This window comes from Amia ocellicauda, chromosome 18 (genome assembly GCF_036373705.1).
Source record: "Amia ocellicauda isolate fAmiCal2 chromosome 18, fAmiCal2.hap1, whole genome shotgun sequence".
Classification (NCBI taxonomy): domain Eukaryota; kingdom Metazoa; phylum Chordata; class Actinopteri; order Amiiformes; family Amiidae; genus Amia; species Amia ocellicauda.
Window position 1 is genome coordinate 7,565,751 of NC_089867.1, and position 144,179 is coordinate 7,709,929.

Genomic DNA, 144,179 nt, shown 5'->3' on the forward strand with positions numbered 1-144,179 from the left:
CTTATGCCAGATGTCTTTAGCATGTGTGCTTGGATCCCAGTCTTGTTGGAAGGGTAACTTTACAACATTTACATTCCTTTTCTTACTTTGGCCAGTATTAAACCAAACCCCTGGCCCACCCTATAGTCCCAAATGAAAAGCATTTAATGTTGGGTTTCCACTGGATGGAAGAAAGATGCATCTACCAAGCTAAAAGCAACACTAGATATTGATTGTAATTTAGATTTGGTTGATGGGTCAAAGTGTTCATTTAACCTGAACCTTCTTTAGATTCTCCTGAGCATGTTTGCATTCATATAGCCTTCTATTAATGCTTTAAAACTGCCACACACACCTAAAATATTATATAAAGTGCCTATGTATACTGTACTGCAACAGCTTGGAAGTCTTTAGCTTATAATGCTAATTTGAAGAAGTCAAAAGAACAGTTGACCTGCATTGTGCTAAGACATAGGCCTCAAATATATTTAAAGTAATGCTTTAGCTTGTAAATACACATTAAGTTGTATATTTTCATCTAACTGTCTCATAAAACTGCGGAAATGTATGCGTTTCACCACCTAGTTGTTGCCTTTTTACTAAAACGCCCTGTGAAGTTAACTGCATTGGACTTTGCTTGGAAGATGTGAACAAAAACCAAGTCTATCACCTCACAGTACATTAGCTTGACAGAGTTCTGGAAAAGCAGGTGGTAAATGGAAAACAGATGTAAGAAAATCTGTCTCAAATGGTTTACATAAACTGTGGTTCCAAGCTGAAAGTAATTCCCAAAGAGACTTTCCATTGACAAGGCAAGAACTACAAGGGAGGGGCGTGTTCCTGCAACTGGTATAGCAGAAGGTGTTGTGGCAGGTGTTATGCCTTGCTACATTACAATAAGCTGGTTATGCATGCAACTCTATTACACATCTGCGGAGGGGTGGGCATTATGATCCTCCCGAGTCTCAAAACTGGTGACATTTTAACTGGGCTTCTGACTTCCCATGTCCTATGCAAACAAAACTGTATTTGCAAGTATTATTGCTGAGCAGATAAGCACACACCATGCTCACAGAATAAATACTATTTTTGTTTTTGTTTTTTATCAGTACAGTACCGCACATTTAGTTTTCATGTAAAGTAGGAGTGAAAGTCTATAAAGCAGGATTAATAATTATAAGGTGTCTGATATCACTCTCGGCAGGTGGCCCCTCACATTTTAACCCTGTGTAGTGTGTACAGCATCACAGTTGTTTTAGGGAGAGGTTTGCTTGTAGAGAATCATCACATGTGACTGAATGAGACTTTATAACTCCTAAGCATTAAAATGTTTGTGTGTGTGTGTACACTCACCTAAAGGATTATTAGGAACATCTGTTCAATTTCTCATTAATGCAATTATCTAACCAACCAATCACATGGCAGTTGCTTCAATGCATTTAGGGGTGTGGTCCTGGTCAAGACAATCTCCTGAACTCCAAACTGAATGTCTGAATGGGAAAGAAAGGTGATTTAAGCAATTTTGAGCGTGGCATGGTTGTTGGTGCCAGACGGGCCGGTCTGAGTATTTCACAATCTGCTCAGTTACTGGGATTTTCACGCACAACCATTTCTAGGGTTTACAAAGAATGGTGTGAAAAGGGAAAAACATCCAGTATGCGGCAGTCCTGTGGGCGAAAATGCCTTGTTGATGCTAGAGGTCAGAGGAGAATGGGCCGACTGATTCAAGCTGATAGAAGAGCAACTTTGACTGAAATAACCACTCGTTACAACCGAGGTATGCAGCAAAGCATTTGTGAAGCCACAACACGTACAACCTTGAGGCGGATGGGCTACAACAGCAGAAGACCCCACCGGGTACCACTCATCTCCACTACAAATAGGAAAAAGAGGCTACAATTTGCACAAGCTCACCAAAATTGGACAGTTGAAGACTGGAAAGTCAGAATTTGGCGTAAACAGAATGAGAACATGGATCCATCATGCCTTGTTACCACTGTGCAGGCTGGTGGTGGTGGTGTAATGGTGTGGGGGATGTTTTCTTGGCACACTTTAGGCCCCTTAGTGCCAATTGGGCATCGTTTAAATGCCACGGCCTACCTGAGCATTGTTTCTGACCATGTCCATCCCTTTATGACCACCATGTACCCATCCTCTGATGGCTACATCCAGCAGGATAATGCACCATGTCACAAAGGTCGAATCATTTCAAATTGGTTTCTTGAACATGACAATGAGTTCACTGTACTAAACTGCCCCCCACAGTCACCAGATCTCAACCCAATAGAGCATCTTTGGGATGTGGTGGAACGGGAGCTTCGTGCCCTGGATGTGCATCCCACAAATCTCCATCAACTGCAAGATGCTATCCTATCAATATGGGCCAACATTTCTAAAGAATGCTTTCAGCACCTTGTTGAATCAATGCCACGTACAATTAAGGCAGTTCTGAAGGCGAAAGGGGGTCAAACACAGTATTAGTATGGTGTTCCTAATAATCCTTTAGGTGAGTGTATATGCACCGATCAGCCATAACATTATGACCACTGACAGGTGAAGTGAATAACACTGATAATCTCGTTATCATGGCACCTGTCAGTGGGTGGGATATATTAGGCAGCAAGTGAACATTTTGTCCTCAAAGTTGATGTGTTAGAAGCAGAAAAAATGGGCAAGCGTAAGGAACTGAGCGACTTTGACAAGGGCCAAATTGTGATGGCTAGATGACTGGGTCAGAGCATCTCCAAAACTGCAGCTCTTGTGGGGTGTTCCCGGTCTGCAGTGGTCAGTACCTATCAAAAGTGGTCCAAGGAAGGAAAAGCGGTGAACCGGCGACAGGGTCATGGGCGGCCAAGGCTCATTGATGCACAAATGGAGCGAAGGCTGACCCGTGTGGTCTGATCCAACAGAGAAGCTACTGTAGCTCAAATTGCTGAAAAAGTTAATGCTGGTTCTGATAGAAAGGTGTCAGAACACACAGTGCATCGCAGTTTGTTGCGTATGGGGCTGCATAGCCACAGTCTAGTCAGGGTGCCCATGCTGACCCCTGTCCACTGCCGAAAGCGTCTACAATGGGCATGTGAGCATCAGAACTGGACCACGGAGCAATGGAAGAAGGTGCCTGGTCTGATGAAGGTGTTGACTTGATCTCAATCCTATCGAGCATCTGTGGGATGTGCTGGCCAAACAAGTCCGATCCATGGAGGCCCCGCCTCGCAACTTACAAGAATTAAAGGATCGGCTGCTAACGTCTTGGTGCCAGATACCACAGCACACCTTCAGAGGTCTAGTGGAGTCCATGCCTTGACGGGTCAGGGCTGTTTTGGTGGCAAAAGGGGGACCTACACAATATTAGGCAGGTGGTCATAATGTTATGGCTGATCGGTGTATATCAGCCATAACATTATGACCACGTACCTAATGTTGTGTAGGTCCCAAAACAGCCCTGACACATCAAGGCATGGACTCCACTAGACCTCTGAAGGTGTGCTGTGGTATCTGGCACCAAGACGTTAGCAGCAGATGTTTCAGATCTATCAGAACCAGCATTAACTTTTTCAGCAATTTGAGCTACAGTAGCTCGTCTGTTAGATCGGACCACACGGGCCAGCCTTCGCTCCCCACGTGCATCAATGAGCCTTAGCCGCCCATGACACTGTCGCCGGTTCACCACTTTTCCTTCCTTGGACCACTTTTGATAGGTACTGACCACTGCAGACCGGGAACACCCCACAAGAGCTGCAGTTTTGGAGATGCTCTGACCCAGTCGTCTAGCCATCACAATTTGGCCCTTGTCAAAGTCGCTCAGATCCTTACGCTTGCTCATTTTTCCTGCTTCTAACACATCAACTTTGAGGACAAAATGATCACTTGCTGCCTAATATATCCCACCCACTGACAGGTGCCATGATAACGAAATTATCAGTGTTATTCACTTCACCTGTCAGTGGTCATAATGTTATGGCTGATCAGTGCATACAGTGAGGGAAAAAAGTATTTGATCCCCTGCTGATTTTGTGTGTTTGCCTACTGACAAAAAAAGATCAGTCTATAATTTTAATGGTAGGTGTATTTTAACAGTGAGAGACAGAATAACAACAACAAAATCCAGAAAAACGCATTTCAAAAAAATTGATTTGCATGTTAATGAGGGAAATAAGTATTTGATCCCCTATCAATCAGCAAGATTTCTGGCTCCCAGGTGTCTTTTATACAGGCTCGTTACCTGTATAAAAGACAACTGTTCACAGAAGAAATCAATCAATCAGATTCCAAACTCTCCACCATAGCCAAGACCAAAGAGCTGTCCAAGGATGTCAGGGACAAGATTGTAGACCTACACAAGGCTGGAATGGGCTACAAGACCATCGCCAAGCAGCTTGGTGAGAAGGTGACAACAGTTGGTGCGATTATTCGCAAATGGAAGAAACACAAAATAACTGTCAGTCTCCCTCGGTCTGGGGCTCCATGCAAGATCTCACCTCGTGGAGTTTCAATGATCATGAGAACGGTGAGGAATCAGCCCAGAACTACACGGGAGGATCTTGTTAATGATCTCAAGGCAGCTGGGACCATAGTCACCAAGAAAACAATTGGTAACACACTACGCCGTGAAGGACTGAAATCCTGCAGCGCCCACAAGGTCCTCCTGCTCAAGAAAGCACATGTACAGGCCCGTCTGAAGTTTGCCAATGAACATCTGAATGATTCAGAGGAGAACTGTGTGAAAGTGTTGTGGTCAGATGAGACCAAAATCAAGCTCTTTGGCATCAACTCAACTCGCCGTGTTTGGAGGAGGAGGAATGACCCCAAGAACACCATCCCCACCGTCAAACATGGAGGTGGAAACATTATGCTTTGGGGGTGTTGTTCTGCTAAGGGGACAGGACAACTGCAACGCATCAAAGGAACGATGGACAGGGCCATGTACTGTCAAATCTTGGGTGAGAACCTCCTTCCCTCAGCCAGGGCATTGAAAATGGGTCGTGGATGGGTATTCCAGCATGACAATGACCCAAAACACACATCCAAGGCAACAAAGGAGTGGCTCAAGAAGAAGCACATTATGGTCCTGGAGTGGCCTAGCCAGTCTCCAGACCTTAATCCCATCAGAAATCTGTGGAGGGAGCTGAAGGTTCGAGTTGCCAAACGTCAGCCTCGAAACCTTAATGACTTGGAGAGGATCTGCAAAGAGGAGTGGGACAAAATCCCTCCTGAGATGTGTGCAAACATGGTGGCCAACTACAAGAAACGTCTGACCTCTGTGATTGCCAACAAGGGTTTTGCCACCAAGTACTAAGTCGAAGGGGTCAAATACTTATTTCCCTCATTAACATGCAAATCAATTTATAACTTTTTTGAAATGCGTTTTTCTGGATTTTGTTGTTGTTATTCTGTCTCTCACTGTTAAAATACACCTACCATTAAAATTATAGACTGATCATTTCTTTGTCAGTGGGGAAACGCACAAAATCAGCAGGGGATCAAATACTATTAAACGTGCATTGTCTAAGCCCCTGTAAATTATGATACTTGAAAAATTAAAAAATGCATATTACTCATGAACACATTTATCACTGTCCTACTTTGACCAACTCCATCTGAGTTTTAATTATTATTTTATACATTTAGTTATTGAATTTAAAGAAACAACTATGTGTATACTTCTTACCTACCACTAAACCACAAGTTGCACTCATTGGGGAATTATCATCATTTCAGTACAAATGAGTACCTATTGTGATTTGCATTTGTCATAAGCTGATATAGGTCCTAGCATCAAGTGCTTGACCACAAGGCATGTTGGATTTTGCATGCATAATAGTTTGCATTGTACTTATCATTTCATAAGCCCCATAACCTTTACACCATTAATTTGATATTGCAGGTTTTCTGGGTCCTTTATGTGTACAATGTAAAGCATTATTTTGTGAACAAGATACATTCTCATACACTGAAAGTATTTTCCAATGCTTCAACAGTTACGGCATAACTCAATAGAAGGAGATAAAAATTAAAACTCACCGTGTTTGTGCTTTGCAAAAGCTTTGTATCACTTTGTATGCAAAAGATGGTTTATCATTCATTTGATCAATGGAATAAAAAAAATGAATGATAGCTGCTTCTCCAGTATTGACGACCAAATACAAATACAACTAATTCACAAGATGAAAAGCTGAGACATCAAGGTCTTGGCACAAATTCCAATTTATAATTTAAAGACAGGAAAACAAAATAAGTATTTGAAAAAGAAACGAGAAAAAATAAACTGCCATGCAAACATAACAAGCAATTTCATTTACAAGAAAACAAAGCACTGAGCTCATTGATAAGTCTTCTAGTAACTAACCGATAAGGATAAAAGACTTCAGTTTCCTTTCAAAAATATACAAATGGTGCAAGTTATGCTTTGATGCATAAACCTTAATACATTTGTTTCATTGTGCATAACATGCACAGCTTGAGGTTTTTGGCTCAATACACACAATTCATTTCCATGAAAGATTTACTTCTGACAGTAAAAAACAATTATTGATGTTCCAAAACAGGAGAACCAGAACTTGGAATTTTAATTGAGGACCTCCAAAATGTTTTTTTTTTTTTTCGTCAAATGCCTATGGGTCCACTGATTGATTTGTTTGTTTTTAACATTTTTATTTGTTTGATTGTTTGTTTTTTCTCCCCTGGTGTCCTCAAAGATACTCAAAGATCACTTAGGTTTCAAATATGTAGTGATGGAAAAATAATATCAATGATTATGTTTATGTTCATAGCCATTGTTAAATAAATAAAAAGCTCCTAAATGTAGTTAAATATAAATCACATACCCTCACCCCCCTGTTTTACAGCTGTAAACAGAAGTATTTCATTATTACATGACTGCAGAATAAGTTAATTTTAATTTAAGGTTTAAGGTTCCCATGTTTATAAAAGCCATTAACCATAGTCAGTATTGCCTTGGGATGTTCTAATGCATGGATTACTTAAGGATAATGGTTGTGTATTTGAATTTTATTGCTTAATAAATAGAAAAAAGAGGCTGCAGCAGCTAACTAAGCATTTTCCACTTTTATTGGGCAGTTTTGTTTGGTGTCGCTTACTGTTAATGTTGCTTTGTTGCACAAATCAGGGTCTGAACAGTGAAAATAATAATTTACATTATATTTCAATCTGAAGTGACTCAGTTATGAATGAGTTACAGCAGTTGAACATTGTTAAAGCATGTAATCTCCCTCACAGTGCCAGTTGCACAGGCGGGTAAATATATTATTCAATTTGATAGACGTTTACTCTGGGAAAGGGCGTATTACGGAAGAAATTAACCTCAGAGGTAGCCTTTTTTGGAAGGTGTTCATCCAGAAACTGAAAAAAGGAGCAAAACAAATCAGGTTATAAATATGATGAGCACTGAGTAAATGCAGAAGAGTACACAGAAGAGAGTAAACAGGAAAGATTGGTGCCTGCAATATAACCACCACCTGAAAATAAGCAAACAAATTGTGGAGGAATTATAGTTTCTTTCCTGTTGAGCTTTTAGCACAAAACCAAAATAAGACTCGATGTAATAACTGGGAGTGGTTCATGCTGACTAAAATTAATTCTGTTAATGTTACTTGGCATTTATTGGATTTACCATTAACATAACAACACTTCATATGACATACAAATAAAATAATGATTATAGCTTTCTCACTTTAGTGGTTAATTATGTATCTGAGAAGAATACTTCTGAATAAACTTACATTATTATTATTATTATTATTATTATTATTATTATTATTATTATATATTTTTAATTGTAGCTGATTACCAGGAGGTTTAGGGAACTTTAGTGACAACCAACAAACAAGAAGTATAACATCTGGGAGACAGGAAGTGACATCACAGCTATGTATGAGGGATTACTAGCCACTGGAAACATCCTGAATCTAATTCTAAACAGTGCTTTTGAAAGGCAGTTCTCTTCGGAGTGGGTAATTGGACAATGTGTACTACATGTAGACAAGTAAGGGAACCATGTAGAACATCTATAACTGAAACAGGACATCACACAAATAAGAAATAAGGGGGGAAAGCATTAAAACCCCAGGGCTAGTTTCAGAAACCCCAATTAGCATTCGTTAGGGGCTACTCAGTAATTGTAGGTAGAGTAGTCCTAAACTAGTCCTAATCAAGGACTGTGAAACCACCCAATAGTCTTCTTCTTTCAAATCATTCCTCTCCCTACACTAATATTAATGCTAAGATCACAAAGATGTAATCAGCAAACATTTCAGTTAAGAATTTATTTTTAAGTAATTCTTTTTCACTGATTACATGGTGAGAAGAGGCTGTATTAACAGACACAGACACAGATACTGTTTTTAAATTTACTAATGTGGACATCTTGAGAGTAAGTAAATTATAATCTATATTGACATTTTTAAATCCACAGGTAAAGCTTAAACTCAATCAGAACATAAACCAAAGGTGCCATTTGCCGCATCAAAAGTGTATTTTTTTTCCAGTGAACTGTTTTAGTTACTATCTCCTTCTTGTCTTCAGTCTACACTTTAAATAAACTGTATTTAAAGTGTGTACTGTTTTTTTAAATAAGAAGCCTTTAGCTTGAGACACTTAATTTTCACCTCTGTGAGTTATGAAGTGGTACAGACTGCTGCATATAACGTTACTACTAAATTAGATTAACAAAATGGATAGTGCATTCTTTTTTTTTTATGTGCTCTAATATATGTATTATTATTTACACTGTGCACAGCATAAAGCTTTGATTTTGTATGTGTTGGCTTCTTTATGAAACTATAACACCAAACTATTTCATGCAAAAGTCTACTGGACTGTGAATACTTTTTCTTGACGTTTGAACTTCCATAACCTTCTCCAAGCCCAAGCTGTCCTGAAGTGGCAGGAATTGTGCCCAGTTATGAATTCTACTCATGCCACAGACACTGATCATACAAATATCAAGAGATTTGCCAATTATGTTTCAAAACCTTAAGGAAAGAGATTAAGGAAATGATTTGTGATGAGTTAATTATCCCGACAGTGCCATTATAAGCACTTATAAGACAAATGCAGAGAGCTAATAGAAACTGTTCTCATTTCGTCTCACTTAAAATGTGTCCTTACATTCTGCCTTTAATTTAAAAGAGAAACCTTCATCATTAACATGAAACTTTAACATTGATTCTCGCCTGTGACACCCATATGGAAATCAAATGCGGTTTGATGCTACTGAAAGTACATTAAGCTAGAGCCGTGATTTGCAGATCAAGGAAAATTCGATGTCATGTCAGCACAATCCCATTGCCTCATAATACCTTAATACACTTTTACAGTATGGCAACAATATGTTATAGAACTAATGTCTCAATAGCTATTTGATGATGAGATGGAAAAGGTAGGCACCTGGGTAAGCCATTTAGAGGAATCTGCATTTTCGTTTTATGAGGAATTTTATAAATGTGCCGTTGGCGGACAGTCTTTTATTTTCCATTATTTATAAAACCATAGCATGGATTCCCCCCCCCCACCCCCACCCCCACCCCCACCCCCACCCCCCAATTTATTTTCTAACTGTCAGGTTCTTAGTAATTTCCTTCATTGCTGAAATATGTAGAAGGAGAGTGAGGGTTTGAGCGTCCCACAATATTACTGGATGATGCTGACCTTTCCAGTCCTATAGTACTCTATTCAGCACAGAAAATCTCCAGTTGGCTATTGAAGGGTGTAACCAGCATATCCTCCTAATCTCTTGGGAGCACAGATGACAATTTTTATGCTTGATGCAATTCCTCAGCTACACAAGACTGGCAACTCAGCAACACTAGGATTTGAATCAGCTAAAGCTGAAATCAATCTAATGGCTATTTAAGTGCATTATTCAAAATACTATCACAACTATGACAGTCAACATGTAGGCAACCCACTGGTTGACAACATATATCTTGTAAATGTCCATTGTGACAGAATATGAATGATTTTGAAATAGTATTTATTTATTGACAATCTGATTACTAAAATCACCATAAAAATAAATAAACTTAGCTTGGGAGTGGGGATGTCTTCCTAAAGAAAAGGCTGAAAGAGTTTGAAGTAATGCAGAGAGACGCAAAGCCTCGCGAATATATTCAGACACTTGATCAACTGTGCCAACATGTTCGGGCATGTTTTACATATTTACTATATATAAATGCATTTGAGCATGTTGTATTTATAAATATATGCAATTATTTTAATTTCTCAAAATAATTTAATATCTGTAATGCTTAAATGTATTTCCAAACTATAAATATGTCAAACATGCTAAAACATGTTTTTATAGATTCAACATTCATATGATTTCATATTTTCACAATTTATAAAAAATATTGAATCTACACAGGCATTTTCACTGGTAAACTAACTTTTAGTATAAGGATATGAATAGATTAGAGTTCAACTACATCTCTTGTTATCTATTTGAATATATCAGCTGTAATTTGGCAGATTATTATTTTTTTTTTACTAAGGAGGGGCAAAAATACATATAACCCATTTACTTGTGCATATGTTTATAATACATTTCAAAATAAATTGTAATACATTGATATCTGGTGTTCCCAACAATGATCTCAGAAGGTCACAATATGTTTGGAATGATGCTGCCAGCATTGAAGTAAGAACCAATTCATGTGACCTAATTTCCTGACTTTTATCCCAACTCCACTGGTTACCAATACAATCTGAAATTGGTTTAAAATGGCATTGCTTATTAACAAAGCCCTGTATATAGTATGGCCCATTTTCCCATTTTCAATTTGCTTACACCCTATATCCCAGCAAGTAATTTACATTCTAATGAAGCTGATCTGTTCATTGTTCGTAATTCCACATTGCACACCACATTACTGGCCATTCTATGTTTATGCGTCCAGACTGGAAGTCCTTATTAGAGATTCTAAGACTGTAGGGGATTTTAAATCTAATTTTAAAACACACTATTTTCATTTGCTTTTCTGTTTTAATTGGTTCTATTTGAAATAATTTCTAATTAAAAGACCTGGTAATTGCTGCAGTATCTGGTTCCTCATCGTATCCCTTTTTCCCCCCATTATTTGTTTTTAATTCTTGTAAAGGGCCGCCAGATATATTTAGTTAAGAAATGCACCATGTTAAATTCAAAGGTTGTTGTTTATGCCATTGTATTGCAAACTTTTCTCATCCAAATGAAATCCAGACTACATTCAAGAGAAATGGTGGAGAGTGGTAGCTGTGCCAATGAAAGAGGAGAAAAAGGAAAGCAAGAGTAGACATGCTGACTGTTCAAAAGTCAAACACCAAAGCAGTATTCAATATCAGGAGAAACAAATCCCTCCATATCGAAACCTTTTTTCAGAAGGGCACTTCAAAACATTGAAAAGGCATTAATCAAAATAGCATCAAAGAAGGGAGTTATGGGCAAATTAAACAATCTTAGTGTCATGGTCCGTCTGGGTGTCGGACATTTTAGACCAAGGCGAACAATTGTCCAAAACAAATTACATTTATCGTCTTTCTGGACAAACGGTTAAACTCAGGGGAAAAAGAGGGTGATAATGTCACTGCCAGCACTCCATTAGTTCAAAACAAAACAAAATAAAGGTGAGTGTTAACCTTCAGTCCAGCTCTCTCTACTAATCTCTAGTGATGTTACACTCGAAGGAGGTACCGCATCGTGAAGCCTCCTTCGAGTGTAACATCACTTCCGAGGCACAACGTATCGAAGTCTGGCCACAACTTACCAGACACCACGTGATCACTGCAAACAAAGCGTTGTTACATCACACCAGCATCTGACCAGTGTCTAATTGGTTTCGAAGTCGCTGATGGCCCGAGGACTGTTGCCTTTCGAATCACTCGATACAGCTGCAATACCATGTATTAACTGGCAGATGTCACTATGAAGAGCATGTATTGAGGGCTTCAACACAGTGAACTATTTTAAAATTGTATTTCTTAAGTTCAGTTCTTCTGTAAGCTTCCCCCCCCCATCACTACTAAGCCCCCTAATATACCCATTTGTCAGTCTAGCCCCTCCTTTTAGACTCAACCACTAGCCCATAGGTGCAACAAAAGAAACATTCAAAACATATATCAATATCCCCAAGCATAACTACTCCCAAAAATATATTCTTTACATGAAAATAACATATCTATAATCCTACAACACCTTTACATGAACAAGATCCAACTGTAAATAACAAAATACATAAGCACCCCAAACAAAGCAACATATTAAACCCTTCCCCATAACAGAAGTAGGGGAATGCCAGGTCTATAAAACGGGTTGGTAAACTGGCCTCTGTAGCCTCCTTTTCCTTCACCAACATGGCCACACTTCACCACACCCTAGGTAAGTCTTTGTTGGTAAATAAAAGAGTGATGCCAATAATGGGATATAATTTGGACTGAAGTCTTCAAACTCACATTGACTGCGTTTCTTTATTATGTATCATTGATTTGAACTGTAGCAGAAAGCAAAATTCAAGTTTCTTTGTCCAGTACAAAAGTTTATTCAAAGATGACATCTAGTACCAATCTGTGGTGCTTATTCAAGAGAGATGATCATTTAAAGTTATCTACACCTTTAAAAACAGCTTTTAAAAATATGTGTTGACTTTTCTTTTTATTCCAAGTTAAATATGCAATTTGGCATCATCACATATTTAGCAATTCCCAAGTTGTGCAGCTCTGAGTTGATATGGTATTTAAGAGGTCGATTTCCCCATCTCTTGTGTTGACTTTCTTCATTCTGTACTCGGCTGAACGCTGCAATGTAGTTTTGAATGACAGTGACAGGCGTCACACTGTCAACAGATTGATGTTGCAAGCTCACTGGCACCAGAGCATGACGTTTTCTCATTACCATTATTTATACACTGAATTCACAGGTTTAAACACTTGTCTGTCATTGCTGTCTGCCGAGTTACTTTAGAGATACCACAGGCAGCAGTGCATGTAAAGATAACTAAGAGTGAGAATAGAAAGTAAACTGTGACTTTCTGCAACCACCCTTAAGCAATGGAAAAGTCACTGATGTGCTGCATGCAAACTGGAAAACAAACCTAACAGTTCAAATAATGTAAAGTATCTCGATTAATTACTACAGCCTTTAAGCATATTGACTATGGCCAATTAATCTGCTTAAGTAGACATCAAGTAGCGTACATGTTTGTAGTGCTATAAGTGCAAAATCAAACAAACCCTGATCTATAAAACCATTTGGAATACACATAAACTTGTAAAAAATACCCTGCTACTTCAGCTTCATTCAATTATCAGTCCCCATTGAATCAGACCAGCAAATGTAATTTTTTCTTGTTTTTTTTGTGTGTAAGAGACAACCTCACGTACATATAACAAACAGAAAAGAGTTCCGATTCATTCCTGAAAGCATACATATCTGAATGGATCAAGTACTGTGATTTCCCAATCTAAATTAGTGAGTCCAAAACAATATTTCTAAAACCAAAAGAATTAAAAATAAAAAGGTGCAGGAAAGGGCAAATTGGCACAGTTGAAAACAGTCCATCATGCCTCTCCACTATGCTCCTAGAGCTATGCTAATGTTGCAATGTTATGAATGTGTTAAACACTCTCTTTGCCCTTTTCATCCACTGTTGGAATAAATGGTTCTGTCAGCTGAGATTGACAATGTTATAATCTCATTGTCAAGTTAAGTGAAGATGAATTACCTTCTAGGCATAGTCTTAAATGTAATATATGCTTTGCAAGGCAAGTGAAGTCATAATGACTTATGTTTAATTAAATGTAAGGAACCAGGAAATAACTATTCCCTTTAGAATGCAGGGAGAGTTCTTTACAATGCATTTCTAGATCAACTGCAGCACGTTGGCTGACAATTTGAAACACTAGGCATCTTTGTTTCTGTGAGCCTAAGATCAAGCTCTGCGATAGAAGATCACTGGTTGTATTTGTTTTGCTTTTTTTCCACCTTTTATAACATAATCGACAGCAGTGATGTTTTAAGTCTACAGCTATAAATACATAAATAACTGAAGGGTCTATATAGTTTGGAGGATTTGATCATGCAAAAACAAACTACTTAGTGCATCTGGCAGTAATAAAAAGAAACATGGAAATGGATCTGCAAGTCAAATACCAAACAGAAAACTTTAATTTACAGAATTAAGCACTAATCATAGAACACCAACTTCACATTAACAGCTTTAAACTACAAGGGATGAAAGCATTGTTTTAACATAGGAATTATGGGAAGAAATCGAAAACGTTAAAGGACAGAAAAACTAGAAACGTATTTATATAAAGTGGATTGATATGTTATGGAATGATGTGTTGATTGAATACTAACCAAATGTCTATATACAGTGAGGGAAAAAAGTATTTGATCCCCTGCTGATTTTGAACGTTTGCCCACTGACAAAGAAATGATCAGTCTATAATTTCAATGGTAGGTGTATTTTAACAGTGAGAGACAGAATAACAACAAAACAATCCAGAAAAATGCATTTCAAAAAAGTTATACATTGATTTGCATGTTAATGAGGGAAATAAGTATTTGATCCCCTATCAATCAGCAAGATTTCTGGCTCCCAGGTGCCTTTTATACAGGTAACGAGCTGAGATTAGGAGCACTCTCTTAAAGGGAGAAGGTGACAACAGTTGGTGAGAAGGTGACAACAGTTGGTGCGATTATTCGCAAATGGAAGAAACACAAAATAACTGTCAGTCTCCCTCGGTCTGGGGCTCCATGCAAGATCTCACCTCGTGGAGTTTCAGTGATCATGAGAACGGTGAGGAATCAGCCCAGAATTACACGGGAGGATCTTGTTAATGATCTCAAGGTAGCTGGAACCATAGTCACCAAGAAAACAATTGGTAACACACTATGCCGTGAAGGACTGAAATCCTGCAGCGCCCGCAAGGCCCCCCTGCTGAAGAAAGCACAAGTACAGGCCCGTCTGAAGATTGCCAACGAACATCTGAATGATTCAGAGGAGAACTGGGTGAAAGTGTTGTGGTCAGATGAGACCAAAATCGAGCTCTTTGCCATCAACTCAACTCGCCGTGTTTGAAGGAGGAGGAATGACCCCAAGAACACCACCCCCACCGTCAAACATGGAGGTGGAAACATTATGCTTTGGGGGTGTTTTTCTGCTAAGGGGACAGGACAACTGCACCGCATCAAAGGGACGATGGATGGGGCCATGTACCATCAAATCTTGGGTGAGAACCTCCTTCCCTCAGCCAGGGCATTGAAAATGGGTCGTGGATGGGTATTCCAGCATGACAATGACCCAAAACACACAGCCAAGGCAACAAAGGAGTGGCTCAAGAAGAAGCACATGAAGGTCCTGGAGTGGCCTAGCCAGTCTCCAGACCTTAATCCCATGGGAAATCTGTGGAGGGAGCTGAAGGTTCGAGTTGCCAAACGTCAGCCTCGAAACCTTAATGACTTGGAGAGGATCTGCAAAGAGGAGTGGGACAAAATCCCTCCTGAGATGTGTGCAAACCTGGTGGCCAACTACAAGAAACATCTGACCTCTGTGATTGCCAACAAGGGTTTTGCCACCAAGTACTAAGTCGAAGGGGTCAAATACTTATTTCCCTCATTAACATGCAAATCAATTAATAACTTTTTTGAAATGCATTTTTCTGGATTTTGTTGCTGTTATTCTGTCTCTCACTGTTAAAATACACCTACCATTAAAATTATAGACTGATCATTTCTTTGTCAGTGGGGAAACGCACAAAATCAGCAGGGGATCAAATACATTTTTCCCTCACTGTATATACAGTACATATATTATATAGAAATCTACTTTTAAAGTTGCTTTTTTTATCAGAACAAGTATCTGTCAGTAACCACTTTTTAATTGACTTTTTAATACTGTGGTGCATAGTTTTCAATATTAGAAAGTTCCAAGAATTAGTAATCAGGTGAATAGCATTGTTTTTTGGTAATAGCATGTTTTAGGCTTTTCATTAGGTCTTTTCTCTATAGGTTTCATCATGTTCTATTACTGAACAGTGGCTTTAGCTTTTGCTCTATTGACTTGTGTATAGAAAGATATTCTATTGACATGGACATATGGATGCAGCCCTGTGTAGAGAGTGTTGCTGAGCTCTTGAAGGCTAGTGGACCTGCACTATTAAAGAGAGTAGTAACTATGAGGGGAGCAGTTGACAGAAGCCACAGTAATACCTGTTTTTCATTTGTTTATTGAATTGGTGAATTCAAGTTCGTCTTGTTTGATTTCACTGGAGAGTGCTCTGCTTATTTCATCTGTCTGTCTTACTACAGTCCCAACTGAGACCAAATTGTCCATATACTAAATGTACACATACATTTACTGTACATGCATTACCGTTTGTATTGCATTTACTTGTCATTTTGAAAATGACAGGTCGGAAATTAAGCAATCTTCTTTATTTTTTTATTATTTTATTTTTTTGTAACCTTGTTTAATGCAAGAATAAATCTACAACATTTCCACTATGTATTTTATGGTCTGATTTCTTAAAAAAAATACTCATGTAATGAAATCCTTCTTGATTTCTAGTACTACAATATGATAGTTTTACATGCTTTGCCATTAAATAAAGTGTTAAATGGCAGGTGGATAGCAGATGGCATATCAAGAAGCAATTATTCTCATAGCATGCCCATTTGAAGCATCTGTTATAAAATAAGCCAAATATTTCCCCAACAAAAAGTCTTTGAAATTTTTTGAGAATAATTGAATCTAAACTTATAACAATGAAATATTTTATACATAAATAAATTAATGACCGACCATCTTTCAAATAATGAACTTAAAGACAATTGTGTATAACACATGCAACATAAATGTACATTATACAGCTTTACATCTCCGTAGGTTGTGGTAGCTTTGGATTTTTGATAGATATCATCATCAGTCCATATCGATCCACTGCTGGATGAAGCCTCCCCAAGATGTTTCCACTTGCTTCGTATATTGTCAAGTTATTCTGTATAATTTCCCCAATATATACACGCAATTCATATGAATGAACATAATGTGAACAATTCTCAATTTCATGTTTTCAGAGGTTTCATTATAAAAACAAGTTTCTGGCTTGGATAAACCATGTTTTAATGAGAGGCATATGATGATGATGATGATGATTATTCATAATAACAATACGAATACCAGTTTGTATGCATTCAGAGGCATTGCCAATTACATACATCTTAGCAATGTTTAATTTCACAGCAGGGAAATGCTGATATTTACAACTTTAGATTTGTATTCTTGTTTGCATTTCTCTATCACAATATTCCAAACTGGGAAGGGCTTAGACACTTGAACATTTCGAAGCAGTGATAAGATTTTGTAAAATAAATCTGGCTCTAAAATTCGGTTCTAAAGGGCTATTTGAGGCTCTGTGAGCTCAGATTAATAAAGCTCCATTAGCAGCCATTCATGCACCCCCTAAAGCTCTCCCAGCTCTCTGCTGTGTAGCAAAGGAAAAGCACAATCTATGATTTTCTTATTTCCAATTTGAAAAGCCCTGAAGCAAAAATAAAATCTTCTAAAGATTAGACTCTAGGTTTGTTATTAAATTGAATGCAGTAAAAGGTTATTTGTCATTTTATCCACTGCAGGCTTAGAAGAAAAAAAAGTGCCAGGTTCTATGCTATAACTGTACACAACTGTAAATATTATAATCTTTATCAAGTCAATAATTGATAACCACTGTCTTTATAATCATATATAAACAAATGTCCCCGATAAACTAGTTGCATTCAGAACAATGAAGAGCACAGTAAAAATAAAACCTTATCACAACATTGCATTTTTTCTGGTTTGGTTTATACTTCACTTCTGACCCCCTTTAATCAGGTTTATCTTGTCTTAATTTATGCTAATTCATGATATATAATATTCATAGTCAATTGAAGTTGCCCTTTTCGTTTAGCAAAATTAATTAACATAATTGTCAGTGTATAGTTTTTATGCATGGAATACAAGGTTGTGTTTCATAGTCTAACACTAATCTAGAAAAATAACCTAAAAGTGCTTTAGTCAGTTAAATGTGGCTATCCAAATACCTGGGGCTTGGGCACTGTGCTGTCTGACATTTGTGTCCCCCCGTTTGTGATTGAACAGTTATGACTTGACACTGAGCATTCACTGTGTTCTCGGTTTGTTTCCCTTCCATTCAGCATGGGATTTAGGTGACAACATGACAACTGCATAGCTGAGTGAGTCAGTCTCTGCCGTGTAGCACATCAAGCATCCAGGCACATTTCTGCCTCACTCGGGTTTCTGTCCATTTTTCTGCTTTGTGTGAACTTCTCCTGAACTTTGATTCCTTTAGCTTCCACTGAGTTGGTCTGGTTCCATGTGATTTTCCGTTTCAGGTACTTTTTATTTGCTGAGGGTGCAGCTGCCTAAGGGGGCAGTTTTTCTTTTACCTTTTTTTGATGGTTTTTAATTTGTTCACACTATTCAGGATCGCCGGTGTAATAAATTGTCTTTTTGTTGAAACTCATATCATCGAGGATCTTAATACTTGCTTCAAGACAATTGGCTTCCAATTGTTTCCTTTAGGGTCATACATTTCATAACAGTAGTTAATTTGCAAAGAACACTCTTACCTTAAAATATTAACCACATTTTCACACTGAACTACAGCAACTGTTTTAATACATTACCCGTTGTACTGAATTAATGGTAGAATGTGCACAGGTCCAGAACCATTTAGGATGAACTAATTTCTCTGTACATTTGGAATAGTAACCTGCCTTAATATTTCTAATCTCAGTCTTGCTTAGAGATTTTAATTACCTGCAGAATTACTAATCTCTATCCTCCAACTGTTAATTTACTTTCAACCCCCCCTTTTTTCTACATGAGCAATCTTATTTGTTCAGAACGCTAAGCACTGCTCACGATACCAGCAAGGATTTTCTTCTGTCCGCCCTCAGCCGTTGCTACTGTCATTGCGCGTGTAATCAATATTGGTGAGTGTCACAATCTTCAAATTACTGAAATACTAACATATCTGTCATGGTCACTTCTTAGATTCTCTGTAGGATTTTCAAATGTAGAATTGTACCTGACCTAATTTGTTCCCCATATGAATTACATGTAACATCGATAGATTATTTTGTGCTATTGAGCATATATTCTGTGCCATTTTGAAATCACTGCTCAATGCATAATTGATTTTAACAGCCTGCCTAAAAGTGTCAACCACTAACTTGTCACACGCTTTTAAATGGAATTTGTGAGCTAGATGTATGAAATGAACAACCTGAACCTGAACCTGAACAAAGAAACGTTTACTGCAATGAAATAGGCTGCATGAACCAGGTAATCTTCTTATAAAACATCTAAATATTTCTGCCACTAATCTATACCGCACAATAAGCCATGCTACTGCATATCACCTGCCTAAGCAGTTAAGATCATTTGCTCTCATTATGTCTCAGACAGGCCAAATCCATTTAAAGACGGACATAATTGAAGGACATGAACTGTCTAGCCCCCAGCTAACTTATGAATGTAAGACAGGGAGGGCAAAGGTTCGAAACGTGGCTGAACATGAATATATAGCTGTGAGCCATAGGACCGATTTTGTACACCCCAATGCATCTATTTAGTAGCAGATTTATTCCAGACAGAGCCCTATTGATTCATATCTAACATTTACTGTCATCCGTGCTGTCAAAATTCAATGCACTTTGATTTCGGTATCGATTTGTGGAGTGAGAGGAAATTATCAGGGCGCTGTCAGAATATGACCTTTCGTAAATGCAAGTTGGGTTCATTACACAGCGCCGCTGCATCACTATAGTGGGCTTGTCCACCCTTTGGCGGACTGTCAAATAAAATTACACTTGTTTACTTGTAATATTTTCTTCCATAATAATTAGACATGATTAGATGTCAACGTGAATGATGTTCTAGAGCTCTTAGTTAAATTCCCAGCTTCTGAAGGGCCTTTCAAAGCAGTGAACATGCTTCAATGTATGCAGGCTTTGGTGAGACATATATAATAATAATAATAATAATAATAATAATAATAATAATAATAATAATAATAAATATACATTATCCTCTTAAAATACTGCACATAAATAACAAAAAAAAAGAGATGCAATAAAATGCATGTTATCCATCTACAAACAATACATATTTATATTTTGAGATTTAGTTATGTAACATTATAACAACTAGAGTAATCTGTCCCTCTACATATTTTGCCTTTTGGATGCTTTGGTGTTTTTCTTTGTTGTCAATATGTTGTTGTTGTTTTTCGTTGCCTGGTATGTGCCTTACCAAGACAAGGTCTATCAGGAGAAAAGAAAATGAGGTACAAATTGGATCTAAGTCTATCCAGATGGAAAATATAAACCACGCAGTAAACTTTAATGAAGCAAATAAGTCACCGGTAATCCCAATAAGGCTTTATTTTAATGAGCATTTATTAATCAAAATGAAGACAAACCAGGCAGAATTTAAATAAATACCTTAAAGCGTGGTGCAATATACTAATGCTGCTATTTGCACTATGGTTGTACAGCCCATAGTCATCTGCTCAACTGCAGCTGCTACATGTAAAAAACAAATAAAAACTTTATTGTTCACCAGATGTCTCTTTTTTTGCACTAAACATTGGGTGAATTTGGGTCACACTAAGTTCAGGCAGATAAATGAAAACGCAACAATAAAAAGGTCTATTTATTTATTCTTTATTGTTTATGTTTTTTGATGCTCTATATACATAAAAATTATTCTATTACAATATATATTTGTTGATGTCCCATGACTAGAGAGTGTTACTTGTTTATCTGACAAAGTAAATATGCTGAGTCTGATTTTAAGAGCATTCTGTTTTAATTAAATAATTTATTTTTATTTGAGTTAATAACATTCCTTTTTTATTCAATAGTATTTAGGAGATACACTGAATGGTCAATGTCCTAATTTTATATATAAATGAATGATTCAGCAGAGAATGTAACACACTGATTCCCTTAAGAGAAAGGAAAGCTTTGTTTTCAATGTTTAAAATGAATGTATTGATTCAAACAACAGGATCACTTCCAGAATCCTTCTTAGAGGCATTCATTTCTCAAGTAAGGTTAATTTGGATGGGTTTTTTGTTTTGTTTTCCTTTTCCAATATGTCGATGAGGAACCTTGTCTATCAAACTTAAGACCTGCTTAAAAGTTAAACTTGATGAAGAAATTAAAGTGTCCTTGACAAGACGTCTGCCAAGAGCTAAACTATATTTCAAAGTCAGCATAAAAATGATGAAGAGTTTTATCTTGGAATCCTACAAAATATATAACCTTTCCTTAGATGTGTCAGCTAACCTTTCTGTCTGTGATATTGTGAATGGCATTAAACTGCCTTCAGTATTTTGAAGCTGACACCATATGAAGTCAAACAATGCAGCCGTATATAAATTACTGATGTCTTCTATCACCTTGGGTCCCTTCATTTATATTCCAATCTGTTGGGGATTACATGGATGCTTTGACATGTATTCACAAAGTGAATTGTAATAACGGGGCCTTGATAGTGATGATGACCTAGAGACGCACAGGAATGTATATCCCATTATCTGAACACAGACAAACTGGAACCTAATCTCTGATGACTATCGGGTTATTTTCTTTATCTTGTAAGGAAAAGACCTGACTGATACTAATTCCTTTAAAGCAAGGCTTGCCCTTGAACTTTAAAACTATCAAATCCTGAGTTACAATTCATTGCCTGCTTCAATCCCAAAACTTCTATTAAGACCTTATGCAAGATTTATCAAGGAATCTGAAGGAAAGTGAATCTTGTTATTTATTGTTTCATCATGATTTTTCCCATTATCTTTTCACCTCAGGTTTTTAAAATATGTATTCCCACACTGTCTTTTCCATTAATGAGCATTGGACTGTACATATGCATGTATGTATGTATGTATGTATATATATATATATATATATATATATATATATAAACACAGTGACAACTAGAAAGTCTACACCCATTTTTTCACATTTTGTTGTGTCAGTGCCTCAGAGTTCAATGCATTTAAGTGCAGTTATCTACACACCATTCTGCAAACTGTTAAGGGGAACGAATATACACATATATTAAAAATACAAAACAGAAATATAATAATTGGGTAAATCTCTACCCCCACCCCTGAGTTAATACTTAGTGGAAGTACCTTTGGCAGCAATTACAGCTGTGAGTCTACCGGGATAGGTCTCTACCAACTTTGCAAACCTAAATTTGACAATATTTAACTATTCTTCTATACAAAACTTTTTAAACTCTGTCAACTTTCTTGGGGAGCGCTGATGTACAGTCATGCTACACATTTTCTGTTCGATTTAGTTTGGGGCTCTGACTGGTCCACTCAAGGACATTTACATTTTTGTTCATTGGCCACTCCAGTGTAGTTTTGGCTGTGTGCTTTGGGTCATTGTCATGCTGAAAGGTGAACTTCCATCAGAGTTTCAGCTGTCTTTCAGAAGGACTTTTCTGTACTTTGCTTCATTCACTTTCATTTCTATCCTGACAAGTTCCCCAGTCCCTGAGGATGAGAAACATCCCCATAACATGATGCTGCCCCACCATGCTTCACATTTGGGATGGTGTTGGCTAATGCGCCGTCTTGGATTTAAGCCAAACATAAAGCTGTGCATTTAGGCCAAAAAGTTCCAATACGTTCCAAATACAATTCAACGTGGCCTTTCTTGAGAATCATACAGGCCAGAGTTGTGGAGTGATGAGATATTTTTGTCACATGCACACCTTGACCAGTCTTTGCCATAAAAACTTTTAGCTCTTACAAAGCTGCCATTGGCTTCTTGGTTGCCTCTCTGATCAATCTATTTCTTCCTCGGTCATCCAGTGTGGAGGGATGGCCTGATCTAGGCAGGGTCTTGGTGGTGCCATACACCTTCCACTTCTAAATAATCTGTGCCTTTTCACAAAAGTTTTTATAAATTGTCTACATTTTCTACACATTTCTACAAAGATACAGCAGTTGTGGGGTTGGATGTGTAAATAAAAAAAAAAAAAAAAATGAATGCATTTTAATTCCAGGCAACACAAGGAACATTTTGAAAAGGGGGTGTAGACACTCTAGGCACTGTATATAAATATGTAATATATTTATAAAAAATGCATTTGCATTTGGTTGTACTACAGTGCATCAGACTAATGTCAAAATCAGGCCTGGTTTAACAATAATACATACTAAAAAACAGATACATCTATTAAAATATAAAAATCAAACAATGGTCTTTCTTCTCAGAAGGTGTATCATGATAACATCCCAGTTATTTAGTAGCTTAGTTAATACTATAGTTGATTTATCTGAGAGGACCCCTAAATAGCAACTGTTATTATTCAGCTTTTCAGTTTTCAGTTTTCTCTGGGAGGGATTTGTGTTCAACAAATTTTGAAATGATTGCATTGATAAAGAAGTATGGTTGAATGAACCATATTTATAATTGAAGATCAACATGATTTCAAATTAAAGGTGTGAATACTTTCACAACGACTGTTCATGTGAGGTCTACAGAATGCCACTTTGTGCCATCTATTGGTCAGTTGTGATATTTGCAGGTAGAGAGAAATAGACATAGATATAGATAAGCATATAAATGTGCTCTCACTGACCTCTATACTGTAATTGTAAGAAACAAATAAACAATCCAACATTTATCAAATTTACAAGTTCACAAAATAACAATAATATAAAAACGCTGCTGGGAATACATTTGGAGATGACTGTGTGGGATACAAGCACCCAAACAGACATTTGCTCAGTTCACAAGAATAGCTTGCAGCTCAGTAAATCTCGGTGAGCTAAATTAGAGTTATTTTTACTTTTAGATTAAAAGAGACTGATTAATTCATTTGCCTTTTTTTCATCTGTTGCTCCAAAACAACATCCCAAAATAAAAAGACCAAAAAAGCCTCCTCCCATTAAAAAAAGCAAAAAAAAAACAAAGACAGGTGTCTGAGGGATTAAACCATATGAGAAAAGAGAACACCAATTCCCCTTGGATTTGGATTTGAGTGCAGTGAGCAGGTGCGACAAGAGGCACACAGCACCAAACTCATTTACTTTGTTGTGTTCAGCAGAGACTCAGATATTAAGTCTATTCAGCCTGCTCTGCTGCTGGCAGTGTACAGCAGTGTAATTAGAAAGCCCAGCCAAAACGGAGGGTGGAACGTAGCACTGTGGCTACCACGGCAACGCTGTGATGCCGAACACATGGATGCGTTTGTTGGCTGGAAGCTACAGGGAGCCCAAGAGCCACCTCTTATCGTGATGGGACTTCAGCTCTAATCCCCATTCCGAACTGCTTCTAATAAATTAGCAATTATGACATTCAAGAGACAGGGATCTTGCAGCTGGCTCTGGATGCTTCAATAGAACTTACGTAGCCTTTATGTTAGTCTTGGGTTTGATCATATATATATATATATATATATATATATATATATATAAATTTGGTTATCTACCTTTTATTTATTAATCGAAACCTTTATGAGAGAGAACCTTTGCAGCTGCAGAAACAATGTTCACTTGCATGTATTCTTTTGCACAGAGATGCAGATTTGATTGGGGTTCAATTCATTTATTGTTTAGGACAGGGGCTTTGCAAAAAGCCAGTTTTATGCTGTTTTAATATAAACCAATCTGCACCGGTGATTATGAGATCGCCTGCAAGGACAAGACAAGTCAGTTTAAGCTGTTGAATTGTAGGAAAATGTGTGATATCCATCTCCAAAGAGATGGTATCAGATGTTATTTAAGTGCTACTTTATCACTTCACTCTTCAAAATGTCACTCCTCTTGCCACCTATCACACTTCACAGCTGCATATACTACAGATATTCTGTCAGTTTAAGCAGTGCGTCAATCTATTTGTCCAATCATTTCCTGTTTTTTTTTTTATATTATTAATGTAATTGGCAATTTTTTTTCCCCATTACACCCTCCTTATTTTAGATTTGCTAGGATGCCTGTATTAACCCAGGATAGATTCAGGCCAATAACAAGCGCACTGGGAAATCCACGTTTTCTTGTACAAGGTACGAGCTATACCATGACAGAGAGAACTGTGCAACGCGAACTGATAACACGACATGCTCATAGGGGCCTGGTAAACCAACAAATTCACACCTGCAAAATAAATTCATGAAACACTGACTCTACTCTACCCCAGTCTACCCCAGTCTACCCCAGCTCCAACAGTTGCACACCTGTGAGCAGTTCCCTGTCATAGCTGACATCGAATAAAACGCTGCCTCCTCCCTTGCGACGGTTTTGTTATACAGTAACCCCTCCCCCTTGGGCAGTGCTTCCAACTTGAAAGATAACGATAGTTTGCATAAGCAACCGCGGTTATCTGAAAAAGGAAGCACTGCCCAAGGGGGAGGGGTTTCTGCGCACTTCCGTAGGAACCCGATCGAAACGTCACTCTGTCGAAGCTGTATAACAAAACTGTCCCAAGGGAGGAGGCAGCGAGCTCATGAGGGAGCCTGCCCCGAGGTGCACTGCTAGGGGGCCTCAGCAACACAACTCCAGACAGTAACCTCAGCGGTCCCGTAGGGCCGCACCTGAGTCGTCCAGGAGTGAGGACCGTAGTCACGCTCTACCGGGAACTGTCTGCAATCAGCAGATACAAAGCGGGGCTACAGAGGTTAACTCTTAGGCCCTCCGCTTACAAGAGCAAGGCCGGCTGCTCTACTAGTGCAGCTAGGAGCGAGTCCGTAATCTACTTGCACAATGTCTGGCGCGGGCAAACAAGCACTTGTGCAGCCTCCGCACAATATCATGGCAGTGGACCCCTGATCCAATAGGAACGGGGCCACAGACCCAATGAGAAAAATTACAATATAATACATAGCTGGTTAGTCAACAGAGTAGCCGAGCTGAACAATATACAATATAAACATATCGCGTGACAGCAAGACCTTCATGCTGTCAGCGCGCAGCACAAGAGCATCCAACTCAACTAACAGTACAGAGTGGAAGAGCTCCATTGTGCTGACAATTTAGATTTCGTACAAACGAACTATATACACCACAGGGCGCAGGAACGAAGTCATGCGCCGCCCATCGTACACAGGAGCAGTTGACACCTGCTGGTTAGTCCGGCTAACGCAGGACAACATTAGCTCTACTGTGTTAAAAAAGGAACTATATACACAGTGAGGCAGCGAAACTCGAGTGCCATCAGCTGGGAACAGCAGCAGTGAACTCCATTCTACAATTTTAGAATGGAGCCACAGTCCTGCTGTTTAACACATAATACATATATACACATATATACATCACGGGGTGCAGGAGCTGGCTCATGCACCACATGTGGAACATAGGAGCAGTTGACACCTGTCGAATAGCGCAGCTAATGCAGGGCAACTACAGCTCTTACCGTGTGAATAAATTAACTATGTACACAGCGGGGCACTGGAAAACTCAAGTGCACTCCGCTGGAGGACAACAGCAGCGGTCCCCTGCTTTATGGCATAATACAGCCAGAGCGGGCCACAGACCTGCTGACCAATACACAGAGCGAGGTACAGGCCAAACGCATGCACCACCGCAACACAATTATAATGAACGAATTATATACAGGGCGGCCACGTAAGGCAACATGCCTGTAGGCCGCATGACAGGCCCTGGGAACACATCGACAGCACTGTCTGTACATCCAGGAGCAGCTTGCGTGGGTGCTCGACTGGAAGGCATAGTCCGGGGGAATGGAAAGACACGGTTCTCTAGCTCCCTCAGGATGCACTTACAGGGGCAGACTGGGAGAGGAAAGGCAGGAGCCAGAGCCCGTAGGCTACTGGGGTTCGACTGCAGCCAACACCGGGTTCCCAATGGAAGGGACCGGTCCCGTCACATCCAACCTGTAGAACCGGGCAAATGTAAGCGGTGAGGCCCAAGCTGCAGCCGCACAAATGTCTGCCAAGGGGGCACCTTGAAAAAGGGCCCACAATGTGGCAATGCCTCGAGTCGAGTGGGCCACCAGGTGATCAGGCACTGGGATCCCGGTAGACTCGTAGGCCATGGTAATGGTGTCCACAATCCAATGCGAGAGGCGCTGTTTTGAAAGTGCCTGGCCCTGTGTCCACGCTTCATAAGATACAAACAGTGGGTCTGAGCGCCGAATGTCCTTAGTGCATTCCAAATAGCACCTAAGGGCCCACACAGGGCAGAGCAGGTGAAGCCGACTCTCTTGCTCTGAAGCGAAGGGAGGAGCATGAAAAGCCATCAATTCAATAGGCCTTTTGACATGAAATGGAGACAGCACTTTCGGGAGGAATGCAGGGTTAGGCCTTAACCCTCAGTCTTAAGTGACACCAGCTTCAGCTCAGCTGAGCATGGATGGGGACTTGCCCTGGTCCAACAGCTCTTATAGAAATTGCAATATGACCCCGATGGGGCAATTAATTGCGTCTTGACCGCCGTCTTGGCACCAGGTGCTAAACATCTGCCAGCGGTAGGAATATCTGACTGAATAGTGGCAACTACTGCGTCTGACAGACCCCAGGCAATCAATCACTTGTGCTCAGGGGCCAGGCCCAGAGTTGGAGGAGGCCCGGATTGGGGTGCCAAAGCGTGCCTGGGAGCTGCCAAGGCTCTCTTTGAAGGAGGCGTGAGCCGGCGGCGGAGCGTCATGGTGTTGGGGGGGCAGCACCTGTTGCGCTACTTGCGCTGCCTGCGCGCCCAGGAGAGCATGACTGCGCACCAGGGAGGAGGCCAGCGAAGACTCGGAAGAGGGGTAGGGAGCCCGGGGGCATCACTCCACCGCTCTTCCTTGTCGTTCGCGTGCACCGTGGGCACGTCAGGCAGGGGCGGCACGGCTGTCGAAGGGGGGCAGCTGCCGTGGCAGGTGCGGGAGCGAAAGCCGGCACAGCAGCGGTAGTAGATGGGGATGCCGGCACAGGAGGCGCGGCTGTCCCCAGCACTACCATCCTGGAGGAGGAGACGGAGGGGCTCAAGGAGAGGCGGAGATCCAGCACCCCCGAGGCCCTCCCGTCACTCACCGGAGTGGGGAATCGCTGTAGCAGACCCGGAAGTCGTGGCCAAATCGCACCAAACAGGCGGGGCATAAGACTTCCCCACTCCAGGCGGGTGTGCTGGCCGCAAGCGGCACAGTGGCGGGGGCGAGAGGAGCTTATCGCCGAGCGCACACGCGCATGTACAGGGAAACGTGCAGCAGAGATGCCGGACAGTGTTTGCACCGGGGGCACACAACAATTGGAACACCTCTGCATCAAGTGGAGCGCCCAGCGGGCCCGCCGCTGTAAGTGTCTCCACCCGACAACGTTTATATACACGGTGGCACTGCTACACCAACCACACGCAACCTTGCTGTTGCCGGACTGAACACTGTGTATACCAAGCACCAGGTGCTGGATACAAGCGCCATGTAGGCCGGTAGGCTTAACCACACCATGTGTGCCGGGGTTTTCAGGGTCCGTGGGGGCCGAGGGTAGTAGACCACCAGCCGTAGCGGGATCTAAAACTGAGGCACGCACGCATGGACCGGGAGGGCTAGCAGTGCTCATTCTCAGTGAACTGAGAGAGCGAGATCTCCTACAGCCGCAGTTGTGGGCTGTAGTGCGGGCGCAAGCCGGCAGAGGAGCACCTCACGCGGGTGAGATCTCTTACATACGATTTTACTGCCGCTGCTAGCGCTCCTGCTGTGGAGGAAAAAGCCCTGTGGACAAAAAAACAACACAGCAAGCAGTCAGAATATATATAGCACTATATAAACATGACTATTATTTTTAAAAGGCTCTTCTTGTGAACGAAACTGAAACCGAAAGTGCAGCCGAACCTCCGGAGCGCAGATGGGACAGAATCAGGATTAGCTATCAATAATAACTAAACACACACAAGACAGTGATGATGTGTAGCGAAAACGGTGATGAACAACACTATGAAGTGAGCCAGCCAGCCGAAATACGCAGTTTGAATGTTTATTACAAACACAGACATAGAGAGCATATGTTCCTGAGTCCAGCGAAGAGGCAAAAGAGGATGAACCTGTGCTGACGTCATGTTATATAGAACAGGAAGTGGGAAGGGACCTGTTCTGAGTGACGAGCGCTGGGGCCAATGGCAGCTTCGATAGAGTGACGTTTCGATCGGGTTCCTACGGAAGTGCGCAGAAACCCTTCCCCCTTGGGCACTGCTTCCGACTTGAAAGATAACCAATGATTACTGGTTCTGAGAGGTGGCTTTAACCATTAACCATTAATGCAGCTTGGGAGCCTCAAATATGCCCTGTTTCTGCAAAGGTAAAACCTTCATCTCAACCTTTTACTGTATACATTTCATAGCAATCTCACGTATTTTTTCTCTCCCATTCCTTCTGGAGAAGAAAAACATGTAATATTATTTTATTTATTCTTTAAACTGTTCTGTAAATTTGTTTGACCGTTTTCATGGATAAGTATCCATTAAAGATGTCTTTGACATTTTATAAATTTCAGAACATTTTTTCATTTTTTTCTTGAATTGCTTCCTCATCACAGTTTCTGAGAATAATGTATTTTTTCTGTTTCTTTTGATACACAGTTGAGTTGAGTGCTGTTTGGCAAAGGAATAGCCTTGAAATTTCAAACAATCAATGTCTCCCAAGCTAAAAGCAGGGTCATTGGGAAAACCAGATCCTCTGCACGTATTCATGCTTCTCAGAAGTTCTTGAATTGAATGCTTGAATTCTGTAAAAACAAATACTACCAGCATTCAATGTAATGGCACACAATGTCTTTATCTGAAGCACAGATGGGGAAACGTATCATTTTTACCTGCCCAGTCATGTGTCTAGGAAATAAGTAAATCATTAAAGGGCAGAAAGAAAACCATGAAATCTTTCAAACTTTATAAATTCACATTCTATATCAACATTTATTGTGTTGCTTCATACATAATCTCTGGAATAGTGGAAATAAATGAAGATACATATATTTGAGAAGACAGCTTCTATGAATTTTCATGAATAGAAATACTCAGCAGAGACAATACCTTTAACCACACATTTAACTGCTGATTGGTTTCAAAGGAACTATAACATCTGATGTAACATGTTAGGACACGTTCCTAAGTATATCATGACACATTGCTGTGCCTTTGGGCCTGTATTGGTGTTATGGAAGTCACGCTTATAAAAATATTAATACATTAGAATAATCTCCTAATTTCTTTAACTTCCCAAGATAATTCTATAATGATTAATGTGCTGGAAAATAGTTTAAATTAAGGAGGAGTGCCTTGTTGAATTACATCAATATCTTAAACATAGAAGCTTTCACTTCATACAAGGATGAATATTAATGATCCTAACACCTAAGTAGTAATCCTGATCATTATGGAACTGCAATGCAGTGCACAATGGAGGAGCACTGTGTTAAATGTTGTCTTATAGTGTATAAGAAAGGGGTCCCCAATTATTTGTCGTTGCGGGCCAGTTTCAAAGGATGACATGAACCAATGGGCCACACAAAAATATCCCCCTCCCCGGTCCCTACGTAATGCCTGATAGGGTATAAAGTTCGTGCCTCATATTCAGAGGAGGTTGAAGTCAGAAACTTGTGTAGCGGCAACCAAGCTGGGTTTATTATTCAGCAAGAATCCAAGGTTTCCAGAGCTTTGTCACTAATCGTCTTTCACACATGTCACAGCATGTCACAATATTATTATTATAAATGCTAAAAGCTAGAAGGCACTAGTCACCAACTCCAAAGGAGTTACAGTCTTCCACGGCTGAGCTGCATACTGCAACAATAGCCTGGGTGCTTCTCAAAAGTGGCCTTTATGGGAGAGTGGCAAAATGAAAGCCATTTTTGAAAATAACTAAAATCAAATCTCAGCTACAGTTTACCAGAAGGCATGTGGGAGACTCTGAGACCAAGTGGAGGAAGATTCTATGGTCTGATGAGACCAAAATAGAGATTTTTGACCTCAACGCTAAGCGCTACGTTTGGCGCAAGCCTAACATCGCACATCATCCTGAGAACACTATCCCTACCGTAAAGCATAGTGGTGGCAGCATCATGCTATGGGGATGCTTCTCTGCCTCAGGGCCTGGAAACCTTGTAAAGATAGAGGCAAAATGGATGCAGCAAAGTACAGAAAAATCCTGGAAGAAAACCTGCTGATGTCTGCAAGAGAGCTGCGACTTGGGAGAAGATTCATCTTCCAGCAGGACAATGACCTCAAACATATAGCCAAAGCCACACTGGACTGGCTTAAAAACAAAAAGGTCAATGTCCTGGAGTGGCCCAGTCAAAGCCCGGACCTCAATCCAATTGAGAATATGTGGAAAGAGTTGAAAATTGCTGTTCACCAAAGGTCCCCATCCAATTTGATGGAGCTTGAGCAAAGAAGAATGGGCAAAAATTGCTGTGTCCAGATGTGCAAAGCTGGTAGGGACTTATCCACATAGACTCATTGCTGTAATTGCTGCCAAAGGTGCCTCTACCAAATATTGACTGAAGGGGTTGATTAATTCAATTATTTTTTGTTTTGTATTTATAATTAATTTAGAACAATTTGCAGATTCTATTTTTATGGGCATTTTCTGTGTTGATCAGTGGCACAAACTCCTGATTAAATCCATTCTGATTTCATGTTGTAACACAATTAAATGTGGTGAAGTCCAATACTTTTGAGAGCCACTGTAAGTGCACATAGAAAAACATTGCTATACACAGCACCATGTATATGGGTTCATTACAAGGGACAACGTTATGTATTAGTTTCGTATTCGCTCCAATGTTGTGCCGGAATGCTGAATTATAAATAATAAAATGTATAATTTAGTGAAGCATGACATACCGCTATTTTAAAAGTAATTTAAATTACATATTATATATTAAAAGGAAAAGGCAGTAGAAAGCGGACATTAAAAACAATAATTACATGTTAAACTACAGAAGAGAGAATAGTAGTTTTAAGGAGAATTGAAATAAAACATGTTGTCAAAGAGTGGAGTGTATTTAGTTTATTATTATTTTATTATTATTATTTTTATTTCTTGGCAGACGCCCTTATCCAGGGCGACTTACAACATAAGTGCAAACAAAGTGCAAAAATACAGTTAAGTACAAGGCATCAATCATTACAAATTCAATTTAACTAAAACATAGCAATTAAAAATAATACATTTTACAAATTCCAATTTACAATTTACACAAGTACAGTAAGTGAGGTCCTACATCCTGGATGGTGAAAGCTAAGTGCTGTCAAGATGTAGGGTTACAGTCAAGGGCTACAGGAAAGGGAGCAAGGAGGAAAACAATCAAGAACGCAAGAAGCATAATAAAAACTGTGAAGTGCAATCTAGCAGGGATAAAAGGACTAATATTACAAGTACTGTTGGAAAAGATGTGTCTTGAGTAAGCGCCGGGATGAGGTCAAGGACTCTGCTGTTTTGACTTCGGTGGGCAGGTCGTTCCACCATTTAGGGGCCAGGGATGAGAAGGAGCGGCTCTGGAGGAAGGGGAGTGGAGAGGAGGCAGAGTTCGTCTTCTGGCACTGGAGGAGCAAAGTGGTCTGGAGGGGATGTATGGAGAGACGAGTGTCTGAAGGTAGCTTGGTGCAGTGTGGTCGAGACAGCGGTAGGTGAGGGTCAATATCTTGAATTGAATGCGTGCCGGTATAGGGAGCCAGTGGAGGGAGCGGAGCAATGGAGTAGCGTGTGCGAAGCGGGGCAGAGAGAATATCAGACGAGCCGCGGAGTTCTGGATGAGCTGGAGTGGGCGGGTAGTAGATGCAGGCAGGCCGGCCAGGAGGGAGAGGAGAGTCAAGTAGTCGGTGAGGAAGAGACGGATCCGGCATATGTTGCTCAGGAAGAATCTACAGGTGCGTGTCAGCGCGGTGATGTGCTGGATGTAGGAGAGCGCAGGATTGAGGGTGACTCCTAGATTTTTAGCAGAAAAAGAAGGAGAGAGTGTGGTGGATTCCAAGGGGATCGAGATGGGGAGGTCAGCAGAAGGTGAGGAAGAGTGGGGAAAAACAGGAGATCCGATTTGGAGAGGTTGAGCTTGAGGTGGTGTGAGTGCATCCAGGTGGAAATAGCAGACAAGCAGGAAGAGATGCGAGAGGGGATGAGAGGGTCAGAAGAGGGAAAAGACAGGAAGATCTGAGCATCATCAGCGTAGAAGTGGTAGGAGAAACCATGGGAAGCGATGAGGGGGCCCAGGGAGCGAGTGTAGAGAGAGAACAGGAGGGGGCCCAGGACGAAGCCTTGGGGGAACGCCTGTGAGGAGAGGTTGGGGGGTGGATGAGGAACCTCGCCATGTCACTTGGTAGGACCGGTCACTGAGGTAGGAGGAGAACCAGGTGAGAGCAGTCCCAGAGATTCCAAGGTCAGCGAGGCAGGAGAGGAGGATGGAGTGATCAACAGTGTCAAATGCTGCGGAGAGGTCAAGGAGGATGAGGACTGAGGAGAGGGAGGCCGCCCGAGTACAGCTGAGGGAGTCAGTGACAGCCAGGAGAGCCGTCTCAGTGGAGTGAGCTGTGCAGAAGCCGGATTGCAGAGGATCAAGGAGTGAGTGTTGGGACAGAAAGTCAGAGAGCTAATGGTGGACCGCCCGCTCGAGAGTCTTTGAGAGGAAGGGGAGTAGGGAGACAGGGCGGTAGTTCTGAGGAGAGGTGGTGTCAAGGGTTGGTTTCTTGAGCAGTGGGATGACAGCAGCTTGTTTAAATGCAGAGGCGAAACAGCCAGAGAGGAATGAGGAGTTAAGGAAGGAGGAGATGAAGGTGAGAAGATCAGGAGTGGTCACTTGGAAGAGGGTCCAGGGTACACGTTGTAGGTTTGTGACATCTTCAGCATCTGAGAGAAGCGAGAATGAAGAAAAGGAAGCTTGATCGGTGGGAGGTTTGGGTTTGATGGGAGATGAGGGTGGAGTGTTGAAGAGCCTGCGGACGTCTGCAATCTTGGAGGAGAAGAAGGAGGCGAAATCATCAGCAGTGAGAGATAAGGGAGGAGGACGGGGAGGCAGGGCAAGGAGGGAGGAGAAGGTGGAGAAGAGTTTGCGGGGGTTGTTGACAGTGGATTCGAAGAGAGATTGGAAGTAAGACTTCTTGGCTGAGGTGAGAGAGAAGGAGAATGTGGACAGTAGAGAGCGGTAGACTTCGAGGGCAGCTGGGAGTTTGGTTCTTTTCCACTTCTGTTCGGCGGCACGCAGACTAGTTCGGGTTGCGCGGAGAACAGCAGAGAGCCAAGGCTGAGGAGAGGAGGGACGGGCAGGACGAGACGTAAGAGGACAGAGAGAGTCAAGGCAGGAGGTGAGGGAGAAGAACAAAGAGGAGGTAGCACAGTTGACAGATAGATGGGAAAATCAGTCAATGGAAGGTAAGAGGGTGAGGGCAGTGGAGGCAAGGGTGGAAGGGGAGACAGAGCGTAGATTATGGCGGAAGGTGACAGAGGGAGTGGGTGGAGTGGGGAGGGAAAGGGAGAAGGAAATGAAGTGGTGGTCCGAGATGTCCATGGGTGTCACGGAGAGTGTTGAAGGGGAGCAGCCTCTAGAGAAGATGAGGTCTAGCTGGCGGCCTGCCCTGTGAGTGGGGGGAGACGGGGAGAGAGAGAAGTTAAAGGAGTGAAGGAGAGGAAGAAATCCGGCACAGTGGGAAGGGTTGGAGAGGATGGTAGGTGACACAGGAGGATGGTAGGTGAGGACAGCGAGGGGAGGGAGGAGAGAAGAAAGTCGAGTTCATCCAGGAAGGAGGTGAGTGGACCAGGTGGACGGTAGAGAAGGAAGAGGTGAGAGGGAGAGGTGATTTCCACTGCATGGAATTCAAAGCTGTGGGTCGAGATAGAGGAGAGAGAGGGGGGGACAGAGAAGAGGAGAGAAGGGGAGAGCAGGAGCCCTGTTCCTCCTCCCCGCCCGGTAAGACAAGGGGAGTGGGACAGGATGAACACAGAAGATAATGCAGCAGGGGTGGTAGAGTTGTCTGGGGAAATCCATGTCTCGGTGAGAGCAAGGAAATCCAGAGAGTGGTGGGAGGCGAAGGCGGAGATGAAGTCGGCCTTGTTGGAAGCTTGGAAGGTTGGAGGGATTAGGGAAACAATGGCACGCAGGTGCATGCCGAGAGGAAGGAGAGAGCAGGACAGGAATTGGAGAGATCGTCATGGTTGCCTGTTGTTGCTGTGCAGCGTCTCCTCGTAGTCTTATCCTCGCTGGAGTCCCCGCAGCTAGAGTCACTGCCCTTTGGAGATGGGGCCCGTCGGAAGTGGGGCACTGAAGGCTGTGCAGAGGTGTCGGGGGCGGTTAAATACAACGCCTGTAACTAATTAGGACAGTGCACACCTGTTTTGCGTTGAATGACACAAGGCTGGTCAGGATGGCCCTCCCTCCCATGCAGGACTGCTAATAGCACAATTAATGGCCACTTAATATCTGAATACAGACAAAGACAGTGCCAGACACACGCAGTTACACGAACAATAGCTCGTAGTAATGTTAAACAAATGCTACATAATCACAGCCTACACAGCATAACACTTCTGATTGCAGACAGGGCGTGTCGAGTGCGCTAAGTAACTGGCTAAATTCACTAACAAACAGTCGCTGCTCTTACTACAAAACAGGTGCAAGATATACAATTCGTAGCTAAACAACAAACCACGTACACAAATCAATGTAACTTAACTGAATTAGGAAACGCAAGAGGAAAAGCGATACTTAGCTGCGGCGACCTGAGCAACTTCTCAGCTGGCTTGCCCGAGTGTCCAGTGGCAACGACACAAACACACCGGCTAATTTAAGCTGTATTAGACAATAAACTCACAAGGCTGGTCAGTTTATTTTTAACTGGAACTCGTCAGCAGGTATTTCACCAAACTGTAATTTTAATCCCCTCACTTCTGCCTCACCAAAACATTTGCAGTGGTGAATAATACCAGGCACCCACACTGACACCACACGTACTTTATCAACGTTGACACTCCACTGTGCTGACTTTAACACTGACACTCTACCGCACTGAATTTAATAGCACTGAGACTCTACTGTGCTTCAAATTCAACTTTAATCTTCTTTCCTTGATTATAGTCAATAATGTACATTATGTTAAAAATGTTATAATAAATAACACTAAAATACAGCAACTGTCTGAAAATGTTGATATCTCTCCACTTCTGTTTTTCCTTTCTTTGATCATTTAGTCTCTGTGGACAAACTTGAGCAGTCCGGTGCGCAAGGTGGATGTCTGAGATAAGGGAGGGGTATAAGACATCGGAGGCAGGGACCCAGGACTGTTCCCCCGGGGCGTATCCCTCCCAATCGACTAGGTACTGTAGGCCGGGTCATCATCTAAGTCAGGGGTAGTCAATAGGCGGACAGCGGGCCAAATCCGGACCACCAGACACTTTTGATAGGACCACGAGAATAATTTTAATTAACTTATTATCATGATTTTTGTTTTGTTTTTGTTTTTTAATGTAATATTATGGAGGTTTGTTGAACTCAGTGCTTGTTATTGTGTGGAACCTAATAGCAGCCCTTCCTGGTTATTAGCGAATAGGATATTACATATTAATATGGGGTGTCCTATAGAGCTCATGTTCCCATTAGTCAGTTAGTTGTTTGCTCGTAGATTCCTGGTTTGGGAGACTCTATACATGTTCTGGACTTGGGCAAGAGTGTCACTTTGTACTTTCAGGTATTCGGTTTGTTTTCCTGATTTCTATAAATAGCAGCTAAACTGCAGATCGTTTGTCATGTGGACATATTTCAATTTCACCTCCAAGATATAAAAGTACATAACACACGACCAGGGGGAAGGAATGGTGCCATAGCTTGTTCACCTAGAAACAGCTGATTTCCAATGAAGATGCATATTTCTAGCAGGCGCACAACTCGAGAATTGTGCATCCTCACCGGTTTCAATTACAGCGACCCACTGAAATAGATCTCTGTGATTGACAAGCATCAGAAACAACGTCCAGTTTGCCTGCATAATGTTGGTTGATGTGTCATTTCTTACTGGTGATGTGTGGTTGTGAAGCAAAGATATGTTTGAGCACAAATCTGCCTGATTTCATGGAGATTTTGAGCTGTTTTTCGACATCAAAATGACTCAGAATCGCGCATTTCAGGTCTCTAATTGTCAAAATCTTCTGAGGGAGGACCCCCAGACCCCCCTCCCTAAATTACTCAATCATCTTTGCCCTCATTTCGCAAAACATTAATTTTGTGCAGTGCACAATGGGACCAAGGGAAATGGTAAAAACTTGAATCTAATAAGACACGAAATGCTTGAAAGTTTCTATTATGTTTATCCATATGCCTACAATAATCGATGTGAATTGATGTCCTCAGGAAGCCCGTATACTCAAAAGACGTTTATATTATATTACACAGCACATATTTATATATTTAATCAGTAACTGTTTTTACTTTCTATATGTTTATGCATTGTAACAATTTGGCTGTTCTATATCTATAAGTATGTACGTGTATATATATATATATACAGACGGGTGACAAATTAAAGGAAAAACCAACATAAAGTGTCTCAGTAAGGTGTTGGGCACCACAAGCTGCCAGAACAGCTTCAATGCTCTTGGCACAGATTCTACAAGTCTCTGAACTCTACTGGAGGGATGAACACCATTCTTCCAAAAGATATTCCCTCATTTGGGGTTTTGATGATGGTGGTGGAGAGTGCTGTCTAACACGTCAGTCCAAAATCTCCCATAGGTGTTCAATTGGGTTGAAAACCAGAACTTGTCCAGAACACTAGCCAGTTGAGTGTCTCTGTGACTGAAGCTCCTGCCATCCATGGCCCAATAATGACCCTCTTTCAAAGTCATTAGATTATTTCCTTTTGCCATCTTGATCCAAAATCGAGGTCAACTGGGCCTGCTCAGCATTTGTATACATGCCACAGAGCATGATAGGATGTAAATTGTTTAATTGTATCATGCAGTACATGTATTTGGGGGCATCTGCACTCATTATGTTCCTCCACTCATTTATTAATAATTTATTAGTTTTTCCTTTAATTTGTCACCTGTCTATATACATATACATACATACATATGTATATGTATGTATTTATATATTTATTTATTTGTAATAATAATTTATTGAGGTTGATCTATGACACTTTATTTTATTTATTTTTTATATATAATATCTGTATTTAATTAAAACACATAATTTCTTCAAATATCAAATTGCAAGATATAGGTAGCATTGACTAAAATAACTGAATGTAAAGTTATGAAACCTTGGATCACTAGAAATATAGTACACGTCCTTATATTTGTTCTGGCATTAAAGGTTTCATATGAACAGACACATCCTTAAATGTGTCAGAAATGTTGTAAGTATAAAAACCTGCTACGGCACTGGGGAAACACTTTATCATATTGAAAAATAAGTGAAACAAGTGGGATTACAATAAGAACACTACAATGTAGTGACACAAACATGTCTTTGTTTTTAAATAAATATTGGCAAAATTGTATCATATTGCTCGAAATAGGCACATACTGTTAATAATCACAAAATAATCACAAAACATTGGTGGGCAATTAGTTCACCTTCTGTGGCAATACCTCAAAAACTGTGAGACTGCATTGCTGTGCTGGGAGGAGCGATCTTTCAATATAATTTTAAATTTTTTAGTTTTATTTTTTGTTACATTGTCTGAAACGTCCAAATCTTCCTCCCATCAAGATATAGCAGTTAGCATAAGACCATACAAATATTTATAATCATTTTGCTGAAAAGCGAAACTGTATTACATTGCAGAAAGGAGAGGGCATTCACTGTATCCCAGTGTTTTACATCAGGAGGTTACCTGCAGCATTTGAAACTATAAAAACAGCATCCGGCCATAACTTAATCAACGGCAGCATTTCAAGCTAGTTTCACCTGATTCAGTTAACTCAGCAGAAATGCAACCCTAGCAGTGAAAGTCTAAGTTTGGAAACCCTTACTATTGCCCAGACCAAAATCTAACCCTAATTTTGAAACAACATAATTTAAATTGAGAATTTTGCTAAAATACCAAAAATGAAGCTCTTTACGCAAGCAGTGCTTGGGAAAATGGTCTAATTTGGGATTTTTCATTTCTATTTAATTTTGTTACATTTTCCCGGAATTTCCATATCTTAATTCCATCAACTAAATCATATTTACAATATTTTTGCTAAACTGTGATACTGCCTTGCCCAGGCATACAGTACTATCAATGCTTTATATCAGTAGGTTACCTGGAGCATTTTAAGGTGTATCAGACGCCCTCAGCCATAACCTAGTCAATGGCAATATTTAAATCTAGACCCATACAAATGTACCCTCAATTGAGTTAAGTCAGTAGAAACCTTAATGAAAATGTTCTCTCTATAGTGCTTTACCTCTATTACATAGGCTGTGAGAAAGTTGATGTAAATGTTCTAGGATAAATTATTCATCCTTACCTAATAGCTATTATTCTGCACATACATATTTGTATGGCATGGAAGAGGGGTCTGGTAGCATTGTATGCAGCGGGATAGGTTGGAATGGGGATGGGGGGTGTCAGACTACTGTCAACCCTGATCGGAAAATAATTAATATGAATATTAATGAATATTTAAATGTATTTGCCCCCTGGTATAAAGTCACGCTACACTATTGTGAAGATGTAAAAACATATTTAGCATTTTAATTACACTGCTCGGTTGTGAAGTTGCACAGGTTGAGGTGTGTGCAATTGATGACTATTGTTTCAATTTTACAGTCACATTTATAAATAATGTTTTAGACCCATTTCTCTTCGAATGTTGGACTTTGTCACAGTTTGCTGTGTTACAAGCTGACGTTTTGATGCATTTAAATGGGATTTTGTTACCTTTGATTTACTCATGATAAAAAAACTAAAATGTATACTAAAGCCCTGACAAGTCTACAACAGATATGTATTCACCCCCTTTGCTATGACACTCCTAAATAAGCTCAGGTGCAACCAGTTACCTTCAGACTCCACACTACAAGATGGAAGGAGTCCAACTGTGTGCAATAAAAGTAGTTCACAGTTTTCAAGACAATGCTGGGATAAAGTTGTGGAAAGGCGCAGATCAGGGGAGGGGTATACAAAGTTTTCAAAGGCATTGAATATCCTTTGGAGCACGGTCAAGTTGATCATTAAGCATTGCAAGGTATACAGCCATCCAGAATCTGCCTAGATCAAACTGAGCAACCAGAAGAAGGGCGTTGGTCAGAGAAGCCACCAAGACGCCATGGCTGAGGAGGGAGAAACTGTCCATGTGTACTGCCCATAGCTCAGGTACTCCACAAATCTGGCCTGTATAGAAGAGTGGCAAGAAGGAATAACAGACATTTCTGTAAAAATCCCATGTAATATTCCATTTGGATTTCGCTGGTTGTTTTCTAACATGTATATTCTGGATTTAATACCGCTGGAATGTGACCATTCCTATGGCGTTGTACATATACAGATCTGCAAGCTCGTATGGCACCGCAGATCCTTTACAATTTTAAATGACATGAAAGGTTAGCAGTGGGAAATCCATTTGCTGTAGTGCTTTCTCAAGTGATTCACAGAGCGAACATTTTTTATTTCATCTGGCCCTTAGGGTAATTGTTTCTTGTCTGATTATGTGCAGTACTACTTGGGTTTCTGTTTGAGTAGAGTCAAGTAGAGTAGGTCTTTATTTTGTGTGTTTGTTATTTTATTATTTGTCTTTGCAATTTGATTTAAAAGCTTCACAAAAACACACATATTGTGACACCCAAAAGTATTTTTAATAACTAAAAATCACCATGTATCTCCATATGTTTACTAACATTGTTTTTTTTTTTTTTTTTCTCTTGGAAGACCACAGAAGGCAGATAAATCAATCCTACACCCATTGAAAGCTGTATTTTGAATATATATAAGTTTAGACACACATCATTAAATGTGCCCAATATATTGCAACCCACTCTACAGCTTGGATTACATTATTTAAAACAATATCATTTCAGACATTCAAAGAATATTATTATTTCCTCCTAACCAGTTAATCATCCATGGGCATTAGAAATATATGGAAATTATGCTGGTGTGATTAACTGTTTCTATCCTTATAACTAATTTTCCACCAGGGATGTAAGGCCTATTGCAAGCTACTTCTATACATCAGCTCGCAGTGGAGACAGATGAACATTCAGAAATATCATTAGAATTTTTGAAATTAAAATGAGGTAAAGTATTAACCTGATTACTTTGTTTCCTGGAGGTTTTTTGTCTGTTATTAAATGATTACAGGACCATTAGAAACACTCTCATAGGGTTCTTATAACCTGATTTCTGAAGGACAAATAAAATAGACACCCTTTGGGTACAATTGAATTATATTATTAGGTTCCAATATATTGCATATAATGTTAATATGTAGAATGGCTCCTTCCTTTTAGACTGCATACCACATAATATAGCTGTTAGGACACAACCGGGCAGTTGTTTGAATTGCCACTGCATATCACATGTTTATTGCAAGGGTAAAACTGTATTTAATAAGATGTATACTTTATAGACACCCTCCACCCCCCAAGAAAACAAGAAAACATCAGAGGAGATAATTTGTTTGCATTGTTGTGCTAATATAAACCACACTGATAGCTCCTGATATCAAACGTTAACCTGAATTTATTAAGATAAAATAGTTTTACTGTACATCCATCATATATAGCAATAGACAGATAGAATGAGCCCGTCAGTAACCTCATTATACTGATACCTAAAGACAGAGCAGTAATCATTGCATGGGCTGTTAGAGGGGATAGGCCCACATCTGAGGCTGTGTATTGTCCTGTATTTCAGAAAGCATATGCATATTTATAAGCCATTTATTTTAATTCTCTTTCCAGATTCACATTTTCCCTTCATTTCATATGTATCTGAGGATATATTTGTCTGAATCAAAACTATATCACAAATAAGCATAGCAGTATGTCTGCCTTTTCAGTAGTATTTTTTTTTCCAAATCTATGAAAGTAAAGTCATCTAAAAGGACAGAGCCCAATAAGCATGTCACATGTTAAATTAACAGAAATATGTAATCTCTCTTCCAATTCTTAGTGCTGCTGGTTTATTTACACAGACTGTGTGTATATTGTGAGAATGTCACAATAGTTTTTCCAGTTTGGACTTAAACATAATGTACAGATTTATATGATATTTTACTATAATACTTCTATTACTATCTTTTTTTTTCTGGTGATTTTTCTAATAAATAAAGATTTACCACTAGGTGGCGATCTTACAAGACTATTACAGCTTATGAACTCTGCATTTTTCTTTTGAATGTATTATTATTATTATTATTATTATTATTATTATTATTATTATTATTATTATTATTATTTATTAAGGTTGATCTATGACATTTTATTTTATTTATTAACATACTTATAAGCATGGGGCAATGTTAATTACTCAGGTAATACCTGGCCTAGTGGAGTAGCTGACTATTCCTACAGCTAGTATACTGAATATTTTGAAAGCTACAAGCTCCTTCTTACTGCCATTAGTTTGCTCTCGTCTTGGCATCTTCTGTTCCATTTTAAACTCTGGTTTGGGGGACCTTCTGAACATCTCTCTGGATTATGAATGCCCATTGAACATATGCTTCCTTTAAAATGATAGAGATTCAGGTAGCTTAATGGGAATACTATAATACATGCAAAGTTCATGTCTGGATTTGAACACATGGAATATATACTTGCCTCCTCTAACATTCTGCACAGATTCATAACTTTGGGAGATACTGCTCCAGGTCTTTCAAATCTTTGGTTTAAACCCCATTTAATTCAAATGTTTTCCTCATAGCCCACATCACAGCATGCTTTTGGTTCTGTGCTCGGGCAGATAAATGGCCACACATATCCACATGTACAAGTTGACAAGGCAGGTTAACATCTAATCTGTAAACTGCCTCATGTTGATTAATCACACTGACACTGATTGCGTTCTTCAGCAGAAGTCCAATCAGAGAGCTTCAAGTCCCTCACAGACCTGTACAAATACATTTAAGAAGAAAATATACATATCCTATTCTGGGGGACATATTCTTCTGCTTTCGTATGTCCACCACGGACTACCACAAGCCTGCATGCCAGACTGGCACCTCTGCTAAATCTTTTGATCAGGAAACTAAGTAGTGGCCCGAGTGTAGCCAGGGACATGAACAGAGTAACAGTAGGTGCCCACACCCAGGTTAGATTTTCTGTTGATTTTAGTCACTTTTGTAAAGGCTGTTTCTGTATTTTTGCCGGGCAGGCTGCCAAATCAGAGCAAACTGTCCACAGCTTTTAACCCTGATCCCCAGACACACACAGCCTGATGTCACAATGGGTAAGGGTGATTTAGTGAAATGGAGCTTGTTTAAACCAATAAAATGTGTCTTGCTAATAACCTTCAAATCCACAACTGAGAGCATTTGAAAAGCAACTGCCAGTCTTCACCCTTTACTGTTATTATCTTTCACGATATAGAAAACAAACTGCAAATGTTTAAGCACTGGTTAGTTACAATTTACAACTGTTTTTACAATTTAAGAACAGCAATTTTGTCTTATTTTTTCTAGTGAAGAAGGTTGAAATCAAGATACTGTCTGAGATTAATATGGACACATGATAAGCAAAAAGGAGTGCAGATATGCATTAAACCATTAGTGCCACACCTTATTATTGTATCATTAACAGTAGGTAGATGTATTACATTAATAATGTAGCATGCAAAATGTTCAAGATGAAGTACTGCACACAGTACAACAGTTAGGAAGTGGAACATTTATTGGTAAATGGCAGTTAATAATAAAAGACCAGTTACATTAAGACTAACAGCAGTACAAAGCTACAGTGCCTTGCAAACCTTTTCAGACCCTCTCACAGTTTTCATTCAAACCTTTTGCTGTGTACAAACCTAAATTAATTCAGGTCCACAAAATAACCTTAATGAGCCACACAATTAGTGGCTTCTGTCTGTGTGTAGTGGTGGTTCTCATGATTTCAGTATAAAACATCTGTCTCTGTGAGGTGCCTTGGTCAGGTAAGGAATTTCAGGCAGACACAACCACGAAGACCGGGGAGCATTCAAAGTAAGTCAGAAATAAAATTATTGAAAAGCACAGCTCAGGAGAAGGTTAGAAAAGTATCGGTATATCCCTGTGAGCACAGGGTAATCAATCATCAAGACATGGGTGGTGCATTGTATCACCCAGACACTGTGTAGATCAGGCCATCCCTTCAAGCTGAGTGGCCGCACAAGGAGGAAACTGTGAGGGATGCCACTGTGAGGCCAACGACAACTGTGAAAAAGCTACAGAGTTCAATGGCTGAGATGGAAGAAAATGCACATCTGTCCGCAATATCCAGACCACTTCGCAGCCCTAGCCTGTACAGTAGGATGGCAAGATGGATGCCATAACTACATGTCAAAAAACCTGAATATCCTACAATAATGTGGCAAAAGGTGTTATGGTCAGACAAGATCAAATTGGAACTTTTTGGTATAAATGCCAAGGGACCCAACAAAGCACATCTCCCAGGAAAACCAGTTTCAGTCTGCTAAAGACTTAAAACTGCTCGCACAGGACAATGATCCAAAGCTACACTGGAGTGACTTAAGAATAAGAAAATGAAGGTCCTTGAGTGAAATCCTATTGAGAATCTGTGGAAAGACTTGAAAACTGCTGTCCTTAAGTGATCCCCAAGCAACTTGAGAGAGCTTGAGCACATCTGACAAAAGGAATGTGCAGAAATTGAAGCAAGATGGTGAACAAATGTGTTAGGGATTTAACCAAAGAGACTTGAAGCTGTAATTTCTGCCAAAAGTGCTTCCACCAAATACCTTTCAGGTTTCTCTTTTTAGTTCTTGCTGACTTTTACTGTAACTTATCTTCCCATAGATGTCTTCAGTTTGAGCATTTCAGTTTTGAATAAAATATGACGGTTTTTTTTTTAAATCACAAAATTTCATAAAATGGGACACCATAGGAAGGGTCTGAATACTTTTGCAAGGCACTGCAGATAGAATTTGTTTTGCTGGTTTGTCACTTATAAGCGGATGTCACATCTATAGTCTTTTCAGACAAAGATCTAGGTAGGAAAAGTGAAAGTTCAATTACTGCTCACAAAAAAGTATATAACAAGAAGCTATTTCCAAACATGCCAGCCTGCTGAAGAATTCCTGCACCATTTCTGTCAAGAGCTTCAAAGCACAGATGACTTGAATCAAGTAAGCTTGTCTTCCCTAATTTTAAAAGGCTTCAGTTGCCTGAATGATCGCACCTTTGTGTTTATTATGTCCCAAATTCAGAAAATATCTTATTAATTACAGAATGATTTGTATTATTTTCTGCGTCACTAAATCACATCTGTATTTAAAAATGTAAGTGAAGAAGGGGACTGCTGTTTGTTTGAAGTCTCGCTGTTGGCTACTGACCCAAACTAGTGGAGGACCAAGGCCTTGCTTCTATCTAGAGCTGTGAACAGTATAGCCAGTACCCTACGTCGGGGCTAGATGTTATTGTCTATTTTACAGCCTTTTTAATGGCTGGTTTTGTTTGATGCGGCGCCATAAAACAACAGGGATTTCTGTGTTTCCTCCTGTTTATGCCTCTGAGTTCTGTCTGTCTGCGTCAACCCTGATCCCCACATATGCACAATGCCAACCCCCAGCTGTGTCACACATGCCAAAACAGTATCGCTGTGCTATAGTGCGTCAATAGACTGCACAAATTTATACGGACAATTTGTACACACTCCTGACACTCCATCCTAAGCCTTTAAAAGTTTAACTTTTATACATTTTTTTTTAGTTCTTTCACTAATTGTCCTACTCACGTATTAATGTCAATTTTAGATATTTTATTATAGTTTTAGCCTTCTTGAGTAACAGCTTACTTGGAGATAAACACTGAATTGATGTTTTAGCCCTTGTTTGTTGACTACCCTACAATAATGTGTTGTTGTATCATGATTGTGGGGAAAACCTAAATTATTAACGTATCTACCCCCTGCCTGTGAGTGTGGAGCTCTGGAGATACTATAACCTGCTGGGGTGAAACAGCATGACTGAATTGCTCTCTATAAACACAAGGTGGCAGAGCACGGCTAGAAAATTCTAATGTACAAACTATCAGTGTCATCTTTGTGAATATTATTATTATTATTATTATTATTATTATTATTATTATTATTATTATTATATCACTTATAATTTTAAAGTCAAATCCTTATTTTGGATGTTTGTATTTATGTGTGCTCTGTTGCAGATATAATTATCTTCTGGCTCCACAATTCCATCACACTTTCAAATTTCAAATATATTAACAAAACAACAGACCTTCCTGGAAACAATATATGAACAATTATGGAAAAATGATCAACACATCTTGAGTTTTATGTGTGTATAAGGTTTTAAATATGCTATTAATATTATGTTAATGGATGATCTATCACTCTAAATAGCAATTCAGTGAGTAACACTATCCTGCTACAAATCAGACTGAGGAACACCTGATCCACATTACTTATGCAATCAGGGAGAATCTGCACAAATTAGAGGGATACATTTGTTTACAAGAGAAATTGCAAATAAAAATGTGGGCAATTGGAAAACAAAATAGCTAATGCATATTAATGGCAAATAAAACAAATACTCAAAGTGCATTTTATTTTTTATGAATTTCATAAGACAAATGGTGGTGTCATGTTGCCTTCTGTTTATATAACAAGTATATAAAATTAGCAGAGGTTTAATGTTCAGTTTACATATTCATTGCCATCAAATGGGGGATAACGTTAGAAACCTGTCCCAAATTATCCAGGAATTATGGCTCCAGCTGGCAATAGACACGAAATACAATATCTCTCCTGTTTAATTCTATGTTTTATGTATGGTTTTATTTCTTTACTTCTTGGGGTGGGGGTTAGAGAACTGAAATGGAGGGAATAGTAGTGTAATAGTGAAAGGAATATGTATAACTGTTTATTTTCATTTTTTGTGTAGGCTTCAACATTAAGATTACATCTTACAATTATTATTATTATTATTATTATTATTATTATTATTATTATTATTATTATTATTATTATTATTAAACCAGATGTCAGTAGCTATTCTAAATTTGTCTAGTGGAATTGACATACAAACATATATGCTACTTCATACCCACAAACTTTTTTTCTCATAGCTTTTCTCTCTCACACAAATCCAAATTAATAATTTTCCAGTAGGAGTACCCTATCATCATATTAGATCTTGCAGTCCACCATCAATACTTTTTTTAATCAACAAGAACTTGTGCCCAGGAATTGACCTAATCAAGATGTCTGGAAACTGCATTTTCCATAGAATTGCTTCATGTCTTCTTAGAAGGGATTTCGAGGAAAAGTTTTCTACTTCCAGAGCTACTGCTGTTTGGAAAAACCTTTCATTAATATATATACAGTATAATATTGTATTTATCCTTTTAGCATGGTTACAATTGGAATGTTTACTTAGCTTGCATGGTTTCACTGTATTTTGGTTTTGTGTTTATTTGTATTCACTTCATAGTTTATAATGTTTTCTTTGTATTCATGTTTAATTAAATTAATTTGGTTAATTTGGTAATTTTACCTTGTGAAATCCTCTCCCCACTCTGCTATGCCTCACAAACCTTTTAGGTGGTTGTTAATTTAATAATTGGGAGCAAAAAATATGTCACGTTGCACAAAAAATATATACAAGAGTCACGTGGTGGAGATGGGTTGGACATTGGCAGTGTGCCCAGGTGGTTAGAGATGAGAGTAGATCCTTTGAGGCATAATACAGTCCTGGTTCTCGGGTCTTAACCGCCTAGAAAATCCAATATGGCTTCCTTATTTCGAACAACTCCGGATAGCTCCGTCCTTTTCCGATGCTGTAAATCAATTCTCACTGGTTCACAGGCAAACGTAAACATTTACTCTGACAGGACTATCCATTCAGCCTGGTTGTGAGATATCTTAATTTGGTTGGAGTGCTGTTTTAAGGGATAGTGATTACTTCTTCTTTGTCATCTTACTATGTATTTAAACTAATGTTGATGAACTGAAATAAATTAAAAAATAAAAAACCTGCCAGAATGGCTATGTGTGTTGCAAGCCCTATACTTATTATCGCTGGTTGTCTACTTCTGGTTTGGGGATTTGGCTTTGTATAGGTGCATACGAAATGCACACATTTTGACACCCATCTTGCATTGAAACACAACGTAATAAAACACACATTACAAAACTGTACATGAGGGCGAAAACAATTATCTGAACATTCATGCTCATATGATCTTGAGTTGTATTAGAGCCTGATCGCTGCACTGGTTGGTTCTTGAGTCCTGGTTTTTGGGACTTAACTTGGTTTTGAATGGATAGATACCAAATGCACACAATTTGAAACACGGCTTGTATAGAAACACCATTTACACAAAGGAAAAACACCATGCGCATTATCATGTAAACAGCCTACGTTTTACTGGAGCCTAACGTTCGCATCGATGTCTCCCTCATACGGCTCTAATGCCTGTGACCTGATCCACTCTCATCTCTAACCAACTGGGCACACCGCGACTTTGGTATATATATTTTTGTGCAACGTGACATTTTTTCAGGTATATATTTTTTTTGCATAGTGACATATTAATTATTTTTTCTGGTAAATGATATATCCACTTTGGTATATATTTTTCTGCTATATGATATAGACATTTTGGTATATGACTTGTTGTTTTTCTGCTATATGATATATCCACTTTGGTATGTGATTTTTTTTCTGCTATATGATATATCCACTTTGGTATATGAACAACCTACAAAATATTAGAAGAAATAAGACATTTCAATAGATAAATAGCCTTCAGGTTAATGAGCGGTGCTAGTGGGCTTTCTCTGGTCTCTGTGCAGCACTTCACCTGTGTGTCTTGAGTTTGTGATATTGTGTATGAAGGAGAAAAACCAATGCTATCATTTGTTAGCATCTTTTATTTTTATTTAGTTTAATCTGAAAATGAAAAGCTTAAGTACTTTATTTTGGTGCCAATTTAATTGTTTTAATGAGCCTGTGAAATGTATGTTATGGATGTAAATCTAGGGGACCCTGACACCCCCATCTTCAAAACAGGTTTTGTGGTTGGATAATGCTTGGCCATGTGTTATATCTAACTTACACAAGTGTGCAAAACTAACATTTACATTTCTTCTGCCAAAAGTAAAAGTTTACATTTCATAGATGCCGTTGTTCAGAGCATCATACAATATACATTATATCATTATTTTTACATACAATTACCCTTTTATACAGCTGGGTTTTTGACTGGAGCAATCTAGCAAAAGTACCTTGCTCAAGGGTGCAACGCAATGTCTCCCACCTGGAATTGAACCCAAAAGCCCCCGCTCCAGAGCCCTGACCACGACTGCACATTGCTGCCCACATTATGTTCTGCTGAGGGCCGACACTAACTGTTCTATAAATGCTCTATCAATTAATTTTAGTGCAGTAGCAATCCATCTTATCAACAAGAGATTGAGAGAATTAGATTATTGTCATTGCTAAAGACTAATTAGAATGTCTATTAATGAATCTTTATGCAGTTTAAATAAAACCCAGTGAAGCATTGTGCAATGCTAATTGAAATTAAAAACTGGAGGGAAACAATATGTGGGCAGGAATGTCTGTCTAGGTGACATAACTGTAAAGGCACAGTAAAAGTGCTTACATTTACTCTCACAAGCCCCCACTCATAGCTTATCCTCCAGCCTAACTGCTCTTTGGGCAGCACAGTTCTCCTCTATGGTCCATCCTCAGCTTCTCTAATCAGTAACACATTTATCGGGAGCTTCCTGTTCTACGCGGTTGAGACCATCTGTTCTGCTGACCTCACCAAAATGGCCATTGAAACCTGACAATAGAAACCATGTTGAAGTAGAACGGATAATGAACAGAAACCAGGGCCTACTTTAATTCACCAGCACAACCTTAACCCTCTCATGGGGAGAAAAAAAAGAAAACATACTAGTAACTAGTAACTAGTTTGTTTATGGCTCTAATTGTTTTGCATAGATGTTCAGGTTATTACAATTTTCCAATTTACAGATATGTTAAAAATAAGGCCAAATGATCAGCTACATTTCTAAACCTGTTGGTTTATAATTAAGCATTGGGTAAGAAAGGATCACATTCCCTGGTGCTATAAACATTACCGATGATATATTTTTATATATTAACACTCATATAGAGTAATAAATACTGCAATAAATAGGGCTACGATCAGCAGCTTGATACTCCTTTATATGAATTGACAGATGAAAAAGTACCTGCCAATGTAATGGTCTGTTTTTATCAGCCATTACAGGAAGTTTCATTACCCGAGTAGTATTCTGCACACAGAGAGGACTTCCTGAAGGTGACCTTTTGATGACTGTAGCCATGGCAACCATTCCCTCGTCTGTGGGGCACAGCTTGTACACACAGAAATTACAGACATGCTGCTCAGAGAACATTGTGTTGCTTGAAGTGTTGTACTACTAATTTATATATCAGTAAAAGAACATAATTCACTGATGTTAGTTTTCTATGCTATTATACATCAATAGATACGATATTACCATGGTGTGTTATATCCATGTATCATTTTGAACTTTGCATATCAGAAACAATGATTTTGCACATCCCAGACATGTGCAGAGCCAGTCACAGAGATGAAACCTGTTGTGCAAAACCAATGACTGTACTACTCATAATATGATGACATGCATACTGCTAATTAATTGGACTGAAATGTAGGCTGTACTCCTATTTCCAATTTAAAGCTGTTTAATATAAAACAGCAGCAGCATTTTATGCAGAACTGGATATTTGAATACAGTAGATGGATCAGGCCTCTAGCTCATGTGTCTATATTATAAATTGGCTCTGCACATATCTGGCACTGTTGACTATGGGGGTTTTCAAAGAGTGAGGACCCTGGGTTCACAGTAAACAGAGGTATTTTTGAATAAGTAGCACATCCCTTTGTAAATCACGTTTGTAGGTTATCCAGATATAAAATCTGCGTCCCACCCCCCCAGCTCATATATATTTTTCCACAATAGATTTGTCTACTCCTGAGTGCTAAAAATGCCAGCTCCTGTGCATGCAAGATTGTGAATTTGATCGTTGAAGAGATGAAAGACATTACATAAGTATTGTAAGTCTAGGTGGACTGACAATCACTAATAACTGTACAGTGAAAGGATTAAATAAGACTTTTGTCTTGGTCATCTCCCAAGCAAAGTCCCGTGTTGCTCTACGCACACTTTGTCTTATACTTGGTTTAAACTTAGAATCCATTCCTTCATAAAGGGGAAAAAAAGAAAAGAAAAAATAATAATATTGGTATCCTGTGCATACACTATTGTTAATTTTACTATTAGAGCTTCAAAGTAGTACATTTACATAGCACATAATCATAATAATAACAGTACATAGCAGGGGGGTAAAAAGTCTTAACGATATCTTATTATTTTGCCGTTTGGATACTTACAATGTTCTAGAGGATATTTTATTTTAATAAAAGTGCACTCAGTTTGAGCTCATCTTCAATTATTTTGCACTGTAAAATTCTATCTACATAATTGTTGTTGCCAAGGTTACATGCCAGCAATTATGATTAAGCATTATTTTCATTTACATGCACAGTTGATGAAAGAGATCCTGTCAAGGAAAGAAAATTAGCATTTTGTTCTTCAACTCTCTGTAAATTATAGCAGATAAGAAAAACAAAACAAAAACAATTCTGGGATCTTAATAAGATCTCCAGAGCTTTTTGGTGAATACAGGTATGAAGAGCTATTACAGTCTGTCCCTGTATTGGTTTGTAATGGAATGAGGGAATTGTGGGAGAGGACTCACATTGTCTTCTACAGTTCTTCAGTTAATATGATTTTAAACCAATGCCCTTATATGTGTATATGCATATACAGTATATGTATGAATCTTATTTATTCCCAATATGATTTGTCCTACAGAAATACTGCAATGTGCGTAGTGTGTGTATTCAAAAATATAGTTCAGGCCTATGACCTCCTCCTATATATATAATTTAGTTGGAAACGTCCTACAATAATCCCTTTGCTCAAGGCTAATCTTTATGGAAATATACCAATCTCTTCTTTGACATTTCACTGCAGCCAGCCCTTTATATTTATTGCTGTGGCGTTAGTACCAATCAGGAGGGTAATTGCATCCTGCCTTGAAATTCATTGAAAGGCTCCCATGCTGAGTAAATTAATTTGTACATTTGTTGTTCTGGAAATTCAAAATTTTTAGTTTAGATGAGCAAATAAAATATGAATACGGAATAAATCGCAATTTTGCATTCTACTGTAGTGTATGTATGTATTTTTTTGTCCAATCATTATTTTATATTTTGATATTGGTCGATTTTTTTTAAAGAAATTGCGACCTATGTTGACTGAAAATAGTAGAACAATGTCAGACGAATCCCAAACATTTTTAGTCTAAAAAGCCCGGAAAGAACAGAGTACTTCAATACCTTATCCATCATGACAAGCCCTGACCAAACATACAGAAATACTGCACTGGACTGAACAGAATATTAACAATTAAAAGAGAGTTACAATTTTTTTATGTAGACAGATGTAGGAACGCGGAATTGTATTGTGAAGTCTGTGGACGATAAACAAATATTACATTATAAGCAAACACTTGTAAAATAGTACACACGTGCAATAATTGTATATGCATACATCATAAGATTTCAGCTAGTAATTGTGTCAGCATTATTAAATACAGTATCTTAGTTTATTTTCTGTCCCAACCTAACATTTGGCTATTACTGGGCAATTAGCATATTGAAAGTCACGATTGTGTCTAGGAACATGCCGTACCATGGGAGGGTATTGGTGTAATTAGGTGCACTGTATTAGAAAATAAGAGTCATTAAAATTAAAAGAATAAAAGAACAAATGGAGCTCCGCTTTGATGGCAATGCACTGTCTAATAATGCTCATTACTAGCTTTTAAAGGACAGCACCATTAGGCCTTGTTAATTGTACTTTGAAATGGAATGGTGAGACAGTGCATCACTTTCCATGAATTGGTTTGATTTGGGTTTGGAATTAGCCATTCAGAAATTCTAACTTATTCATGTGCATTTTGTTTAATTTTATATGTATTTTTAATTTCAATGTTCTGGATTTATGTTTTTTCCGTACAAAATAATGAATTATAAATCGTGTTCACTGGACCATGAGTAAAGCATAACATAGTTTAGGAAACATTTGTACATGTCTTAGAAACATTTATTATTATATTATTATTATCTTGCTGTTCCCATAGTCCAGTGTAGTGAAGCACGGTGAAATAATGTTGAACCCAGTTTTTTTGGTCTTTAAAAGACTCGGTACTCTTTAAAATCATATGAACAATGTGATAGCCAAACACACAATCTTAAACACACATTCTCTCATTAGTAATCAAGTCACGAGTGTGTTTGCTAACGTATGAACGGCCAGTAAGGTTTCTAAAATAATTCAAAGATACAGTGAAAGACGATAGGTTGTGAATGCAACCCCTGTTATCTGAAGAAGGAAGCACTGCCCAAGGGGGAGGGGTTTCTGCGCACTTCTGTAGGAACTCCATCGAAAATGTCACTCTATCAGAGTTGCCATTGGCTCCTGTGCATGTCACTCAGAACAGGTCCCGTCCCACTTCCTGTTCTATGAAAGGTGACGTCAGCACAGGTTCATACTCTTTGCCAGGAGCTAGGACTCCCGCACGACCTTGCAACCCTTGGGCAGTGCTTCCTTTTTCAGATAACAGGAACATGTCTATGCAGAAAGGACTCCTGATGAAAAAATAAAAACATAAATCAAATACAGGTCATTCCTGTTGTCGCCAAGGCTACAGCAAGTCCAGTCATCCATCCTAGACTGGTGTCAAGTTAAAAGGATTTTGTTTTTTTACAAGCCAGTTCTAGTTGGAAGCTAAACACTTTAAAAATATTTGACCTGCCTGGATGTTACATAAAGTGTTTTCCCAAATGTAGAGTAAACACACAGTTAAAAGAAGGTCCAATGCCAAACAGTAAACAGACATTTCACCAATATTCTTTTAAGCATTATTTGCAGTGCTATATTTTACTACTATGTGGTTTTAGCTCTACCCAATGGGTCCCCTTCGGAGTCATGAAGAAAAAGATATGCCAAAACAATACAAAGCTAGGGTGTTTTCTGCCCCATAACTAATATAAGTGAACACAGTCTAAGTTCTGAATATCTGGTTATGTATTTTTCTTCCCACACCTGCAAATGTTTCTCTCACTAATTCCTCGTATAGGACAGACTGTCCTAGCATTCATCTGATAAGAAAAACAGCTTTAAACAGGGAAAATATTAAACAACAGAAAATTAACATCAATGGAACAGGAGCAACTGAGCAACAATATGCATTTCATAAGGGAGAAATGTCAATAAGTACGTTATACAGTGTTCAATCCCAGAAAGTAAATGATTAAGGTTGCTGTAGATGGGCTCACTCAGTTCCATTTTTGATTAAGGGACATATAAATAATCTTTTCCAGTTAATATGTATGAATGTACACAGAGACACACACAGGTGCAAATTATGAATCGGAAGAAGCTGCTGAATCTACAAGCTGACTACTACATTTAATGCACCTATTAATATACACTCGAAACATTTCTCATCAAAATATACCATCTTGTTTACAATCAGACCTGTAAATAGTCTGGACCCCCCATTAACCCACTTTAGTAGTGTTGCATAGTGTAAAGCTATATTGTTTGAGCCCGCGTCAGCTCACATGTTGATATTTACCCCAGTTCCAACAGACTTTCAAATAGGTGTTATGGTATAATCAGCTACCTGACCTTCACCCCAGGTTTGGACTGAATTATATAACTGATGCTGCTTTAGCATTTGCCTAGAATTTGAATTATGAAAGGACCTGTACTTGTGAAAAAATCATGTATTCAAATAATTGCCTATTGCAAATTAATGCACCACATTAATACATTAAAATTCAGGGAGAAGGTTTGCCTGTTGGTTTCACATTTCCATTGCTAGCCAGGCATGTTTGTCACATTTGTGTTTGGTGAGTTGCCTTTTGCTGTTTCTATGGTAACCATCATGAAAGAGGATAACTGCTTTCATTCAACCTTGAGAGCATTTATTTATTTATTTTTATATGGCGTAATTAGTATATAATATAAATATGATATATACAGTTAGGTCCATAAATATTTGGACAGTGACACAATTGTCCTCATTTTGGCTCTGTATGCCACCACAATGGATTTGAAAGGAAACAATCAAGATTGTTGCTTTAAGTGTAGACTTTCATCTTTAATTTGAGGGTAGTTACATCCAAATTGGGTGAATGGTGTAGGAATTACACCCATTTTTATATGTGGTCCCCCCAATTTTCGGGGCTCAAAAGTAATTGGACAAACTATCGTAATCTGTGCAAATCCTTTGCAGTCAATGACTGCCTGAAGTCTGGAACCCATAGACATCACCAGATGCTGGGTTTCTTCCCTGGGGATGCTCTGCCAGGCCGGCACTGCAGCTGTCTTTAGTTCCTGCTTGTTCTTAGGGCGTTTTGTGTCACTGTCCAAATATTTATGGACCTAACTGTATATTGCTACAAAGAGTAACCAAAATAAATTGTTCTTTAAATATAGTGAATTATTGGCAACAACAAAGCATGTCAACTCTAGGTCAGCATACTGCCTTTGAGGTAGTAAAAAATCTAATAAAATGGAGTGCCACAAAGATCATGTTCTATCTTTCTTAAGTTTAAACATTTCTATACTTTGAGACTATATTACTTTAGTTTGTTTTCGTATGGTATTAATACCATATTTGATATACCTGGATGAAGTTTTGATTTTGCCATTGTGCAGTAGCACAAATATAGAATACAATACAATGCAATAAATAAGACAGTGAATTAAAAAATGAGGCAAAACAGCTTGAAGGATTAGTACAGTGCAGCTGTATATCAAGTCATTACCCACTAGCTAGGAGGTCTGCAATGTTAAGTGCTCACAATTTTTATTCAAAAGCTTAGCGTAAATTCATTAAGAAAAAAAAGACTGAAAAACAAAGTAAACCAAGAGCAGCCAATCTTTCCTGTTTAATTGCTACCAGGCCCTTTGGAGACTTGGAGTAGCACACACTTTTGCCTGAAGTATACAAATTAACCAGTCTAATTAAAAAGTCACTCCTTGGAGGGATGTTTGAGTGCACACACACAGTGTTAGGGGTGTATTTTTAAATACCCATTAGCCAGGAGTCAAAGCTCACATAAAAGCATCTCATAGACCAGAAAGGCCCTTCGGTCTGAACCCTCTAGGGCTCAATTGTGTTTGCTGCGAGGTATGTTCAGTAGTGTGATTGATCACAACCCACAAAATGTTAGTCTCCCAAATTCCCATGTAAGCAAAAACATAATGAAAACCAGGGGCCAAATTAACCTTTTTTGTTAAAGACCAGGAGCAGGGGAGAATTTTGTAAGACAGGTATAAATGATGGCTGTTAAACAACTGTCATCTGATAATTTCACGTCATTTGTCTGTCTTTGACAACTGCGTATTTGCAGTGCCATCGGCCCCTGTCACTTCAGGTAGGGAAAAAAGTATTGTGGGGAACAAGGTAGGGAAAAAAGTATTGTGATCCATTTGGCCTGCCCGAGAAGAGTAGGCAAAACTAGGCAAAGCACAATCACGGTTTAACTGAACACAACATGTGGCTAAAGCCTTTTTGTTCTTATCATTGTCATTCAACTAAACTCATTGACAACTGCGCAGACACTGAATTTTTAAATGAAAATATTCAGATGTTCATATGCACAATTCATTTAACTTCACATGGTTTCATGAAGAGATTTGCTTCAGTCTGGGTTTGTTTGGATAATGTGGCCGACCGAGTAAGAAGGCTGCAGTGCAGAGTCTCATTTCATTTTCTCTCTTTTTCTTGTTTGCCTGTATTAAAGATGTTTGAATCAAAGTTATGCATTTTGTAAAATATATCAATTAAGAAATAACAATCATAAAAACAATATATGGGTAATACTCTGTTTCTTTGAATTAAGGACAATTAATCTGGGCTAGTTGTGTTTAACATCAGCTGCACTTAGAGCCTATTTTTCTTCCACCACAAGGGACTGTCGACCAGCTTTCAGAAGATGAGTCACCAGGCTTGTATAAAAATTAACCTTACAATCAAACCTACCTATTATGTAAGTTGTGCTCTTGCCTTACATAGAGCTCCAGATCATGTCAATGTAGTTTTTCAACAACTGTATATTTGTGACCTGAAGCCTACTGAACTACAGATCAGTGTTAAAAAGTGTGTGGGGGTGTGGGGGACAGTTTATACCGTAAAACAGTTTAAATAAAGAAATATAACTATCAAATATAATCCCTTTTCCAGCTGCAGAGCAAGTATTTTTCCATATGCCATATATTTCAGATGTGAAAAAAAAGATTACTGTGCTTTAGTTCTAACTGTTCTAGTTTTTATTTTGAATTAAATTTCAGGTCCCATTTTCCCATTCCATCAGTTGGTGACTTTATAGGTATATCCAAGTGGTATGATTATCCGCGTCTGGTTTTCAGCTGCAAGATAAAGCCTGAATCTTAATGGTTGGATTATAAGTTTCAACGAGACTTTTGTTGTCCTTATATCACCTTATAATTTACTCCTGCAAAACTAAGTGAGGAATATCTGATATGTATGATATTACAATTGAAATGGGCACCAATTCTTAATTAATTTATGTATGAATACCGTGAATAGGTATGCATGTCATCTAAGGTACTTTTTAATTATTATTTTTAACAACTAAAGATAAAAACCTAAATAATACATTGGTGGTGTCTCTTTCATTGTCTTGTTATTTTTGTCCGTGTATCATAATGGGAAACCATTTTGTTTGGGGGGGCACACTAAGCTGTATGTGATACATAGTTCTGTGACTTTCTCGGAGCATTCATGGTTTTACTTTTATGCTTTCCTCTCAAGATTATTCTTTTACATTAGCCGTGGATGTGGTTAGAGGATTGACAAGATAATTTAATCCTTTATTGATTGTTTTTCCTTTCCAATCTGACTTTCTTTAATTGACCTGTGTTTTAGGTTATCATATTGAAGAAGAACAAATCCTAGTAATATCTTATGGTGTTGAAGCATTAATGTATGTATTTATTATAGTTTAGTCAGTCTTCTTGTGGACTTCCAGTTCCCTATTGCCCCGACTGAAACTAGACAGTCTAATGGCAAAAGAACAAAAAAATAAAATAAAAAGACACTACACTGTGTCTGCCAGAGTCTTAAAAGAACCTTCCCTCTGTTATCCGTGAGTGCTTTGCTAGACTGCATGATCAAATATGAAAGATTTCAGTTGGACACACTTTATAAAACGGCAAGCAACCTTGTGTGGGTGTTAGGTCCTTTTCAGCTTTCTATATTCATTTAAGGATGTCTCTCGGGTTAGTGTCTGATTATGTTGACGGCATATTTGATCCAGACATACTTGTCTAGATTTTCCATCTGTTATCTGCTAAGACTCATATATTTTTATTTCCCCTATGCAATTCGTGTTTATTGATTAAGGCATATTTAAAGCTTGCAGCTAACTCACTGAATAATATAAACTTGTAAAGGTATTTGATAGATTAACATAATTTCAAAGCCCCCTGTCCAATGTTAAATGTGTATATTTTCTGTTTCTTTCTGATATTTTATTTACAAAGCAGGAATATGTTTGTTATGCCAGTATAATTACTAATACTGCTACTCTTTTATACAAATACTATATTTTGATTGTGGTGATGTTTAAGTTGATACTTTTCAAGTGTTTTCATGCTCTGTAATTGAGAGAGCTTTTATCAAGCGCTACTTTTTTCTGATGACAGATTGTCTGAAATTTCCAGGTATTTGTAAGTGATAACACACACTTCCACAACTACAATTTTAAATAAATGCGTTGATTAGAGAAGAGGAATATAGATTTATTGAAACAAAAAAAATAGTTGAAATCACTGTGAGGGATGTTTTTTTTGTTTTTTTTTTACTTTTCCTACTTTTTTTTAAACCGTTATTACGGTTTTGCTGGTGGCTGTGTGTGTGTGTGTGAGAGAGAGTATTGTAAATCAAATGAGGGGAATGGAAATAAGGTCTTAATTGCTAATCTCATATGGATAGTAACACATCTCTGAATGGAGACAGATGTAAATGGGGACAATGTGTATGATCTGAGAGTTAGGGGGAACAATTACATTATGATTTGCATAAGAGTTATCTATGGGCCGTTTGGTACTTTTTACAAGAATTAGAAAACAAGTGGCGCTGTAATACACAACAATTTTCACATTTAGTGGAGAAATATTCAGCCAATTAATGTGCCATATAACTGATTATGTTGTATTGTAAGTGTGTGTGTTATTATTATGCTTTATGTGTAGGTATGCAGAAAGTTTAGCTAGTTCTGAATCAGTCTATGAGTCATCCTCAGTAGTTTAAAGATTGCCGTGCTCTTGGGCTTCTTCTGTCTCCTTTACTATGACACATAGAACATATGAATAAAAAAAGTCTGTTATTTTATTCCTGTCCTCGGAGCAATTTGCATACTGAACACACTCATTTGCTTAGCCAGGTTAATGCTGGCTATTGAATCACCTGATAGTTCAACCTTACATTATAAATGAAATTATATCTGTTTCATGTGTTGATTATTATTATTCTGCAACATGAATATATATTTCTCTTCAGAACTGTATACATGCACACACACAAAATCAACAGCATATGGGGATAAACTTATGGAATAAATAAAAATACTAAAAATACATTTGGAAGAAATAGCATGCTATTGAAATTCAATCTACCCATTGAGAGAAATGTCTTTGTTCAATGCATATTACCCGTGCTCACTTATGGCTCTGGATCCTGGTCACTAAACACAAATATTATATAGAAACTGGAAATGACACAAAGAAGCATGCTTGGAATAACAAGAAGAGGCAGAATTAATGGATCTAAAAACAAAAAGAAATGTGACATTGAAAAAGTGAAAATGGCAATGCTGCATTGCAAGAAAAATCAACCAATAAGCTATTTGACCTAGAAGAAGACCAATATATATATATATATATATATATATATATATATATATATATATATATATATATATATAATTTATTTATTTATTTATTTATTTTTTATGTATTTGTATGGATCAAAGCAAAAGAAAATAAATAAATCTCATATTTTTTTGTAAATTTAAAGGTTGATATCATGCTGATGGAAATTGTTTTGTATGAAGCCAGCAAGTGTAATAGATGAAAAAACTGGACCTAAGATTTGTGAATAAGTCTGCTGCTTTTAGTGAACTATTACTCATGTATTCATGCATTTGTTAGATGTATTTTTAATTCTTATCATCAACTTGTACTGATTTTTTTTTTAATTCAATTGAATAATGAGTCAGGGCATTAGTCATCATTCCTTTCCTCTCATCCAGCATGAGTTACAATGTGTAAACAGTGATGTATAGATCTCTGGCAAATCACATACCTTACACCTCCATTCTATTGTTAAGTCACTGGCATTCACTTTATATTCTGTATGTGTTTCCTCACTGCTCTCCCCCACTGTTTAAATGCACTATATTAAGTGCAGTGACTAATGCTAGCCTCATACAGTACGTCAAAAGCATAGAGCTAAAAATAGCCTGTGCTTCAGGAATGCAGTTTGTATCATATAGCATCATCTACCAGTTTTTATTATTTAATATTGTGTTTTCTTGATAATATATATTTTAATGTTTAGCACTAATTATTTGAGGGAAATCCTCCCAAGAAGCTGGCAAGATCGGTCATTTTTAGCATAAGCAGAGCAGAACATGGCACTCCAATGCATTGAAGTTTAGATTTAATCCCGCCCCCACTCCTGGTCTCAGGAAAGCTAGTTTAAATATCAATAAGTTTGATCTGGATTCACCCTATCTGGGCATACTTAGAAAGTTCAGTGCAGTTCTCATTGGAGCTGAAGATTTCAGTGTTTCTTTCAGTTCAGTTGCAGGTTTAGATTTGAGTTCTTGTTTCTCAGTTGTTGCCTTTCTACAGAGGTAATACTGGCAAAGAAATAAGTGCTTCAGTTTGAAAATAAATAAAAACTTTTGCTTAATGGCACAGAAAGCTTTTATAATTTTTTGTTTAATTTAATTTTCTTAACCTGAAGTAAAATCATTATTATACTTATTTTAGTTTCAAGGCGCCTCTATTTCTTCAGTCAAGGTAATTTCCCAAACCAAGTAATTTACATAACTTTACATTCTAAAACAAATAAACCAAAAATATATTTTGTTGCTTTAAAATGGTGCCCTTTGGGACATGCATGTGCATTTATCAAAAGCTAGAAAATTACTAATTTGATTTTATTGAACCAGTAATGAATATTCATCAGAATGTTTTGAATCCCAGCTGCATTTGGATTTGTAATATTATATTATCTTGTTTTTTGTAATTATTGCTGTTATGGCCTAGATGATGTTTCTGAATAGACGTCTCCCTTATGCAAATGTGCTACAGAAGCTGATGAGGAAGTCTTCTCAAAGTAAAACAGTCTGGTTTATCTTCACTGGAAACTGTAAATACTGTATGTGAATGGGTATCCTGTTCCATTAACTTAGGGTACTTGTTGCGAAATGTGTGAGTTTGTCTGAAGAGCTAAAGATTTCTCTTTGGCAGCCATTTAAAACAATATAAATACTAATATTTCAATTTAAAAAATCAGATGTGACAGACTACAAACTCCACATGTATTTTCCTAGATAAACAATTCTGCCATTAACAAATAAAATACTATTTTTTTTAGAACTAAAGGTGCAAAAGAATGTATGAGTCATCTGCCCATTTAATTGTCTCAAGGGGGTTTCTTGTAATAAACCCAAAATACACAAGGGTAGGTTAAATCTGATCTCAGTATGACACTCTTGTTGTGAGTCACAAGTCACTGTGGTATGGTGTGACTGAAGGAATTTAACTGCTGGATCTTAAAGGGAAAGACCCTAAATATGTCAGAATATTCATAGATATCGTAGGTTTATGTCCAGCTATAACATTTGCATTAGCCAGTATGTCTATCTACCTATTTGTTAGTGTCCCTATTTCCCATCAGTTGATGTCAGAAAGTTATTTTTTATGTATCAATTAATCTAGAAAACAACGTAAAACACTAAACATGTTTATTGGCATTCTTCACATTTTATGCAGGGCAGCCAAAGAGAGACTTTTACTTTTCAGATACTTTTTCTAGCATGTTGACATTGCATGGGGAGAACCTTTTCGTTTTATTAACATACACACAGAAACATGCAGAGCAGTACAAAACCGAGACAAGCCTGCTGCGGTGCAAACCCATTGAGAAGGGGCAAGTGGGTTATAATTAATCCGCCCTCCCAGTGGCAGACGGTTAATCCCATGCACGAAATGTAACCCTCGATGAACGGTCCATTCACACCCACGATGATCTGGCAGCGTGGCTCTGCGCCTGCGCGGCCGGGTGTGCTAGTGAGTGAATGTAAATCACAGCTTCCCTGCAAGCAGAAGCGCAGAGTGATGGGACACAAGTGAGGGAGCGGCAGCGGGTAATCACTCTCCGGGCTGGTTATGACAGGTATTATTCTTAAGAAATACTATTTTACATAGACATCCTTCAGATATTAGAGGAAAGAGGCACTTTTCAAGACTTTCACTGTAAAGTCGCATCGATTGTCCAGGATGGTTGGTTGGGTTTCTGCATTTATGGAAATGTTGTAAATACAGGTGATAGTCATAGCCGAATGTAATGCGTTTGCATGGGCTAACTTGAGTATAAGGTGAGAAAAGAGGTTTCTTGTTATTGCAAGACAGGTATATATATATATATATATATATATATATATATATATATATATATATATATATATATGTGTGTGTGTGTGTGTATTAACATGTATGTGTATATCTGGTAGCATTGTGGATTGTATTGAAACACATCTATAATACGTATTGGATTCATAGGCTTGCGTTTGCAAGACATAGCAAAGATTTGTATTCATTTCCTTTGATATAACTCCACATTTTTACAAGCTTCTGTCGAATTGCATGGTACTTCTTTTAGAAATGACCTTTTTTTTATAATCAGTAAGCAAAGGTTTGGCGTCACCGACTACCTTCCATAAGTAGTAAAGGGATTTCAGGACCCTGGAGAGCGTCCTATTTAGAAACCATACATCGCCCGCCTGTTTATGTACAAAAGTCTGGTTTTGAAAGCTGCAAATGCTACTGGAAGCTGGTTTCAACACTATACTGAAAATGACCTTGGGATATACATTTCCTTAACGGCACAGATATGTTGTGTAGCTGTCTCAACCTACAGTTTCCTCCGTAGCGTACAAGCTCCCGGTTTAGTTCATACAGGTGCCCGAGAACCGGTGCATTTCCGATGGCTTGTATTTTCTGGAAGACATTGAATAATGTGCATTACAAACAGCATTGCACGTGTTCCTGTGTTGATTGGTTTATTTATTCACGATTTATTTACTATATCCTCAAACATATGGTACGTGTTCCCATGTCTCCTCACTATATCTGATGTAGGCGCGTTGCATTTGTTATCATTGTAAATTAGAATGCGTAAGCTGCATAATAAGGCATTGGATTAAAAATATATAAATATGTCTCTTGAACACATGATCTTAGGGTGTCGATTCACTTGTGTTTACACTTGTCGGCTATTACACTGGTATCCGGCTTTAAACATGCGCATTTGTTTTGTTTCTGGTGAAACTGGGCTCTATCTGGAAGGAAAATCATTACAATCCTTGGGGTAAGCATACGTCACTTACTTGTTACATCTGTGCCTTTCCTTCTGTAGACATGATTTGATTACTAGTAGTGGTTTTGCAGACCTAGTGGAGCGTGTCATTGTATAATAGCTTTTCAAATATGTTGTACTCCATTTCAGGGTCATAGAGAAGGTAAGTTGGAAATTATGTATATACACATATACATAAGTTGGAAATTATGTATATACACATATAAAAACATAACTAATTTGTGTGATTGTTTGTGAGACCTAACAAGGGCTGAGAAAGGAGAAGTAAACCACTACAAATGCTAAGTGCATTCAGGCTGATTCAATAGCAGTCATTTTTACATTTTTAAGTGTTGTGGGTATACAGAATGACCTACCAAGCCATTTTGCAGAAATTGTTCACTTACATCCATCAAGAAATGTCTGGATGTGGTTCTTGAAACGGCTACCACTATACTACAAGAAACATAGGCCTTCCTCTTATTAGTCTCCCTTTTTCTTGCTTCTTTGTTGTTCTTCATTTTATATATATATGTTATAATCATCATCAGTCTTTATCAATCCATTGCTAGATGAAGGCCTCCCCAAGATATTTCCACTTGTTTCTATGTACAGTGTGTTTTTTTCTATTTCACGGCAGCAAATCTTATTTCATTCATATTAACATTTCAGGAGTAGACAACTCCAATTCAGCTCTCTCACTTTAACCCGATACAATTCTCCTTCCTAATCACACACCCCTAGCATTAGTCATTTTCCACAGTTCCACCGCTATGCCCCCTAACCTGCAAGTATCTCGCCAACCAGCTTACTTGAGCTAGACTTACACCCTCCTTCTCTCATTGACACATCCTTTGATTCCAGTGATGAACTGTTCCAGGAACTTAGTTCCTCATCTTTAAGCCGAGCTGCGTCTCCTTCACTCAAATCCATCATTGTCGCTCTTAGCCCTTTCACGAAGAGTCATCCTGGATCCTGTTCCTACTCCTCACAACACCTGCACCCTTGTCCAGCTCCTGACTCCCTCCCTTTACCCGCTGCTCAACCAGGGAGACCCCTCGTAGGACCTGCAAACCACACCATTTCAGCAGCAACAGTCAGACGCTGGCACAGGTTCTGCCCCAAATGCTCCTGCAAATACACTCCTCAGCGAAGGTCAAACCTCTGATTGCTCAATGGGCCACTACTTCTACCTTCCAGACCTTCTCCCTGTCCTCACATCCTCCACTCCGGGTCCACCTAATGACCAAACTCCTCCACCTGTAGTCCCTTTCTCCTGAACGAAAACCCGCAAAAGATAGTTGGCTTCTAACCAGTTGGATCCAACCATAATGGACTAGACCATTGCCCACCTGCATCAGGTTTCAAACGCCACTGCATTAAGTGAATACAGGTCACATCCCTTGCAACTCAATGAGGAATCCCAGATCACATGATCACATCACTTGACCGCCAGACCTCGGAAGCTTACTGAACATAAATTAGATCAGACATCAAACAAGACCATGCACATACATTCTGCATTGCCAGTATGGGAGTTTGCTTTACTCTTTTGGAACTTTAATTGTCTGGACTGAATTTAAACTAATGATAACATTTTGGGAGTGGAAAACTCTGATTCAGCTCTCTCACTTCTGCCAAATAAAGTATAAATACCCCATCCTAATCTCACACCCCTAGCATTCTCCGTTTTGCATCCCACCACCTCTCCCGTCACTGCCTCTGCGGCAGCTCCTTGGCATATTCCCCCAGAAACAAAGAGTGGGGGGGTGGGGGAAGGGTTGATGGTTTGGACCCAGCGCCAGACCATCATTCCCTCAGTCAGGTGAGTAAAGCCGTGTTGTAAACCACCTTGGAAAAAGAAAGGAGAGAACTACACAAGGATAAATATTAACTTGTAAAGAGATTGATTCACATTGGTAAGACTTATCTAGAAAAGTCTGATCATTATATAGTCTAATAGTCTAGTTATTATATATAACTAACATAGTCCGTCTTAGTTAGCCAGGGTTGATTATTCAAGGATATGGATCAAATTATATTACTGGGCAGATGGCAAGGGGAGACTATTCCATTAACCCCTCTATCTCTCTCTCTATCTCTTTCTGTGTCTCTCTCTCTGGAGAACTGAGTTGTGTTTCATTCCATGTGTGTTCCAGATGTGAAGGATGAGTTCTTGCTCAGAGATCTGTGGGTCAGAGAATGCTGAGCAAGCCCAGAGTGCGGCAGAGAGCCAGTTCCAGCACTATGGAGTTCGCTCCTATTTGCACCAGTTCTACGAAGACTGCACAGCCTCTATCTGGGAGCGTGATGAAGATTTTCAGATTCAGAGATCCCCGAACAGGTGGAGCTCTGTTCTCTGGAAGGTAAGAAGTGCTTTGATGTGAATATATTGATATATCTTGTATGAATTCCGGCAAAAAATATATTCCAAAAACAATCATTATGCGTGTGAAAGCCCAGTTGAAGCATGCATGTATGTACTTTTTTTTCTTTCATTTTTAAATGTTTCTTTTGCCTCAACGTTTGCTTCATCCATGTTAAACCAGAGCACTGCTAATCACTTTGAAGAGCCTATGAAACTGGATGCCCACCCTAAGTGTTTTGGGACATCTAGTAACAAACAGTTGGCATGGATTTGCTTGGATTTGGAGTGCTTGTAATATAATGTCCTCATTGGGGAGAGGCAAAGGCAATGGCTACTCAGGCAAAGAGCCAACAGTCATCATTAGAGTCCAATTATTGTCCTCAATGGACTCCTTAAATGTGATCCCAATCAACTGTACTTTGGATGAATACCATGACTGTGAAGCAGAACTCAGGCTGGCTGGATATAATCAAATTGTACAATAATATAATTGTTTGAGGCACCTTAACAGATTTGAAAGTTAGAAATGAAATATGATTTTACTCAAGTCACAACTGTAACTTGAAATTCATTTCTTAGTTGTTGTTTTCCTTTAACAAACAGTGTTCATGCAACTGAAATACTTGTGATATGTTCTCTAATGCAATGAGACTTGGGAAGATCTTGCAGAACAATGTGGAATTTTAACTTCTCAACGTCAGAGATAACTGAATTCTAAGAAATTAAAAATGGTTGCAGGAACAAACTAGAACCGAAGGTAGTTAAATTGTGACATAAATTAGAGATTATTTTTTCCTCTTTCGAGAGATTTTAAAAAAAAAGACTTAGTAATGATGCTTTAACAGAATGACTACTGTGTGCTGCCCCACATGTGGCTAAGAGTAATGTATTTGTGCCTGAAGTTACTAGTTAGGATTCTGACTGTGTTTTTGTACAAGCTGGAGCCTGTTGATAGAGTACAAAGACCAATAATAGATCACTGCCATTTTCACTTCACTTTATCACAGTGAAGGGGCTACAAAGGTATAGCACAGGACACTAGCATATGGAAGTCAGAGATAGGGGACCGCTGCTGTAACATTCAAAAGGTGTTTGTAGGAAGGCCATACAACAAATTAAATGTTTCTATAAGATTTCTCATTGGGCATTCATCTGTAAATATACGAAAGGATAAATGTAAGCATGACCCTTTGTTGCTCATGGTTTAATCAGAAAACACGTCTCGGTGAAGAATGAACAGTAATGTATCAGGAAGAGGTGGCTCTAATCTTTACCAAGTATCTAGGGATTTCTCCTTTCTCCTTGTGCTGATTGTGGTGGAGTACTTAGTGTGGTTTGTCAAACATGACAAGAGTGAGTCATGCCTAACCAATGAGGTCATACGAAAACAGAAAAGTAAGCAATTAAGTAATAGGTGATGTAATCTAGCTCAATAAGAGAAAACCTTGAAACAGGTGATGTATGTGCCTTTAAGTAGGAGAGTATAGACTAGCAATAGACATGAGAGGGAATCCACAAACTGCGCTTTGGTTTTATTCCATCACTGTAGCCGTGTTCTTTATTTTTCAGGTCGGACTCATGTTTGGAACCCTATTTCTGGTCATTGGCCTGATAGTCATCACCGTTGGTTACACCGTTCCGCCGAGAATCGAAGCCTTTGGGGAAGATGAGTTGCTGTTTGTGGATAGCCACGCGGTACACTTTAACCGCGCTTTGGAGATCTGCAAGCTCGCCGGTGCCATCCTGTTTTGCATTGGGGGAACCATGATGGCAGTCTGCCTCCTAATGTCGGCATTTGCCAAGAGCTATTCCAAGGAAGAAAAGTACCTGCAACAGAAATTCAAGGAGAGAATAGCCAAATTGCAGGCTTCCGTGCACCCCATTACGAAAGCCCCTACTCCCGGAGAAAGTAAGATCCCTGTCACTCTGTCCAAGGTGCAAAATGTTCAGCCTACATCTGAAACCTGATGGTAAATGTTGGTGAAATTATATGTGAATCCATTTCCTTCAAGGTCAGCTCATATGATTAGTCAGAAATGGAAACAAAAAATACATAAAAATGGAAATACATGAGAATATAATTAAAACCCACTAAATAACTTTACACTAATGCCCTCCAGTGGATCATTATTCTTTTTTTTTTTTATCCTTCTTTATGTTAAATTTCAATGGATCAGTTCCAGCATAATAAATGTGTTCTTGTTGTGGGATACAAGCAATTACTTGCAGTTCTGTGTTTAGGGCATTTTTTCACCTAACAGTTTGGAGGACAGGGAATTCACGCAGGGGGCTGTTTTTCTTCTATGAAATTCCTGCTTGAACACATGGCAGAGTAACCAGATTAACACTGATGAACAGACATCTATGTCTAAATTATGCCACAACACTGGATGGGAAAAGAATCTCACTGGTCTAATGGCTATAATAGCATATCTAAGCATCCTATAATTAATTTAAAAAAAGCAGAACAGCTGAGAAGCGTATTGCCTGATAAAACTAGTTGACTCACATAATACAATATATTGGTGACTGATGGCTTCCTTGGTATATTGTTTGTGTGTGTGTGCTGGGATGTTAAAATATTTTATAAGCAAGGGGCCCAAATAGAGGAAAAATTAGCAATATAATCCCCTAGCCCGATGGGGTAATGCTTGAGGTTTTAAACAGAAAGATTTACAGGAAGAATCTGCATTTCAAAATATCAACTATTTTGTTAAGCAACATAATTACCATCATCCACTTTCCTTCACAATTTAACTATACCTTACTTGTCAATAGAATAGCATTTGTCCAGGGTAAATTCCTTCAGGTGAAGCAATTGTTTTTGTCACTGCCTTAATTAATTTGGAAATCACATTCTGTAAACTAATACACTATGTACAATGGAGTTTAACAGTCAGAAAGGCAAATGTTTTTGCAGGAAGCCCAACTAAGATTATGATGACACCTATTTGGAAAAACACAGTAAGTGCATCAATAAAATAAACCAGTGCTCACAAGACAGAATATCTCTGAAATGTCCTGCAATTGAATACAACAGACATTTAATTTTGAACTATTGTATTGTTTCTCCAAAACAAATTGCACTATTTGTTTAAACCAGATCACAGTCCAGATTTATTTGTGGTGTGTGTAATTGGGTCAGTCATTTTCTGTAGTAAACATTTGTTGGGGGGCCACAAATCATGACTAAAGTGAGCAGAAATTCAGCAGACGGAAGACTTGAGTCCAGCTAAGAACTTGAAACACAATAGGGGAAGACAAAAGAGGGGACACAGTATATTGAAAAAATCATGGAACTGCTACATTCAGAGTATTTTGTATTAAATGTCCTTGAATGTGATCGACTGTAATAGAAATTCCCTCACTTACCCTCACAGTGTATTCACAATCCCTGTCTTCAATAATCAGTAGTCCGAACACTCCTTGCCTTCCTGCAATAGTCTATGATTGATTGTGCAGTTTTCGGAGATGAAATGTTTGGAAACTTGCCAAAGTGGTTATTGTTAAACAGTACGCCTGGGCTGCAATTTCTGTTCATCTGGGGTCACATTGAAAAATAATTTAGCGCTGTTGTATTTTAAAATAAATAAGTAAGAACAACAACAGCAAATCTGAGGGTATAAATGTACATACATTTAGCGGTGGTAAAGAGATCAAATCTATAAATTATTGCTCATGTTTTAGGCCTTTACCTCATATGTAAAGTGTATTTTTGAACCATGTTGTTGCATCAACATAACTCCTTTTGTATAATCATGTAAGCTGACCTTTGTAACTGAACAAAACCCCCCTCAGATCATTATTCTTATATTTTTATAGTAGTTAGCCACTTTCTTGTGTGTTGGAGGGGCTGTTTGAATATGCCTTTGTTTCAGAGGTATATGAGTTAAAATTTTCTCTAAACTTTGTCAACCCTGGGCCCTTGTACTGATCTCATCAAGTAATGTGGAAAACATTCAAGTACAAGTTATTCTATGACAACTACTGGAATTGAAATATATGGTATTAGAGAGAAAGAGAGAGAGAAACGGAAATTCTCAAGAAATAGGATTATTTTATGTCACACTTGTGACTAAAGATAGTTTTGTCTATTTTTGAATGGATTTAATAAAGAAGATCTGGTCAGTCAAAAGTGTTCAATTTCTTATTGTCGGTTTGTTTGTTTAGTTGGTTTGTATTGCACACAGACATTTACTCACTGGGAAAACAGTGTAATGCAAGAGTATTCACTTTCAGAGCTTGCCTTTTTGCCAAGTAATATATTACCATTTATATATGTGTGTGTATATATATATATATATATATATATATATATATATATATATATATATATATATATATATATATAGTCATATAAGTCCTATATTACCAGTTCAGATTTTGAATTAACCTATTAAACCTATGGGAATGCTTCCCTGTAGTAAAGGATATGAATACCAATGGTTTAATACAATAAGGATGACCCTTCAGGCTGCTTTATAAATATAACATAATATAATAGACATAATAGGTGCTTTTACAAAGTTATTCTGAGTGATCACCCTATGGTGACACATTTCTATCCTGATGGGAGTGGTCTCTTCCAGGATGACAATGCCCCCATCCACAGGGCACGAGGGTCACTGAATGGTTTGATGAGTATGAAAATGATGTGAATCATATGCTATGGCTTTCGCAGTCACCAGATCTCAACCCAATTGAACACCTATGGGAGATTTTGGACCGACGTGTTAGACAGCGCTCTCCACCACCATCATCAAAACATCAAATGAGGGAATATCTTTTGGAAGAATGGTGTTCATCCCTCCAGTAGAGTTCAGGGACTCGTAGAATCTGTGCCAAGAGCATTGAAGCTGTTCTGGCGGCTCGTGGTGCCCAATACCTTACTGAGACACTTTATGTTGGTTTTTCCTTTAATTTGTCACCCGTCTGTATATATAAATATGTATTTCTTTGCTAACATAAAATAAAAGCCATTTAGTGTTAATTTTAACAATATTTTATTAATAATAAGGGAAGTAGGGAAGTGTTCTCTTATCGTTTGTCTGCTGCCTGCCTTTAAAAAAAAGCCGCTGAAGTTCATGTCGGAACTTGAGCCAGTTGATCGTCCACACTATCAGGGTGCTACCATTGCATTTGATCTGAATCAGAAATGGCAGTGTAAAAGCACCAAATATTGGCAAACAAATTCAGGAATTATTGCAATTTGTTTATTGATCAGAAATATGTGTTTGTCATGGAACACCAACAACTGTGTATCACACTGTAAGCTGCAATGATGATGATCATTTTTGTGGTCCCCAAGACTGATTGACTTTCATTCTTGTATGATCTTTCTAAAAAGAAATGTGAATCTAATAGGAAATTATAGATTTTCTTCACATTGCCACAAAGTTTTCTTATATCAAGATATTGTACAGTTACAAGATGTACAGCTACACCTCCTTTGGCCTTTTCATACATGAAATATTGTTTAAATCAAATATAGGAGATCTACTACACTCAGAACATTAACACTTTCACATTAAATTAATTGATTAACTTATATTGCACGTTTCCAATATGAAAAACCTAATCACCTTATTTTTTTTAGCACATTGAAGATTCGGTCAACATTGTCTTGAGCAGTTAAAAACTATGGAAAAAAATGCAATAAAAGATCTCATAGTTACTGAATGTCTAATGAAGCACCTTTAAACATGGGAATGATGGCAGCAGTAAAGAATGATTCATAGTCTGGCCCCCTTCCAAGTCCTGTTTGCAAACAAATCCATTGTGATAATTGCTTCTTGTTAGTTAATGACTTACAAGGTCTTTAAAGAGCCTGGATAAAATGGTTTGGGATCAAGGAAGGTGCATAACTTCATTTCTGTTAAAAAGAGCAACAAAGATGTGCTTATCTAATGTAAGTCAACAGGGTCAAAATAATAATCACTCATTATACTTTATGTGCAACTAGAACGGCCATTAAAGAACATAACATAATATGAAAAATACTGAAACACTGAGTGAGTGAATCATTTAAATTGGGACAGAGAAATACAAAACAAAACAAAATAAACACCCCACTTACAGATAAAGATGGAGAGAAAAAGAGGCCCCATTTAGATACATAAAATGTTAATTCATCAGACAGGTACCACTGAGATATGGACTTCATTTCCAAGGGTGACCTGACATTGAAAGACAGTCACTTGACAAATCAATACGCATTAAAGAGGCAGTGGCAGTGATCACATCACATAAAACACAGCTGGCCAGTTTCCATGGTTATTTTAATCTGAAATGAAAATGCCCTTTTATACCTAGGAAAGGCATTTTATGAGAATGCTATTTATGGTTGAACTAAATAATCATGGGGAACATAGTGTACATCTGATTTGCACATGGGTTCAAAAGGCAAAAAGAAAACCAACATGAAATGCATGCACATTTTACATGGAAACACAGTTTATCTCATGTTCTTTCCTCAATGAGAATCATAACTGACTGCATCCAACTATGGTACTGTTGTGTGTGCAGTTTTACTGTATTATCTGTTGAGGCAAGGGTGAAATACATTATCTGTGAAATTCATGTATCGGTGAAATATATTTTTCGTGCAGTAAACAGCATGTTGCTCTGAATCCAGCACAGATTGTGAGTACATCGTCCATGGTTTGAGCCTGTGAACAATCAACTAACCAACTAATTAACAGAGGAACACGATATCTCTCAATCAAATCTTGGTTTATGTTTCATAACGTAACCTGCCATCATTGGACAGCAGCCAAGAAGGACTGGTAATAAGTTCCACCCAATAATATACACTGGGTACAACAAAACCTTGTAACAGTACTGTAAAACAAGCTCAAATTGTATTGGCATTGTTCACTCACTGTGTAATCTGTCAAGTCTCTGCTGCAATATAATTAAATAAATAAAATACACAGTATGCCTTCAGGGTATGATGGATATCCTCACATAAGCAAAGAATGTATTGCCTGCTCTGAATAGCTGTATCGCTTGAGAGCTCTGTATCCAAATGGATGATGAATACAAAGTTCTCCTTCTCTATACAAGTCGGTGATTCTCCAGGGGACAGAGTACTTTGGGAAGAAATGGTAAATGCCCTCTCTGTTTGACTTAGCTTAGTCAACATTGTTGTGTGCCTTAATGACTTCAATTTGTCAGCCGTGAGAGAAAATGCTCAATGGTAATAGATATTAAAGTCATAAAGTCTTCGAGGCAAAGTTGGATCTTTGGTGCAGGAAGCTGGACACAGACAGATTGTATACGCTTCCGACACTCTTCTCATTCAGCGAGGAGGACCTAGTGAACATCTGAGTGCCCTTTTACAAAGTGTTGTTACACAGCTGAGTAATTGGCCACCAAGAATTCACACATGGTTTTACTGACATGATCGATGACAATGATGAGGAAGCTAAATTCACAAAACAGCCCCCAGGCAGACTGTTAAAGTTAATAGCTGCTGGTAGCTTGCATGGTTCTGTGTTCATTTCCCCTGTACCAATAAGAGTGAGTTATCCGGCCTTCTCACAACAAACCAGACCTGCCTGGCGAGTGTGAAATTTAAAATGGCATCCACATCACTAATCTTCTTGCTGCTTTTACATAAGTAGCTCAACTGTTGGTTTGAATGGGTCAGTTGTGGAAAATGTAGTTCTTCAAACATGTGCACTGTAGAAAGAAAGTATGGGGAAAAATATATATAATTTTGTATGTTTTATAAATAACAATCCGGTACCACCATGTACAAATGTTATCATGTTCGAAATGTTATATAACTGTCTGTCATCCATGAAATGTAACCTTTCGTGATGGGTTGGAAAGACATTTTGAATAGAAAGCTGATCTATAATTATAAAACCACAACAAAAACTATAATTCATCAGCATTATCAATCAATATCAAAATATCTAAACTGCTAGTGCAAAACTGTCCTTTAAACAGAAATCTGAAAATACACACAAACACACAAAGATATATGATATAGAGCACTATAATAAAGCAATTTAATAATAAAGGGTTTCCTACTATGTGTTTCTCTTGACATTATAATTGTCACACATTGTCTGTCTACTCAACTGTGAGAAGCCATTCCCACTACTACTGACATCATTAATTGTGTTAAGCTGATTTACACCCTCACTTTCTCAAGGCAGATACGTTAAGGACATTTACCATGATTAAGTGAATATACTGCCTTAAATTAATGTTGTGTGTCTATTAGTACAATGCTTCTGGAGACTTCAACAACTCATCAGTGCAGATCGGTAATCCATTCATTCTGTCCTGGACAAGTCTTGGAATTGCATTGAGAATAACTGCTTCCTGAGTATTTTATTTGTTTTTGCTAATAAATCTAGGTACTCTTTAGCATAGCTTTATTAAATGGCATTTCCTCTACAAATACTCAACATAATAATGTCTTACTGGTATGCTGTCTATTTGCTCATATTTGGAGCACAAAAATGTATTAATTGGCTATAATATACACATATACCTGTTATCCACCACAGAGAGAGAGAGAGAGGTTGTTACTATGTGTATGTGTACATGTATGTTTAAGTGTATTTGTATGTTAGGTTAGAGTCTGGTACTAGAAGCACAGTTTAGAGTTCATTAGTATTTATTATGATTTAGAGTTCAAAGCAAAAAAAAAATATATAAATATATATATATATATATATATATATATATATAATGAGGATGGAAAATATGAATTTCTTCCCCTCAGCTGATGCTGTCTGTGGAATGACAGTTTCCTGTTTGAGAAGCAAATTCCAGAACCCACGTAGCTTGGTGCTGTTGAAGTGATTCAGTGTGTGCTTTGGGGGAAAAGTGTCTGTAGATAAATTTAAGAAGGTCTTTTTCGTACACCCTAGTGTTTGTGCTAACATAGTGACACATAATTCTTGACTACCTTCGTATGCTGAAATATTACTCAGCAGTGGTGCTGGAGTGAGTCATAGGTCCCACAATAACTGTGAGGTAAATAGGAAAAATAAGTGAATAATAAAAATAATAATAAAGGTGCAAACTGTGGATAAAATCACCCCCATTGAATGACAATTTGCAATATTGTAATCCACATAGTTTCAGTAAACTGTGTTTCTTATTGAGCTCATTGCTTCCTCCATTATGATCTTTAAAATATAATTTACTTTCATATTACTTTCAACTTTCAATTTAGCATGGTTGTATTAGCTCGATATTGATTCCATATTAGTTAACTATTAGCATCATTATTGACTATAAAGCTCTCTGGTATGCCCTGGCAGGAAATCTGGTCCATAAGTAAAGTTTAACAAATTATTTAGGAAGATCATGTATTTGATGATGATGTCTTGTATATTATTGTGCAGGAATGGAAGTATCACCCAAGAAAAAACAGCAAAAATCTAATTGTATTAAACCTAGTTTTATTTAAATTATGCACAATTACCTTTTTGAGCATAAAACATTCATTTTGTGTAAGTGAACCATCAGACAAGGTGAACATTTGACATATTGAGGCTGAATGTATTTATTCCATGAGCTTAAAATGTGTGTATATATATATAAAATTGGACTGCTAGCTGTGGGTCTTGTTGTGTGTTTATTAGAGTATGTGTAAACAGGGACCTTGTAATTAATTGCTCCTCTATTCTGTTTTTTACCCATTTAACATTTTAGGTTCTTCAAGATAAAAAGAGGATGAATCCAAAACTTGATTAGCCATTCCTAACAGACATTAAAGAAAAACATTATTTTGTTTCAGGCTATAGGAGCAGAAAACACCAAATATACCCACAATCATTTACTTTAAAGCCATAGAGGTTTACATTTTGAAACAAGAAACTCAGTATAGGTTTATTTTAACTGTAAAAGTTAATCTGGGTCCAACTACTTAACAATAAATTAAGCACACTGGGTATGATAAGCTAAAACCTTGATGCAACAAATGCCATTTAGGACCATGGAATAAAGGAAAACCAAGTAGGGTACTACATTGTTATAAAGCCTTAATACACATAGTTATAACTTATAACTCATTAGCTTATGTGTTATACATATGGTGTTGTGTTTTTCTCAACTTAGTTTTGTAACTCATATTTTAATTGTAATCCACAATGTGTCAATGTAGACACACGGGGTAAACATCTTATGTTGCAATTTGACTAATTGATGCATTTAACAAAAAGCTCAGAAAAAATTGACAGCTGTCAAAAAGCTTTCCATGCAACACTATTCGGCTGGTGTACTGTACACCATGGATATAACTTGTTCTACACAACCTAAACTTTATTTTGAACCACAATAGAAAGACAATAGTATACAGAGATTTAACCTCCTGAAAATACACACAGGACACCCCCCCCCCCAAAATATTACCTGCAAAACATAAAAACAAACGTGTACCCTATAGTGTTTTCACTATAGTATTAGAAAATGACAATACAATAAAATGCAATAGGTTACAGGTTTCTACTTTCTGATTCATGGTTAGGTCAAAGTTTTGATTTGGTCTAGCTCATAATCTGTAGCGTGAATTACTGATCAGTGGTACACATCACGTGATTCTTAGATAATAAGAGGCAAGCTAATCACAAGCATAAACACACTTTATGTTCATTTCATCTGGAACATACTATTGAACTGAACTCTACCTATGTAGCTGCCCCTGAGGAATTAATAAATACATACCTGCACTGAGTGTTGAATTGAAGGTTGAAGAGCAAAGACGTTACAATAAACAAAATTTGTGTAAAAACCTTCAGTGAACCTTAAAATAAAAAACTGACAAATTAGTACAACACAAATGTAAATAATAAATAATAAAATAAACAAGGGTAGTAGTAGTAGTAGTAGTAGTAGTAGTAGTAGTAGTAGTAGTAGTAGTATGGCAACTTTATTTGTGACATGCTCCATGTGTGGTTGTTGCTATTAAGTCAGAAATAAAGGCACAATAATAATAATAATAACAATAATAATAATAATAATAATAATAATAATAATAATAATAATAATAATAATAATAATAAATAATAATAATACTATAATCTGTGGGGACAATGTTCTTCTAAAAAAATATTACTTACCACAACCAAGATTAATGCAAAAGGAAACCATGATTAATTCAACCTGCTCCCCACAGTAAGTTTGTAGTTGGATCTGAAATTCCCCTTGTGCTTGATTCCTAAGTTTCATGCTGACTATCATTCAGAAATGGACAAATCCCTACCAGATGCTAACAATATGTCTCGGAATGCATTAAAGCTGAAACATGATTTCCCAATTTAACACAAAAGACTAAATAACATTTGTCAGTTGTTATCAGGTTTGTGGATGCTGAATGCGGTCTTTCTTCATGTGGACAAGTTTTCACACATCAATGTCAATCCATGATAGAAGACCGGGTTCACCAACGATGGTTGAATTCAATAGCAAAATCTAATGCACTCCAATCCCAAATTATACAAAAGCAAAACTGTTTTGTTGACAGATTAAACACATGTTGCTGGTGAACTTAAATTGACAAATATACTATCAAATAAAACAGACACATCATCTGGTCATGGGATTGTGTGTAACAAAACCATGTTGAAAAACACAACGCCCCAGTTATAGGTTTCATACCATGGACCAGTCAAACTGTCAGGTCCTTCAACAACTTATATAGCATTCATCTTATATACATAGCCTACACTCATAGTAACTATTGCTTACAGATGTGAAAGGCTGGCTTTTCTTTAGTTTATACCTGACCGCTGATTTCTTCCTTCTACTTTCTTTTTCTTGGTAGAAACTCCACTCTCACTTTTTGAAATGTTTCCACTCATTTTGTTGTGCTGTCCATTTTCTCCTTTGAAGCCTATAGTTCACTAAAATCTCCCTGGGAACACACATAAACATATGTAAATCTATATGAATTTGTATATATATCTGTATATATCACTCTTATAATCATACATTTTTGCAGATCTTCTTTAAGTGTACCCTTGTCTTCCAGCAATACATAATCACCATTAATATCTATGCCACATTTTCATTTTTATATGTATTTGTAATGAGCAAATTCATGGAAGGTCAGATAATGAATTTTTGGTTGCTTCCCAGAACATGCATGTACATCAAATGTACAGATGGTAGGGTGCAAAATGCGTTTTTTAATTAATTAAATGCCTGCTTGATAAATAGGGCAATTTATAGGCTACAATGTTATTGTTTATTAGTTTTATCTTGTGTTTACATGATTGTGGCTTTTAAAGTAGTCACAACTACAAAACTGAAGCCTGTAAGACTCACAGATGTCTTTGCAATAGTTATCATATATTTTGCCAGATTTATGCACTCATGTGGTCTTCAGATGGTGGTACTATTACACACAACATCATCTGCGGTATTTCTCCCTAAGCCTGCTTCACAGTGCCTCACTCATCTATGATTCCTCCTTCTTTGTCTCATTATTCCTGTCTTTGTCTTCTTTGGGTTTGTCCACTGATCCTTCCTGGCTTTACTTTCCCTCACCTTTCTTCATGGTCCTCCTTAACTGTCCCCTTGTCTTATTCATCAGCTTCACTTCCCTCCTCTTCTGTCTTACTCACCTCTGGGTCTGCTTGCTTCTATGCTTCATCCCCATTCTGTACAGATTCCTCCCCAGGTTCTCCTGTACCCTCAGGGTCTTCCTCTGCCCCTTGATTGTCCTCCTCTTCAGGTCCGCTTGGGTTCTCTCCCTCCTGCTCTCCTGTTTCATCTTCAGCTGCTTGTTGGCTTTCTTCTGCTTCGTTCAGTTCGTCCTGGCTTGGAGACTGCTGGTCTTCATCTTCCCCATCGCCCTCGTTCTCATACGCTTCTTCCTCGTTTCTGGCATCGTTTTCTTCTTCAGCTTCATCATTTTCCTGTCCATCCTCTGCATTTGGAGGCTCCTGTTCTGCCTCTTGCAGTTCCTCCGATTCCTGGTTTGTATTGTCATCAGTTCCTTCAGTGGCCGATTCTTCGTTGAGGTTTTCGTCTGCATCCTTTCCGGCATCCTCGTCGCTGGCACCTGTTTCATTTTGGGGTTCTTCTGGGTCACCCACCTCCGTTTCTGTGTTCGTCTGTAGGAAAATAACATTGACAGGCAATAACAATATTAATGTATTATTTTGGCTGAACTGTTTCTTTAAACATACCCGTATGTAATTATGTAATTATGTGGGAATATTTTATCTAAATAACCTGCAAAGAAGTTGTGCACTAACAAAAGTCCTTAGCTTTTCCAGATTAACAATTTATCATTACATCTGTGTTTACATATATTGTGAAACTATATCTACTCCTTGTGCTCCTTTTATAATGTCTTAAAGAGAAGAGACCTGACTAAATGTTGTTCTTTATAAAAGCAGGAAGAATAAAATACATTTTCAAAGTGTACCTTCTATGAAAGCTCCAGTGAAAACATTTGGTTTATTTAATTAAAAGTGAAGACAGCTAAAATGCCATCAAATGGAAAATAAAGACGGCAACAAGAACAGCAACATATCTCCAAATCTAGATCATTTTTCTACCTACATCACAGATGACATTTGTGTCCTCCAGAAATAGTTGTGGTACATGTTTTGGCACATGGTACATTAAAATAAATCTACAAAAAAGAACAACAGTAAAAATAAAATAAAATGTGTAACTTTTTCACTACTACTTGTTTAATACTAAGAGCATGGGAAACACTTATTGAGACTGGTGTTCAGTAACATAATGTACATGTGACTACTTGACCTGACAAGCAAATAATTATTTATTTTTTTACTAGAAATGACACTAGTTGAATGTAATGGCCTATAAAAGAATTGAAAACACAGTATATGACAGCTTATAATTAGGTAGTTGCTATGAAATATGAGATGATAAGTGGTTAGACATGGCAGAAGCATTGTTTTCCCAGGCCCACCCCAAGGAGCTGAGTGTCTTGAGCTCTGCGTCTGTATTAGCTTAAAAGGCTTGCGATCCAAAGAGGAACAGTGTGCTATCAGGCATGTTGATAACAACCATTTGAAATAAAATAGAACAATATTGTACATGCAGTGCTTGGCACTTGCCATTATTTTGTCAGATACATTTGATAGGCCAGTGAACATCGTGTACTATAAACTCAGTGAGTCACATGTCACATTCATCTTAACAATTGTCAAACACGGGGTCACGAGTTTGTATGTGCGCCCACATACACGATTGGAATGCTCTGTGCCTGTTGTTCAAAAGAGACATTGGAATAAAATGACAATGACAAGCTATGTATGAAAAGAAAAATATACCAATGGAACACATTTTTTGTGAATGGTATATTTTGTCTGGGAACTCACTCTTTTTATTGTATTGTATTTAATAAAAATAAACATTCTTCTGCTTCAATACACAAGCTAAATACTAAGGAATTGCAAGGTTACATAAATTAAGACCACAAATGAAATTTTGTGAATGTCTTTAAAAAATCCTTTCTTGTGCTACAAAACCACTCTCCTTTCAAAATGTAACATTATGTAGTATATACAAGTATGTATGTGCCTAAAATGTAGCATAAATATAAAGTACCAAAATAATGAATGCAATAATTACAGTTCAGTCAGGACAACTCATGTGATAACGTGATGTTTATTAGAGTGTAACAGCATTGATATGGACATTGGCACTGGTCTCACATTCAAGGGGGTCCCTGCCCGACGTTAATTTTGGCAGGGCTTGCATGCCTGACTGACGTGTGTTCGGGCAGGGGGCAGCGTGGCTACTGTTCCCCAAGAAGAGGCCAATGTCTTTGTGCAATTTACATTGAAATATGCCTGTAGTATTAGAATTGACCTACCTCACTCAGAACGGCATGCCACCAGGGCATACGCATGCCTCCTGGCCAGATGAGTGCAACAATACCTATTGTTGACCCAGAGTGAGCCGTGGCCCAGAACGACCCCTGTCGGTTGTAGAGCACGTTAGCAACCGTGGTGGTCATGCGAATGCAGTGGAACATTCCACTGCCCTCCTAGAACAAGCGTGGATTCCCCTGTCTTGCATCTGAGGACCACGGTGTCCCCGCTATATCCTAGAGCGAGACCGCTACCTGAGGCTTGCGTTGTGACCACCAAAGTGAAGCCTGATTTGATCAGACCACCTAGACCTGATGGGGATAGCTCCTGGAGCCTGAATCATGCCTTTGTATGTGCGAAAAGTTGAAGGAAAATATGTGTGCATTATTTGCTGTACAGGGGATAAAAGGCGGGAAATGCATTAGCCACCACCTGCTATATGCAATACAAGTTTTACTTTAGAGCCTGCAGGCAACAGAGGAGAGAAAAACAAAACCTGTGCGAAAAAATAATTATTTGGAGGTCCCAGGCCTGAGGCTGCCCCCTCTGGGCACTACAAAGTAGTCTACAACAATTTGGCAGTGATAATATCATCTTTCACGTTATGGTGTATGTATTGTTCATAGGCGGAGGAAGTCCATTGTATTATGACTGGATTAGTGCGAGCAATGGGTACACAATAACCAACGCTGTTAGTATCTGTTTTAGAATGTTTTAAATGCAGTGTATACATGGCAGGTTGCATTTTTAGATTAGAGAGTAACAAATCGTACCGATTAGTGCGGGTGGTGTATTCGCTGCATGGGAGGAAACTGTATAAAAAGCCAGCAGGCATGCCGCTTCCAATAGCATATCTGTGTATAGGTCGAAGCATTTGTTTTGGAGGAGGGTGACGAGTTTGAAAAGGTCGTTAAGAGTTAAAGGTTTCTTTTTGTTGATAGCAGTGGTACTGAATTTTTGAAAACCTTTGAGAAGCAGACTGATCGAGAGATGGCTAAGAAGAGTTGTGACGGAAGGATTGAGGCAGCGGGCGTGAAACTGAATACCGGCGACCAGTCTCCAAATAGATGAGGGGAGTAAGTGGCGATTTTCATAACAGTGGACCATAAAAGCAGTGACATCGGAAATGTCCAGGGGAACTTTGGGTATCCCTAAATATATACAGAAAGCAACAAATTGAATCCAGCTGAATTGAAGCCCGCTCTCATGTACTGTCATGTAGACCGGAGATATTTTGTTAGTCTTTGATTTAATCTAGAATCAGGGTGTTGTATGGCAGGCACAGCAAACCCGATGGTCTGGCGTCTGGAGGCAGAATCAAGAAAGGGAATCAGCAATTGAGTTTTGCATGGACTGAGCGTGTAAAATAAAATTACTGCTGAGGCACGAATAAGTTTAATGTCTTGGAGCAGCCTTTGTTGATAATGGCAAGAGTTGTTTCATTGTCACAGAAAACTTTAATTTGTTTTCTTTTCCATTGGCAACCCCAAATTAAACAAGGAAATAAAGATGGGGTATAGGTCGAAAAGAGCGGAAGATTGCTCATCTGAGGGCAGAGAATGCAGCTTGTGTTGCCAAGATTCTGCAAACCACTGTCCTTGATAATAACCTCCGAAGCCGATGGATGGCACTGCGTTGGTATGAAAGTGCAGGGAGGTTGAAGTTTCAATGTTGTTGTTGTAGAAGAATGAGATTCCATGCCAGTGGTTGCAAAAGAGAGACCTAAACTGTAAATCGGAGTGATAGCCTTCATCCAGTTCAATAAGGGACTTTAGGTTTTCCACGGTTTTCCCGAGATCGAGCAGACGAGAAATGAAAGACCTGCCCTGGGGAATTATGTGCATGGCAATATTGAGGTGCCCTAATAGGGAGAAGAGATCGCGTTTGGTTATGATGAGGTTGTAAGTGCAAATTACATGATTTCTCGGATACTCTCGGACATGATTTCCTGATTTCAGCTGGAAGGGAAGCCTGCATCTTTACACTATCGAGAGTGATGCCCAGAAATTCCAATGATGTGGAAGGTCCTTTAGTTTTTTCCTGAGAGAGGGGTACACCTAGGCATTGTCGATAGTAGCGTAATATGAAGAAAAGGGGTCGGTCAGGATGAGATTATAGATGCTAGGTGTTGTCGTGAGGGGCAGAAAGTATGGGGTGTTTCTTGCCCAGTGGCAGTTCTAGACCATTTTAGCTGTGGGGGCATGCCTGGGGCAAGTTGTGATTTTGGGGTGGCCATCATCATCCTCGCGGTTAGCTGAATTAATGGGGGTGCTGACGGTGATTTGTCCGCGGTGCTAGCCGGGGTGGTGGGGGTTGTGCTGACGGTGCAATCGGGTGGGTGAATAACGGTGTTTTGGCCGCTAGCGGGGGGGAATCTGAAAATGTTTGGTCCGCTGTGTGGGTTGGGGGGGCAGCAGGGTGGCAGCCACTACAGTTTGGGGGGCAGCAGCCCCCCATTGCCCCCCCTGTAAATCCACCCCTGTTGTTGCCCATGTATTTGCGAATGGCAATTACAATGGGACTAACACAAAACATCTTGAACGGAGGTGAGAAAAAGAGGCCTATCAAATAACCCTTTGAGCATTCCTTGCTCAGCAATTCATCAACAGAATCCGGGTCATCCAGTGCAGAGCACAAGTTACATGCTACGTACATGATAGTGAGAGTGGAGATCAAACCCACACAAAAACCTTGGGATAGACCAGTGAGTAAGTGCAAAGATTGAGGGATAATTTTGTGACGTGAATGGATGTTTATTTAGAATTTCTTGGAATTTAAATTGGCAGACCTTTTTTGTGATGGGGCGGAAACAGACTTCGGATGGCTGTCCCCGCAGTAGCTGCAAACATGCATAGGATACATGCAAGAATAAGGATAGGTAAACACGTTTTCATTTAAATTGTTGCATAGAAGCGTGGGGGGAGTCATAAATACCTGTCGGCCATGGCGGTCAGATCTTTGGTTCAGTACCGGAAGGAAGGCTTGTGTTTGGGAGGTAGAAGCAGCGCGAAATACAGTTCTGGGGCAAAAGTCTGGGGAGTGCTCGAAAGACCCGCATACGGAGCAAGACACGGGATGGTGTCTGGAGAAATGTCTGTTAAATAGTTCCAGATCCAGAATGGACTAATTTAGCCTCTGGTTAAACTGCTGTAAGTACAGGGCTGCTTTGTCTGAAAAAGATTTGTGATACTTGTAAAACAGGGTCCCTAAGTACTAGGTCGGAAATAATGACCATATATGTGTCTAGTTCCTGCCTTCTCTCGGGGAAGGAGTCTTACAAGACATCACGATAGACACCGAAAGTAACATACAATTTGGCAAGAGTTTGTCAGCCGGGGATCATTGGATTTGAGTAGCTAGCATGGACAGCTCACTGCAATCAAGGAGACGCTTGTCGATGATAAAATGGATGGATGATGGATGATAGACATTGCCTGAAATTATCTGTCTGCGGAGACAAGCGGGCACAGCAGCAGCAAGCGGGATGAAGGGGGATCCTGTAGACGGGGCCGGAACCGAGGTTGCCAGAGTATAGGATGGGACGACGGTGTAGAGTGGACTGGGGTGTTTGGAAAAGTGTTGCTGGATTCAAGAGCCCAGAGTCTGTTGTTAAAGCTGAGAATTGAGGTGTGCATGTCCTTGATGGCATCGAGGATGGCACTGGAGTTGCCAACTGAAGGGGAAGATATCCTAGGGACCTTGTTTGGTCAAGCTGTGGTGGTGTTCTTTCGTTTGGCTGCTCTCTTTTTTGGAACAGGTGGAGATGCGGGGGAAACCAGAGGCGGATTGGATGGGAAAGCAGGGGCACCGGGAGATGTAGAATGTTGGCAATACAAATGAAAAAGTTCCTCGTGGGTGGATTGGTACACCCGAGGAGAACAGCACTTCTAGAAGATGTGGCAGTGGCCATTGGATTATCTTGGGTCGCCGTCCAGAAAGTCTGGTGCTGCGACGTGGACCTGGAGGCGAAATACTGCAACCAGCATATCCCGAACTGTAAGGGTCGGGGAATTCCTCCAAAAGACTTTCAAAGTCATTAGACGTGAGGTCCAGAGCCATGGGGGAAACACGAGCGAGAGCATGAGCAAAAAGCAAAGTACAGCACACAAGGATTTCAGAAAAACATGGCAGAGGACACTGTTTTGGGTGAATTTAAATACTGGTGTTTTTCCTATTCACTTGCTGATCAGTCATAGTGCTTATACGTGCTGTGAATGTCTAAGTGAGTTTCCTGCCTGAACCATCACTTTGCTTAATTAATGTTGTAATAAAAGACTGTGATTTCACACACATTATCAAGCACTATTATTTGAGTAGATAAAATAATAGGAGTTGTGGATATTAAATGGGAACTTGTGTGATTCCTAAAATTATGTTTTTATGCATCTTAATGTATTGCTATATTGTATCATTAAGATGTATAACACTTTTCCAGATTCATTCTATTAACAACTTTTAAAACTTTAAATTTGAAAACTTACCAAATAATGGTGGATATCAAATGTTGCTCTTTTAGGGTTTTAGGATGTGTTGTTACATAACGTCCTGCACAGTGCAAAAATAGTGGAGAAACTACAAAGGACCAGATTTGTCTTCCTCACAGCAACTCGAGTCGTATTATCAAGTCAACTGAGTTAGTTATTTGCAGTTTAATTGTAGTACACTCCAACATTTGCATCATTTGAATCAGAAACATTGATTCCACACTGGATTGTATGAATTAATGTACAGTTATGTATGTTATAATGTGTAATATTCGAAATCGAATATGTTTGCAAGGTAAACAAAACTTTTTTTTTTAATTCCAGTACAATCTGCACAAAGTAATTAGTAATAACAGGGGTCATTTAAAAATAAATGCTGTCCCCAAACTCCAGCCTAGAAAGACCTAATTAAAAGTCATAATTATTGCTTGTTAATGGTATACATATATATATATATTTGTCAAGATATGTTAAAAGAATGTGTTATTTATATTTATATACTCAATGTATCCATTAGAACAATAACCCAAAAACAAAAATCTGAAAAGTGATCATGCCGTATGTGAAAACACATGACGCAGGAAAGCCATATTCTATTGAAACATGAAATACCCATTTTATAGTATACTATAAATACATTTTTGAAGGACTAATGCTGTTGTGACACACATTGCTTTTTATTTAAGAAAAAAACTGCTTTACTGTTTTGTCTCTAAGTTTAAGTCTGAGTGTGTATTATCGTATTATTGTATTACATTGAAAATAGTGCCTGACCACATGAACAGAAAGCGGAAACAGTCGTCTTTACACAATATAAAAAGCATCACTGTTCAGGAAGTTTTTTATTCATTTATTTGAGTAATTTGATACATTCTTAATTTGATTTTTAGCACTAGAAATATATCTAGTGTTAGATATAGTGCTACCAAAATGCATTTAATAATCCTAACAGAATACATTGACTCAGTGTTGCAGGAACTGCGTGTGACTTTGGATGACAGAGTGACGGATTTCGCCCACGCCAGTCAACCTTTCCCCCACTTTTGACAGACCAGTAAAAGAGGAGGCAGTAAGAATGAAAAGATCACATTTCGGTTGGTAAAATGGTCAGGGACATGGCAGTGATGAATCTGATTCCTATGACATCTTGGAGAAACGGTTTGAATAATAAGAAAAATCTGACAATCATGTCAGATATGGATTATGTAAGAATATGACTATAAAATACATATTTTAAAAGCTAAATTGAGTCATTTTTGTGCTCATGCTTATTAACCTTTTTGAAAAAAATAAATATATTCTCTTTGCACATTACTGAGGTTTGGTGAATGCACATTTTGAAGGAAAATGAAAAAAATCACGCTATTATTATTATTATTATTATTATTATTATTATTATTATTATTATTATTGGGCAAGACGTTAACGCCAAAGCACCACTGAACGCAATGACTTGAGTTGACGAATCTAGTGCTCCTTTTATTTCCGCTATCCAGGAAGTTATGACACAACACATCCTGAAACAATGAAAGAGGGTGCCTGAGTTTGACATCTGCCATTATTTGATGTTTTCAATTATATAAAATATAATAAAGCTTATATGATAGAATTGAACTGTAAAAGTCCTATACATCTTACTTATAGACTATAGCACCAAGTTGCATGAGTTAATACTATGCATCATTATTTTTGGAATTAGCTTAAATTGGATATGCACATTTTTGTAATTGGTAAGACGAGTTAAAATATTACTGTAATGGTATTACTTGCCAGGAAGGAGATGAGTTGTTGTACTGTATTCTACTCCACTCAATCATTTATTGAATAATAAACGATGCTCTGCAAACTTCTTAAACCATTGGCAATTTGTAACTTTTGCGCAGTTTAACAACAGTCAACTAATTACATCCATCCATCCATCTAAACATCTACACAAGTTATCTCTTTGGGAGGGGGAGTTAATTGAGAAGAGGAACTCCCACACCAAACTAAATTCTACCTCCTGAGGAACATTATTCAAGATTTTTTTTTTATTGCAGTGGGTTCAGACAGGTGTCACTTGATTGGACTCACCTGGCTTCATTTGTATTTCTCTGGACTCTTCACAGTATAAGTACTTCCTCCCTTTCTGTGTCCCTGATACTGAATCTTAAAAGCTTCTGGAACAAGAAGACTAAGATATTTATATATTTTTTTACCTTTCAATCTATGAATAAGATTTTGTAAAATAGCTAATAAATGGGACCCTTTCAGAAACACTTCACATGTACCGACTGATCATTTGCAAAGGTTGTATTGACCTGTGTGTAAACTCTATTCAACAAGACCTAGCAATCACTTCTCTACCATTTGCCATGTACTCAGCTCAGTCAAAATGACCTGCTCATGATCGTAACCTTTTATGTATACATTTTAAGACTTTATGATTAATGTTGATGGCCCTGTGGTATAAATGTACAACTTGTTTGTATCTTCGGATAAATGTCAAGGTTAAATGACTGATGATAAAGCACTGTTTGTTTTATTAGACTAATCAATGAATGCCTGTTGATTGGAAGAGTATTTAAAGTCATTTCACCGCATTTGTACTCATTTTCGGTAGTGAAGGTATTAATTCCACAATTATAAATTCAGATTTAGCAACAACATTTAGTAATTTACATTTAAATGTGTTTGACCCCGTGTCTTTTGGGAAACGATGCAGTGTTGAAGAAGAAACCTAATCTCTCTCTGTCACAGTTTGTTTTTTGGAATGGATTTAAATATCCCTTTTCATATATTTCTTGCACTTGGCAGGCATATGCTAAGGGATACAAAAACCTAATTTCAAGAATTACCTTTGTACATTTTAACCGTATGGGTTACTATACCTTCCAGGCCCATGCTCTACTATACTTTCCCAGTGAGACGACATAATTACATTTAGGCTTTTTCCAACTGTAGGCGTCATGGGGACAATCAAGCCATAGGTCTGTTATCTGTTTGTTAAAGTCAAACATGCAAAGACAGATCCTGGAATAGAAACTCTAATGGCACCTATTCTACTTCCAGTTTGAGAGCCTACTTTTGCCATCAAGGCACAACAGTAATTTAATTTGAGCAACTGTATCCAGGGAAGCTGTTTCTAGGCAATTATTTCCTTTTCAGGGGCACAAATCTGGTGGAAAAAATTGTATTTGCAATCTGTACACTCAAGTAAATGAGACTATGATGTCCAACTCCAAACATACTATGTTATCAATTTAAATATACAACATACTTGATATACAAAAAATACAATCAAATTAAAACTCACAGGGCCGGCACCACACCCCTTTTAAAGAGCCTCAGATCCCAAGAAGATACTGGAGAGAACATTTTGGGATTTCAGGCCCATGTACCAGTGGTTTGTGTTTATTTAAATAAAAGTATTTTGCATAATTTATTGATCTGCATAATTGCATAATCTGTTTCTGCCTCCTGTGTGGTTGATCACAATATATGTATATATAAATCTTAACCTTGATTAACTATATTTGTAGTGGTGGTTTATAATAGTGTAATTTATTAGGAAAATACACTACTCTTAATGTAGACTATTTTCTCAGTATTTGATTAGATTTGTTTTGTTCTTAATACTACTTGAAACATGTTTCAACAGACTTTTTATGTTTGTTTATTTTTGCTTCCTTGTTCAATATCTTCTTGACAGATTAAGCCATACACAGCTTCTATATAACTTCTATATAACTTCTTCTATAACTTTATAAATGTCTATCATTCCCATTCATCTTCTCCATACTACATGCCATTCAATGTGTTTGATCTAAGGTTATTGACTGCTTAATCTGCTCCTTGGCCAGTTGAAGATATTAAGAACCTATTTGGGATGAACTTGGAAAGTATGTCCTTGCAGGAATGGCAATGGATGAGCTTGTAGACTTGATAGAGAGGTTTGTAAAATTAAATTGTGACAAAGCTATAAAATAAATACCTGGAGAGTAAATACTTGGTTTTAGTACTGAAAAATACACATTAAACAGCTGCGATATAATTGTCAAGATTAAATGTACAACACTCTCTGTTTAAGAAGGTATATATCTGGATAAGGTCTGCTAATAAATAATTAATAATAATAATAATAATAATAATAATAATAATAATAATAATAATAATAATAATAATAATAGTACTCGGAGCAGAACAAAATGGCAGCCTGGGAAAGGACTGCATTGCTCAGAAGCCCTGGGGTATGAATCCGCATTGGGAAACACATGACCATCAGGGCTCCTGTGATTGGCCAGTGCTTGCATAAAAAGACGATGCAGGCATGCCCTTGTTTCTTGGGGGAGCAGAAGCTTGCTGGAGTTGGAGAGTGAGAGCTGCTGAAGCCAGGGAGTCCAAAGTGTGTGTTGCAACTGGGGAAGACCACCAATAAAGAACCTTTTACTTGGACTTTGGATTTGGATTTAGATTTACAACTGGACTGTTCGCTGTGTTTATCTGCTTCAGTGTGTTTTGTGCTGGCAGCTGTTTAGCAACCCAGCTTATAATGAGGTACCAAAAGAATTGAGTTAGTCTCGACTAGGAGCTAGATTTAGTTTTGTTTTCCTTTTGTTTTATTCCTCCCTCTGCACTGTACATAATTAACATACACATTTACACCATTTAATGCCTTCACCCAGCAGTGAATCAATTAAAGCTAATATACATTTGTTTTTATTCATCTACTTAAATAATGAATCAATGGGTCAATCAATTCATACATGGATATGTGGCCATAACTTAAATTCTAGAAAGGTGTCTAGATTTGCAACACAATTTGAAATGCTTTTTGGTGTGAACTATGCACTGCATATTCATTTGCATGTCTTGGGCTCCTACTCAGTGCACTGGCCCCCTCCTCGATACAAATGTCTGCAACTAATAGGCTCCCTGTTCATCTGGCAATTGGTAAAATTGCCACTTGTACAGGCTTTCACCTGCCTTACAGATGTATTGCTTAAATCCTGACAGCTGCGCTTATTGCATCTTCTTTTTGCCCAGCGCTCTCGAGTGCCACCTCATTGTTAACTGCAAAGCATATTAAGGTCTACTCACTTAATAGTGAACGTTAAGAACAGTAAATGATTGTTCAATGATTGCTTATTACTTCCTGACATGTCTGCAACTGTCACATGACTAAATTAAATCGAGAGAAAGATGGTGAAATCCCACAGAAAAGTCTCTGCTCAAGCAATTATGTCCAGACTTGAGGAATTCTGGGTTACTGCAGATCCATTTTGACTGATTGTCTAATGAACATGTTTTGTTTTGTTTGCCTTCTTGAACAAAAAGTGTTGATTTCTATTTAATAAATGCTCTCTGGAATTAAGGAATACTTTTTGATAATGCCATTACGGTTTAAATAAACATACAGTAATGCATTACTTTAAATGTAATGGTCATTTTAACATACCTACATAATAGCAGGTTAAATAACAGGATCACCATGATAAACAAACCTAAAATATGTATTTTTGTGTGCGGATTAAATACTAAATTACATTAGAATTTTAATTGATCTGTCCACTATTACATTTTTTCCTGTACAAATATTCAAAAATATCTTAATAGTTTATATGTTAGTCTTCAATAGTTTCTGTTTATTTGTTTTCTAGCTAAGCAGAAATCAAATAATGGGGGTAAGAGAGAGGAGCGGGAATAATACTACTCCAAGGCCATTAAGTCTTGCTTTATTAGTCTGAGTTAACACATTAGTTGTGTTAATTAAATGCAAAGCAAGGTTATTCGAACAACTGCTGCTGTCAATTACAATCAATCACTGTACCTAGTTAAGCCCGAAAAAGGGGAAAGTGTTTCAAAATGGAAGTGTTTTCAAATGTGTCAGGTAAATTTATCACTTGGCAGGCTTATTAAAATACAGTGCAGACCACTTTTCAGATTTTTAAAATCATCATGGTGTTCTTTTATTTATTTAATAGTATATTTTAGGACTTTTAGTATACAAAGAATATTCCTACAGCATTTTATTTATTTATTTTATTTTTTTCAGTTGTGTCAGTGCTATTTAACTACAAATGAAATGAATATCTGCAAACATATAATTCTATAGGAAGGTATTTGGACGGTCACTAGGATTGCTTTTTTGTAATGACACAATTTTCTGACCTGCTCAGTGGATTGCTCGGGCTCTAAACCTTCATCTTCTTGAAGCTCCAGATCATCTCTGTGGTCTTCCCTGTCTTCGCCTGGCTTCTCCTCCCCGTCATCGTCTTCAGAAACAAGGAAAGAGGAGTTGGATTATAGTGCAATACTGACGCCAGGTGGTGAAAATGGGGAACACCTGCCAGCAGCCCAAAGCAGAAATGCAATCCCCTGTCAGAGCTCCTGAGATGCTGAGCAGAGGTGAACTGCCTATCCACTTTTGTACAACTTGATGTTTTAAGAACTCCGATGCGACCTATTCAAGGACCGACAGAGCAAATCCTTTCAGGATCCGCAAAAGCGGCAAATCTCCTGAATAATATAACCCCCCTACTAAAATAATGTGTAGAAGCCCACTGAATGATCTTACTGTACGACATACTGTGAATAACACATCCACTTGTCAATATGCAAAACACTGGTCGGCCTTTGTTATAAGATTACACAGATTTATGAATATACATGCGTTTCTGTTTAAGCTCTTCGGTTACATGAATATCCCCGCTGCTGATTTTGATGTGTGCAAAAAGCAAACAGAAAAAGGCATGACTAAAGAGGTTTAAATATTTTGCTGCACTGCCCATGTCTTTTTGAAGGGTCTACTATGAAGGGTCTTCATTAAAATGTCTTGATCTTATCTGGCTTTGTTTCTAGTCCTAATTTACTCTACATAGCATGCATCTCCATTTAAACCAGTTCTTGTTGACTTTATTGCGTCATCCAAATTATTTAAACCTCTACAATCAGTTAACTTTATCTATCTTCTTCTGCTGTTGGGAGGAGAAAACTTGTTGGACAACACTCATAATAACAATTATTATATGCAGAAATATTTTCACAATTTAGTCACATGAAACAGAAGTAATGAGGGTAATATTGAAAGGGCTACCTGTGTAGACATGAGGACAGCAAATTCACAACAAATAAACAAATCTACACGTTCTTCTGTCTTTCTGTATTGATTTTACTGATTGTTGTAAATATCACCCTTCAAAGTCATACTTGAGACTTGAATCATACCCTTTATAATCTAGAACAAAAAAAATGCTTTCTGTCCCCTTAAATTCCCCAAATGTCTCCGACAACCCATATTGTGTTCATATTGTGCAGACAAAGCAGAAAATGTTCAGACGTGAAGGCAAGGTCAAACATCCTTAAGCCTTAATATTGTGTATTTCTAGCCCATGTTTCCAACAATACAAAATTCACCTTGGCAATTATAGCCTGGTAGCCTAGAAGGGATTGCCTTTAGACACCCATGTTGTATTGATTTGTGTTTTGGAATGTAATAAGTGGTTGCAACATGTTTTTGCCAATATGTCTCACAAAAGATTTTTAACAAGGCTTGACCTAGCCTGGCCCTGGATCTAGGCTTAATTGTCTGCATGTAGGTTTAAGTCCCGGCTATAGGGGCAATATTTCATCCTCTTTTAAAATATGAATGAAAGAAAAAACACATCCCCATCTCAGTATTTAAAAAACACAAAAGAAGTCAGGCTGTATGCTCATTTAAAACATTTAATATCAAGAGCCTTATGAAACAACCATCCTTGAAAAAAATAACACAATCAATTCGACAGTGGCAGCTAATACGTGTTAGGAGCCTCTGGGAACGCAATGTCAGTATTTCAGTTTTATCATCAAAATCCTATTGTATGCTCTGATAAACAAGAAAATTACATGAATGCTTTAAATAGTTAATGAGTTATAAATTCAAATAACGAGTGAGAAATCAATACATTTTAAATAATTAAGCAGAAGAATTAATGTGCCTCGCATAAGTTCCCTTTCCCTCAATATCAACTCTAAAAAAAATTATTGCTGCACAGATTATAACATTTTACCAAGGCATTTAATGCATTTCAAATGCAAAACTGATTGAAGTTTAGCAGAGGAGATGAAAAACCATGGCAATAATGGCCTTCTTTGAATATTTTATGGAAATCGGTCACATTTATTAACTGTAGTCCAAAGCACTGTGTGTAAGCAAGAAAGTTAATGCGACTATAAACATTTTTAATGTGATTTACCACAGAGCCTGCCTCATAAAAATGCTAAATCAAATTAAATTCAAAATTTAAAAATCTTTAGCTCATTAAATCCAATAGATTACTATGGGCATTGAAGATGACTGGGTACTTTGTGCCTGTCTCTCTGCAACACAATTTTCAAAGATGTGGCTGTCTGTATTGTCACAGAATGTCCGATTTACATTGCAAAGTTATTATCTGCTCATAAAAAAAAAAAAAAAATCAACATCTTCAGCATGTCAGTTGCTTGTAAAAATTGCTGGAAAAATATATATCCTTGACATTAAACATGACTTTTGTGTAACCTGTTGTTGCTCTGGCATCAAGCTTCAAGCTTTTAATCTGTTCAGACTTTATTTCAAACACAGAATTAACGTCAAACAACATTTATCCTAGTAGCTAATGCATCTGTTCTCTGGAAAATGTCAAAGGGCAACACCATCTGGGTTGATTAAATTATCTTAATTAACTTTTCTTGATCACCTTTAAAATATACTGAAATAAAATGCACAGTATTTGTTGGGACTTGCACTGTATTTGTGTCAGAATGCAAATCTACACCATTCACCTTTTCTGTTATTTTGTTTCTACTTGGAAACTAAGATTTGATTTTTGCAAAAGACTATTTCTGCAAGCAATTTTCAAAGGATCAAAATATGCAATTGCCTTCATAAAACAATATAAATAACAAAATCCTCACATGACCTAAATGAAGAGTACGAACAGCTTCAGTATTGCTTGAGAATTGTATTTATCCAAGCAGATTGCAGGTTAGTTATTGTTTAGCATTGATAAAAGAAGCAAGCTTTTATTATTATTTTTTTGTAGTGGTGTGAAGGATTAAAGTGTTTTTAAATGCTATACATCAGTAAAGGAGACTTTTTTTTTTTTTAATTACACTTCAATTAATGCTGCACCCTAGAAATGACAAGTTGACACTGCATTTCTTTTTAAGCAAAGGTTAAAAAAAAAATCTTATCCAAAACTAAATTTATATTATAAACAATAATGGAACTCAAGTGTCACCTATATTGCTTCAGCAACAACATTATTATCCAATATTGGTGTCGAAGCAACAATTCTCTTATTCAGATCAGCCGAGTGTGACAGAAAGACGTATTAATGTTGCATACAACATTAGTTTGGTATTGTAGCAATAACTTTTCTTGATATCAGTTTATTGAGCTCATTTTACATTTGAAGGTGAAGACAGACATTACAATGATGTTTGCATTTTTATATTCCAGTTGCTTTGTATTGTGTCTATGTAAATGTTCAATTGAATGTGATGGTTTAAAAAGGCAAAATTACCAATGTCATTGTAATGTTATAGTCATTCAGATTATAAGCATATGATGCTCTCTCAAAGTGCGTTGTACTTAAGCCTGGGTAAGTTTCAAAGCTAAACAAGGCTGCCAAAAAATGAACACATCAAACTTCACTGCAAAGCCTATTAACAAATAATTAATCAACTGAATATGTTTATATGCATCTTAAAGAAGGACATACACCATCAAAAGCACAGAACAAAGTGAAAACCCAATTAAAGAAAATCGAAAAACACGAAATGCTGTAAAGGCTGGGGATTTGTGGTAAAGAGTGCATTTGTATGTGGCAGCTTTTAGAAAAGGATTAAATATCTTCAAGCAGAACAGAAGTTGGTAAAACTGTGAAGTATGTAACTGTGATTAATCATAACACTTTCGGCAGCCTGGCAGTTGGAGTACACAGCATCAAGCTGTTGATAAAACATTCTATTATGTTCTTAAATTTCAAATTTGTCAAGTCATCTGGACTTGTCAGAACTGTAATGAAACTTACTCCTATGTTCATTGGCAACCACTTTGTGTTTGTATGGATTGGTTGAAAGTGGAATTGATTTCACAGTGGATCGCTGAATCTGTCAGAGGCACGTCGAGTCCCTACCAAAACTACCTCAAAACAACATTTGTTTGAGAATTTAAAGCGGCTTATCCTTCTCAGTTGCAAGTGTATGAAGCCACTTATAATGTTTAAATCTACTAGTCAAAGCCACTGATTTAGTTACGTTTTTAGTATGCTTTGAGTTGTCCTCACAAGTTTAGGTTGGTATGGGGTTCGGTTTCCTGGCATTGTCTGGCAGTCATTATGGGAACTGATCGAATTTAAGATAAAGAGATTAATTCAAATCCTGGTCATAGAAATGTATCATTTTAGAAGTTTGAATTTTGTATAGAGCTAAATGAGCAAAGCATGTCATAACATGATATATTAATTGAGCATGCAAAGAATGAGATTCAAAGAGGAACAATCAGATAGTATGGAAGCAGTGTTAATTTAGTTATCAGTTTTTGATTTAGTCATAGTCTTAGTCAGGTTGACAAAATGTCTATGAGATATGAGATTTAATTTAGTTTTACTCTTTGGAATATTATATAAATTATGTTAATTTACCTTTTTTCACTTTAGAAAAAGACTAAGACTAAGATTTCTAATTTGTTAGCATTTAAGTCCATACAATAATTGTGTGGTAACTTATTAATTTCCAACATTTTTTAAGCAAGAACAAATGAATAAAACAGATAAGGAATCTTAACTATTACTCTATGAATATATAAGAATCATGGACTAACTTACTTACAAAATAATGATTTTACCTCCAAAGCCTTCACGTTTGTCTAAGAAATAAACAAACACAAAAATCTTACAAATGGAATTTAATTTATTTCACTCTTCAGATGTCGACAAATTCGTTGTCATATTGTAGCCACATTCAGTTTTGTTTCCTGCAGTTAATATCTTACAAGACGTTTCCATCATTTTCTCTTTGTATTTGAAGTACTGTCAGAATGCAGATTTCTTTTCTTCCAAGTACTGAATGAATGGTTGCTCGCAATTTAGGAACTAACCAGTTTTTTTTATCAGTTTGCACATAATAGTTAACAGTAACATTACAGATAATGTAACTAGCTTTTATCGAACGCTCTCTTTTTGATTAAATATTTGTATTTATTTTGGAGGAAATTATCGCATTCTCAAAAATCTTGATTCTCCTTAACTTTTCCCAACTCCTCCTTCACCAGCCCATGCTGTAGATTCCAGTTGTGTTCTGCCAATTAAAAGCTGCACTGTATGGCAGCAACATAAAAGTTACATAAGTCGTGCATGCCTAGGATTGGGTGCTGCTATTTGACAGATGGGCAGGCGGTAAAAGCTCAAAAGGTGAAGTTCTGAGTTTTAGTCAAACTGATGATTTCATCTAGTCATATTTTCGCAAACAAAAATGCAAAAACATTTTGTCATCGTTGCCATCGTCTTCATTTTGCATGATTTTAGTGAGATTTGTTAACTAAAATGAAAAACAGCTAATCAATTAAATTAATTATAGAAGCTTGGAAGCTTGTTAGTGCAAACAAGATTAAATAGTATTGCATTAATATGAGATTAGTTTGTTATTTCACAATAATTACTGCATTAATATGAGATACTTTATTTAAAAATGTTCAAGTTAGGTAGATTAGGCATATAGTGAGGATTACAAATATAATTATAAAAAATATGTTTTGAAGCAAATTTAAACATTTAATGCAACTTGCAGTTTTATTAACATTGTGTTTATGTCCAAGTCCATATTGTTATACTTCACAAACTATAACCCCCTGCCACTAAAAAATAATAATCCACCTATAGAATTATCTGAATCTCAAAGCAAATTTATTTCATATTAACGCAACAATTATTGTGAAATAATGCAATCATATATCGTATTAAGGCAATCATTATTTTTTTCTCTGTGGCGCTAATTAGCTGCTGTAAAATAGAGCATACTAGTATATTAAAAAAATAAATAGACCTTTCTAACCTCTCTGCATTTGTATTTTAAAAAATTCAATTGGAACTCTATTTAAATTTGGGGTATGCTGTATTTGGTGACAGACCATTAAATATGCTCTCATGCATTTAACTTTCATAGGTGCCAAGTACAAACAAATGCAAGGCAAATAAAATATCTGATATTTTAATGTTTTATAATATATAATTCCTCCACTGAAGGTGATCAGTAAAGACAAATGCTGGGTGATATGGAGAGTTGTCATTTTGGGAAAAAATTTAAGGGCAATTTTGCTTGATGGTTTTCAGTTGGTGCTCTTCAGTCATGACAATACCCCGGTAAATATTAACATCATAGATAGTCCTTATTGCCTGTGATTATAATCAATAATGAGGAAAATTAACAGTTTGTTGGAAACTCTCCCCATCACAATGCTAAATTAACATGGCCATCTCTGACTTGTTGCATGCATGTGATTCATATGAGAACATTACACATGACCACTGGACCATGGCCCATAGTTGATGTCGTCTACACCAGTCTAACCACGCTTACTACTGCCTGACAGTGTAGAGGAGAATAGCGTCTGGTGGATGGACTGTCAGGTGCACTTGACTTTGCGATCTCTCACACACACAGCCATAGTCACTAGCAGGAAGTCCTCCATTTCAGTGCATTCCACTGTCTCTGCCCTTTTTCACATAGATATTGCATGGTTGCCAAGCATTTTCATATATCTGCTCCGGCATTTTGTGTTCACTGACTTACTCAAGACACATCTGTTCAGGCTGTATCTGTTTAGTAGTTTATTCCCCTGATTTATTTACAGCTCTCCTGTAAATGTGCACTTTCTATATGTTTTCATCAGACTGCTTACTTTTAAATTTCTAGTACTCGTGTTTTTTATTGTGTTATTTTGAACCTGTAATTGTATTATGTTTTGATCTATAATTTTATACTGTATTATTGCACTTTTGTATTGCTTTTATATTTTGTAAGGCACCATGGAAAAGGACATCTGCTAATAAATAAATAATAATAATAATAGGTTCTGGCTCACTACAAAATGAATTAGATTGCTTTATATTAATTTGGTTGAATTTACATTTCATTCTTAAGATATTTAATACCAAACGTACTCAGCATTTTGGCTTCCAAGCCACAATCCTGCTGTAATGATATCAGAAGCCAAGGGCAGTGAACCCAAGTGCGGGGCAAACGAACTCAGTCCAGTAAACAAGCAGGGGATCAAGATTTGGTAAACAGTGTAACATAGGCAACCCAGGAGTCACTGTCAGGGAATCAGGCAGAGAGTTGAAAAACAGGTAAACAGGACAATGTGGATAATGCAAGAATCAGAGAACATGGGTACAGACACAGATCAAAAATGCGGGAAGACAAACAAAGAGATTAGAAATTCTCAGACTGTCACTAGAAAGCAAACAAGACTTTGCAAAGAGCTGGGAAAACAAAGGGGTATATATAGTGAAGTAATTACCTGGGGTAACTGGGAACAGGTCTGCTAATTGGCAGGTAAGCGGGGCTGAATTGACTGGAATTAACCCGGTGCAGGGGAACAGAAAGCCGGGGGAAAACAGAACAAAACTGCGGAAACTGTGACCTCCAGTGGTGAACTTGGGGAAGGTCAGGATGGGGATATGACACCTGCACTGGATGAAGCGGTTATTGCATATGGATGGATGGATATATGCATTCTTTGTTGTTGATAAAAAACACTACATTAAAATGCTAGTGCTACCCTGACTGTATTTTGTAAGCTGTCACTGAATTTCCACTTGAAAAATAAGACTATGTATGTACTATTCGTGAACCAATTTGAAAGTGTTATAAAATCCCATATACTTTACTTTTAGTAAACAGCATATTTCAGATGTAACATTAATAATAATGTACCATTTCCCCATCTCTCGCTTTGAATTTACAATATTAATAGTCAGTGTTATTGCACACAAAGCAGTGTGTGATGTGATTTACACATTGCAATTCCAGTTACACATTATGTCTAATAGTCACCTAATACTAGAATTTAACATATAGCCAGAAAGCATTTTGTATCCATTAGTAGAGGTTTACATTTCAATTTAAAAGCACCAAATTGCTCAGTAATCATTAATTTGCAACTACCAGGAGAGTGAAAATGACTTGGGTCATTTAGCCTAGCCTATCCCTATTGATACTGTTTTTACATCATGGGGGAAGAGATGGTGTGCTTCTAATTTCCTTCAGGAGGCTACTGACTATTTATCATCCAGTAGGGAAATACAGTACATAATTTGATATGTAATTTCATTATACAATCCACTCAGAGGAAGAGATACTGAATGTAAGATGAGAATGTTTCATCTAGAGGTTTGTTTCAATTGAAAGGATATCAGCTGGGTGAATCTAAGGTTCTAATCAGGTCAAGCATGGTTTGAGGTTTATGAGCAAGTGTTCATGGGAAATGCAGATATAAGAAATTACTAGAACATACACATTTGGGCTTCTGTTTTACCTGTCTTTGCATATATCCTGGAGTGAAGTAAAGTAATTAAATAAATAATATAACTGAGGGAGTTTCTCTCCTTCCCTTTTCAAATTCTGCTCCATGGACTTATACAGTACTGTCTAGCCAGCCGTATCACACAAAAGGTGTGCTGCATTTCAATTAATGCACTGTAACTAATCAGCCCTTTACAAGTGGAGAGAGGTGACCACAACAAAAGAGCCCAGCAATCTGATTCCATTAGCGCTCTTGGTTTGAGAGGCTGCCGGACTGCAAGCTGAAGTGAAGTGCCTGAATTGCCACTTCAACCCCACCGCCAAAGTTGTCGGCAGCTTGGCACTCTGATGTGGCGACAATGCCTCTGTAGAAGCACCTAAAAGTCTGCATAATTGAGCTGCGGTCATGTGGAGCTACAGCCTTTAGTGCTGCCATTACCTAACCCTTTTTGAGTGCTTTTACTATGTTGAGGGAAATGGTCATAATTTGCACATACACAAATAGGGGTGCTTTCAGAATTCATGGATGTTTTTCTCCTTTCCATATATATGTATTTAAACACTCTTCTAATCAGTTTATTTGTGCCCCAAAACATTGACTCATCTACAAAGGAAAAAAAAATGTGTTTTATGGGGGCATGAGTGAAGCACACCATGTTCTTTCTGACTGTTACGTTATGACAACACCAGGGCCGGTTTTATTTCTCAAACCTTTATTTCCTCCTAGGCTAAAACAAAAAGGGGTGTTTGTCTGTTTGTGTTGGATTATTATTGTGCTCCATTGGGATCATCACTGAGACTCACTGATTGGCAAATTCCCAGTGGTATCATGTTCTGTAAAATGAGAAGGTACCATTTAATCTTCTCGTTTCCTTATAAAACTGGTTTTCACCTTACTGATAGAAAGATTAACTGTAGGGACATTAATCATTGCTTTTTAGTCCCATAACCATTACTACATAAAAGCTTAGCCATTTCTTAGGCAGTCATGTGTGGCTAGTGCATTACAGTCTGCATAGCAAGTTGGTACAACTTAATTGAGATTCAGGTCTATTGAACAAATGTTGGGTTTGATGATTATGTAATACAGCTGTTTAAATTAATTTTATTGTATGTATTTTTTCGTGAATATGTAACTCAACTGTTTCCACATTGTTTATTGTAATATTACTATAAAATCTGAAGTATACACCTTCACATTAAATGCCTAACAATTTCTATAAGAATTACTACATTTATTTTGAATCCAAAGGGGAAAAAGGTTTGACTGACTAAACCACTGGTTTTAAAACAGGCTGCATTACAAATCTGATGTGTAGTATTTTTCAAAATAAATCAATACATTTTTATGTATTGCAAATATTTATTATTATTATTATTATTATTATTATTATTATTATTATTATTATTATTATTATTATTCAAGGTTACATTGCAATATTAAATAATTATATTCTTCAGCATGTTAACCATATTACATTTATACCTTACTGTGCATAAAATAAATATAAATACATTGGAAATGCATCACAGAGAAGAACTGTTTTTATTGTATTCAGTTTTTTAATTACTTTTTCGTAAACGAAGCCCCAGAACACTGCAACATTGGGACATTGCTGATGCAGGAGAATTGAAAATCTGATCCAGTAATAATACTCAAATAGCAAACTTCACTATTTATCTAGTAATGCACACCATGCCAAAAAGCAAATGTGGGAAATATGCTACGCTACAGAACATTATTATGCAATTAAGACTGCTAGAAAAACAAAACCCATAATAATTTTGAAATTTCATGAAGATATTAATTCAATTATCCCCAGGAAGTAAAATGTAAGGACAGAATTAATTGGTGTGCTCTCACGTGTCAGTTTTTGTAATATACTAATGAGGTTTTAGAACAATAATTTGATGTTTCTATAATGAATCCCATCCTGAGTCTTGCTGCTTGGGGGCGCATACATTTGTATTTTGCCTTGTTTCAGTTATTTTCTGCAAATTTAAATAATGTATTGCCTGTGAGGCAGTAAATTATACATGCTATGATTACAATAGCTCTGTAATCAGTAAAAACTAAATTCAGCAGTGTATACACAGTGTATACATTTCAAAATAAAATGTAATGAATGTTAGTTCATTTTAAAGAATGTTGTGTAGCTTAGGCATTGAGTATTGGCCAAGATTGTTGTACCAAGCTCAGGTTACCATATCTAAAATGCATTTATGTGTTAAGGGATCATTTCATTCTGATACTTCTAGTTCATTGATCTAGTTTTCCTACACCCGTTGAGGAAAAATCATATTTTCTTCTTCATGTATATCTCAATGTGTTTATTAGTGTGTCTTGGCATTAGCTGTGTGCAATTGCATGCATGTCATTCTGTGTGTGTGTATATATATATATATATATATAGTGGAAAGCTGGTATGGGCATCTTGGACAAAAAAAAACAACAATGGATAGTTTTAGTTCAGATTCTTTTAAATCAATTACGTGTGTCTTCAATTTTGAATTTAAAGTATATTTTGTTGTTCTGCTTCTTTGTGCCCCCCAAGGGTAATGGAACGGCTCAGTGAGTAAGTGCCAAAATACAACTCCCAGAATGCCACCGATTGAGGCAATGCAAACCAGCGCTAAAGAAATGCTAGCTGCTCAATTAGTTATCAAGACAGGCATATTTACCTATTTACAAATCTTTCATAAGTACACCCCAGAGAACAACTTAGCAAAAGTCACACATAGAACCCAAAATTGAAGTAATTATATATATATATATATATATATATATATATATATATATATATATATATATATATATTCTATAAGGTAAAACAGTACAGCATAGCCTTTGTTGTGTATTTTTGGCTATATTTTCGAAACCTGTCATTGTGGCCATTCAAGACTCATTAAATATCTTTCAAGATATTTCTTTTAAGTTATATAACAATCACAGTTCAGTCAGATATTTATCTCCCTATCAACATATTTGAATAAACATCTGTGAAGACCTTTTTAAGTTACTTTTTGATCAATGTGTACTTGCTTTGATCAGTGGAAGCAAAAGCTAAAGAGAGTAGGCTTTTAATACTATCCTTCCTACTGTCGCCATTGCTGTTTATTTAAACAATATTGCATGGAACATTTGCCTTTTATCCATCATGGTATTCACATTGAAATGGCTATAGACACAGTCAATATGAATTTGTATGGGCTTTTGTTCTCAATAAGCTTTTAAAATCACTGCTGGGCAGCTTGTGATGAAAGGAATTAATGTTCATGTAAACTCAAAGTGCCACTAGACAGAGTCTCAATAATGATTTGGGTGAGAGGAGAGGATTGGTAATTCTGGGAGGATACAATATGGTGTCACAGTTCTGCAAAATACACTGGACTACAGTTTGCAATCATTTGTAGGAGTTAAGAAAATCTAATATATATATATATATATATATATATATATATATATATATATATATATATATATATATACTCATAAAATATTACTGCTTCAAAACTGAATGGCATGTTTTCCATGATCTGCATTATTATAACATGTGGCAGAAAAATGCTTATTGAAATACAATGCTTTATTGTGATTTAAGTGGAATGTTGGAGTAATATTATAGATATTGGGATACATTATTGGGTTGTATCATTGATGATGACTTAATTTCTTACTCTGCTGTACAACAAAATATATTCAATAGGTACTTCTTGTTAAATATTGTCTTTAAAAATATATAATATTGATGTTTTTAGATAGTTATGTGAACATTCTGCAAGCTTTTACTTTCACAGTGTACAAGCAATCCGCTGTAAATTTACAAGCTGACAAAATAGACATACAGTATATAAACAATTCAAGTATTTGTAAATTTACTTTCTAATCCTTGGATATATTTTTTCTTGTCCATTTTTGATAACTGACTAAAAGGTTGGCATTCATCAACAGATTATCTAAACTTTATATGTTATTATAATGTTTTTAATAATACCTCTGCACAAAAATAAGCAGCCCAGCAAACAGCACATTGGCCCTGAGATGCCCTGAATGTGCTCAGCCTTGCATGTGAAGCCTCTATTGTGCTCCGTACCTACATTGTACACGGCAGCATAATGCTTAATTGTTGAAAATTTAAACAGCAGTTACGGAGCACATCAGCTTTTATGAAGGGAGTAATTTATTTCTTTTGACAGATATTAATTGCACTCAGGATGAGTGGGAAAAATTTTGCCGCTGATAAGAAAATGTAAAATGTCCTCGGCTTTAGAGGAATATTGTGGAGAGACTGAAAGAGAGAAAGATAAAACATTCTGCCAAGCACACGCCATTACTGTGGACCATTATTGTTTTATCCATAACATTTGGTTGTGATGAAACAGGAAAGCCAAACTAAATGCTGCTTTCAGCGGCTATGGGGAGTGATTAGTTTTAGTACACACGGGGTAATTACACATACACACCTCTGCTCCAAATGAGGCCCACTGTCTGTGCAGCCTCTGATCAAGACCTCTAACAAGAGGTCCAAGGGAAATCTCCAGCCCACTCTGAAATTGAACTGGCACACTTAAAGGCAGCTTTGAGCACTGACAAATGGGCCCTGTCAAGACTTCTCACATAGGTCAAGCTTTCACTGACAGCTTGAAAGTGGAAGAAAGTTTTATATTGCTACAATATCATGCCAGTATAGCCTTTTTCTTTTGCTTCAAAAACAGGCAACCATCAGAAACACCATGTATTGTTTTGATTGGATATGTGTTTCATTGCTAATATTCAAAGGGTTTGGGCCTGTAATTATCATATATTAACAACTTGCAGGTTTTCACTAAATTAATTAAACAATCAGGACTGTTTAGGCTGCAAGTTATGAGTCAAATTAATGATAAAAAAACTAATTGCGTGCTATATTCTAAGTCCTGTTTTAGCCCGCACCTACAGAACTGCTAATTAATGTTTAAATTGGTGTCACTCTTACTCAGACCTATAGCATTAAAATTCCTTGAGAAAAATTAAGTTATGTTAAGGAATTTAACATATACACCAAAATATTAATGTTTCACACCATTTCACGACTAAATATGTTATTTGAATGTATTCGAATATGTTTTGGAAGAATTTTAAAGATAAACCTAAAACATAATTAAAGTACATTTTTTACATTGTATGGCATTATTCAAATGAGACCACAATACATTTGTACATATCAGTTGTAAGGGGGAAAATGGTACAGACATCTTGTATTGATAATTTCTCTACTTAAGTTAATGCAACACAAGGACCAATTCAGCACCACGGACAGTGTCACCAAGCTATGTACTTGATCATACTGGAGGGATATCATTTAAACTACAAATGCTTAATTACATTACTCTGTGACTAAAGATTGTAAAAAGCAATAAACTGCTGGTTTGCTAATACAAGCAAACACACAAAATAAAATAATAAAATAGAGCAGTGTTTAGATGTTGTACAGGTGAGTGAGACATTTATATGGGTTCCTTAATGTTCTAAACATGTACATCTGGGAAATGGCTAAAAAGGTCAGCAGTATTTTATATACTATACATGTTGAATTGGTAATAATAAATCGGTATAAGGCAATTTGATTTAGTAAAATAAAATGAGGGCATACACAAGAGTTCCATGCAGCAGGGAATTAACTGTCATATATTAAATGTCATATTTACAGGTAAAATAACTGTACCTTAAAAAAAATACTATGTGGAGATCTGATTTAGGAAATATCAAAGGGACTGGTAAAAACAAATTACAGCACTACTTCAAAACCAAAGTCAAAGCATGAAGCAGGACCAGAGTGCATCCACAGAAATTGAATAAGTAGTGTAATTTACATTGATTTCTATGTAGCAAATTACCTTGAACAGTTAAATTATTCAATCAAAAATCTACTAGAAGGATAGGTGAAGCTGCCTTTCAAAATGTATGCTACTTGGAAAGTTGTGACATATTAGACTTAGATGGTTTTAGCTTTAAGCATGCTCTAATTTTGCTTCTCTTATTGTCTGAAGAAATAGTGCCGTACTCCAATATATATATATATATATATATATATATATATATATATATATATATACGAGACCACGACCTAACTTTATTATTCCTTATCAGCATTGTAAATCTATACTGTGTATTCTGCGAACTATGTGTTTATCAATGCAAACCATGCAAACGAAAGAAGTATCACAGGTTTCAGCTCTCATGTAACTTATAAACCACAGGGGTCTCTGTTGTGTTGCAACTCCAGTAGACCTTAGATGACATCAATCCCACTCAACCCTGGTCGATTGTAGTCATATGTGTTGCTTGGGAAACCCCAGTCACAGTGGGCTATCTTATAGAAAGATTAAAACCGGTCATTTCTGCACAGGCTCAACCTACTCTTGGATGCCTTTGCCAGTTGAGGCCCCAGGATAGAAACATCTTTAACAGAAGACTGAACATGCTACACATGGAAGTGCTCATAACCTTATGATTTTCTGCAGGATTTTTGTTAAGGAAATGTGGTTATACATCTATTATTATTTAGCATTTGGCCAATATTGAAGCTGTACATGAGTCCTTAGATTTAAGATTTATTTTTATTTTTATTTTTTAAGTAGAAAATGTTCAGCAAAAAACAACCTAATGGATTAGTTTGGACGCTGTACCACCTGAGCCTCCTCAATATCCACTGGCAGGGTGAAAAAATAATGTGTCGCTCACACTGAATTACTCCACTTCTTATTCTGTGTGATCTCATTCTTTGCCCTCTCAATTCGGTTTAGATGGCACATTAGCCACAAAGGCTTTTTGGAGTTCCAGGGAGCCCTCGCCTAATTAGAAACGAGACATGGTTTTACACTTGTCAGGGCTCAATCTTTTTGAAGCCATACAAAGGGATCGGTGCTCTCTGACATGGAGAAATGGCTGATCTGTAACACTGAGCCGAGAGAGAGAGAGAGAGAGAGAGAGAGAGAGAGAGAGAGAGAGTGAGGCCTCTAACTGGCTACTTTGACATTATTACAGAATTACAGACAGATAGCCAGGAGGAAGAATTCTGCAGTGTGTAAAATCCATCAACACCAATTTCATACAGCATGCATCCATCGTGTAGCTCAGATCTTTTAAGGTTATTATCTCAATGGTGCAGAATACCATGTTGCCTCTTTTTTCCCACGCATTTCTGGATGGTATTTGAATATGTGCTCAAGATTCACTTCCAGATTGTTCCTCGGGTGAACATGTACGCCAATAAATGTTTATTTTGTCTGTATTTATTATAGTTATCCTTTAAATTCATATAAACACAGTTATTATTACATTCTAAACTACACCTATATGCTTGTAGAAACGCAAAATGTCTTCAATATTAATGATAATATGCAGAGAAAAGTTAAGAGCCTGAAAGAAAAAAATTAAACTGCTAGACTGACTTGATTTTCTCGATTATGACGATGTGAGACATATTTGAGAGAAGTATGAAATGTTACAAAAATTCTAGTATAAAATAGTATCTAAATTTCAGTATACTGTGTAACACTACTTTACAGAGTGCCAGGATATAGAACAGATAACTATATGTAAGGTTTCTAGGAACATAAAGAGTGACTCTTTATGCTCCTAGCAAACTTCTATATAATTTTCTATGCTACATTTGTGGTTATTTTAATGGGACATACAAACAGGCACAATAGGTGTGTACCATCTGTAGCTCATATTACCATCTGGGGAAAAAAATGTTTGCATAAATACATCTCGGTCACCTTTGAAAGCCAGCATTTATTTCCTACCATACACAAAATAATTTTCCTTCCTTCCTAAAGTTCCTTCCTTACACAAAATAACTCTCCAATGAACAGGTCTTAGGGTGCACTGAAACAGAAATATATAAATACATACACATATTTTTTAATACTTTATTTTGCTTTTTCCATTTTACAAGAATACTCCCTGTAAGCTGTAAACTCTTCAGTATGTTTTTTCTGTTGGTGGTGTTTATTGTAAGTATTTTGCTATATCTATGTTTATAACCAAACCAACTGCTGTAGCACTCACAATTCCCTGTAAAGTATGGCAAAACAATGTCTTTTAGCCCTGATTAATCCCAATTACTATGCACCTCCTAGAAGAGAAGCTTTGCTCACATAATATGGACTTGCACTTTTCGAGGTGTCTTGCTTCCTACAGAGAGTGTTGTATCCTGTCTGACACACAGAGTTATTCCATCTAATGGTCTCTTCAGTACTAAATTATGTACAATCTAGACCTCACAGTAGGCATCTTTGCAGAGTGAACATGTGCTTGAATTCAAAACTGCCTTCATGTCCTGTCTTTGTTCATTTAGAACTCCAAAAGCATTTTAAAATGTATATTACAACCATTAAACAATAATCATACTGCAAATTGTCCTCAAGGTACAGTTTGAATGTAGAACGTCAAAAATGGGTGACTTTAATTTAAATAAACTACCTGAAAGATAAAAGCATGGAAAAACCAGCTGTTATTTATTGCACATGCATCTGTTATTGCTGGTATTTATCATGGTACACTTCTATAATTAATTGAATAATCCAGGAACAATTTTTCAAAATTACAGTTATTCTGGAATGCATCTTATTTGTTTATCAATGTTTCTTCTGAAATGAAGAATTGAACAGTTTTAAATTATGTAGCCTTTGTTTATCATTATGAGTAATACTGGAGTTACTGGATTGCTTGAAGCTTCAATAAAATAAATGATGCCCTACTTTGTCAGAACTCACTGGTAAAAAATCATGTGTCAAAGGTGTATTTTCATTTTGCATTTTGTTAATCTGAATAACTCAAGCATAACATGTGTGTTCAACTGTTTATAATGATATAATATTATATAATTACATATATATGAATGTATAATATGTAATATTCAGCACAGAGGTGTACACCATTAAACATTCTGTGTTTACTATGCAGGTGATTTTTAGTTATAGGTTTACATTTGGCTTATTTTAAGTACTGAAGCTTCTCTCACATTCAAAACTCTTGCGGTCTCTTGCGGTGACAGTTAAACAGCTGTGTGTTTCTCCTAAACTCCCCCTGACAGCAGTTTGACTGAAAAAGACCAACACTAAATTTGCATCTGGGTGTCAATCTAACCCCAACACCAGTAGCCAGTAAACCAGTAACTTGGCTACTGCCTCCTTCCCAGTATTGTTCCCACTCAGAATTGTATATATCTCATGTGATGGTATCTTTGTAGGGTATTGTCCATTTTTTGTTTAACTTTTATTAACTATTTAGGCATGCTCATCGTATTGATTTTGTGTCAGTTTTCATTGCTAAATATTAATATACTGACTTTACAAATATGGTGCGCTAGAGGGGAAGAAATATGTGAATCCCACTTGAAACAACAACAATGAAAAAAACACTTCTCAATTAAATACAACATGTTCTAACATAAAACACAACCCAGATTTGGGGATTCAATTTCCATAACAAATAAAGGTTAATATATTTCATTAGGATATAAAACAAATACTCAGGTGGGATTTGAACATGTAAATCTCACTCTTTGTTTTAATATAGGTATTTAAGTATATTGACCAATTCCAATTCCTCAAATAATTGAAGCCGAACACTGTGCACTCCAATCAGCGGTAATTAATTACAGAATGTTAGCACCGGTGCTAAATGTTTGATCAGAGAAAGTAAGAGCCTAGATGTATCCCTTCACCAAGGGAAATTAGGATTTCTATATCAGCCATCTGGGTGCTGGCAATCCAAGCATTTCCCCCGTTGTTCATTATCTGGGCTAATACTGCCATCCTGTGGTCAAATCCAAGAATGTATTATGTAAGCTTTCCAGCATTACATCATTATTCAATTAGCATAAAAACCATGCTGCATATTGCAGAACAGGTACTATCATGCCTACCCAGGAAGTAAACCAAGAAGAACGAAATCTAATAATAATCACAGAAAACAAAATCACAATAAACAAAATCACATTACAATCATCTTTGTATAGAATTCTAATTAAAATACTGTATTTTGTCTGTAAAACAACAATATAGAGCTTGTGTTCTATAATATTGTACAGTTCCTTATTGAATATGAGCAAATAATAGTAATAATACATTCTGTTTTATTTACGGACATCTGCAAAAGTGACTTAAGACTAGATGTTGACTGAGTAACACTCGGTCTTTATTGGTCCCCAAGCGTCTGCCGAATGAGGCAGAAGTGGATGACAGAAATGTCTCCTCCCCTGCCCGTTAACTCTGACTGAGAGAGAACTATGTCTCGGATTTCTTACCGTTGTCCTGAGCCCCCAGAGACATAACAAGGCCGTTCTTTTTCCGCCTCAAGTTTGCTCCCCCTTGAGAAACCGCAGCCCTGAACGAAGAGAATGACTCCTTGTTCCCTTTGGCGGGGGGAGAAAACTGGGCCTCCTCTGTGTCACAGTCATCCACCTGGTAAAGAAGGTAAATCACCAATCAACTCAAAGCTCTCAGATGGGAATGTATTAGTGCTATGCTGGGTACTTCTGTGGGACTCTAGATAATTATACATAGATATTAAATAGATGGCGTTTCTATGACTTCTAAACTGTATAGAAAATAATTGGTTTGTCATATAGTGGCCAGGAAGCTGTATAGGTGTCTGGTTTAAGGTGTGGCACAAGCAGCAGATACAGGAAAGGTTACCTACAGACTGACTGAGATAAGTCTATGGCTCAACATTTTTGTTTTCTGGATGAATCGATTTTGCAAAGTCTTAAACTAAGAGTGGAATAAATACAAAAACTAAAGACCTTCTGTTGTTCTGTGTGCAAGCTGAAACTATGTTTTTTAACTTTGTTTATGTGTTTATGTTTTCCCTTTCAGATAGATGAGCATACCTCTCTGTGGTTCATTAATCATAACGTAGTCCTCTAATTTATTTGGCTTAAATAACATAGGGTCATATCCACTAGCAATCAGTTGACTTTTATCACATATAAAGACATTAAGTTAAGGTAAGAAACTATACTTTAGAAACTTTGGAACTACCATACATTTGTTTTTCACCTGATTACAAATGTAACACTTAATGTACTGAAATAACATTACTTGTGGACCCTTGTATGTATGTATGTATGTATGTATGTATGCATTTCTATAAAACACAATGTTGTGATTATTTAAATAACTGTCACGTATCTATTCTTAATGTGTTTTACTTACATTGTCATTATGCTTCCTGGATTTGGAAATAGGGGGTAATGAAGCGGCTTTGGACCTAGAAACGGAAATAAAATACTTAGTCTCTAGGCAGTAAGACAAGCTGTTGAAGATTATACATTCAAATCAACAGTGTTCAAAATCTCTATTTTTGTATCTGTTAATGTAGTATGTAATAAAACAAAGACAATGTGTTTACTTATTGATGCAAGATGCATGTTAGCTCTGAAGGCCTTTTTCTTGAACAGGATTGTACTATTCTGTGTAAAATATATATAACATGACAAGGATGCTCATAGACAAGCCACACACCCTGATGTGTAAAGATTTAGTGTTTTGGAACGTATTATTTTCTCTTTAAGGACAACCAAATGCTCAAATATTAGTGGCACATTTATAGTAAAAAAATCAAATAACTTATTTGTTACCTCCTTGCCTTTATTGTATTGAAATTAAGCTTACCCAATGAATCTCCTCATTGTCATGGGTTTTGTAAAAATGAGTTCACTGTAGGGAAGCTTTTTAAACCTTTCACGCCCAACCGCAATGTAAAATTGTCCATTTTCTAGTAACTTTCCATCATTGACGAGTCCTCCTTCCAGAGTGTACAGGCTAACAAAAAAATGGGAGATATTTAATGTAATCCTCCCCCACCAAAAATGTGTATTTAGTGTTTCTCTATGCTTGACTTAATTCACTGTGTTTACCTACAATTTACTACAATGTCCCTGCATGTAGGCCAACAACAGCCTTCTCTGGTTTTAAACTCCATAACAGCTCACATACTTTAATTAGAGTTGGGTATGTATACATATTAATGTGAAATATACCAATTAACACAATTAATTAAGTCACTTCTAATAGTGCACATTTGAAACGCAAGTAGTTATTATATCAGTCCAATTGGTCAATGTGATTGTTTAAGCTTGAAGACAATGCTTGACAATTTACAGGACCGCAAAAAAGGGTCACTGAAGACAACAACGAATACAGTACTACACAAGATCAGGAGATTTATTCTTCAGTTTTCCTTAAGAAAGTCATTGCACGGATGTCACCTGCGAATGAAAGAAATGATCCCTGCATCTAGATCCATTTTACAGGGGAAAATGTAAAACTGGCTATCTATTCAAATAGCCTGTTTCCAGAGTTTACACCACCTGAAGTCTTAAAATGCTTTCTGACTTCTAGTGGAATCAATTCTGTCTTTGTAGAATCAATGTGGGTATGCAATATCGTAGCTCCATTACTATCAGTTAAGGGAAAGACAAAGTGCTCTACCTGTGCACGCCCCCGAGGATCCGCAAGCCCATTTTCTCGGTGATCATCTCAAGCACACGCTCGAACTGTCCCAGGACTCGGCGCGGTATTAAAAGCCTGACTGCTGGATTCAGCACGTCTCCATTGGCAATCACACTAGAACAGGGTTGGAAAAATGGTCAGCTATGGCTGTGTTTGTACACTTTGATTAATATGCACGTAAAGAAACAGAAGTTTTGCTTTCATACTTACAAAATTGCACATGGTTCATTGATGGGTTTCAGAAATCTGGCCGACACAATTATTCTGCTATGGGACACTGGTTTTGTCTGTGAACATAGCAAATTGTATCAGCATACACCCCGAAAGGGAACAATATTATCTATTATTTTTATGTAATTAACATTTTAATAAACCCCCCAGTTTTAAAATGAAGTCACCATAGTAGGCAACAGAGTAGTCTTAAATAACGAATTGTTAAAGATATATGGGGGGAAACTGAACAATGAAATCAAGAGTAGACTGATGTTCAAACTGACCATTACAGAAACTGTGGCTTTAAAAAAAAAAAATCATCCCTTGGTATTTCATGTACTCTAAGCTGTCTGGTTCACAAAGGAAAATCTTCACTATGTTGTCTATGATCTGTATTGGAAACAGAATAGTGCAAGCCAAGGATCTGACGTGTGTGACTGCATTGCTCCCTGGGTAATATGTTTCCAGTTTCACAAATTTCTGAGACAAGAAAGCAACAAAATAATTCAAAATGCAATATGCCTAATTCCCACTGAAGGGCAGAAGAATCAACCTGTGCAAAGAAAACCATTTCAAAACCATCATACACTTCTGTATATCCTAGCAACCACTGTTTGTGCTCACGCTGCGACAGGCGAAGAACCCAGAGGTTGAGGGCTTAGAGGTAACAAGAGGGTAACAAGAGGGTGCAAAAGAGAAAGAGCAGCCCTCATATAAAGACTGCCAGTTATATCTTCCACGTTAATGAGTAAAAGCATGCCAATCACCCAGGTAACCCAACCTTGCTCCTGGGAATCAACGCAGTGTGAGAAAGTACCTTGTAGTTCGTGCCTTAGTAAGTCAACAATACTCTTGGCGTGCTTCTCAAGGCCTCTTATAGTGCCTAATATATTAAACCATCAACACTTCATTGGTTTACTCGAGGATTGCCAAATGGAGGCTGTTTGCAAAGTTTCCAGGCCTCTTGTTCTACACGTTGTTCGATGCTCCTCAGCTTCGCAAGTGTGTTAAAATAACATTGTCAACGGGGGAAGGCGTGGGCTCTGTAGTGTACACTTAAGTTAAATATGTGTTCAAGGGTGCGCTTCAAATTAATAATTCATAGTTGGGCCGCCAACAAAGAGATCTTTCCCAGACAAGATGGAATCGACTTACGTTTCAGTTAAGCATTACAGCTCTCTTGGCTGAGTCTTTCTCTATCGTCACACTATGAATATGTTGTTTTTATCCTTGCCAAACAAGGACAAATACCAAAGAAGAGTTTATCACATATTTCTTGGGTTTCTGCAATTTGCGTCAAAATTCATATTATGTATAAATCATATAATATCTATAAAAGGCATGTGATTTCTCACTAAACAAACTCTATAAATTATCTGTCATATAACTACCCTGAGCTATTTAGGGTGCGTGTCAACAGTACAAAAAGATATAGCATGGTGACTCCATTCATTTATTTGTTTGAACACGCATGACTTATCATAAATGGATGCAAATATATGTTAAGTATTTCAATGTAATGGTGTTTAACTGTATAGAACTTGCAAAATGGGTATTTCAAAATTTAATCTGTAATTGCTCGTTACCAAGTGCTATTTGCAGAGATCGTGCTCGAGTCTCTCAATTAGCCCCTGAAAAAGTATCCTACATCTCTCCAAGTGGAGCTCTGCTTATTATAATTAGGTTTCTAGGATACAAACTGAACACACAACATTAAATTCTCAGATCAAGTGTGCCTCAGCTCAGAGATTCGGTACACACATCTTTAATAACGAACTCTGTTTGACGATGAAGTTAGCACTTCAGAAAACGACTATTTAATTTGGTTTGCTGTCCTGCCATCTATTATCAGTGCTTCTCACATTTCATTACCTTCTGCCTTATTATTGTTTTGTATAATACAAATGCAATACATAGTGTGTTACAGATACAGAAATGAATGAGGCTCCTGCAACAATTGTTGCTCTGAAAGCTAAATATTTTTAATTATTGCTTAGTACTGCATGCACATTTTTACAAAACCGACCCTATATAGCTCTGGAAGACATTAAGAGACCACTGCAAAATTATCAGTTTCTCTGGTTTTACTATTTACATGTATGTGTTTGGGTAAAATGAACATTTGTGTTTTATTCTATAAACTACTGACAACATTTCTCCCAAATTGCAAATAAAAATGTGAATGTAATGGAAGGGGTGCCATACATGTAGAGATGCTGATTTAAGAAATATTTGCAGTGGTCTCATAATTCTTTCCAGAGCTGGATTTGTGTTGCTATATGCATTTGATAATATATCACTACTTTGTACCAGGAAACAAATTCAAAATAACTATCAAAACCTTTTAAATGTTTTATCAATTAATACAATTCTGTATATATTGAATAAGGCAGACAATAAAGTGAATTTAAGTGAGCCATTTAAGTGAAAAATACTCATGTTTGTGATGACTATACATGTGACAAAATGGCATCTAAAAAAACTTTACGTGATCAAATTATATATTACACGAAAATGGTAAGGATTTCACTATTGAAACTATCATATGTATTTCTACATTTTGTATGCATGCTAACAATGGATGTTAGATATGTATTCATGTTTAGTTTGTTGGAACTATTGACAAGTTGGTGGTCACCCTCAGTGCTGCACTTTCTGTAAGAACAGCCCATTTCTGCATTAGGCAATGGGTTGACAGTGACTTAAAGCTCAGGGTGACAGCACAAAGTAGGTCACTGTCACTCTTGTCACTGACTCAGTGTCTACAGGACCCAGCAGAATAGGAAAGTGTGTATTTCCTGTTCTCGATAGCTACGATTTTTGTTTCCATTCTAGGTCACTGTGACAGGACAGTGCTGAAGGCATACATTGGATAATATATCCAGGCTCCAGTCGAAAGCTGTGATGTAATATACTCGAGACCTGTGTCTGCAAACTTGAACTGGAGTGTGCATATTCATAAGGTTGCAGCTGAAACTGACACCAAGTCAACATGCTGAAACAAGAGACTAGACGTATTTTTAAACTTTTTGTCTGGCCAGTATGCAAACCCAGACAAGCATTATTATTAACATCATACTTTTTCTTGCAGAAGAGTTGGTGATAGAGTTACCTGTTCTTTTGACGTAAAAACACTTTTATTTTAGTTTAAATGTATTTATTTATACCTTGAGGGAAATTACTAATAAGCTCCTTCACTGGCCTCTTAAATGGAGTTTGACTTTAAACTTGAGTTTGTTTGTTTTGAATTAGCATGTGAATACATACTATATTTAATGGAAATTTATAGCACAACCTCCTACTAGTAAGACCCCATACTACAGCTGAAGAACACGTACTCCCTTTGATTTGTACTAGTGTCATTATTAAGTAATTAGGTATACATGCAATTGCCATCTCTGGCCAACAGAGGTCATCGTTGCATAATGTTCAACTTAACAGTTTTAATAATGAATATGCTGCTGCTATCATAAAGTATATTCTACAAAGCCTTACCTGGACCAGATTGTTTTGAAGACGTTTCTTCTTTTTTGCTGCAATCTGTAAATAACTGTGATAATTATAATAGGGAGAGAAGTTTGATCATTTAAGATGAGGTTTAGGCATATTAAACTACACCACTATCCCGGTTAACTCCCTTTACTGTCAAGTCGCGCATGCCTCTGAGTATAATGAACCTCATTAATGTTTAAACTCATTATTGTTGCAATGTACAGTAAATGGGCCACTGTTACTTGTAGTGTAGGATGCAAGTTGTTACTTTTAACAATTGCCCTTCTCTACTGGGTATACTGATTACACGTTCTTCTCTGTAAAGCAATAGTGCATATAAAAGAACAGTACACTATTACACGTACACTATACACTGTGTTAGTCTCCTATTTCTTTCTGTGTTTCTAGATATACTGGTGCCCAATAAGTAAGTATTTTATTATGTAATTCTATGTGCAGAACTTGGATGCACAGAGAGCATACTAGCATGTCATAATACATTTGTAAAACCACCAAACTACTTCTGTAAAATATATCTTTATTATTATTATTATTATTATTATTATTATTATTATTTTATATATGTTATGGTATTATTACATTGTATTTCAAATGTTTCACAAACAGTTCTATATATGCATATTAACTAGTGGATTCTTAGACGAACACAAACACAACAAGTTATGGGAGCACGGATGCTAAAAGGAAAGCTACACACAAAATAATAATCATTATTGGTATGTATACTTACTCTATTTGTTTAAACCTCTCTCTGCCGGCCGCTACATAATGTTGCCCACTCTGCAGGTGCTCAAGCGAGAGCACCCGGTTGCCCCCTTTTGGGGTGTAGATGTTCCTGACCGCCCCAAAGGGGGCTTTAACCCCACCAGTCACTTCCTTCAGGAAAGTCTCGAAACTGGTCATCCTTTTCTCGTTGATCACCAGACGCCTCCCTTCATAATACGGGTCACCATTGCGAAACATCAGCACATTCTTCACCGCGGGCTGCACCAAAAAATTGTGTTTCTCGGAGCTCATGATGCAAGAAAAGGAACTCCAGTGTTGTACTGAGTATTAAAAAAAAAGTGTTCATGTACACATGCAAACATGCACCAGCTGTCTTGCGATGCTGCTAGCAGGCGTGTGCTGGAAGAAGGATGTTTTCCGCACACATGTTGCCCTCACAAACCAACCAACCAGCCAACCAGCCAACCAAAAAGCTTGTGGGTTTGAGTGTGGCAAAGCAAGGGAGTAAAGCTGATGTACTATCAGACAGCTGGCAACATCAGACAAGTTAGCTTGCAGATGTGGAGAACACGTTAAAAAGTAAATCCATATCAAATCTATTCAAGATTGCAGTGGCAGGGCGCAATACCCCGTATCCCGCAGTTTAACAGTTTAAGTGCAATTGTATTGTATCATGAAAAAGAATGACTTATACTGTGGCAATATTGATGCACAGGCTCTCCCTGGCCGCACAACACTGTGCACGGAAAAGCTGGTGCTGCACAAGATCAGACCCGGAGTATCCTGGGAAACTTGTGTTATTTTGAACCCTTTCTATAGAGACGACTCAGGCAGTCCTGGAACTCTTCTACGTCGTTTGCTTGAGTAAGTGTTCATTAAAAGTTGTTCCCAATTAAAGAAAAAGGTGTTCTTTCGGGGTTGGCATGGTTAGGGGATGGTGCGAAAAATGCATTGCTTATGTAAGCTAAGCAACAAGTCTAGGCAATCGGCTGCTTCCTTTGTAAATCTTGCAACACTCATTACAGTCGGTTAATTAAATAGCGGGGGACCTAGAGGTAGTCACAGTAGTGGTCTGTTGCTACCCGATAGATATAGCTAAAAAAGTCTTGATGGGAAAACATGTTTGTTTTGTGTATTGCATAATATACATAAACACCTGAGAGTTATAGGTAAATGCATGCCATTAGCTCGGGTCTAAAACAAACAGCAGTGCTGACTGTAGACCAAGGATAACCTTAAACGAAAGGTTTCAATAATTGTGCTTTAAGTTAAATATCTATTTTCCATTAATGACCTATACAGGTCTTACCAGCATTTAAGTGTTTATTCTCAGAACCTTCTTTGGGAATGTTTTTATGCAGTCCTCTTAAGAAATGCAGCTTCTGAAGTTTGTGCTTTTTATTTTTGCATGAGAGGGAAGTATGACGCTGGCAAAGTAGATCACTAAGGAAAGGAATCGTAACTTTTCCTGCAAAGCGGGGTCTGGGTTTGTCCCCCAGTTCTGTAGCAGTTGGATTTACAGTGCTGTCTTTGGGGCAGGGGTGTGTGGCAGGATGTTAATGCAGAACTGAGTGCTCAGTGCTTCACTGTATAGAGGGATGGTTTACTAGCTAACAGATCCTTGCTTCAACTCCTACCTGAAAAGTCAACTGCTGTTGGGATCCTGTGAGGCTGTCATGGGTTATTTCTGTATTGCTAGTGCTGTTTAAGTCCCAGAGGAGGCAGTGTGAGGTTGATATTCAAGAACATTTTGTACCCAAACTACGAGTCCTAGGTAACTCACGTGTTTGGGTTCTGCAAGTCCTGGGGATGGTTTGTCTTTTGAAATCCTGTTGATTGTGTTTTTATAGGGCTGTGGTTAGTGCCTGAGGGGGCAGCATAAGACTGATATACCTGAACCTTCCTTAAATCAAAGTTGAGCCCTAGTTGACCGTTATATGGTCATAATGCAGTGGTTTCGAATCTTGGGTGTGGAGCCGTTTTTGAGAAGTTCTGCTGTATGGATCTCGCTGGTGCTGTGTTTTAGGCCCAGAAGGGCGCAGTGTAACTGATGTTCAAGGTCATGGAGGGTCAAATTGTTAGTCTCTGGTAGCTCACAGCTTTGGTCACTGATTTATTTTGTAAGCACAGAAAGTAAAATTTGAATTGGTGAGTAATTTTAGGACTGGGTTTATGACAATTATATCATTGGAGAGCTAAAGTAGATACAGTCCTGATTTTGCTTTTGACCTCAAATGCTCACATTCCCAGCAAAGGAGGGCACAGATGTGTTATCCCCTGTAAATCTAAAGCGTATTTTTATGCAGGGGGGTGTCGCATTTTAAAAAGGCATGAATGTATATGCACAGCATGAAATAAGTGTGAGGACTGATGGATTTTCAATTCAGGAACACATACCAACTTTAGAGTTTTGAGAATGTTCTGAATCACAGATTTCTCACAGATTAATATAAGGCACATTATGAATATAATTGTTTCACTATAGCAGTCAGAAAGAAAACATTTTTGTCTGACTCTTTATCTTGGGATGTTAAAAACAATACTTGAAACCTCTGTTTTGTATGTTTCACAAGTCCTTCAATGAATGTAGGCTGCAGTACGGTAAGGAGTGTTAATGTTGCTGGGAAAAAAAAAAAGTTGTTGTAAATTGTTACAAGTTTTTATCGTAAAAATAAAAAATACAAAATGTTTATATAATGTTTAAATTAAATAAATGGTATGGTCCTATATTTATGGTAATGTTTTAGGAAGTTTTAATTGTAAATCAAAACAATACCAATTTTGTTTTTAAGGTACAACAGCAAATGCTACAAAGGCAGCTGGAGATCCACAAGAGGCACATTTTCAGCCTCTCAATAATAACACAGTTCAGTTGGAACTAGCTAGGATTTATTATTTCTTTAACAAATAATCAAAAATGGAAAAGTGTTTAAAAATCAGTTTACCCCATATATTGTTTATCATGGAATTATTCTTTTTCAGTTTTTACATATTTTATAGATGAGTGATTTATATAATTATTTATTTCTGAAAGCCGTTGATTTTAATATCTAATAACTGTCAAATGTATAATTACATGCACTTTGTATTGCACGTATGTTGTAAGTCGCCCTGGATAAGGGCGTCTGCCAAGAAATAAATAAATAAATAAATAAATAAATAAATAATAATAAAGTTGATTCCGAGCCTTTTCACAAAGATTGTTGTATTTCGCCTTTCGTCCACTAGAGGGCACAATAACACGGAAGATGAAAATAATTTACATTAACAATAAATTAACTGTAGTTTCTTGTGATCAAATTGATTAAGTTATAGGAAACTGTTTGTCAATAAGCCAACAGCACATTTAAATGTTGTATGTGTGTAGAACCATTTGTACATGCAATGTAACAAATTGTCCAAAAATGTATGCAGCTCAAGGATAACCAAATTAGACAATAGCAAATGCATATAACTGGTTCACTTACATTAATAATAAACACAGATCTAAGAATCTAAAAGTGCATTAAATATACATATTTCTACTGTTTTAAGGTGTGGTAGGGAGATGCTGTTGCTCCTGCACATGTGGGTAGACTAATAGGTAATCCTTACAACCATTCATCAATAATACTTTAAATGAAAGGAATGAACAATAATCAAAATATCTCTTTGTACCAAAACAATTGATGCTTTATATTGTGCTGTATGCATATACTTTGGTAGTCTGTGAGATTACAAAGGTCTGGAAATGATTATTTAGATTAATAGCATTGTTTTGTGGTCATAGAAAGCTAGCTTGTTTTTATAGTTTTTTTTTCTTTATGGAATTTCATTGTATTAAATTACCTTTGATAATAGAAGCTTCTGCAGGGCTCACATCTTCAGCAAGTGGGTTTGACTCTTTATATGCACTTAATGGAGGTAGTTTGCAGAAAATATATGTAACTATATGTCTTACAGTTGTCATGCAAATAGTGTTGACTGGAATTGATAGTGACAAAACCAACGTGGCAATTTAAATTCATCCAACAAGTTACAAAGTGTATTCATAAAAACACATACCAAATATTACCCATTCTGACAGAATACCCTCCCTTTTTAAAGTCTGGGAAGAGTATTCCGTTCTGGAGTATCCTTTGGGAGCTTTCTGCCCGTGCACTTTTAAAATTTCTATTAAAGTCATGAGCCTGGATAATGATTTGATTGATTGATTGATTTGATCTTTTTATCTATTTACGTATTTATATTTTTACAAAGAGTGACATGACATTAGCAAATAATCAAATCAGACTACAATGTCAACAATCACTTGTTTCTGTAGAGGATATGATGTTTGATGAACCTAGAGTTTTGAATCAGGTCATTATGAAGACATCATGCATGAGTACTGCATTTTGTTATATGAATTGTACCAATTTTGCAGATAATATGACATAATCAAATGGCATGATCTTGACACCATGTTCAAAGATTACAGTAATGTCATGTGAATGCGGGGGAAAATACACAACCTGAGGGAATTTAGAATGGTCAGACTATGATAATCCTTTATATTTTCAGTGCAACATTGGTACTACAGTTGCAGCAAATAATATCCTTATGTGTTAACAGCTACATAACAATATACCGGCCTGTCACTCTATAATATTTTATTTTCAGCAATGTCACAAGAATGCCAGAATGCTCTAACTGAGATATTCATTTGAGTGTGATGTTTGTAGCAGGGCTTTTTTGTTGTTGTTTAATTTTGGAGTTTCATGTTTCAATCAAAAACAATGGCTTCTGAAGTTTAAAAGTTTTTCATATATCATTTATAATCATTTTACAAGTAAAGCCGAGGATGAAAGTGACTCAATGTGCAGGGGATGAATCCCTACTAGTCTAACACCAGCTCCAGTAATTGCTATGAGCCTTAGTTGCTCTGTGGTACAAGCCTGTTTATAGTTTTAAGACTACAGCACTGATATTTATATATTTATTTTAACACAGTACACAAAGTTTTTTTGTGGAAGAACAACTAGGCTTGTGTACAGTTGCAGAATGAGATTTTCCCAGAGTTGCATTCAGCTAGAAGTCTTTCATTTATGGCATTACATCTAAATTTGGTCATAGACCTAATTTGGCAGCATCACTAATTAAAGTTCCTTATAAACACACACTTAAAAAGTGCAGTTCTTTATTTAGCAATGTATTTCATAATTATTTTAATACAATTAATCTGTATTATTATAACATCACTTGCATCAAATATTGACTGCAGTATTACTCCATTAAATGAATAGTTTGTCCCCTACATATTCTCTATTATATATTGTAGCACTAGGTATGTTGTCTGCAACTTTTTTGTCTTGGATATATCCATCAGTGGATTTATTATATAGTGTTATTTAAAATTTAACAAGTGGGACATTTTATAGTGCTTAAGATGATATATACTAGTCCTTTTTACTGTTTTAATTTGACTGGACACCAAACCATGTGTGGCACCTATAAAGGCTAATGTTATTTGGAAACCATTTTATTACAGTTACTGCAACTGCAGCCTCAATATCCCCATAAAGACAAGGTGGGCGACAACATCCCTGTCAGGACAAAGTGGGAGACAATATCCCTGTCAGGACAAGATGCGTTATAATATCCCTCTCAGGACAACGCATAATACTATAACGATAAATAGTTACAGATATAGACGTGTGTATGTACACACACATACACATATGGTGAATATGGTGTTAATACTTGATTTAGTATTGCACACCATTTACATTGTTCAAGACAACCCCCAAAAAGGGAATGGTTTTGCAGGTGATGGCCACAGACAATTGCTCTCTCCTTATCCTTCCTGACTGATTCTTCTCTAGTTTAGCGTTTTGCTAGTGTCCTTGTCATTACTGGTAGTATGAGGTGGTACCTGCAGCCCATTCAGGTTGCACAGGTAGTCCAGCTCCTCCAGGATGGCACATCCATACATGCCGTCACAAGAAGATTTGCTGTGTCTCCCAGTACACTCTCAAGAGCATGGAGGAGATACCAAGAGACAGGCCGTTACACGAGGAGAGCTGGACAGGGCCGTAGAAGGGCATCAACCCCTCCTGCTTCTGCATCTGCTCCTTTGTGCGAGGAGGAAGAGGAGGAGCATTGCCAGAGCCCTACAAAATGCCCTGGGTTCCTCCTGGTGCAGGACAATGCCCAGCCTCATGTGGCTAGAGTGTGTAGGCAGTTCCTGGATGACGAAGGCATTGATGCCATTGACTGGCCCTCACGTTCCCCAGACCTGAATCCAATTGAGAACCTTTAGGACGTTATGTATCGGTGCATCCGACGCCGCCAAGTAGAGCCACAGACTGTCCAGGAGCTCACTGATACCCTGATCCAGGTCTGGGAGGAGATCCCCCAGGACACCATCGACCATCTCATCAGGAGAATGCCCTGACATTGTCGGGAGTGCATAAAGGCACATGGGGACCATACACACTACTGAGTCACATTATGAGTTGCCGTGATGAAATTCTCGCAAGTTGGAATAGCCTGTGATTTCAATTGTTTACTTAGATTTTCGGTGTGAGTTTGAATCCAGCCCTCAATCGGTTGGTGATTTTGGTTTCCATTGACTGCTGTTACATTATTTTGTTCTCAACAAATTACATAATGTACAGTAAAGATTTTGATCTTTAATATATTTTTTTCATCGAGATCCGATGTGCGACTTTTTTTGAGCAGTGTATAATTCATCAGAGAAACTTTGGATATTACGCTGTTTATTTTTTGTAGGTTATTTTAAAGCAGTAATATTCAATGTAGTTTAATGAAGGATAATATTCAACGTGTATGTTGGTGTGTGTAATCATGCTAGTGATTTTAGCATGATTACAAATGTATATAATTAACTAATTTTGTTTATAATCTTGGTCTTACTACCCGCTAGCAGTCTAATGATGAAGCAGAATGAATCCACCAAAAACATTTAAAACAGAAGGTGATTCCAGCAGCCAGTAGCAGGGCGGGAATGAAAGCCTATCGTAATTCAATTCCTCACAAACCAATCAGAATTAAGTGATGTTTGAGTCCTGGCAGGGACATTTCATGGTACCTTTCTCATGCGAGCGTATTTTGGCTGAGATTATCACTTCCTGTTTCCTCATTCAGTTACATAGAAATGGAAGTGATAATCTTGGGCTACATACAGGAAGAGATTTGAAGATATCTCAGAATGATTTTGAGATACCTCTAAATAAACAGGAGGTCATTTGCAGATATCCCTAAATGATTTCAATGTATCTCTAAATCATTTAAAGATATCTGCAAATCATTTAGAGATATCTCTTAATGTACTTTTAAATGAGATATGTTTAAATTATTTGCAGATATATTTAAATGATTTAGAGATATCTTGAAATATTTGCAGATAAATTATAATTTGGCATTGAATACTAATTGATATGCAGTTACAAATTTTAACGATGTAGCGATCTGGGCCTGGGGGTGGGGGGTGCATGTTCATGTGTGTGTGTGTGTGTGTTTGGGGTTCTGTGTGTTGGGGGATGGGCTGTTTAGAGCGTGCTTGTGTTACAGCGGAGTAGTTCTGGGGTTTAAGGGTTAGCCCCGCGTGGGGGCGCCGTGATTGGAGGAGCCAGTCATGGGGCCAGAGGGCATAAATAGGAGTGCCCTGTTCCCGCGTGGAGAGTTGAGTGGGGAGTTGCTAGAGTTCAGAGTTAGCAGTCGTAGTGATTGTAGCAGTAGCGTGTACAGAGGGTCGCTCCAGCCTGAATACTGCCTGTGTTCAATAAAGTTCCTGTTCATGGTTAACCCTGCATCCTCTCCGTCATTCCTGCTGTTGGTGGTGATCTCCCACGATGATATGGCAGACAAAAAGGCTGTGTCGTTACAATATATACTAATGCTAATGTGAACCAAGCATTGTATGTGTGTGGAACTGAACAGAACTTCTTGATTTCAGGTAAAACAGCTCTGGGTTAAAGGGATTATTAATTGATCACGGAATATAGTAATTTTGGCTATTGTATGGTTGGCGAATCTTTCAGACATGATCGTTAGGCTACATGGGGGGTGTGTCTTATAGTCTTACGGAGTTAAACCATATGTGTATTCAGTTGAAACGATAGGTAACACCGGTTCCCTGAAAAAGAAAGTCAGCCATTACCTAATGGAAGAGCCTTCTCACCTGCCAATCACTGAAAGCATGTACCAATCTGCCCAACAGGGGCCCTGCTGGCAGGAGGAAGACCCGCCCCCGGTGTCTGTGAAAAATCTTCTCCTGACTGCAGCTCCCTGCCATTTCTTCATCAGAAAGGTTGTCTGGTCGGGCGACCCCTGAAAATTAATGGCTGTCTTTCTTTTTCAGGGAACCGGGGTTATGATAATAACCTATCGTTCCCTTTCAAACTGAAAGACAGCCATTACCAAATGGAAGATTATACCAGAGCTGTTGCGAGTTCTGACACCTGATTTAAGCCTAATCCCACAATGACAAGGATAGCAGAGCCACACGGCACCTGAGGGCTAGCAGTTTGAAGTACCAGGGTGCCCAAGCTTGGGAGCAGCCGGTCCGCCATGTTGATGTGGTAGAACCTTGTGAAGGTCTGTTGACCGGACCAGGTCACAGCATTGCACAAATCTTCCAGTGTGGCACTGTGACTGCGCGGCTGTGCGCAGTCCGCCACATATAGCACCTCAAAGCCCGGACAGGGCAGAGTGTGTGTCATCTACGGTCCTCATCCGATGCATGTGGAGGGATATGGAAAGACTCCAGGACAATAGGTTGGTTTATGTGGAACGACAACACGACCTTGGGCAGGAAGCCCGGGTTCGTCCTGAGAGTGACTCTGTCATTGCTTCCCGAAAAGATCTGACAGGCTTTATCCACAGACAGGTTGTGAATTTCACTAATTCTCCTTTATCGCTACAAGGAAGGTCAACTTGAGCGAGAGGAAGCGGAGCTCCTTTGTGGAGATGGGCTCAAATTTGTAATATTTGATGCCTTGTACTTAACTGTATTCTTGCACTTTGTATTGCACCTATGTTGTAAGTCGCCCTGGATAAGGGTGCCTGCCAAGAAATAATAATAACAATAATAATATTATTATTATTATTATTATTATTATTATTATTATTATTATTATTATTATTATTAATAATAATAATAATAATAAAAAGGGAGCACTGCTAAGTCCTTGCTGCAATAATTCCAAGTCCCAGGCTGGAATTGTGTCCTTTATTGGTGGTCTCAAACATCTCACACCTTTCATAAACTGGATCTCCAGGAAATGGGCTCCTAGGGAGACACCATCAATCTTATCATGGCATGTTAAGATGGCAGCCAGATAAACTTTCAGCATGGATGCAGATTTCCTATCTTCAAGCAGCTGTTGCAGGAAGCACAGGATGGTCGATATAGTGCACGACACGGGATCCACACGTCTCTCTAGACACCAGCTCTGGAAGGCTGACCATTTATAAGTATATTGGGCCCTGGTGGAGGGGGCACTGGCTGACTGCAGCGTTTCCACGACATTAAGAGGCAGCCCCAGAGACATCAGGCAATACCTTTCAGGGGCCAAACTGACAAATGCATCTGTGCTGGGTTGTGGTGCCACAGCAGTCCCTCTGCTTGGCTCAGCAAGTCCTGTCGAAGCGGAAGCTACCATGGATCCACGTTGATCATCTGTGCCAGTGTCGTGAACCACAATTGTCTCAGCTAACGGGGGCAATCAGGAGAACATGAGCTCCTTCCTGGCAAATTCTCTCCAGTGTCAGTGGAAGAAGTGTCAGTGGAGGGAAGGCATGCAGCAGTTCCTGCGGCCATGGGTGAGCAAAAGCATCCACACCCAGAGGACCACTCCAGGGAGAACCACAGAGGACAGTGGGTCTTGCATGTGTAGCTAAGAGGTCAACCCAAGCTCGTCCCAGCCACTTCCAGATCTGCCCCACCCTGCTCCCTTCCCCACTCCCCACTCCCCACTTCGAGCTGTCCAGACCTCCCCTGGAGAGAATGTCCGCCGTTGTATTGGACACGCCTGGCAGGTGTATTGCCCGTATGGAGCGGAGACTGTCTTGCACCCACAGGAAAAGTCTGCATGCCATGATGTGTCTGTCTGCCGGACTGTGGCAAAAGTGGTGCAATGCCAGTCGCACTGCTTACAGCTCCTGTACATTGATGTGTGTGGCTGACCAGGGACAGCTCCAAACTCCTTTGATTCCCATCCCATTCCAGACAGCGCCCCAGCCTGTTCCGGAGGCGTCTGTGGTAGTGACTTCCCATCTGAGGGGGGAGCCGAGGCGCAGATTTTTCCAATTTCTCCACCAGGACAGTGCCTGCCAGAATGTTGAGGTCATTGTCAGTGGGTGGTGTTTGTGTCTCACTGGGTGCAGCTTGTGGGCATTTACCCAGCATTGTAATGGGCACATGTGCATAAGGCTCAGGGGGAGAATATTCGAGGCGGCCGCCATCAGCCCCAACAGTTTTTGAAATTTGACCACTTGGAGATGCCCTTTCGATGCCCTTTCTCCAACGACTCGATTCTGTCTCTGGACAGGTAGGCAAGCATGTTCAGAGAGTCCATCCTCATTCCCAAGAATCCCACCATCTGTGAGGGTTCAAGGGAGCTTTTCTCTTTGTGAACTGCAAGACCCAGTGCAGTCATGTGACATATGACCTCTGCTGTATGTTCCTCTGCCTGAAGCCTGGAGTCTGCGCACATCAGCCAGTCATGCAGGTTGTTCAGGATCCTTATCCCCTTTGTCCTGAGGGGGGCCAATGCTGATTCCATGCACTTCGAGAATGTGCGGGGAGCCAGTGAAAGACTGAACAGCAGCACTCAAATGCCTGGCCCTGGAAGGCGAAGTGCAGATATTTCCTGTGCACTGGGAGGATGGGGACGTGGAAGTAGGTGTCCCTGAGGTCTATTGACGTGAACCAGTCGCCCAGCTGGACGGACTGGAGGATATGCTGCACAATCAACATGCAGAAGGGTCTTTTCTTCAAAAACATGTTGAGGCCCCTCAGACTGGGCCTGGGCGAGAATGGGCCTGAAGCCACCATCCTTCTTTGGCACCAGGAAGTACCCAGAGTAGAACTCTGATCGAGAGTCTTCGTCGGCCACTTGTCGTATTGGTCATTTTTCCCGCATCAGAGACCTCCTGTGACAGAGCTTGAGCCCTTTCGGGACATCCGACAGTAGTGGTCAGCACCCCCCTGAAGGGGGCAGAGTGGATTTGGAGGGCGTATCCACGGGTCATCGTCGTTCGCACCCAGGAGTCCTGGGTGCAGGCTTGCCATTGGTCAAGTCTGGTCGGTCTGTTGGGGGGGTGGGGTTGGTGATGGCGGCCGTGTCCTTTCAGGGACAGTCCTGCGGGTTTTGCAGGGGGCTGTTGGGGCTCTCCCTTGCCCTTAGACTTCCAGCCGGAGAGCCTATTCTTTCCCCTCGCTTGCGGCTTGCTTCAGCGGCACTGCTCAGGCTGTGGACCACTAGTCTGTTGTGGCCTTGGTTGAGGCTTCCCCTGCCTCGTCCATGGCCTGTTGGGTTCCTGGAAGCAACCTGCCTTCTATCCTGCTGGAGATCCGCGTATTTGGACGTTGTCTCCTTTGCTGACCATTCAATGGAGAGGTCCACCGTCTCACCTAACCTCTGACCTAGGGTGATGGGAGCATCGAGGAGAACAGACTTCTTCTTGTCTTGGAGTTTAGCCTGCGTCAACCACAGATGGCGTCTGGCTGCTACCATGGCTGTGAGGGACCTCCCCATGGCCTTCGCCCCCTCACGCAGCAAGTCCGTCATATAAGCAGACACCAGCTCCATCTCCTCCATGTCTGCCATAGACTGGCGCTCCCTCAGGCATTCCGTCAGGTGTCCCATGTATAGGAACAGTATGGCTTGTGCATTGTTAGCCCAGACTGCTAAACAATGCGCTTTCTTCAGCATAGCGTCCATGGTCCTGCATTCCTTGTTAGAGCAAAGCGGATCTTTGCCTAACAGCACATTTGCCTGCATCAGCCTGGACACTGAGTACCCTATAGGTGGGAAAAATCCTAGAGAAGGGTCTCCGCAGATTTAGTGGTCTTCTTCCTCACAAACTGATTTTTCAGCATCTCTTCCTGGGGGCACCACAGGATATCCACTGCCACAGCCGCATATCTCATCAGGGCCTTGTACTCCATGCTTGGCCCTGGAAAGTGCTCAGACACCGAACTCACTGCCTCGGTTTCCTCGGTGAAAGATGGAGGATCCAAGATATCTGAGCGTGACGCCACATGGGACAGCGTCTCTTCCGGTGGTGGTGGTGGTAGCTGGGCGGTGTCTTCTTCTGGTGGAAGCCGTGCCCACACGTTGCTTAACATCTGCTGCTGAGAGGCCAGCTTATGCTTAAAATCCCCAAACTCCCAGAGCAGAGTTGCAATTCCTTCCGCTTCCTGTCTCCTGCGGCATGGAGGAGTCCACAGAGTGGAGTGCCTGGACTATCTAGAGTGGGATTGTTTTGCTCTCGGGGACCTCCGAACATGCTCCCCCCCCTCCCGCCCCCCCGGAGAGCGCCTGCGAGGAGGCGGAGAGGGGGAGATGGACTGCACCCTCGCTAGTGAAGCCCTGGAGGATGAGCTCTGCTGTCTGTCCTGTCGTCGCGGAGAGGCCCTTGTGGGGGGTCCGTGTGGATCCAAGCCCACAGAAGAGTGGCGGGCGTAGCTTCCATTGCAGCAGCTGGTGGAGGCCCTCAATGGCAGGGAGTTCCTGGCCCTCTTATGGCCTCCATAACGGCTGTGCAGTTCTCACAGCCCTCTTCTTCCGTCACTGGGCATGGCTGGGCATGCTCTTCGCCCAGGCAGCGCACACACTGGTCATGTCCATCGTACCAGGGCAGCTTGCCCTGGCACCCAGAACACCAGTGGAACGCATCCTTCAGCTTCATCCCAATCAGAAGATCTGTTGTGATATCTCCTTCGTTTAGACACTCTATGTTGACCGCCAGTTCCTGAGGCAGAAGGACTTTGCCAAACCCCTCACAGCAGATACTGTCCCCCTCAATGTTGTTGATTAGGTTGTCGACGTCAAAGATCGAGAGGTCAACACAGGTGTCCAGAGATCGATAGAGGGTTGATGTGTCGAGGTTGAGGTCGAGAGGTCGACGGAGCGGAACAACAGATGTGGTCGAGCGGTCGACGGAGTCGGTCGAGGTCGATAAGGGATGGTTGAGAGGTAGAAGCCTGAAGTCGATATCGACAGTGTAGTCGAGGGATCGACAGAGTTGGTTGAGGTCGACGTTTTGGTCGAGGTCGATAGAGGTAGTGTGGAGTGGTCGAAAGTTGTCGTCGATATGTTGAGCGGTTTAAAGTCTGCCAACAGAGGTCGAGACAGCGTGGAGATAGCAGAGAAGATCAAGCGGAACGGTCAGCTGACCAGCCGCAGGAGGCTGACAGAGTAGTCTTCTTCTTCCCTTTTTCTCCTTCGTCACTTGAATTTTTAAGAGAAAAATGTATGGTACAGGAGGTAATAATCATACAGCAGATCTTAGTGGAGGGACTGAGGCCAGCTCCAAGTGAGACTCCCGCTGCACACTTACCTCTTAAGAGAAGCAAAGGTTGTTAAAACTCCAAAGAGGCAAAAAATTCAATATGACCCTCCGAAGAGGTTCTCCAGAAATTATTCCAAACTCCGCAGAGCAGGTGATCACACTTCTCAAAACTTTAATGCATACACAAGTGAAACGATACTTAAGCACTATCACTGACAGGTGATAGAAGAAATGCCAGGGAGCTGCAGTCAGGAGGAGACTTTTCACACTGCCTATTGGGCAGCTTTGGTACATGTTTTCAATGATTGGCAGGTCAGAAGGCTCTTCCATTATGTAATGGCTGTCTTTTGATTTGAAAGGGAATGGTTGTTTTACATTTTATTTTGAATACATTATTGTTCATAAGTTTAATGTTACTGCAGTTCAGGAACATTGTTCCTTATTTTGAATAAGTTAGCAAACTGCTTAAAAGGCAGATGTCAGAGTTTTATTTAAGCGCAGTGTTATGATGTTGCTTATTGATTTTGTTTATTATTTTAAAGCAATGAGACATATAAGGCATTGACTACTAATTGATATGCAGTTACAAATTTGAATATATGCAAATGCTAACGTGAACCAAGCATTGTATGTGTGTGGAACTGAACAGAACTTTTTGATTTCAGACAAAATAAATATGGCACTCTGAAAGTTGTCAGCATCTCATTTGATGAGTACAACACATGACTAAAGCTTTATCTCAATTCCACATTTGATCAGAGTAGATACTGACACAAAAAAAGACATAAACATCCACATCCATAATAAAATATATACAGAATCATACAGAAGCACGTTTCTTAGGAAAACCTATTTCAAGAACAATTAGCGTAACTTGGAACATTGTTTAATGAGAAAACAATCCTTGCTTATCTTATATAGCCTAATCTTGTTTCCTACTTTTCAGTGTGTGCTTTTAGGCTCTGTTTTTGTTACAAGACATGAAATTATATATAATTGCTGTTGTTTATTGGATATAGTAATGACTGCTTTTACGTTCTGTTCTTCGGCAGCCCAAAGTGCTTCATAATTGGGCCTCCTTGACAACACAGGCATTGAGAAAGGAAGATTCAGAAGGACAAGACCTGGTCCAACACCTGTCAAGGCAGAAGCTAGAGGAGAGGTACAGACATTGTAAAGCAGCCTGTTCTTCAAAATCATTTCTCATAATTTAAAGACCACACTTAGGGCTGTTTCAATTTAACATTTATATCGAGTAGGCTACACTTTATGCTTTCAAAAGTTACAATATAATGGTGAAATATTAGATTTTATTGCACTTTCATGCCTTAAAAAAACGATATTGAAATCTGATATGAAATTATATTGACATTGGAGAACATTTAGATTTTTTTTTAAGTATAACACACAAACACATTTCAGGAAAAGAAACTGTTTTTGGACACACAGAAACAAGTATATTCTTCTCATGTAAAGTGAAGCTTTTGTCAAGAAAATATCATAAAAACTGTGAAATACAGCTGTGGATCTTTTATGCATCTCTGGTTGTAGTGCCTTAGTGTGGCTTGGATACATTCAAAAATAAACCTGCATTTTTGAAAGATAGATTCAATTATGCAGTTTAAATATCTCTATGTAAAGCTCCACTTAATAACCAACAACCACAGAGCTTTCCAATAATTCCCATTCATAGTGGAAATAACCGATGTGTTTAGGTACATTTACAGTACAGTGCAAAGTGTAGGTGACAGACGTAATCACACCACAACCTGCCAATCAGAATTTCATAAAAAGGCCAACTGTAGAATATAATTAGAGAATAGAGAAGGACAGGGTCCCAGATATAAAAATGACGAAAACACAGGAAAAACACGCCCATTTCCTCATGTACTTCCACATTTCACATGTAAATGCTACTGTGATAATCATATATAACCTCAAATGACCGCATTGTAACAATGCAAGATAACTGGTCAGTTTCTTGTGGGTTTTATGGTAAAGTAAGTTGCTGACAGACGCTTCATGATTAGGAATGGTGTGTTTCAGGTTAATGGCAATGGGAATAGCTGTTTTTTTATTTTTGTTTCTGTTATCATATGCTCTCTATATTGTTGTGGATCTGTAGTGCACTGTCCTGTATTGTACATTGTGTTGTAATTCTAACATAATAAAAGTTAAAAGACTTATATTCATGGCTTTCTAGCTCCATCAGTGACATGAAAAACCACTCGGAAAAGATCAGTAAAACAATACAAAGCATTAAACAACTAGACGTGAGGCACAAGCCACAGCTGCGCACTGTTTAATTTGAATATGTTACATGACAGCCATGGATTCGGGGTTGACTAAATAATAGCACTATGTAGAACTATGATTCCTTATGCTCCAGCATAGTTATGTATTGTTGGCAATTCTACTGTTATTGTGTTTTGTCCTGATTGTATTACTGCAATTTTGTAACACTTTAAATTAGTATTTTGTACTGATTGTATTATTGCACTTTAGTAATACTTGAAAATGTTCCTTGTGTAAACTTTAAGTAGTCCTGGATAAGGGCATAATAACAATCTCATAAAAAATGACACCTATTTTGTGTATTTAAAATATATTGCATATTTTTAAAATATATTTGAGTTTTTAATCCATATATTTTTTGAATGAAAATATAGAATATATTAAATATTTAGAAATTAACCTTAGTTTCATCCTGAAGTATAAAGAAACTAATAATTGATGAGTGAACAAGTTACTAACCCACCCTGGAACCAATCCAGATTTTGCCGGCACCTTTTTAACCCAACCTTTAAAATTTCAGAAAGAAAGAAAGAAAGAAAGAAAGAAAGAAAGAAAGAAAGAAAGAAAGCAGAAACTCCTTTTATGGTTTTGCAGATTTAAACCCATATGCTGTCAGGAGATGGATGAAGCTGCTAACGGAAATACAGAAAATTACGTCAACAGAAGATAATAAGATAAACATTGTATTAAATTAACTGTATTAGACCCTTACAAATACACAGTGTTTTAAAATGTAATATTTACAAATCATCTGTGCACAGGTGTCAGTCTTCTGTCCCCTATAAACTATTATATTTGTCAGTTTACTTTTCCTAGCCTTGCAAAGTGGTTCATATTTTCCATGGACACATAATGAAATGAGTAAATTCAGGATCATGCTAGCTATCTTGAAAAGGGCAAACCAATTACTTCTTTCAATGTGGCTGCTATCATTTCTTTTTTTCATTGATTAAATGGCAATAAAACAATCTTAAGTACTTATTTTCACAGCTGATCAAAATGTGTTTTGTTGGGAACAAAATTGTTATAGCCTTTTTTTAAACAAATATCAATGACAGTAGCATGCTGTCAGAATTATAAAATTGAACAGGAAAAAGCATGTAATCAATATGTGTAGGCTGCTCGTCAGCAGATTTAGCAAAATTCATAACACAATGTCAAATTGCCTAACCACATAGCCTACATCATGCACAATATATCCTCAGATAAAGGTACATCATTCCCAGTCCCTCTGAGATTCTGGGATGCATAATCTACTAGAGACCAAACGAGTAACACGATCTGAATTTCTAAGGTCTCGAGTTTGTTTTTATGATTTATTATGGTCCCACAATAAGCAGAGCTAGCCTCATAATAAGTCATTCTAAATTGATATCACATTCTACTTTATGTAGGCACAGTATTGATGCATAGTTGTTCTTTTTAAGTAACGTTTAATATATTTGAATAAATGTCATTAATAATATATTGGAATAATGCGTCAGGTTTAAATGCTTTGATTTGATCAAATATTTGAAGAACATTGAAAAAGCTCACAAATGTCTTTTCTTAATATTTTCTTAATTTTCAAAATAATGGAACATTTCATACAACAGATTCTATAATATATATACACACATAGTAATATATAATATATACCAATAGGGTATATTAAGGTTCCTCAATTTTCAATACATACATTTGAAGTAAGCATTAAGAAATGTCAAATCTGAATGCTGCCCGAACCTTGTTCTGAGTAGTTTCCTTGTTGCATGGTGGACAGATCAATGTTTTCAATCTTGAACTATTACGCAATGTTTCTGAAATCACTAACCAAGCATTTAGTATGCCACGAGTATGTCTAAATGCTATCCATTTACTAGCAGTAATGGAATATCAATGAGTACATCTTAGAACAACACCTGTCAAGTAAACAGGACGGACATATTGTATTACAGGGTTTCCAACAAGTAAAACATCAAAAAAGTCATGTGTTATTACACATAATGTTATTTATTTTCAATTTTGCACTCTGATTTTTGACCATTCTGAGAAAAATGCTGTTATTTATATTCTAAGAACTTCTGATTGGCAGGTGGTGGTGTGCTGGCAAAGTATAGGTGACAGACGTACTGTACCTGCAGAAGTGTCAAAGCACATCAGTGCATAATTGAATTTACCTTATTATTATTAATATTATTACCCCTGCACCACCGTGCCACCCTTATTATATTTTATTTGTTATTATTATACATGCTGCGTCTCATTGGTAAATTGAAAACATTTGTCTTGTTCACAGGGAACCTGCCTGATTAAACAAGTTATTTTTCCCAACTGACCTTTCAGAATGAACAGATCAGAAAAACAACGAGCCACTGGCCAATTGTTATCACTGCCATTGTGCACCTTTGAGATCTCAGTACATTTTCAACACACTTCCATTTTCAAGATGGTAGGTTATGTTTCAAATCTTGGATTGTTAGTATAGTTTACTTTTGTTCTAAATGTTGTATGTTGCATCAATACTAATATATGTTTGCTGTTATGAGGCTAACATTTTTATGATAAATGTTGATTTATGAACTATTGTTTGAGCATTGCAGATAAAAATGTCAGAACCAAATGTTCACCTTGCTTTCACATTGATTTTTGATAACTACCTGTAATTACCCATAGGAAACAAATTTATATGGTTCTATTTGTTATCCACAGACGTGTAGAGTCCAATATTTGTTATACTTATTGTTCAGCTGATCAGCAGGTAAGATCAGGTTAAGCTCTGTAAAGCTCAGAAGAAATTAGAGTTAGTAGGCACATACTAACATATCTACATTGTGAAGTATCCTTCGATTGTGTTATTCATGTTTGATTGGGAATTATAAACATATTCTTCTTTGCAAAATTGCTCAAGCTCCATCAAGTTGAATAGGGACCTTTGGTGAACAGCAATTCTCAACTCTTTCCACATATTCTCAATTGGATTGAGGTCTGGGCTTTGCCTGGGCCACTCCAGGACATTGACCTTTTTGTTTCTAAGCCACTCCAGTGTAGCTTTGGTTATATGTTTGAGGTCATTGTCCTGCTGGAAGATGAATCTTCTCCCAAGTCCCAGCTCTCTTGCAGACTTCAGCAGGTTTTCTTCCAGGATTTCTCTGTACTTTGCTGCATACATTTTGCCCTCTATCTTTACAAAGTTTCCAGGCCCTGAGGCAGAGAGGCATCCCGATAGCATGATACTGCCTCCACCATGCTTCACGTTAGGGATGGTGTTCTCAGGATGATGTGCGCTGTTAGGCTTAGGCCAAACGTAGCACTTAGCATTGAGGCCAAAAAGCTCTATTTTGGTCTCATCAGACCATAGAATCTTCCTCCACTTGGTCTCAGAGTCTCCCACATGCCTTCTGGCAATCTCTAGCTGAGATTTGATGTGAGTTTTTTCTCTCCTATAAAGGCCACTTTTGTGAAGCACCTGGGCTATTGTTGCAGTATGCACAGTGTCTCTCAGCTCAGCCATGGAAGACTTAACTACTTTAGAGTTGCCATAGGCCTCTTGGTTGCCTCCCTCACTAGTGCCCTTCTCGCCCGGATACTCAGTATTTGAGGATGACCTGATCTAGGCAGATTTACAGTTGTGCCATATTCTCTCCATTTCTTAATAATGGACTTTACTACTCCAGGGGATATTCAATGCCTTGGAAATGTTCTTATATCCCACCCCTGATTGGTGCTTTTGAAGAACCATATTCCAGATTTGCATTGAATGTTCCTTCATCTTCATGATGTAGTTTTTGATAGGAATTGTACTAACCAACTGTGGGACCTCCCAGATACAGGTGTATTTAACCTGAAATCATGTGACACACCTTCATTGCACAGAGCTGGACTGCATTCAACTAATTACGTGACTTCTAAAGACAATTGGTTTCACCACAGCTCAATCAGGTGTGTCATAGCAAAGGGGGTGATTACTTATGCATTCAATTATTTTCTGTTTTGTATTTGTAATTCATTTAGAACAATGTGCAGATTATATTTTTCACTTTGACATTATGGACATTATCTGTGTTGATCAAAAACTCCTGATTAAATCCATTCTGATTTCATTTTGTAACACAATGAAATATGGAAAGTCCAAGGGGGGTGAATACTTTTGAAAACCACTGTATAGGGGTATTTATCCCTGGCTAGAAATACTATGCAGTGTATATAAAAAGGTATACCTTGTGAAGAATCAACTTGAAAGACACAGCTTGAAATATGTTTTGTTATTTTTGTGGTTTACTCCATTGAATTAAAGTTTTTGGTCTGTTTTCAAGAACTAAGAATAAAAAGCAGATAATGATTAGCTATTTGTCTTGCAATTTCAGTTTAATGTTCATATTTTGCTCCCCAGAAAAGTAAAAGCAGGCCAGATGTTTTTATACCCAAGATATGCAGAATAACATGTTCCATATCCAATAGTATGTAGGAATAGTTTTCTACTTTTTTAGGTCAGATTACCAAAAAAAAAAAAAAAAACAATCCTTTCCTTAAGAAAATAATGAAAGGTTAAAAACGTACATCACAGAATTGCAGCACTTTAACTGCTGCAGAAACAAGTATTTATCATCATTATATGTCATTACTAACAGATTGTTGTTATTGCGACATTTGTTATTTAAATATGTATTTACCCAGAGCTAGCTGAACACTTGTCCCTGTAACTAAGCTGGTTTAGGTATCAAAATAGACAGTTTTTGAAAGATTGCCACTGAAAGGCTTGAAACGTTGTATTGAGATAACTTTGATATTGTTCATAGCTTAAATTGTTTGTAATTAGAAAGAGGATCTGAGTTATATAAGCACTGAAACATTTTATTGACAGGACATGGCAAAAGGGGGTTTAAATCATACAATATATACAAATTTCCACTGTCTGTTAAACTTCAATCAAAGGAAGATTCATTTAGGTAGTAAAATTGTTTTTGGAAAAGTTCACAGATTATTTTAGGGGTATAAGAATAAGAGATATATTCTCATAAAGTGGTAGGCTGTATTTTGCCGTTGGTTTGATAATTAACTCAATACTTTGTGGAAATCGAGATCTTGAGTTTATAATCCAGCAATTTGATTGAGTTACTTTATATTCTGAAACCCTAGAACCAATTTCATTTATTTCTGCAAGAGCATTTTTTACCGTTATCTTTTGGAATATAAAGAAGCTAATTTCAGATCCATGCCCTGTTGCAACAATGAATATTGTAGGATTGAGAAGCCCTACTTTCTGTATTCAAATAAGGGGGACAATAGCAGGTTCTCTGCTCTGTTTCCTGTGCAGTATTTCACCTTACTTTAAAACGTTTATCAAAGCTTTGTTTGCACAGGCATCCATTCCCAAGAATTCAAATTGCTCAAATCCAATCTATAGATATTTGTTGCTATTGTGGACATCAACCAAATAAATATGTACAATTAATAAAGATATACAGCATTTTTGAGTTGGAAAAGCAACTGCTCTTAATAGGATGAATACCTCTCGAGATTACCAGTCTATGTACACAATGAACATTAGACTTCTGTTCTTTTGTGTGTATTGATTACAACACCGGCATGAGGCAAAGACAAAAATAAATGTTTGTTTTTGGGAGCAGGGCAGCGAAGGATGGGGTTCAATGTTGTGATAAGTCCAGAGTTGATAGTTAGAATGGAAGGAATAGTATAGAAAGTATGTAGTTAGTTTGGGTTTATGATCGTATACACCTTGTGTTGTGTTGCAATTCTTTATTTTGAACTGTATATTTCATCAAGGTATACAGTTTTTGTCAAAAGTATTCACACCCTGCATTTCAAAACCAATGTTATTTAGGGATTTTCAGTTTACTGCAAATTGTTACTTAAGCCAAACTTGAACAGAGAGAATAAACTGTAAAGACTCCTGCTGAGTGTTCACAGGGGTTGTGTAAACATTTGACTTCCTCCAGATGGAAATCAAAGCAGAAATCAGTATTTGATATTGTCTGTTTTTATCGTTGTTACTTGTGCATGAAAAGTACTTATCGAAAAGTTCCAAGTCAACAAAGACTGGCTCCCAAAAGAAAGAAGTGAGAGCAAACTCCAAAAAACAGAAAGATCTATGTGTGTGTATATATATATATATATATATATATATATATATACACTCACCTAAAGGATTATTAGGAACACCTGTTCAATTTCTCATTAATGCAATTATCTAACCAACCAATCACATGGCAGTTGCTTCAATGCATTTAGGGGTGTGGTCCTGGTCAAGACAATCTCCTGAACTCCAAACTGAATGTCTGAATGGGAAAGAAAGGTGATTTAAGCAATTTTGAGCGTGGCATGGTTGTTGGTGCCAGACGGGCCGGTCTGAGTATTTCATAATCATCTCAGTTACTGGGATTTTCACGCACAACCATTTCTAGGGTTTACAAAGAATGGTGTGAAAAGGGAAAAATATCCAGTATGCGGCAGTCCTGTGGGCGAAAATGCCTTGTTGATGCTAGAGGTCAGAGGAGAATGGGCCGACTGATTCAAGCTGATAGAAGAGCAACTTTGACTGAAATAACCACTCGTTACAACCGAGGTATGCAGCAAAGCATTTGTGAAGCCACAACACGTACAACCTTGAGGCGGATGGGCTACAACAGCAGAAGACCCCACCGGGTACCACTCATCTCCACTACAAATAGGAAAAAGAGGCTACAATTTGCACAAGCTCACCAAAATTGGACAGTTGAAGACTGGAAAAATGTTGCCTGGTCTGATGAGTCTCGATTTCTGTTGAGACATTCAGATGGTAGAGTCAGAATTTGGCGTAAACAGATTGAGAACTTGGATCCATCATGCCTTGTTACCACTGTGCAGGCTGGTGGTGGTGGTGTAATTGTGTGGGGGACGTTTTCTTGGCACACTTTAGGCCCCTTAGTGCCAATTGGGCATCGTTTAAATGCCACGGCCTACCTGAGCATTGTTTCTGACCATGTCCATCCCTTTATGACCACCATGTACCCATCCTCTGATGGCTACTTCCAGCAGGATAATGCACCATGTCACAAAGGTCGAATCATTTCAAATTGGTTTCTTGAACATGACAATGAGTTCACTGTACTAAACTGGCCCCCACAGTCACCAGATCTCAACCCAATAGAGCATCTTTGGGATGTGGTGGAACGGGAGCTTCGTGCCCTGGATGTGCATCCCACAAATCTCCATCAACTGCAAGATGCTATCCTATCAATACGGGCCAACATTTCTAAAGAATGCTTTCAGCACCTTGTTGAATCAATGCCACGTAGAATTAAGGCAGTTCTGAAGGCGAAAGTACACAGTATTAGTATGGTGTTCCTAATAATCCTTTAGGTGAGTGTATATATATATATATATATATATATATATATATAATTTGTTCCTTAACAGCATGCTACTATTGGAATGGAAACATAAGTCAGTGTTTTGTGCCATAAACTCAGTTTAGCCATAGCCTTGTAATGCTATTTTTCTGATTTTCAGAGTCCGAAATTTGCTAATACATAGCTTTTCCTTTGCAACATTCACCCTCAGTATAGAAGATTACAATACAAACATTATACTCCCTGAATAGCTGGTGTTGGCACAGTGTATATGATATGGAATGACATCAGACCCACATCAATCGAACCTGTCCCAAACTTTAAGACAAACATTTGCTTATGGACATGGAAGCAGCACAAACTAATCTGTATCTGTAATTTGTGGGGTACATTTCAGATTGATTAGTAATTAGGGACATCAAAATATGCAATTCGGTAGTTTACAACCCCAATTTAGGTTTGGTTTGAGTAATTAAATGTATGAAAAGTATGAAATGCTTTAGGTAGTATCTTATAAATCCAACTGGAACTTAAAGGGGGACATGCGAGATTCCTAAAATGATGGCTTTATGCATCTTTCTGTTTTGCTGTAGTATAGTAAGACAATCCAGTGTTTTGTAGTGTTTTCACTGTGTTTTATCTTTGGAAATTTGTGACACAACATCCTGAAACCCAGAAAGGTATTTGGTAAGTTTTAAATTGTAAAGTTTTAAAAGTTGCTTATATGATAGAGTCTCCAACTCTATCATATTTTTAAGACCTAGATTGTCTGCATTTCTCTGGTCTCTCCAGGGTGTAAAGTATAGGTTGAGATATATTAATCAATTTCAGGAATTGGTGAAAAGGTCTTTAGTTATGTTCATAGTCTTAACATTGAGTCCTTTCTATTTCTTTATTGAAGCAGTGTTTTAAATGAAGAGAAGACACCTCACAGACCCCTTTAGAATAACTGTGATTCTAATTGCTAGTCTCCTGGGATCTAGCAATCTTACTGAAATGTCAGGCAAGAAAATCATATGTAGGCCATGTATTGATCATTTTGACTTCTCTTTCTTTCATTTTACAGTAAGATTCGGTGCATTGAACCACACTAAAAGACTTAAGATGTGTATTATTTATTTTTGTACATAAAAATTAATATGGAAATCTGAAAATGGACTAAGGGCCAAATAAAAACTCTGACCAACCTGCAAATCACAACTTAAAATTACAGTCCTTTTTTGCAGCTTTTATTTTTATTGACTAGTCTTTTTCTGCCCAGTGCAATGAGAGTACTACTTGGTATATGGGTTGCAGGTTTGGCTTACTTCATGCCTAAGTGACACAGAATACAAATATGTGTCGGTATAAAATAATAAATCAGGTTGACTCATGAGTTGGAGATTGTATTGAAATGTAAATTTGCTTTAAAAAACGAATTGCTTTGCAGTTCAACTTGCAGTATAAATCACAAATAACACAGGCCACCAGTGTATTGATGATGATGATAATAACAGATTATACTAAAAATAGCAGAGAAAAGGTGTTAAAGTACATTTGACATATAACATGGAGAACATAAAACAATTACTGTGCTGTAATGATGGTCAAAGCACCAGAAGCCATGTGCTAAAGATTAATTTAATATAACTATCTTTGAAATATGTTTATTTGAAGCACTTTTTTAAAAATGTAATTAACTATCAAACATTACAAAAAACAGTTACATATTTTAATGTAGTTTTATTTAACCATTATTTGTTTGTTTACAATATGTGATACATCATACAAAACATTTAGTAAGAAACAAAAGTGTAGTTCTGAACATTTAGTTACTGTAATACAACTGGACATGTCCTTGTTACATACAAACAGTATAGACATCATCTGACAAACACTGCTCACAACAGAGCTGGAAATTTGCAAAGATTATAATCAGCTAGAAAATTGCACTTTATTGTGTACATACAACAATGAATAGGGGATATCTTCTGACATTTTAGCTAAATAAAAGCACAATCAAATATACGTTACTCTCCCCCCAAAAAAACCAAAAACAATACATTAGTTCTGAATGTCTTAAACAGCAGCATTTCATCAATATTTTCACTGTAAACTGATATATTTTCAAACTTCAAATTCATAATGTAGTTAAGTGAGAATATATGTCACCCAATGCAAGGGATTGAAACCATTTCAATTTGTATAGATTTCCAGTGTAGGTTTTTAATTTCATTCAATATTTTTGTAGTGGCTTATTTCAGAACACATTTGTTCCAAATAGATAATTTTCTACTAATGATGCAGACCTAATATGTCGGATCCATACATCTTCATACTCGCACATACAGTATATCAAGCTCAATGGCACAGAACAAAATTACATATAAATTATACTTAGGGGTTCTGATTTTTGTATTTTACCCAATTTAACCAGATTTCTACACCAGAAACTCCCCAAATCTTAGAAAGCTGTCCGTGAAAACTCGTATCTGCGTGGTGATTCAAATGGGCCTAGTTATAGCTTCTAGTTATAGTTAAAAAATCCACACTGTTACAGTAAATAACTATGGGTTCAGATTGTCATGTTTTAGCCGATTTAACCACATTTATATGCCCTGAATGGTTATTTTGGGTAACTCTGAAAGCCATGTGCTTCAAACACCAGAGAAGACTATGGAAACTGAATTATATAATTGTATTTTATTTTTAAAAATCAGTAATACGGCATGGTAGCTTGAAATGTTTTGCTTTAGTTTCTGTTTATTTGAAGAATACATTGAGGACAAAAGCTTTAGATGCAGCTCACTTAATCACTTATGTTTCTAAGAGGGAATTGTTTTGATGTTGTCTGTATATTCTACCTGCAGTTATACTTACAAACCTTAAGTGAAAAATAAATAAAGGAATAGCTCCAAATATGATATTCTGTTAATAAGTGTCTGTTACCTAGGGCCCTATTACTTAAACAAATGTGTGCATGCCACTCATGCAAAAAGTTGTGGAAGAGACACAGCACTGAATATCGCAGTGCCAATTCTGGCCTGGTGTGGCCTCCGAAATGGGCAGCCAGAGAGACAACCCCTGTGAGCTGTGATCTTGATTTTGTGTGCTTGTATTGTTTTAAGTGTATTTCTATACATATAATGGTCAGGTTTTTGTTTCAGTGAGGTAGCAAAATGTTATACATAGCCTAATAATAATAATACATTAAGAAGGAAGAATAAGCAATTTTCTCATAAATATAATTCATACCTCTGCATAGTGCTTTACCTAATTAATGTTTGTGAAGCACTTGATGTAAATGTTATGAGAAGGAAATTGTACTGCAAATACATATTTTCATGGATTAGAAAAAAAAAGTTCTGATGACTACCACCCCCGATCAGAAAACAATTACAGACATGAATATGAATGAATGTTTCAATTTATTTACACCCCTAGAAGAAAGTCAGGCTGCCTCATTGTGATAATGTAAAAATATATTTGTATTTTATTTACATTGCTCAATTATCCAGTTGAACCGATTGAAATGTATGTGATTTATTACTATTGTTTTAATGTTACAGTTGCCTTTAAAAATAATGATATAGGTCCCTGTCTCTTCAAAACTTTATTAGGGCGATTATTTATCTTACAATTTGCCTTTAACCACAGCTAGTTGCCCAGAAGAGTCCCATTTTTCTTTCTATACAGTGACAAAATTGTCATCATTTTGGCTCTTTTCGCCACCACAATGGATTTGAAAGGAAACAATTGAACAGCAAGTGAAATGCTACTCAATTGGATTCAGGTCAGGTGATTGACTTGGCCATTGCAGAACATTCCAATACACAAAAAATAAAAATGTCTTGGGTTGCTATTGCACTATGCTTCGGGTCATTGTCTATCTGCACTGTGAAGCGTCGTCCAATGAGTTTTGAAGCATTTGGCTGAATCTGAGCAGGTAATAGAGCCCTAAACTTCAGAATTCACCCTGCTACTT

At 37.9% G+C, this 144,179-nt stretch overlaps 2 protein-coding genes across 2 annotated transcripts; one reads left to right on the plus strand and one right to left on the minus strand.

Annotated features, from left to right (window-relative positions):
* Window positions 1–62,300: 62,300 nt before the first annotated feature.
* Window positions 62,301–70,427, plus strand: LOC136713893 (neurensin-1). The gene is made up of 3 exons (XM_066691132.1): window positions 62,301–62,739; window positions 66,081–66,287; window positions 67,859–70,427. The coding sequence occupies exons 2-3, from the start codon at window positions 66,090–66,092 to the stop codon at window positions 68,255–68,257; spliced, it is 597 nt and encodes a 198-aa protein (XP_066547229.1). The 5' UTR covers window positions 62,301–62,739; window positions 66,081–66,089; the 3' UTR covers window positions 68,258–70,427.
* Window positions 70,428–75,700: 5,273 nt separating this feature from the next.
* Window positions 75,701–117,377, minus strand: LOC136713967 (doublecortin domain-containing protein 2). The gene is made up of 9 exons (XM_066691219.1): window positions 117,091–117,377; window positions 116,343–116,397; window positions 112,845–112,921; window positions 112,614–112,748; window positions 111,795–111,944; window positions 111,336–111,390; window positions 110,426–110,582; window positions 91,749–91,852; window positions 75,701–79,374 (listed from the first exon to the last, which is right to left on the minus strand). Exons 1-9 carry the CDS (start codon window positions 117,375–117,377, stop codon window positions 78,901–78,903), a joined length of 1,494 nt encoding a protein of 497 aa, XP_066547316.1. The 3' UTR covers window positions 75,701–78,900.
* Between the last annotated feature and the right edge of the window lie 26,802 nt (window positions 117,378–144,179).

Coding starts and splice junctions, on each gene's coding strand:
- LOC136713893 (XM_066691132.1), top strand. CDS start 66,090: ATGAGTTCTTGCTCAGAGATCTGTGGGTCAGAGAATGCTGAGCAAGCC. Junction 66,288..67,858: donor GGAGCTCTGTTCTCTGGAAG/GTAAGAAGTGCT, acceptor TTTATTTTTCAG/GTCGGACTCATGTTTGGAAC.
- LOC136713967 (XM_066691219.1), bottom strand. CDS start 117,377: ATGAGCTCCGAGAAACACAATTTTTTGGTGCAGCCCGCGGTGAAGAAT. Junction 112,922..116,342: donor TTCAAAACAATCTGGTCCAG/GTAAGGCTTTGT, acceptor CTATGTTCACAG/ACAAAACCAGTGTCCCATAG. Junction 112,749..112,844: donor AATGAACCATGTGCAATTTT/GTAAGTATGAAA, acceptor ACCCTGTTCTAG/TGTGATTGCCAATGGAGACG.